This window comes from Diprion similis, chromosome 10 (genome assembly GCF_021155765.1).
Source record: "Diprion similis isolate iyDipSimi1 chromosome 10, iyDipSimi1.1, whole genome shotgun sequence".
In the NCBI taxonomy this organism is placed as follows: Eukaryota; Metazoa; Arthropoda; class Insecta; order Hymenoptera; family Diprionidae; genus Diprion; species Diprion similis.
In genome coordinates, this window is record NC_060114.1 from 16937312 (window position 1) to 17081490 (window position 144179).

The following is a 144179-nucleotide window of genomic DNA, read 5'->3' on the forward strand; positions in this document are numbered from 1 at the left end:
CCGAATAGGCTGCGAGCAACATTTAAAGAGTTACGGCTAAAAATCAAAAAAATTTCCATGTGATTCCTCTGCTGTTGATCCCACGCTCTTTTCGATTTCTTTTTCGTGTTCCTGAGGGTCCAATTAGTCGAAAAAGGGTCCTGCAAAACCATTCTGAGACGAAAAGTTTCCGAGCCCTGAAAATCGCAAAAAAGGAAGGCTAACCCCTTTGGCTTTTTTTCAGTCAAAATTGGCGGATTTTCAAGTATAGTTGGATTGATTATTTGATGCCCTATATCGACGTAATTTTTCGAGGGGAATCGATTGCGCGTAGTCCGAATACGCTGCGAGGAACATCTAAAGAGTTACGGCCGAAAATCGGAAAAATTTCCATACGATTCCTCTGCTGTTGATCCCACGCTCTTTTCGATGTCATTTTCGTGTTCCTGAGGGTCCAATTAGTCGAAAAAGGGTCCTGCAAAACCATTGTAAGACGAAAAGTTTCCGAGCCCTGAAAATCGCAAAAAAGGAAGGCTAACCCCTTTGGATTTTTTTCAGTCAAAATTGGCGGATTTTTAAGTATAGTTGGATTGATTATTTGATGCCCTATATCGACGTAATTTTTCGAGAGGAATTGATTGCGCGTAGTCCGAATACGCTGCGAGCAACATTTAAAGAGTTAGGGCTAAAAATCGAAAAAATTTCCATGCGATTCCTCTGCTGTTGATCCCACGCTCTTTTCGATTTCTTTTTCGTGTTCCTGAGGGTCCAATTAGTCGAAAAAGGGTCCTGCAAAACCATTCCGAGACGAAAAGTTTCCGAGCCCTGAAAATCGCAAAAAAGGAAGGCTAACCCCTTTGGATTTTTTTCAGTCAAAATTGGCGGATTTTTGAGTATAGTTGGATTGATTATTTGATGCCCTATATCGACGTAATTTTTCGAGGGGAATCGATTGCGCGTAGTCCGAATACGCTGCGAGGAACGTCTAAAGAGTTACGGTCGAAAATCGAAAAAATTTCCATGCGATTCCTCTGCTGTTGATCCCACGCTCTTTTCGATGTCATTTTCGTGTTCCTGAGGGTCCAATTAGTCGAAAGAGGGTCCTGCAAAACCATTCCGAGACGAAAAGTTTCCGAGCCCTGAAAATCGCAAAAAAGGAAGGCTAACCCCTTTGGATTTTTTTCAGTCAAAATTGGCGGATTTTTGAGTATAGTTGGATTGATTATTTGATGCCCTATATCGACGTAATTTTTCGAGGGGAATCGATTGCGCGTAGTCCGAATACGCTGCGAGGAACATCTAAAGAGTTACGACCGAAAATCGAAAAAATTTCCATGCAATTCCTCTGCTGTTGATCCCACGCTTTTTTCGATTTCTCTTTCGTGTTCCTGAGGGTCTCATTAGTCGAAAAAGGGTCCTGCAAAACCATTCTGAGACGAAAAGTTTCCGAGCCCTGAAAATCGCAAAAAAGGAAGGCTAACCCCTTTGGATTTTTTTCAGTCAAAATTGGCGGATTTTCAAGTATAGTTGGATTGATTATTTGATGCCCTATATCGACGTAATTTTTCGAGGGGAATCGATTGCGCGTAGTCCGAATACGCTGCGAGGAACATCTAAAGAGTTACAGCCGAAAATCGAAAAAATTTCCATGCGATTCCTCTGCTGTTGATCCCACGCTCTTTTCGATGTCATTTTCGTGTTCCTGAGGGTCCAATTAGTCGAAAAAGGGTCCTGCAAAACCATTGTAAGACGAAAAGTTTCCGAGCCCTGAAAATCGCAAAAAAGGAAGGCTAACCCCTTTGGATTTTTTTCAGTCAAAATTGGCGGATTTTCAAGTATAGTTGGATTGATTATTTGATGCCCTATATCGACGTAATTTTTCGAGGGGAATCGATTGCGCGTAGTCCGAATACGCTGCGAGGAACATCTAAAGAGTTACGGCCGAAAATCGAAAAAATTTCCATGCGATTCCTCTGCTGTTGATCCCACGCTCTTTTCGATGTCATTTTCGTGTTCCTGAGGGTCCAATTAGTCGAAAAAGGGTCCTGCAAAACCATTCCGAGACGAAAAGTTTCCGAGCCCTGAAAATCGCAAAAAAGGAAGGCTAACCCCTTTGGATTTTTTTCAGTCAAAATTGGCGGATTTTTGAGTATAGTTGGATTGATTATTTGATGCCCTATATCGACGTAATTTTTCGAGGGGAATCGATTGCGCGTAGTCCGAATACGCTGCGAGGAACATCTAAAGAGTTACGGCCGAAAATCGAAAAAATTTCCATGCAATTCCTCTGCTGTTGATCCCACGCTCTTTTCAATTTCTCTTTCGTGTTCCTGAGGGTCTCATTAGTCGAAAAAGGGTCCTGCAAAACCATTCTGAGACGAAAAATTTCCGAGCCCTGAAAATCGCAAAAAAGGAAGGCTAACCCCTTTGGATTTTTTTCAGTCAAAATTGGCGGATTTTTAAGTATAGTTGGATTGATTATTTGATGCCCTATATCGACGTAATTTTTCGAGAGGAATCGATTGCGCGTAGTCCGAATAGGCTGCGAGCAACATTTAAAGAGTTACGGCTAAAAATCGAAAAAATTTCCATGTGATTCCTCTGCTGTTGATCCCACGCTCTTTTCGATTTCTTTTTCGTGTTCCTGAGGGTCCAATTAGTCGAAAAAGGGTCCTGCAAAACCATTCTGAGACGAAAAGTTTCCGAGCCCTGAAAATCGCAAAAAAGGAAGGCTAACCCCTTTGGATTTTTTTCAGTCAAAATTGGCGGATTTTCAAGTATAGTTGGATTGATTATTTGATGCCCTATATCGACGTAATTTTTCGAGGGGAATCGATTGCGCGTAGTCCGAATACGCTGCGAGGAACATCTAAAGAGTTACGGCCGAAAATCGAAAAAATTTCCATGCGATTCCTCTGCTGTTGATCCCACGCTCTTCTCGATGTCATTTCCGTGTTCCTGAGGGTCCAATTAGTCGAAAAAGGGTCCTGCAAAACCATTGTAAGACGAAAAGTTTCCGAGCCCTGAAAATCGCAAAAAAGGAAGGCTAACCCCTTTGGATTTTTTTCAGTCAAAATTGGCGGATTTTTAAGTATAGTTGGATTGATTATTTGATGCTCTATATCGACGTAATTTTTCGAGAGGAATTGATTGCGCGTAGTCCGAATACGCTGCGAGCAACATTTAAAGAGTTAGGGCTAAAAATCGAAAAAATTTGCATGTGATTCCTCTGCTGTTGATCCCACGCTCTTTTCGATTTCTTTTTCGTGTTCCTGAGGGTCCAATTAGTCGAAAAAGGGTCCTGCAAAACCATTCCGAGACGAAAAGTTTCCGAGCCCTGAAAATCGCAAAAAAGGAAGGCTAACCCCTTAGGATTTTTTTCAGTCAAAATTGGCGGATTTTTGAGTATAGTTGGATTGATTATTTGATGCCCTATATCGACGTAATTTTTCGAGGGGAATCGATTGCGCGTAGTCCGAATACGCTGCGAGGAACATCTAAAGAGTTACGGCCGAAAATCGAAAAAATTTCCATGCAATTCCTCTGCTGTTGATCCCACGCTCTTTTCGATTTTTTTTTCGTGTTCCTGAGGGTCTCATTAGTCGAAAAAGGGTCCTGCAAAACCATTCTGAGACGAAAAGTTTCCGAGCCCTGAAAATCGCAAAAAAGGAAGGCTAACCCCTTTGGATTTTTTTCAGTCAAAATTGGCGGATTTTTAAGTATAGTCGGATTGATTATTTGATGCCCTATATCGACGTAATTTTTCGAGGGGAATCGATTGCGCGTAGTCCGAATACGCTGCGAGGAACATCTAAAGAGTTACGGCCGAAAATCGAAAAAATTTCCATGCGATTCCTCTGCTGTTGATCCCACGCTCTTATCGATGTCATTTTCGTGTTCCTGAGGGTCCAATTAGTCGAAAAAGGGTCCTGCAAAACCATTCTAAGACGAAAAGTTTCCGAGCCCTGAAAATCGCAAAAAAGGAAGGCTAACCCCTTTGGATTTTTTTCAGTCAAAATTGGCGGATTTTTAAGTATAGTTGGATTGATTATTTGATACCCTATATCGACGTAATTTTTCGAGAGGAATTGATTGCGCGTAGTCTGAATACGCTGCGAGCAACATTTAAAGAGTTAGGGCTAAAAATCGAAAAAATTTCCATGCGATTCCTCTGCTGTTGATCCCACGCTCTTTTCGATTTCTTTTTCGTGTTCCTGAGGGTCCAATTAGTCGAAAAAGGGTCCTGCAAAACCATTCCGTGACGAAAAGTTTCCGAGCCCTGAAAATCGCAAAAAAGGAAGGCTAACCCCTTTGGATTTTTTTCAGTCAAAATTGGCGGATTTTTCAGTATAGTTGGATTGATCATTTGATGCCCTATATCGACGTAATTTTTCGAGGGGAATCGATTGCGCGTAGTCCGAATACGCTGCGAGGAACATCTAAAGAGTTACGGCCGAAAATCGAAAAAATTTCCATGCGATTCCTCTGCTGTTGATCCCACGCTCTTTTCGATGTCATTTTCGTGTTCCTGAGGGTCCAATTAGTCGAAAAAGGGTCCTGCAAAACCATTCCGAGACGAAAAGTTTCCGAGCCCTGAAAATCGCAAAAAAGGAAGGCTAACCCCTTTGGATTTTTTTCAGTCAAAATTGGCGGATTTTTAAGTATAGTTGGATTGATCATTTGATGCCCTATATCGACGTAATTTTTCGAGGGGAATCGATTGCGCGTAGTCCGAATACGCTGCGAGGAACATCTAAAGAGTTACGGCCGAAAATCGAAAAAATTTCCATGCAATTCCTCTGCTGTTGATCCCACGCTCTTTTCGATTTCTCTTTCGTGTTCCTGAGGGTCTCATTAGTCGAAAAAGGGTCCTGCAAAACCATTCTGAGACGAAAAGTTTCCGAGCCCTGAAAATCGCAAAAAAGGAAGGCTAACCCCTTTGGATTTTTTTCAGTCAAAATTGGCGGATTTTTAAGTATAGTTGGATTGATTATTTGATGCCCTATATCGACGTAATTTTTCGAGAGGAATCGATTGCGCGTAGTCCGAGTAGGCTGCGAGCAACATTTAAAGAGTTACGGCTAAAAATCGAAAAAATTTCCATGTGATTCCTCTGCTGTTGATCCCACGCTCTTTTCGATTTCTTTTTCGTGTTCCTGAGGGTCCAATTAGTCGAAAAAGGGTCCTGCAAAACCATTCTGAGACGAAAAGTTTCCGAGCCCTGAAAATCGCAAAAAAGGAAGGCTAACCCCTTTGGATTTTTTTCAGTCAAAATTGGCGGATTTTCAAGTATAGTTGGATTGATTATTTGATGCCCTATATCGACGTAATTTTTCGAGGGGAATCGATTGCGCGTAGTCCGAATACGCTGCGAGGAACATCTAAAGAGTTACGGCCGAAAATCGAAAAAATTTCCATGCGATTCCTCTGCTGTTGATCCCACGCTCTTCTCGATGTCATTTTCGTGTTCCTGAGGGTCCAATTAGTCGAAAAAGGGTCCTGCAAAACCATTGTAAGACGAAAAGTTTCCGAGCCCTGAAAATCGCAAAAAAGGAAGGCTAACCCCTTTGGATTTTTTTCAGTCAAAATTGGCGGATTTTTAAGTATAGTTGGATTGATTATTTGATGCTCTATATCGACGTAATTTTTCGAGAGGAATTGATTGCGCGTAGTCCGAATACGCTGCGAGCAACATTTAAAGAGTTAGGGCTAAAAATCGAAAAAATTTGCATGTGATTCCTCTGCTGTTGATCCCACGCTCTTTTCGATTTCTTTTTCGTGTTCCTGAGGGTCCAATTAGTCGAAAAAGGGTCCTGCAAAACCATTCCGAGACGAAAAGTTTCCGAGCCCTGAAAATCGCAAAAAAGGAAGGCTAACCCCTTTGGATTTTTTTCAGTCAAAATTGTCGGATTTTTGAGTATAGTTGGATTGATTATTTGATGCCCTATATCGACGTAATTTTTCGAGGGGAATCGATAGCGCGTAGTCCGAATACGCTGCGAGGAACATCTAAAGAGTTACGGCCGAAAATCGAAAAAATTTCCATGCAATTCCTCTGCTGTTGATCCTACGCTCTTTTCGATTTTTTTTTCGTGTTCCTGAGGGTCTCATTAGTCGAAAAAGGGTCCTGCAAAACCATTCTGAGACGAAAAGTTTCCGAGCCCTGAAAATCGCAAAAAAGGAAGGCTAACCCCTTTGGATTTTTTTCAGTCAAAATTGGCGGATTTTTAAGTATAGTCGGATTGATTATTTGATGCCCTATATCGACGTAATTTTTCGAGGGGAATCGATTGCGCGTAGTCCGAATACGCTGCGAGGAACATCTAAAGAGTTACGGCCGAAAATCGAAAAAATTTCCATGCGATTCCTCTGCTGTTGATCCCACGCTCTTTTCGATGTCATTTTCGTGTTCCTGAGGGTCCAATTAGTCGAAAAAGGGTCCTGCAAAACCATTCTAAGACGAAAAGTTTCCGAGCCCTGAAAATCGCAAAAAAGGAAGGCTAACCCCTTTGGATTTTTTTCAGTCAAAATTGGCGGATTTTTAAGTATAGTTGGATTGATTATTTGATACCCTATATTGACGTAATTTTTCGAGGGGAATCGATTGCGCGTAGTCCGAATACGCTGCGAGGAACATCTAAAGAGTTACGGCCGAAAATCGAAAAAATTTCCATGCGATTCCTCTGCTGTTGATCCCACGCTCTTTTCGATGTCATTTTCGTGTTCCTGAGGGTCCAATTAGTCGAAAAAGGGTCCTGCAAAACCATTCCGAGACGAAAAGTTTCCGAGCCCTGAAAATCGCAAAAAAGGAAGGCTAACCCCTTTGGATTTTTTTCAGTCAAAATTGGCGGATTTTTAAGTATAGTTGGATTGATCATTTGATGCCCTATATCGACGTAATTTTTCGAGGGGAATCGATTGCGCGTAGTCCGAATACGCTGCGAGGAACATCTAAAGAGTTACGGCCGAAAATCGAAAAAATTTCCATGCGATTCCTCTGCTGTTGATCCCACGCTCTTTTCGATGTCATTTTCGTGTTCCTGAGGGTCCAATTAGTCGAAAAAGGGTCCTGCAAAACCATTCTAAGACGAAAAGTTTCCGAGCCCTGAAAATCGCAAAAAAGGAAGGCTAACCCCTTTGGATTTTTTTCAGTCAAAATTGGCGGATTTTTCAGTATAGTTGGATTGATCATTTGATGCCCTATATCGACGTAATTTTTCGAGGGGAATCGATTGCGCGTAGTCCGAATACGCTGCGAGGAACATCTAAAGAGTTACGGCCGAAAATCGAAAAAATTTCCATGCGATTCCTCTGCTGTTGATCCCACGCTCTTTTCGATGTCATTTTCGTGTTCCTGAGGGTCCAATTAGTCGAAAAAGGGTCCTGCAAAACCATTCCGAGACGAAAAGTTTCCGAGCCCTGAAAATCGCAAAAAAGGAAGGCTAACCCCTTTGGATTTTTTTCAGTCAAAATTGGCGGATTTTTAAGTATAGTTGGATTGATCATTTGATGCCCTATATCGACGTAATTTTTCGAGGGGAATCGATTGCGCGTAGTCCGAATACGCTGCGAGGAACATCTAAAGAGTTACGGCCGAAAATCGAAAAAATTTCCATGCAATTCCTCTGCTGTTGATCCCACGCTCTTTTCGATTTCTCTTTCGTGTTCCTGAGGGTCTCATTAGTCGAAAAAGGGTCCTGCAAAACCATTCTGAGACGAAAAGTTTCCGAGCCCTGAAAATCGCAAAAAAGGAAGGCTAACCCCTTTGGATTTTTTTCAGTCAAAATTGGCGGATTTTTAAGTATAGTTGGATTGATTATTTGATGCCCTATATCGACGTAATTTTTCGAGAGGAATCGATTGCGCGTAGTCCGAATAGGCTGCGAGCAACATTTAAAGAGTTACGGCTAAAAATCGAAAAAATTTTCATGTGATTCCTCTGCTGTTGATCCCACGCTCTTTTCGATTTCTTTTTCGTGTTCCTGAGGGTCCAATTAGTCGAAAAAGGGTCCTGCAAAACCATTCTGAGACGAAAAGTTTCCGAGCCCTGAAAATCGCAAAAAAGGAAGGCTAACCCCTTTGGATTTTTTTCAGTCAAAATTGGCGGATTTTCAAGTATAGTTGGATTGATTATTTGATGCCCTATATCGACGTAATTTTTCGAGGGGAATCGATTGCGCGTAGTCCGAATACGCTGCGAGGAACATCTAAAGAGTTACGGCCGAAAATCGAAAAAATTTCCATGCGATTCCTCTGCTGTTGATCCCACGCTCTTTTCGATGTCATTTTCGTGTTCCTGAGGGTCCAATTAGTCGAAAAAGGGTCCTGCAAAACCATTCTAAGACGAAAAGTTTCCGAGCCCTGAAAATCGCAAAAAAGGAAGGCTAACCCCTTTGGATTTTTTTCAGTCAAAATTGGCGGATTTTTAAGTATAGTTGGATTGATTATTTGATGCCCTATATCGACGTAATTTTTCGAGAGGAATCGATTGCGCGTAGTCCGAATAGGCTGCGAGCAACATTTAAAGAGTTACGGCTAAAAATCGAAAAAATTTCCATGTGATTCCTCTGGTGTTGATCCCACGCTCTTTTCGATTTCTTTTTCGTGTTCCTGAGGGTCCAATTAGTCGAAAAAGGGTCCTGCAAAACCATTCTGAGACGAAAAGTTTCCGAGCCCTGAAAATCGCAAAAAAGGAAGGCTAACCCCTTTGGATTTTTTTCAGTCAAAATTGGCGGATTTTCAAGTATAGTTGGATTGATTATTTGATGCCCTATATCGACGTAATTTTTCGAGGGGAATCGATTGCGCGTAGTCCGAATACGCTGCGAGGAACATCTAAAGAGTTACGGCCGAAAATCGAAAAAATTTCCATGCGATTCCTCTGCTGTTGATCCCACGCTCTTTTCGATGTCATTTTCGTGTTCCTGAGGGTCCAATTAGTCGAAAAAGGGTCCTGCAAAACCATTGTAAGACGAAAAGTTTCCGAGCCCTGAAAATCGCAAAAAAGGAAGGCTAACCCCTTTGGATTTTTTTCAGTCAAAATTGGCGGATTTTTAAGTATAGTTGGATTGATTATTTGATGCCCTATATCGACGTAATTTTTCGAGAGGAATTGATTGCGCGTAGTCCGAATACGCTGCGAGCAACATTTAAAGAGTTAGGGCTAAAAATCGAAAAAATTTCCATGTGATTCCTCTGCTGTTGATCCCACGCTCTTTTCGATTTCTTTTTCGTGTTCCTGAGGGTCCAATTAGTCGAAAAAGGGTCCTGCAAAACCATTCCGAGACGAAAAGTTTCCGAGCCCTGAAAATCGCAAAAAAGGAAGGCTAACCCCTTTGGATTTTTTTCAGTCAAAATTGGCGGATTTTTAAGTATAGTTGGATTGATTATTTGATGCGCTATATCGACGTAATTTTTTGAGGGGAATCGATTGCGCGTAGTCCGAATGGGCGGCGAGCAACATTTAAAGAGTTACAGCTAAAAATCGAAAAACTTTCCATGTGATTCCTCTGCTGTTGATCCCCCGCTTTTTTCGATGTCTTTCTCGTGTTCCTGAGGGTCCAATTAGTCGAAAAAGGGTCCAGCAAAATCATTCTGAGACGAAAAGTTTCCGAGCCCTGAAAATCGCAAAAAAGGAAGGCTAACCCCTTTGGATTTTTTTCAGTCAAAATTGGCGGATTTTTAAGTATAGTTGGATTGATTATTTGATGCGCTATATCGACGTAATTTTTTGAGGGGAATCAATTGCGCGTAGTCCGAATACGCTGCGAGGAACATCTAAAGAGTTACGGCCGAAAATCGAAAAAATTTCCATGCGATTCCTCTGCTGTTGATCCCACGCTCTTTTCGATGTCATTTTCGTATTCCTGAGGGTCCAATTAGTCGAAAAAGGGTTCTGCAAAACCATTCGAAGACGAAAAGTTTCCGAGCCCTGAAAATCGCAAAAAAGGAAGGCTAACCCCTTTGGATTTTTTTCAGTCAAAATTGGCGGATTTTTAAGTATAGTTGGATTGATTATTTGATGCCCTATATCGACGTAATTTTTTGAGGGGAATCAATTGCGCGTAGTCCGAATACGCTGCGAGGAACATCTAAAGAGTTACGGCCGAAAATCGAAAAAATTTTCATGCGATTCCTCTGCTGTTGATCCCACGCTCTTTTCGATGTCATTTTCGTGTTCCTGAGGGTCCAATTAGTCGAAAAAGGGTCCTGCAAAACCATTCGAAGACGAAAAGTTTCCGAGCCCTGAAAATCGCAAAAAAGGAAGGCTAACCCCTTTGGATTTTTTTCAGTCAAAATTGGCGGATTTTTAAGTATAGCTGGATTGATTATTTGATGCCCTATATCGACGTAATTTTTCGAGGGGAATCGATTGCGCGTAGTCCGAATACGCTGCGAGGAACATCTAAAGAGTTACGGCCGAAAATCGAAAAAATTTCCATGCGATTCCTCTGCTGTTGATCCCACGCTCTTTTCGATGTCATTTTCGTGTTCCTGAGGGTCCAATTAGTCGAAAAAGGGTCCTGCAAAACCATTTTGAGACGAAAAGTTTCCGAGCCCTGAAAATCGCAAAAAAGGAAGGCTAACCCCTTTGGATTTTTTTCAGTCAAAATTGGCGGATTTTAAAGTATAGTTGGATTGATTATTTGATGCCCTATATCGACGTAATTTTTCGAGAGGAATCGATTGCGCGTAGTCCGAATAGGCTGCGAGCAACATTTAAAGAGTTACGGCTAAAAATCGAAAAAATTTCCATGTGATTCCTCTGCTGTTGATCCCACGCTCTTTTCGATTTATTTTTCGTGTTCCTGAGGGTCCAATTAGTCGAAAAAGGGTCCTGCAAAACCATTCTGAGACGAAAAGTTTCCGAGCCCTGAAAATCGCAAAAAAGGAAGGCTAACCCCTTTGGATTTTTTTCAGTCAAAATTGGCGGATTTTCAAGTATAGTTGGATTGATTATTTGATGGCCTATATCGACGTAATTTTTCGAGGGGAATCGATTGCGCGTAGTCCGAATACGCTGCGAGGAACATCTAAAGAGTTACGGCCGAAAATCGAAAAAATTTCCATGCGATTCCTCTGCTGTTGATCCCACGCTCTTTTCGATGTCATTTTCGTGTTCCTGAGGGTCCAATTAGTCGAAAAAGGGTCCTGCAAAACCATTGTAAGACGAAAAGTTTCCGAGCCCTGAAAATCGCAAAAAAGGAAGGCTAACCCCTTTGGATTTTTTTCAGTCAAAATTGGCGGATTTTTAAGTATAGTTGGATTGATTATTTGATGCCCTATATCGACGTAATTTTTCGAGAGGAATTGATTGCGCGTAGTCCGAATACGCTGCGAGCAACATTTAAAGAGTTAGGGCTAAAAATCGAAAAAATTTCCATGTGATTCCTCTGCTGTTGATCCCACGCTCTTTTCGATTTCTTTTTCGTGTTCCTGAGGGTCCAATTAGTCGAAAAAGGGTCCTGCAAAACCATTCCGAGACGAAAAGTTTCCGAGCCCTGAAAATCGCAAAAAAGGAAGGCTAACCCCTTTGGATTTTTTTCAGTCAAAATTGGCGGATTTTTGAGTATAGTTGGATTGATTATTTGATGCCCTATATCGACGTAATTTTTCGAGGGGAATCGATTGCGCGTAGTCCGAATACGCTGCGAGGAACATCTAAAGAGTTACGGCCGAAAATCGAAAAAATTTCCATGCAATTCCTCTGCTGTTGATCCCACGCTCTTTTCGATTTCTTTTTCGTGTTCCTGAGGGTCTCATTAGTCGAAAAAGGGTCCTGCAAAACCATTCTGAGACGAAAAGTTTCCGAGCCCTGAAAATCGCAAAAAAGGAAGGCTAACCCCTTTGGATTTTTTTCAGTCAAAATTGGCGGATTTTTAAGTATAGTTGGATTGATCATTTGATACCCTATATCGACGTAATTTTTCGAGAGGAATTGATTGCGCGTAGTCCGAATACGCTGCGAGCAACATTTAAAGAGTTAGGGCTAAAAATCGAAAAAATTTTCATGTGATTCCTCTGCTGTTGATCCCACGCTCTTTTCGATTTCTTTTTCGTGTTCCTGAGGGTCCAATTAGTCGAAAAAGGGTCCTGCAAAACCATTCCGAGACGAAAAGTTTCCGAGCCCTGAAAATCGCAAAAAAGGAAGGCTAACCCCTTTGGATTTTTTTCAGTCAAAATTGGCGGATTTTTAAGTATAGTTGGATTGATCATTTGATGCCCTTTATCGACGTAATTTTTCGAGGGGAATCGATTGCGCGTAGTCCGAATACGCTGCGAGGAACATCTAAAGAGTTACGGCCGAAAATCGAAAAAATTTCCATGCGATTCCTCTGCTGTTGATTCCACGCTTTTTTCGATGTCATTTTCGTGTTCCTGAGGGTCCAATTAGTCGAAAAAGGGTCCTGCAAAACCATTCTAAGACGAAAAGTTTCCGAGCCCTGAAAATCGCAAAAAAGGAAGGCTAACCCCTTTGGATTTTTTTCAGTCAAAATTGGCGGATTTGTAAGTATAGTTGGATTGATTATTTGATGCCCTATATCGACGTAATTTTCTGAGGGGAATCGATTGCGCGTAGTCCGAATACGCTGCGAGGAACATCTAAAGAGTTACGGCCGAAAATCGAAAAAATTTCCATGCGATTCCTCAGCTGTTGATCCCACGCTCTTTTCGATGTCATTTTCGTGTTCCTGAGGGTCCAATTAGTCGAAAAAGGGTCCTGCAAAACCATTCGAAGACGAAAAGTTTCCGAGCCCTGAAAATCGCAAAAAAGGAAGGCTAACCCCTTTGAATTTTTTTCAGTCAAAATTGGCGGATTTTTAAGTATAGTTGGATTGATTATTTGATGCCCTATATCGACGTAATTTTTTGAGGGGAATCGATTGCGCGTAGTCCGAATACGCTGCCAGAAACATCTCAAGAGTTACGGCCAAAAATCGAAAAAATTTCCATGCGATTCCTCTGCTGTTGATCCCACGCTCTTTTCGATGTCATTTTCGTGTTCCTGAGGGTCCAATTAGTCGAAAAAGGGTCCTGCAAAACCATTCGAAGACGAAAAGTTTCCGAGCCCTGAAAATCGCAAAAAAGGAAGGCTAACCCCTTTGGATTTTTTTCAGTCAAAATTGGCGGATTTTTAAGTATAGCTGGATTGATTATTTGATGCCCTATATCGACGTAATTTTTCGAGGGGAATCGATTGCGCGTAGTCCGAATACGCTGCGAGGAACATCTAAAGAGTTACGGCCGAAAATCGAAAAAATTTCCATGCGATTCCTCTGCTGTTGATCCCACGCTCTTTTCGATGTCATTTTCGTGTTCCTGAGGGTCCAATTAGTCGAAAAAGGGTCCTGCAAAACCATTTTGAGACGAAAAGTTTCCGAGCCCTGAAAATCGCAAAAAAGGAAGGCTAACCCCTTTGGATTTTTTTCAGTCAAAATTGGCGGATTTTAAAGTATAGTTGGATTGATTATTTGATGCCCTATATCGACGTAATTTTTCGAGAGGAATCGATTGCGCGTAGTCCGAGTAGGCTGCGAGCAACATTTAAAGAGTTACGGCTAAAAATCGAAAAAATTTCCATGTGATTCCTCTGCTGTTGATCCCACGCTCTTTTCGATTTCTTTTTCGTGTTCCTGAGGGTCCAATTAGTCGAAAAAGGGTCCTGCAAAACCATTCTGAGACGAAAAGTTTCCGAGCCCTGAAAATCGCAAAAAAGGAAGGCTAACCCCTTTGGATTTTTTTCAGTCAAAATTGGCGGATTTTCAAGTATAGTTGGATTGATTATTTGATGCCCTATATCGACGTAATTTTTCGAGGGGAATCGATTGCGCGTAGTCCGAATACGCTGCGAGGAACATCTAAAGAGTTACGGCCGAAAATCGAAAAAATTTCCATGCGATTCCTCTGCTGTTGATCCCACGCTCTTCTCGATGTCATTTTCGTGTTCCTGAGGGTCCAATTAGTCGAAAAAGGGTCCTGCAAAACCATTGTAAGACGAAAAGTTTCCGAGCCCTGAAAATCGCAAAAAAGGAAGGCTAACCCCTTTGGATTTTTTTCAGTCAAAATTGGCGGATTTTTAAGTATAGTTGGATTGATTATTTGATGCTCTATATCGACGTAATTTTTCGAGAGGAATTGATTGCGCGTAGTCCGAATACGCTGCGAGCAACATTTAAAGAGTTAGGGCTAAAAATCGAAAAAATTTGCATGTGATTCCTCTGCTGTTGATCCCACGCTCTTTTCGATTTCTTTTTCGTGTTCCTGAGGGTCCAATTAGTCGAAAAAGGGTCCTGCAAAACCATTCCGAGACGAAAAGTTTCCGAGCCCTGAAAATCGCAAAAAAGGAAGGCTAACCCCTTTGGATTTTTTTCAGTCAAAATTGTCGGATTTTTGAGTATAGTTGGATTGATTATTTGATGCCCTATATCGACGTAATTTTTCGAGGGGAATCGATAGCGCGTAGTCCGAATACGCTGCGAGGAACATCTAAAGAGTTACGGCCGAAAATCGAAAAAATTTCCATGCAATTCCTCTGCTGTTGATCCTACGCTCTTTTCGATTTTTTTTTCGTGTTCCTGAGGGTCTCATTAGTCGAAAAAGGGTCCTGCAAAACCATTCTGAGACGAAAAGTTTCCGAGCCCTGAAAATCGCAAAAAAGGAAGGCTAACCCCTTTGGATTTTTTTCAGTCAAAATTGGCGGATTTTTAAGTATAGTCGGATTGATTATTTGATGCCCTATATCGACGTAATTTTTCGAGGGGAATCGATTGCGCGTAGTCCGAATACGCTGCGAGGAACATCTAAAGAGTTACGGCCGAAAATCGAAAAAATTTCCATGCGATTCCTCTGCTGTTGATCCCACGCTCTTTTCGATGTCATTTTCGTGTTCCTGAGGGTCCAATTAGTCGAAAAAGGGTCCTGCAAAACCATTCTAAGACGAAAAGTTTCCGAGCCCTGAAAATCGCAAAAAAGGAAGGCTAACCCCTTTGGATTTTTTTCAGTCAAAATTGGCGGATTTTTAAGTATAGTTGGATTGATTATTTGATACCCTATATTGACGTAATTTTTCGAGGGGAATCGATTGCGCGTAGTCCGAATACGCTGCGAGGAACATCTAAAGAGTTACGGCCGAAAATCGAAAAAATTTCCATGCGATTCCTCTGCTGTTGATCCCACGCTCTTTTCGATGTCATTTTCGTGTTCCTGAGGGTCCAATTAGTCGAAAAAGGGTCCTGCAAAACCATTCCGAGACGAAAAGTTTCCGAGCCCTGAAAATCGCAAAAAAGGAAGGCTAACCCCTTTGGATTTTTTTCAGTCAAAATTGGCGGATTTTTAAGTATAGTTGGATTGATCATTTGATGCCCTATATCGACGTAATTTTTCGAGGGGAATCGATTGCGCGTAGTCCGAATACGCTGCGAGGAACATCTAAAGAGTTACGGCCGAAAATCGAAAAAATTTCCATGCGATTCCTCTGCTGTTGATCCCACGCTCTTTTCGATGTCATTTTCGTGTTCCTGAGGGTCCAATTAGTCGAAAAAGGGTCCTGCAAAACCATTCTAAGACGAAAAGTTTCCGAGCCCTGAAAATCGCAAAAAAGGAAGGCTAACCCCTTTGGATTTTTTTCAGTCAAAATTGGCGGATTTTTCAGTATAGTTGGATTGATCATTTGATGCCCTATATCGACGTAATTTTTCGAGGGGAATCGATTGCGCGTAGTCCGAATACGCTGCGAGGAACATCTAAAGAGTTACGGCCGAAAATCGAAAAAATTTCCATGCGATTCCTCTGCTGTTGATCCCACGCTCTTTTCGATGTCATTTTCGTGTTCCTGAGGGTCCAATTAGTCGAAAAAGGGTCCTGCAAAACCATTCCGAGACGAAAAGTTTCCGAGCCCTGAAAATCGCAAAAAAGGAAGGCTAACCCCTTTGGATTTTTTTCAGTCAAAATTGGCGGATTTTTAAGTATAGTTGGATTGATCATTTGATGCCCTATATCGACGTAATTTTTCGAGGGGAATCGATTGCGCGTAGTCCGAATACGCTGCGAGGAACATCTCAAGAGTTACGGCCGAAAATCGAAAAAATTTCCATGCAATTCCTCTGCTGTTGATCCCACGCTCTTTTCGATTTCTCTTTCGTGTTCCTGAGGGTCTCATTAGTCGAAAAAGGGTCCTGCAAAACCATTCTGAGACGAAAAGTTTCCGAGCCCTGAAAATCGCAAAAAAGGAAGGCTAACCCCTTTGGATTTTTTTCAGTCAAAATTGGCGGATTTTTAAGTATAGTTGGATTGATTATTTGATGCCCTATATCGACGTAATTTTTCGAGAGGAATCGATTGCGCGTAGTCCGAATAGGCTGCGAGCAACATTTAAAGAGTTACGGCTAAAAATCGAAAAAATTTTCATGTGATTCCTCTGCTGTTGATCCCACGCTCTTTTCGATTTCTTTTTCGTGTTCCTGAGGGTCCAATTAGTCGAAAAAGGGTCCTGCAAAACCATTCTGAGACGAAAAGTTTCCGAGCCCTGAAAATCGCAAAAAAGGAAGGCTAACCCCTTTGGATTTTTTTCAGTCAAAATTGGCGGATTTTCAAGTATAGTTGGATTGATTATTTGATGCCCTATATCGACGTAATTTTTCGAGGGGAATCGATTGCGCGTAGTCCGAATACGCTGCGAGGAACATCTAAAGAGTTACGGCCGAAAATCGAAAAAATTTCCATGCGATTCCTCTGCTGTTGATCCCACGCTCTTTTCGATGTCATTTTCGTGTTCCTGAGGGTCCAATTAGTCGAAAAAGGGTCCTGCAAAACCATTCTAAGACGAAAAGTTTCCGAGCCCTGAAAATCGCAAAAAAGGAAGGCTAACCCCTTTGGATTTTTTTCAGTCAAAATTGGCGGATTTTTAAGTATAGTTGGATTGATTATTTGATGCCCTATATCGACGTAATTTTTCGAGAGGAATCGATTGCGCGTAGTCCGAATAGGCTGCGAGCAACATTTAAAGAGTTACGGCTAAAAATCGAAAAAATTTCCATGTGATTCCTCTGGTGTTGATCCCACGCTCTTTTCGATTTCTTTTTCGTGTTCCTGAGGGTCCAATTAGTCGAAAAAGGGTCCTGCAAAACCATTCTGAGACGAAAAGTTTCCGAGCCCTGAAAATCGCAAAAAAGGAAGGCTAACCCCTTTGGATTTTTTTCAGTCAAAATTGGCGGATTTTCAAGTATAGTTGGATTGATTATTTGATGCCCTATATCGACGTAATTTTTCGAGGGGAATCGATTGCGCGTAGTCCGAATACGCTGCGAGGAACATCTAAAGAGTTACGGCCGAAAATCGAAAAAATTTCCATGCGATTCCTCTGCTGTTGATCCCACGCTCTTTTCGATGTCATTTTCGTGTTCCTGAGGGTCCAATTAGTCGAAAAAGGGTCCTGCAAAACCATTGTAAGACGAAAAGTTTCCGAGCCCTGAAAATCGCAAAAAAGGAAGGCTAACCCCTTTGGATTTTTTTCAGTCAAAATTGGCGGATTTTTAAGTATAGTTGGATTGATTATTTGATGCCCTATATCGACGTAATTTTTCGAGAGGAATTGATTGCGCGTAGTCCGAATACGCTGCGAGCAACATTTAAAGAGTTAGGGCTAAAAATCGAAAAAATTTCCATGTGATTCCTCTGCTGTTGATCCCACGCTCTTTTCGATTTCTTTTTCGTGTTCCTGAGGGTCCAATTAGTCGAAAAAGGGTCCTGCAAAACCATTCCGAGACGAAAAGTTTCCGAGCCCTGAAAATCGCAAAAAAGGAAGGCTAACCCCTTTGGATTTTTTTCAGTCAAAATTGGCGGATTTTTAAGTATAGTTGGATTGATTATTTGATGCGCTATATCGACGTAATTTTTTGAGGGGAATCGATTGCGCGTAGTCCGAATGGGCGGCGAGCAACATTTAAAGAGTTACAGCTAAAAATCGAAAAACTTTCCATGTGATTCCTCTGCTGTTGATCCCCCGCTTTTTTCGATGTCTTTCTCGTGTTCCTGAGGGTCCAATTAGTCGAAAAAGGGTCCAGCAAAATCATTCTGAGACGAAAAGTTTCCGAGCCCTGAAAATCGCAAAAAAGGAAGGCTAACCCCTTTGGATTTTTTTCAGTCAAAATTGGCGGATTTTTAAGTATAGTTGGATTGATTATTTGATGCGCTATATCGACGTAATTTTTTGAGGGGAATCAATTGCGCGTAGTCCGAATACGCTGCGAGGAACATCTAAAGAGTTACGGCCGAAAATCGAAAAAATTTCCATGCGATTCCTCTGCTGTTGATCCCACGCTCTTTTCGATGTCATTTTCGTATTCCTGAGGGTCCAATTAGTCGAAAAAGGGTTCTGCAAAACCATTCGAAGACGAAAAGTTTCCGAGCCCTGAAAATCGCAAAAAAGGAAGGCTAACCCCTTTGGATTTTTTTCAGTCAAAATTGGCGGATTTTTAAGTATAGTTGGATTGATTATTTGATGCCCTATATCGACGTAATTTTTTGAGGGGAATCAATTGCGCGTAGTCCGAATACGCTGCGAGGAACATCTAAAGAGTTACGGCCGAAAATCGAAAAAATTTTCATGCGATTCCTCTGCTGTTGATCCCACGCTCTTTTCGATGTCATTTTCGTGTTCCTGAGGGTCCAATTAGTCGAAAAAGGGTCCTGCAAAACCATTCGAAGACGAAAAGTTTCCGAGCCCTGAAAATCGCAAAAAAGGAAGGCTAACCCCTTTGGATTTTTTTCAGTCAAAATTGGCGGATTTTTAAGTATAGCTGGATTGATTATTTGATGCCCTATATCGACGTAATTTTTCGAGGGGAATCGATTGCGCGTAGTCCGAATACGCTGCGAGGAACATCTAAAGAGTTACGGCCGAAAATCGAAAAAATTTCCATGCGATTCCTCTGCTGTTGATCCCACGCTCTTTTCGATGTCATTTTCGTGTTCCTGAGGGTCCAATTAGTCGAAAAAGGGTCCTGCAAAACCATTTTGAGACGAAAAGTTTCCGAGCCCTGAAAATCGCAAAAAAGGAAGGCTAACCCCTTTGGATTTTTTTCAGTCAAAATTGGCGGATTTTAAAGTATAGTTGGATTGATTATTTGATGCCCTATATCGACGTAATTTTTCGAGAGGAATCGATTGCGCGTAGTCCGAATAGGCTGCGAGCAACATTTAAAGAGTTACGGCTAAAAATCGAAAAAATTTCCATGTGATTCCTCTGCTGTTGATCCCACGCTCTTTTCGATTTATTTTTCGTGTTCCTGAGGGTCCAATTAGTCGAAAAAGGGTCCTGCAAAACCATTCTGAGACGAAAAGTTTCCGAGCCCTGAAAATCGCAAAAAAGGAAGGCTAACCCCTTTGGATTTTTTTCAGTCAAAATTGGCGGATTTTCAAGTATAGTTGGATTGATTATTTGATGGCCTATATCGACGTAATTTTTCGAGGGGAATCGATTGCGCGTAGTCCGAATACGCTGCGAGGAACATCTAAAGAGTTACGGCCGAAAATCGAAAAAATTTCCATGCGATTCCTCTGCTGTTGATCCCACGCTCTTTTCGATGTCATTTTCGTGTTCCTGAGGGTCCAATTAGTCGAAAAAGGGTCCTGCAAAACCATTGTAAGACGAAAAGTTTCCGAGCCCTGAAAATCGCAAAAAAGGAAGGCTAACCCCTTTGGATTTTTTTCAGTCAAAATTGGCGGATTTTTAAGTATAGTTGGATTGATTATTTGATGCCCTATATCGACGTAATTTTTCGAGAGGAATTGATTGCGCGTAGTCCGAATACGCTGCGAGCAACATTTAAAGAGTTAGGGCTAAAAATCGAAAAAATTTCCATGTGATTCCTCTGCTGTTGATCCCACGCTCTTTTCGATTTCTTTTTCGTGTTCCTGAGGGTCCAATTAGTCGAAAAAGGGTCCTGCAAAACCATTCCGAGACGAAAAGTTTCCGAGCCCTGAAAATCGCAAAAAAGGAAGGCTAACCCCTTTGGATTTTTTTCAGTCAAAATTGGCGGATTTTTGAGTATAGTTGGATTGATTATTTGATGCCCTATATCGACGTAATTTTTCGAGGGGAATCGATTGCGCGTAGTCCGAATACGCTGCGAGGAACATCTAAAGAGTTACGGCCGAAAATCGAAAAAATTTCCATGCAATTCCTCTGCTGTTGATCCCACGCTCTTTTCGATTTCTTTTTCGTGTTCCTGAGGGTCTCATTAGTCGAAAAAGGGTCCTGCAAAACCATTCTGAGACGAAAAGTTTCCGAGCCCTGAAAATCGCAAAAAAGGAAGGCTAACCCCTTTGGATTTTTTTCAGTCAAAATTGGCGGATTTTTAAGTATAGTTGGATTGATCATTTGATACCCTATATCGACGTAATTTTTCGAGAGGAATTGATTGCGCGTAGTCCGAATACGCTGCGAGCAACATTTAAAGAGTTAGGGCTAAAAATCGAAAAAATTTTCATGTGATTCCTCTGCTGTTGATCCCACGCTCTTTTCGATTTCTTTTTCGTGTTCCTGAGGGTCCAATTAGTCGAAAAAGGGTCCTGCAAAACCATTCCGAGACGAAAAGTTTCCGAGCCCTGAAAATCGCAAAAAAGGAAGGCTAACCCCTTTGGATTTTTTTCAGTCAAAATTGGCGGATTTTTAAGTATAGTTGGATTGATCATTTGATGCCCTTTATCGACGTAATTTTTCGAGGGGAATCGATTGCGCGTAGTCCGAATACGCTGCGAGGAACATCTAAAGAGTTACGGCCGAAAATCGAAAAAATTTCCATGCGATTCCTCTGCTGTTGATTCCACGCTTTTTTCGATGTCATTTTCGTGTTCCTGAGGGTCCAATTAGTCGAAAAAGGGTCCTGCAAAACCATTCTAAGACGAAAAGTTTCCGAGCCCTGAAAATCGCAAAAAAGGAAGGCTAACCCCTTTGGATTTTTTTCAGTCAAAATTGGCGGATTTGTAAGTATAGTTGGATTGATTATTTGATGCCCTATATCGACGTAATTTTCTGAGGGGAATCGATTGCGCGTAGTCCGAATACGCTGCGAGGAACATCTAAAGAGTTACGGCCGAAAATCGAAAAAATTTCCATGCGATTCCTCAGCTGTTGATCCCACGCTCTTTTCGATGTCATTTTCGTGTTCCTGAGGGTCCAATTAGTCGAAAAAGGGTCCTGCAAAACCATTCGAAGACGAAAAGTTTCCGAGCCCTGAAAATCGCAAAAAAGGAAGGCTAACCCCTTTGAATTTTTTTCAGTCAAAATTGGCGGATTTTTAAGTATAGTTGGATTGATTATTTGATGCCCTATATCGACGTAATTTTTTGAGGGGAATCGATTGCGCGTAGTCCGAATACGCTGCCAGAAACATCTCAAGAGTTACGGCCAAAAATCGAAAAAATTTCCATGCGATTCCTCTGCTGTTGATCCCACGCTCTTTTCGATGTCATTTTCGTGTTCCTGAGGGTCCAATTAGTCGAAAAAGGGTCCTGCAAAACCATTCGAAGACGAAAAGTTTCCGAGCCCTGAAAATCGCAAAAAAGGAAGGCTAACCCCTTTGGATTTTTTTCAGTCAAAATTGGCGGATTTTTAAGTATAGCTGGATTGATTATTTGATGCCCTATATCGACGTAATTTTTCGAGGGGAATCGATTGCGCGTAGTCCGAATACGCTGCGAGGAACATCTAAAGAGTTACGGCCGAAAATCGAAAAAATTTCCATGCGATTCCTCTGCTGTTGATCCCACGCTCTTTTCGATGTCATTTTCGTGTTCCTGAGGGTCCAATTAGTCGAAAAAGGGTCCTGCAAAACCATTTTGAGACGAAAAGTTTCCGAGCCCTGAAAATCGCAAAAAAGGAAGGCTAACCCCTTTGGATTTTTTTCAGTCAAAATTGGCGGATTTTAAAGTATAGTTGGATTGATTATTTGATGCCCTATATCGACGTAATTTTTCGAGAGGAATCGATTGCGCGTAGTCCGAATAGGCTGCGAGCAACATTTAAAGAGTTACGGCTAAAAATCGAAAAAATTTCCATGTGATTCCTCTGCTGTTGATCCCACGCTCTTTTCGATTTATTTTTCGTGTTCCTGAGGGTCCAATTAGTCGAAAAAGGGTCCTGCAAAACCATTCTGAGACGAAAAGTTTCCGAGCCCTGAAAATCGCAAAAAAGGAAGGCTAACCCCTTTGGATTTTTTTCAGTCAAAATTGGCGGATTTTCAAGTATAGTTGGATTGATTATTTGATGGCCTATATCGACGTAATTTTTCGAGGGGAATCGATTGCGCGTAGTCCGAATACGCTGCGAGGAACATCTAAAGAGTTACGGCCGAAAATCGAAAAAATTTCCATGCGATTCCTCTGCTGTTGATCCCACGCTCTTTTCGATGTCATTTTCGTGTTCCTGAGGGTCCAATTAGTCGAAAAAGGGTCCTGCAAAACCATTGTAAGACGAAAAGTTTCCGAGCCCTGAAAATCGCAAAAAAGGAAGGCTAACCCCTTTGGATTTTTTTCAGTCAAAATTGGCGGATTTTTAAGTATAGTTGGATTGATTATTTGATGCCCTATATCGACGTAATTTTTCGAGAGGAATTGATTGCGCGTAGTCCGAATACGCTGCGAGCAACATTTAAAGAGTTAGGGCTAAAAATCGAAAAAATTTCCATGTGATTCCTCTGCTGTTGATCCCACGCTCTTTTCGATTTCTTTTTCGTGTTCCTGAGGGTCCAATTAGTCGAAAAAGGGTCCTGCAAAACCATTCCGAGACGAAAAGTTTCCGAGCCCTGAAAATCGCAAAAAAGGAAGGCTAACCCCTTTGGATTTTTTTCAGTCAAAATTGGCGGATTTTTGAGTATAGTTGGATTGATTATTTGATGCCCTATATCGACGTAATTTTTCGAGGGGAATCGATTGCGCGTAGTCCGAATACGCTGCGAGGAACATCTAAAGAGTTACGGCCGAAAATCGAAAAAATTTCCATGCAATTCCTCTGCTGTTGATCCCACGCTCTTTTCGATTTCTTTTTCGTGTTCCTGAGGGTCTCATTAGTCGAAAAAGGGTCCTGCAAAACCATTCTGAGACGAAAAGTTTCCGAGCCCTGAAAATCGCAAAAAAGGAAGGCTAACCCCTTTGGATTTTTTTCAGTCAAAATTGGCGGATTTTTAAGTATAGTTGGATTGATCATTTGATACCCTATATCGACGTAATTTTTCGAGAGGAATTGATTGCGCGTAGTCCGAATACGCTGCGAGCAACATTTAAAGAGTTAGGGCTAAAAATCGAAAAAATTTTCATGTGATTCCTCTGCTGTTGATCCCACGCTCTTTTCGATTTCTTTTTCGTGTTCCTGAGGGTCCAATTAGTCGAAAAAGGGTCCTGCAAAACCATTCCGAGACGAAAAGTTTCCGAGCCCTGAAAATCGCAAAAAAGGAAGGCTAACCCCTTTGGATTTTTTTCAGTCAAAATTGGCGGATTTTTAAGTATAGTTGGATTGATCATTTGATGCCCTTTATCGACGTAATTTTTCGAGGGGAATCGATTGCGCGTAGTCCGAATACGCTGCGAGGAACATCTAAAGAGTTACGGCCGAAAATCGAAAAAATTTCCATGCGATTCCTCTGCTGTTGATTCCACGCTTTTTTCGATGTCATTTTCGTGTTCCTGAGGGTCCAATTAGTCGAAAAAGGGTCCTGCAAAACCATTCTAAGACGAAAAGTTTCCGAGCCCTGAAAATCGCAAAAAAGGAAGGCTAACCCCTTTGGATTTTTTTCAGTCAAAATTGGCGGATTTGTAAGTATAGTTGGATTGATTATTTGATGCCCTATATCGACGTAATTTTCTGAGGGGAATCGATTGCGCGTAGTCCGAATACGCTGCGAGGAACATCTAAAGAGTTACGGCCGAAAATCGAAAAAATTTCCATGCGATTCCTCAGCTGTTGATCCCACGCTCTTTTCGATGTCATTTTCGTGTTCCTGAGGGTCCAATTAGTCGAAAAAGGGTCCTGCAAAACCATTCGAAGACGAAAAGTTTCCGAGCCCTGAAAATCGCAAAAAAGGAAGGCTAACCCCTTTGAATTTTTTTCAGTCAAAATTGGCGGATTTTTAAGTATAGTTGGATTGATTATTTGATGCCCTATATCGACGTAATTTTTTGAGGGGAATCGATTGCGCGTAGTCCGAATACGCTGCCAGAAACATCTCAAGAGTTACGGCCAAAAATCGAAAAAAATTCCATGTGATTCCTCTGCTGTTGACCCCACCCTCTTCTCGTTGTCTTTTTCGTGTTCCTGAGGGTCTAATTAGTCGAAAAAGGGTCCTGCAAAACCATTCTGAGACGAAAAGTTTCCGAACCCTGAAAATCGCAAAAAAGGAAGGCTAACCCCTTTGGATTTTTTTCAGTCAAAATTGGCGGATTTTTATGTATAGTTGGAATGATTATTTGATGCCCTCTATTGACGTAATTTTTCGAGAGGAATCGATTGCGCGTAGTCCGAATACGCTGCGAGCAACATCTCAAGAGTTACGGCCGAAAATCGAAAAAAATTTCCTGTGATTTCTCTGTTGTTGATCCCACGCTCTTTTCGATTTCTTTTTCGTGTTTCTGAGAGTCCAGTTAGTCGAAAAAGGGTCCCGCAAAACCATTCTGAGACGAAAAGTTTCCGAGCCCTGAAAATCGCAAAAAGGAAGGCTAACCCCTTTGGATTTCTCTCAGTCGAAATTTGGCCGATTTTGAAGTTTAGTTCAACTCATCATGTGGTGCTTCATAGCGATGTACTTTTGCGAAAGGAATCCGTCGTGCTAAGTCTTACCACGCTGCGAACATCTAATCAAAATTCACGGCTGAAATACCTTAAATTCGCACTGGGTTTTACAAAGAAATGGAAGACAAAAATCAAAAAACACAGCTACAAAGTTTTAGTTCCAGTTTATTTCATATACCTTATTTCTAATACAAGTGTTTGAATGTCAGTGTATCAAACCTTAACAAGTAGACATATAGTATTGAATTGAAAGTCGAAAAGTAATGGAAAAAATTATCAAGCATCACATAAAAATTCAGAATATTATACAGGGAGTAACAAGTGCAACTACATTACTTTCAGCAAAATATGACAAATGTTTTATGGGATAGTTATCACTCTAGTTTGAAACTATAGTTTAATTCTCTTCGTATTCCCACATCTGTTCCTTTTACGATAATCTGGACGTCTTCTCTGGCTTAGATAGGGTCCAATTATTCTAAAAAGGGTCTCTTCAATCGATTCTACGAGGAAAAGTCGTTGGCTTCAAAAATCGCACAACACTTAGCATAACCCCTAAACCTATGAACTTGATTTCCTCGTACCCACAGAGCAGAATTGAGGATATCTCCTTGATTAATCATCAGTAAACTTCATGGGCTCACTTTGATTTGTGGGTCCCACAAGTCTTTGTTCTTAGTCCACTCCTCTTTTCCCTCTTCATGAAGGACATTTCATCTGTCCTTGGACTCTGCCGTCACCTAGTCCACGCTGACGCTATAAAATGAGGGTAAATAAGGATCTTGAAGCAGGATTTGGCTTGTCGCGACGCTCCTGGTTGCAGCTTACGTTAGTATTGGATTTAGATTTTAGTTTCACGTTAACATGTGTAAGTTTATTCGCACTACATTACAACATTACACATCCCGAAAATGATAATAAACCAACTGACTAACCAACTAACCTTTTTGAATATTTTCCTTCGAAATTTCACCGATTTTGAATAACGGTTAAATTGATACTTTGAACCTAATTTTGCAAGAGGAATCGATTACGCGTAAATGCGATTACCAAAAAACAAAAAATGTCTTCGTATCTCCTCGGTTATTGATTCTACGTTGTCCCCGATCTCTTTTGTGACTTTTTCAGGGTATAATTGGTACAGAAAAGTTCATACAAAACAAATATAAGATGAAAACCTTTTCGCTCTGAAAATCGCGCAATAGGTAAGGCTAACGCCTTTGGTTTTTCAATAAAACGCACAATTATACAATACAACATAATACAATACTTCGTACAAATACGACAATACAATAAACCATTATAAATACGTGTATAAATATACATTGCCAGCAGATGAAGCGAGACATGTAACATTATACACAGAGTATGGACCAATATGACAAATCATGAACAGTCATAGCATAGATATACGGGGATCCATATATGCACATTTATTCCGTCACGTTATCGTTATAAACGTATGGCTGTAAGGACGTCTATCTTCGCGTCGGTCGTGTAGTTACCGGCGGGGGGGGGGGGGGGGGGGGGGCAGGAAGTTTGAAGGTGTCTGGAAGAGGGAGACGGCGATAATGCAGGGTAAAAACTGTATTATGGCAGGGAAGAATTAACTGAACTTATAACAACTTAGGATAGAAATCATATAACAACAAGACAAGGACTGTTGATCTAAATCTGCAGGTCACGGTGGATTAGGAGTTAACACCGCGTGTCCAACCACATGAAGAAAAAAGGGATTAGCAGGATAATAATAATAATAAGAAGAAGACGAGGACGAAGAAGAAGAGACGACAAAGGGGCGGAGGAGGAAGAGGGATTGGAAACGCCGAAATTTGGCAATCGGCATTAGAGTCGTCGAGGTATATCTCGCTCAGTACATGTGCATTAACTGTTCGTTGTAAGGTATTCATATCCGTTACACCTAGGCCAACGACGCTGTGACGCGAGAGTTTCGAAACGTTTTAAAACAACAGAGGAAGAGAAGTAAAGAAGGATAGTAAAGAAATAAAGAGAACTAAGCGAAGTAATTGAGCAGAGATAAGAAAAAAAGGAACGCCAAGCCGCGAACGGCAAAAAGGAAAGGAACGAGGAGAATAATAAAAGCGAAACGAAACGAGTACGAGAGTAAAAAAATAATCACAACAATTCATAAACACAGTGGAAAACAAAATACGGAAAAAAGAATATCATGAGTGAAATAAAACCTGAAGATCTTCAAGAGTTGCTTAGCCATTTTGCTAAAAATACTTATCGTGCCAAGGATGCTGACAGTACGGTAATGCATACACTTAAATAATATTATATTGCCTTTAATCTTAACCCACAATTAAGGTTATGTATCACGAACGTGGCATGCTTCTCACCGTCTGCACAAGGTCGACTTGGGTGTCGATGATTTTAAGCTCGTTCAAACAAGAAGAGGAAAAATAACGCGAACAAATGACTTCTGTATTTTCAATTTCTTTTCTCGGGACTAGCTAAGTTGAACTCGACCTAACCTAATCTAACCTCGAATTCGCGTTCACGCCACCTTCGTGGTTCTAATTGTCTCTCTTCTGATTTTCTGTCGCATCGTAATCGACCTTTTTTTCCCTCCCATCAGTACTTTTCTCATCGTGCTTAAATTGTTCGCAGAGCCAGGCAATAATGCAGCGATGCCTGCTAATTTCCGACATCGATTACTCACACTCTGTGATAAGCAATAACGGTGGTGAGCTCAGCGCTCATTATCCTAGTCAACTGATCGTTTTTGATTATGAAAAAACCAGAGGACCTCATTCCGATACACCGCCGCCACCGCCGCCGCCGAGGACGACAGACACAATATATGAAAGCATGTACGATGTCAATAAACTCAGGGATCTTATGAAAAATGCAAGATTCGCAAGATGCAGGGCCAGGTTTCCCCTGCCGGTCATACTCTATAAAGGGAAACATATCTGTCGGTCCGCCACACTGTCTGGCGGACCTGAAATTTACGGCAGGTCTGGTCTCGACTATTTCTTTTCGGGTAACGACGGTGCCATCTCACTTCCTCCTGAAGATGAAGTCGACGAAGCTACTGGCGGAGAATTTGCTTCTGGAGATTGGCAGCTGTTTGATAGAGTCAGAAGCCAAGATATAAAACTGCTCAAAACCCTCAACGTTGGGACTATCGTCGACTTTATGGTAGAAAAGAAGAAGGTGAAATTTGGCATGAAGTAAGTTTCAATGTTATTAACAATAACAAGTTTCAGGTGTTAAACCTCTTCTGCCATTTATCCTTATTTATTCATAATATATAAAATTGGAGTATAGCTTTGATTCCTCAAACAAATTGATGATTTTCTCAAATGTACGCATAAACTCTTCTTCAATTAAATTTAATCAAAAATTTTTTTACAAAGTGAACAAGACATTGTAATGCTACATTTAAAGATGGCATATAAAAATCGTAACTACCCTGTAAAATATGAATAAACAGCAACATTTCATCATCTAAGTGAAAGTGGAAAATAAGATAAAAACTTTTTTTTAAATAATTGTTGAAAAAAAAACCTGCAATCGTTGACTTTTTACTCCAATAATTGTGTTCAATCACTTTGCAGCGTCTTTTCACTTTTTTTCATAATGACAATAAATGTATTTAATTAAACAGAGCTATTTTGTCCGGTACACAGTGTCACGTCTTCGGAAAAAGTCGACAAGGAGAAAAGGTACTCAGACTTTACCATTATCTCACTGCCATATCCTGGGTGCGAATTCTTCAAGGAATACAGAGACAACGACTATATTGCAAAAGGCCTTGTATTCGACTGGAGCCAAGCTCATGTTGACGCAACCATTGGCGTCCCAGAAGATCCAGTCTCCACTCAGCTCAGGGTAAATTGGGACCAGTACAAAATCTGGGACCTAGTCAAGCTAACGCAGAACTACATGAAGCTCGTTTTACGTTATTTAACCGACAGTGGAAACGGTTTATTAATCCACTGCATTTCTGGTGAGATACTACCAGGATTTTTGTGTTTCTGAGAATCAACAACAGGACTTTCAATTGCCGGTGATTTCATGAAACACTCACTTGACTAACTTCTTTTTTAGGGTGGGATCGAACTCCATTGTTCGTTTCGCTGCTGAGGCTAAGCTTATGGGCAGACGGAGTGATCCACCAATCTCTGGACGCACATCAAATACTCTATTTCACCATAGCGTACGACTGGATGTTGTTCGGCCACAACTTAGAGGACCGGCTTAGCAAAGGAGAGGAAATATTCTTCTTTTGTTTTTATTTCTTGAAACACATAGCGGACGAGGAATATAGCGTATTGAGCCCACGCTGCTCAAGGACTAAGCACCCGGTACTTAGAACCGACAGCGATTGCCAACTGGACAATGTCATGTTTGATAACGAATCCGTAGTCACGCTTAGCTCGGTTAGCTCAAATTTAAGCCTCAACAGTTGGTGCAGTTCCGTTAGTCAAAATAGCCGCGATAGTCAAGACAATAATCCACCTGCCATCTTCACAGTTTCCTCTGCCAGCGATAGCAACGAAGAATGTCAAAGCAATGGGTATGGCTACAGTTAATTTATTCTAACAGCACCATATCGAATACCAGGCTCGATTTCAAGGCCCACTATAATCCCGAAGAATAATCGCTATCATCCCTGATCCTTCGTTTCAGATCCAAACTCCTGAACGCCTTTGAATCAAAGCAGGCAGTCCAAACCCAAACGACCATTGAGTAACCCTGAACCATACTAGTGACTAAGTCACTGAATTCCCTAATCTCGTAACTAACGATTACTACCGTGAAATAAATCCGATTTTTATGTATGTACTTCAGAAACGTGGTTCCGTGGACCTTTTACACTTCCCAAAATCGGGAGAGTGGCGCATTGGGGCCGCGTTCGCCTTTGCCGCAGACTCGAACATCTCCCGTCGCCGTACCTGTTCCAGGAAGGTTTCGACAGAGAAACGAATCCTCGTCTTCGGTCAGCGGAGGCTCTTGGCAAATAATATCAGGTACCGGAAGCCTCCGAGGTTCGACAACGGCCAATTCTTCCAGCGGCGAAGTCGTCGGTGCTTCCTGTTCAACAGTCTGTAGACCAATGTGTGAGGTTTGTCCGGGACAAGTATCGCAAGATTCTAGTACCACCATTATGGAAGATGAATGCCTGTCCCAGACCACTTCTGAACACCTTAAGCAGTACGTGACCTTGATGAAAGTAGTATTTCTGTATTTTTGATCTTGAAATTGATTTCAACACCGTACGCCTTTCCTTGGAGAATTTTTTGAGTTGAACAGATGAAAGTAATGTCTGAAGTAAATTAGAGTACGCCAATTTCCGTAGCTTCAATTCTGTAAAACTTATAGAGTTTGGAGAGAAAGAAAAAATTTTTTGTTTTCTTGCAGAAGACGGAAAGAAAGACTTCAGAGCGTAAGAACGTTATTTTACAACGCCTACTGTTCGACGATCGGCTTCAAGTTCAAAGACGGTTCGGACTCTGCGCTGGGTAATCTGTTCGGTAATTTTGCCGAGAAGGTTGGAATCCTTTCAGTGCAGCGTACATCGTTGTGACCTAAGCCGTTGATCATCGTAACATCTTAGCTTCTTCCCCTCATCATCCTAATCACAAATAATTAATTTATCGTTATTGATTCTTTGATTCAACTGAGAAAATTTTATTAATATTATTATTATTCGCCTAACGAAAAAGAGAGACATACACACATATTAATAACTCACCGTTGTTGCTGACGTGTATATCATGATCATGTATCACGATTGAAACGTGTCGTGTTCGGCTCACGTATACGTCGTAATAAAACTTGTTATTTTTGTATATAATATATCGTACGTTATCCTTTTTATAATAATCGAAGTCTTTGAATCGTTCTCGCGCCTATTAATTAACACATATATTAAATAACGTTTACAATATTATACGTACGTACTTGTATTTATTATTATAGAATTTAAAAATACGATTAGTATCGTTGATCACAAAAAGAAAATTCGGGATCGAGTCATCGGCTCGCTGTATAATCAGTGAATATTACTACAATTTTTCATGTTATTTAAATCATTTTCACTTTATGAGGTATCCGAAATTCGAAGAATATTCTTCGAGTTAAGAAACCCCAGATCCACTTACTTAGCTAGCTAGCTGATAATGAGAATAAAAAAGTGAATTCTAAGCTGGAGATTGAAAACGTCATAGACCAAGTGAACCGCAGGCCTATTGATGACAAACACCTAAAAATCTATTTCTACTGCATGAGAGGACACATAATCGCAATATTACATAGGAATGAAATCGTGATTGTAAAATAAAAAGTAATGATAATTGATAATTGGCTTGTAAGATATTATACCAAATTGTACAAAATTTGTAAATGGAATCATCGTTTCTTCCGTTGTTAAAAATTGTAGGCACTAAGCCTTGTACTAAACTACGTGAGTTAGAAAAAACATTTATCTACTTAACACGAATTACCTATTCCATATTGAAAAGTTTACGATAAAAATCGAGCAACATAAACAATGGTTCAGCATGTAACTGTTGTAAAGATAAAAAAAAATTAACACAAAAAAAACTGGAAAAAAACTTTTTAACTTAAGTTCTGATTTCAAATAAGATCGAAGATTTTTAATTTATTACTTGTGTACAGTGTAATGTGAAAAAAAAAACTTTTTTTATATATTTTGATCAGATCTGACATCAGTCGTTTGTGTTTTATTTTTCCAATCTCTCCTCTTTCACAAATTATAATTACTAATTTTTCTCGTAAGCTGCTGCAATCGATCAATGATGGCACGATCTTTGAGCAGTGTAATAATTATAGCCAAACTTACAATGATACAAAACGTGTTTATTATCAACAAGCGAAAGAATTGTTATTGTTTAGCATGCGCGTACTTTTTTCACGATACTAACAATCTTCATACCTAGTACATGTATCTAACGGTTTTTCAAATTCAAATCGAAATAAGACATGTTCGAAAAGCCGTTACAAAGTGTCTTCGCGATAGTTTCGCACATTTTTTCTCTTCTTTTCTTTACCCGCATTTCTCAAATATTTAATAAATATATAATTCTAGATGGATGGGCATACTCTCTGCAGAACGGGCACTGCGGTCTGGCGGAAAGCCAGTCCGAAATACACTGCCAACAGAAAAGATGACCGCAGGGTGTTGCAGTCGTTGGTACAACTTCGAGGCATAATTGGCAGCTACGCGAAGCTGCGCCCAATCCTTTCGCGATTTCAACTGTTTTTACCTCCTCAGATGCTAACAACTGTCGGCTGTTCCAGAGCTTCAATAAACATTGAGCGATCGTTGCCACCCCCAAAAATCGCAGAGCCCAACTTATCCCTCCAGCTGGACGACGACCGTATACCTGCGAAAAAATATTTGCAATTTTTACTATCAAGTATGGTTTGAGCGGGGGTAGAGAGAATGGTTCGCGCACCTTGATATAATCAACGCCGGCGATTCTTTTACCGAGGCTGTAATACCGACCAAGAATATAGAAGAGACCTCGATGGGCTAGAATTACGATGGGAATAGCAGTTCTGAGTCTCGTCAGTGAAGAATTTAGAATAGATTTCGCCTCGGGTGTTAATTCGTTTCCCGGATAGTTGATCGAGACCAATAGCCTGTCTAATATCCTTATCAAGGCCTGTTCGCCAAAGCATTCCAATAGTATGGCTAACGTTCTTGCCTGAAAAATAATTTCAGCCTATTCACAAAAACGGGCATTTGAAATCAGCGGATGTTCCAGAACCGAATACCCACTGCGAGAGATGGAACCTTCAAGGCTTTGAGATCAGCTTGAATGATGCCGGTGTACTCCTCACCAATAGTCTGATTGTTCATTGCTGTAGTAGCAATGAAATAGGCGAATTTAGCTGGTAGCTCGGACTGAACAATGTGAAGAAGTAATTTGCTGCCACCGAGTTTGTGCATCAATTCCGATAAGTTTTCCCGCAAATTTGTAACGAACATATCATCCCTCTGACGGGCTCTTAATATTTCTGCCTGATTCGCACCCTTCGATCGGAAACCACGTCGAGTAACTCGCTCCATCGTTGACCTTTTGAATTTCATGTAATTAATTATAAGACGAAAAATCAGAATACATTCAAAATCTTGAGTTTTCATAAAAACTAACGCAAAATCGCATGCACGAAGATGCGACGTATCTCCCAAGTTTCATATTTCGCGGCATTCCAAACTGCCAACTTAAAGAAATTGAATTAATTTTCCGCACTCTCCATTGGCCAAGAGTGAGTAAAATTATTTGAGGTTTTTGGCGGTTACCTCGAGTTTGTAGCTGCAAAATAAGTAAAATCGACGCTCGTGGTGACGGATTGGAGCCAAAATTCCTGCCTAAACAAGTACGAAAAAATATCCTGGACGAATCTGGCGTTCCGGATGTCGTTCGGTGTGTGGCTGCGTATGACTAAGCGGTTGCGTTTACGTTGGTCGAATGCGTTGTGACGTCATCACATAAGAGCTGTGTGGCTATTGGGCTTGACTGAAGTAAGGAAGCCGTCCATTGGCCGGCAAAAGGTTACGAGAGAAGCTATCGGCGAACGTTCGTAGCGACGTGCCAATGGAAGACAGGGCGAGCGAGCGGCGACGAGCAGAGTAGGCATCGCCCTAGATAACGGTAGAATTGTGATTCGCCGGGCGTTACTTAAGGCCGTATTATAAATTGATACGAACCGACAGAAGGAGTAAAACGTGCGGTGATATAGAGACTCGGTGGAATCGAATGATCCGTAAGAGAAAAAAAACAACAAACTAGAGAATTTAAATTAACGAGTAAATGAACAAAGAAGTGTTGCGAGAAAAGGGAAAAAAGATACAGGATACAAAGAAGGTAAAAAAAAACATATAAAAAATATAATACGACAAGACTGTGCAGAAGGTAAAATTATTTATTCTTATATGCTCGCGAGTTCGGCAGTGCCGGTGTGCGGGGGAAGAAAATCCGTGAATGTAAAGTTGTAATAATAAAAGTTTCGTAGGAAAGCTTCAAAAAGGTAGAAAGAAAAAAATAGAGAGAAGCCTTCTTCATTCGTGACCCGACGACCAGTGTCACAACTCGACGACTCTCGGGATGCAATAGATACGTACGCCTACTCAACTGCCTACTTACCTACCTACATCGTGACTCTGGGTAGTAGTGAGTATTTTCTCTCTCTACATGAAGTCATGGCGGTGTAGCAGCAGCAGCAGCAGCAACAACAGCAGCAGCAGCAGCGGCGGCGACAGAAGAAGGCAAAAGCGAACGACAGGAAACAACCGGAGAATCTAATCACAGTCGGACTTGAGAGTCATTGGAACGGAACCGAAAACTGTTAACGTCGTAAAGAAAACCAACAACAACAAAAATATTATAATTTCTACGGGAAATCAAGGATCCCCAGAGATACCAACCGCGAGATAGGCGTCAGGTATGTAACTACGAAAATTACACACATCTACTTCGTTCCGTCTCTCTCTCTCTCTCTCTCTCCTCTTATCTCCATTTCTGCACACACAAGCGATGCATCAATTCATCCCTACACTGAAAACGCCCACGGTCCGAGCTCTCAAGTATCTTGGCGTATCTCATTTTAGCTCGACAGTCTATCCCATCCGCTCCCCTCTGGTCCTCGCGCTGTGCAACAAAAAACAAAAAGTTAATGCACCAGAGAATCAGATGAATCAGGGAGAGAAAGCGAGTTTTACTTTTTTTGTCGTTGGTTGCATGTCTATAAATTTATTATCTATGACCACAGCAGCCGGATTTATCTATGTTTATCTAACGTTTCGATCATCCATAGACTAAATACTTGATCCACACAATCTGAGAGCGTCCCCCCCCCCCCCCCCCCCCTGAAGTAACACGTTACCGATGTTCATCTTTTTTCTCCTCTTTTGCTATTGTCCTTTCATTACTCTCCATTTCTATCAATTAATCACGGTAACCAATCGCTCCTGCCGGCGAACGAGCTGCGTTTTAAAATCTACCCATCATACTGTCTACAAGAAATAATTTATTAGCATTAATTTAGTGGGCTGTTTCGCGTTACGACGCGACATCTAGACATGTGATATATGATTGTTGGTTGGCTTTACCGCAATTACGATCAGAACAACTGACGACACAATTCGACTTACTGATACATACACTCAACATAATCATAATCCTAATGTGACTCATATCGTAAAACGCCGTAAGCACGTATATACGGTGTATCTATGCACGATGTAACACGAGCGTGTATAAACGTCATCCATTCCCGATCATCGTCATCGGGGGACGAAAATCCGTCATGTGTTTAAGGGTCTTCGGCACCCCCCTCTACACATTGCGTGTCTCACGGTCGTTCCTTGAATAAAATCAATTAACGTACTGCACATTTAATAACGGTATGACGCTTATACGGCCACTGATCTCTTACTCTCGGGATTACCTTCTATACAATTTTCACAATTCACGTCGAATGATTTTTAATTTTTTAAACGCTCCTCTGTTTCTCAGCTGTTACTTACCTTCAACCGTGTAAGATGAAAATGCAACTACGAGGGCGGGAAATTTGAACTTGATAATGACTTTTCTTAAGATAAAATGCTAGTCGTTTGTACAAATAGAATTGAATAATCTGTGTAATCGCACAGGATTATATGATCGTTGATTACAGCGATAATCGAAATAAAATTCTTTCTTACATCATGCTTATTTAGACACGTATCGATTATATTTTTCTTCTTCAACCTGGCGTCATAAACGACGACTATACGGGTCTCTCCACGACGTGTCTTGTTGCCAGTGTTTATCATGCAGGTTATTATTAAACGCAACCTCATTTACTCGTCCGTCAATATTGCATGTACTAATCTTAAATGTAAGTCGAATGAATTAATAGTAAAATTTCCAAAGATTTTTACTGTACGTTATACAATGTCAAAAAAACTAGGCACGTTATGTACGATTATTATATTATCCCATAGACGATTATCGGCTTACAGCAGCGCGGAGAAAACAATTGAAAATTAATTCATACAACATCGAGGAGAAACCAAACCACCCCTCATTCTGCAAAGAGGTACAATACAATACGTATTGTGGGAATAACATCGCGAAGTATGCAAAAACAGTTGTACGTGTACGTTAGAAAATTATCAACTTGAAACCACTCGAGAGTGTATATGTACATAAATATAGGCAGAGAGTCGTTACGTAAGTGATACCAATTATCCTTGGTGTGTAGGTGTCTGGTTGAACTTAATCGACGAAACGATACACTTGATCTACTCAGTTTCACCATTCTGGCAAACAGCAGGAAAGATAGAAAAAAAACGTTCCCCTCGAAGCTCTATTTCTGTACCATCTGTCATAATTCGTACTAATCTAAAATGATTCGTCGATTTTAGAGTAAAATCGCGTACCGAAAACGGAGGTAAACTCTACACAAGAAAATTCGTTGCGCCTCTTTCAACAGCATTAAATTTCAATCAATTAACCGAAGAGCGATCCATTATAGATTGATGTTGGATTTTAAATCATCAGGCAACTTTAATCGTTTGATTTACTAGAAATAGTATTCAAATACAGAAGAAGTTATCCCATTATTTAAACCTGAATTTTTGCGAATCTAGAACAACAACGGGATACGTTAAATGTATCATAAAAATTTCTCTACACGACTCAACCGAACATCCACGAATATTGTATGTACAGATAACGATATCGTATTGCTCCATATAGCTAGTCGATGATGATATTATAAAGATAAGAGTAGTCTGTACGAGTGTGCGTGGTTTTCTTACATCCGCCTACTTATCATAGACGATGTCTAGTACGTTATAGTTGCAAACGGTTTATTGAATACTTTCATTTTCGTTGTCTTTTCTTCTTTCGTTTCATTGGCAATAAGCACACATGTGTATCGAGTTGTTTGATCGGCGTTATCGGACATTGATTTGGTCTTTTTTACCAGCCTATTATACACGTGTCCAATTTCGACTACGATACCGTGTCCCTCCTGACACTCGTGTGTGCATTTCGTTTGTGGGGACCCACGCTGGGCCCACGCCGGGTGCCCCACCCTCTGAACAACGCGTGACAGCCAATAGAAAGTGAGTTGAGAGACCGACCGAGCGAAGAAGGCTGTCGCCGCTAACTACCAAGTCCCTAACCGTAACTATATAAACATAGAGAGAGCGTCGACTCCGTGGAATCCACGGGAACTTGTTTTAGAGGCCGACAACGTTGCCAAGCACTTAGTGCTGCAGGAGAGGTAAAAGGGTTCTTTTTATGCTTTTCTTCTCTCATTTACAAACCTGAAGGCCTTTGACTTGCCTTTCGTTCGATGATGACAGTTTCGCCGTTCGAAGAAGAATCAAAGAAAGATAATGTATACACTGAGGGTATACTGAACGAGTTCCATCCGCCTTTTGATAAACTCTAAAAGAGGAATATCTTCGCCTGGGTAACACAGATGTATAAATCGATGAGTCATAGATCAACGCACCTAACGATAAGCTGTGTCATGCCTATCCAAAATCACGCCGACCAGCCAGCTGAAGGATGTACGGAAAGCATCACGATTCTTGTATTTATATATCACAAAGAATAACGCAAACTTTGTGCCTCATACAAATTTAGAATAATAACGACAACGAGAGGATCTAATAAGAACTTATAAAGATTACTGCCTTGATGTGAGTGAAACAATATTTCCTCATTGTTATTGTTATTTTTGAACCGCAGTCTTTATTTTTATATCTGTTTTCGAGATAAGATATCGACAACGTTACAGTTTATGTTCAGATTATACATATCTCTCATTGTATATCTCCTTTGTCGCTAAAACGGCTTTCCAATTTCTTTACGGACGACCGGCGACTAGGCTATAAGATTTTGTGTGAAGAGGCATCGCGATATGAGAAAGAGAATAAGCGAGGAAAGCTTCCTGTGTTGAGTGCAGCGCAGCAACGCAACGGTGCAAGCACACACGGAATGAACAACATGAACACACCGCTGTTCCTGCCACAAAGGCGCGGCTTCTTCTTCTTCTTCTTCTTCTTCTTCTTTCCCCTCGCAAAACTTGTACAAGGTATATAATACAGATGCTTTGTGCATCTAGCGGTATCTATATTTAAAATATCACGTCGCATGGGGTCCTCGGCTCACGACGCGTTTCTTCAAGATGCATTATTGTATGCACGCGTGATGCACGAATCGAATTTATATACACAACTAACAAGTCTTTGGATGGTAGCTGACTTCATTGCAATTGAAACGCAACTAAATTTATGGTGAAATAGATGCGATCGATAATCGTTCGATTCCATTCTACGTGCAGGAGAAGCGCGATCGATATACACGGCTTACCGATATACGGATTTATTGTTGAGTTGAGTTGGCGAAGAACTTTTGTTGTGATTTCCAGTCACGCGTCGTTACCCCTTATCGCCTCAACTTCCTTCTCGACGCTCTTTGGTGTTTCTCGATGTGTATACACAAGTCGCTTTTCCTTTCTTTATACTTTTCACTCACAATCAGTTAGGATTTCATTATATACGTACCGGTATAACGAGCAAAGAAACTAACTCATCAGAGGAATTGCGTGGCATTAAACGAATTGGATCGAATTTCCTGTACAATTCAACTTCGTTATTCGTTCAATACCATTGTCAGGTTTCAGAAGTTTGAGAAGTTCGAATGAAATGATAATTGTCTCCTTATAAGGATAGCTACAACGTTATGAATTTACTGAATCTCCTCTCCAAATGGCGTTCACTTCCGTTTCCATCTTTGGCACGTGACTCTGTTGGCAGTGGAAGAAAGAAAACCGTTTCAGATCTCTCTCGATTCCGCGAAAACCGCGCCGCCAGATTGCCAACGGAATTCTTCTAATGTACATTATACCTTGGATTGTCCCTTAGGTGGCGAAAAAATTTGAGTCATTCATTCGTTGACGCTGATTAGTTCTCTGACAGTGCATAAACGTGCGTATAATGAAAGGATCTAGTCGGAATACGAAACCCAGTATAATTCATACAGAGAAAAAAGAACGATAGCTGTAACAAGAATTGTAGAATATTATAGGCATTATACCTATATGAGAGTTGCCGATGACGGTGCGGTCGAGTCGAGTCAGAATCTAAGAGAAAAATAAACTTGTTAAACATTTCATGATTCAATATATTTCACACACGTCGATTCTTTGCACTTTTTTAACCCCAACATGCACATTCCATGTATCCTTAACTCTGCTTTCTACTTCCGATCATCTTTACCTGCAGCAGATAACGGGTCTTTCTTACCGATCGATACAAGTCATTTCACGGACTCTAAAACCGACGATTTTCCACTCCATCAGACAATTTCTTTTGATCGAATACTCCGATAATGACTGTCGTGGAAAGTAAAATGATGAGAGTAAATGAAAAGCTTATTTTTTGATCGAGCTTGATCAATCTTGTCCCGACCTGTGAATTATTCACCTCCGATTGAATATTGACCTCAAAACGTAAAGATAACAAGTTGATGGTAGAGAAAATCATCAGGCGCTTTGAATTAGGTTCCCTAACCTAAATGGAACACCTGTTTCGTCCCCTCGTCGGCAGCAGCAATTCGAACGCTCATCGTTCATTGTTCCGGAGGTCGCAGTGGCTCTCGATCCTCGAGTTACGTCATGCATCCGCAGCTTCCCACGAGCCAATTCCTCTCTTCGTTGCTCGTGCACTGCGCTGAATGGTTTAGCGTAAAATCCGGTCAGCTATCGGGTAAAACTACCTCCCTATGACACGTTCTGCGAGATGTTGCTTCACTTCGAAGAATTACCGACCGGAACCCAGATAAGAAAAAGACCACAGAAGAACCTCCACGAGTCTTTCTGTTGAGGAAAGTGCTTCATGCTTGGATCTTTTAAACGTCATGCCAACTGGGCTTGGCGGCATCGAAATTGAACTGCTCGCTCTGAGTCCCTTCGTCAGCAAAATACGGGCTCTACTGCTTCTATTCATCAACCTAATACATCCACAATAAAATCGATCAATTCGCGGTCTCGCTCGTGAAATCGAACTTTTCAATAGTCCTTCTCCCGTTTAGCCATGGCCAAGACTTGACTCATCGTGTCAATGATATACGCGTCGGACCCTTCGGACGATGTAGCACTGGTTGGTTAATTAACAGAATTTAGGTGCATTATACGTATGGCGTGAAAAAAGAAGCCCACCCGTGAATCATGGGTCGTGAGTCACTATACGTACTGGTCAGGTCGATTCATGCTCGTCCAGGTTCAGGTCGTGCGCCTTCCTCCTTTCCTGCTTCTTTTTTAAAAAAATTTTCTTTTTTTTTTTTATTGTACGTGTAGCTATTGATTAGCTCAATTCAGGTTATGTAAGCCTCTGTCTTATCACGTTTTTGTGTCGAGAAATTTTTTGATCCCGTCATACACGTTCCATGAATCTTAAACTCTTATTTCTACATCGATCCTCTTTACCGGCAGCAGGTAACGAGACGTTCTTACCGATCGATACAAGTCATTCCGCGGACTTTTAAGACCGTCGGTTTTCCACTCGATCAGACAATTTCTTTCCCAAATTGTTCCACACGCTTCTTAGCATTCTCAGTGAAGCAGGAAAAAAGCTGAACCATACCGTTTATTCAATTCTCCCGTTATGGTCTCGGCCTTGCAACTTCTGACGTCATCCTTTTTTCTTCCGTGACGTTGCACCTCCTGCTGTAGCGTTCTTGAGAAACTTAAAGCTTCGACTTTTAAGGAGATTTATGTCCTTTGGTTAAAACTACGCCAGAATTCTAGAGAAAAAAGATTCCGTCCATTATTAACCTTCGTGATAAATATTTATTGTCTGTTTTACAAAATTTTATATCAAGTGGAAACCGTTTACGAAATATGTTTTATTCAATCTGTTTTTTTTCCGTTCGTTCGGCATTTTAAAAATCGAACGATACCGTGAATACGAGGCGTTGATTATTTCACAGAGTATGACACTTTCCTGCGGGTATAAACTAAATTCCGTAATTTCGTTCATTCGCCGGAAAAAACAGTGCTTCTCTCTCTCGCTCTCTCGCTCTTTACAGGCATCACGGTTTAATTAAATTTCCAAACTTTCCCTTTGCACGTTACATTCAGCAACGAACTTTATACCTCTGTTATACATAAGTATGTTTGTATGTATATATATGTATAAACATATATACATATTTCTACTGTAAATTAAACATCACGTACTGAATTCGAGTATATATATATATATATATATATATTCACTATACATACACAATTATATCCAAAGAGACAAACTTTGTTCTTTAATACACAGAATTTACAAAGTAAATCTGGTTTCAAATAATAAATAATTGTATAACGTTTTTACTTGGAGATATTATTGAAATATCGAGGAGGATAAAAATCCGCATCCGACAACGAAGTAACATTCCTCAGATACAATAAATCACCGTTTCAATCTTACGTAATCTTGAATGTTTAGGGAATTTATTTACCGCGGGATGTGGCGCAGAATTTGCTTCGCTCATATTTATATACAGGAAAAATTTATTGAGTTTTATCCATGTTATCGCCTCGCTCATACGTTGCCGGCTAACGTATTTTCTTCATTTCCTCCAAACAAGTTTTAATCGATTCTCTTATTTGCTGGGGAAAAAAGAAAGAAAACAAAAACCGTATCGATATAATTTGCGAAATGAAAACTCTACGGAAAAATTCCGATGTCGAGATCATGAATATATTATATCACGCCTTTGAATTCATAATGTACGTGAAAAAATGATGACGATATAGCAAGTCAATACCACATTAAACGTTATAAAAGTAAAACTTGTGTGTAAAAAAGATTTTTTTTTTTTATGTATAAACGATGCATCACAGAGCAATTAGCAATTATTAGTAAATATTTTTCTCTATTTTTTTTTAAACATATCGTCAAATTATTTCAAAATAATTTGGGAGCAACTAAAATAGAGTTGAAAATTTGATCAAATTTTAACACCGACTGCGTCTCCTGCTACCGATGTGGGTTATATTATTCCGCTAGAATGACTATGTAAGAAGAGGCTGCTTAACCAGCTAGCTAATCATCAACCAGCTTTGCCAAAAGGAGATGGCGGTGCTGCTAACTACTAAAGGCGGGCGACTAGACGACCGACCATCAACGTCAACGAGGCAAACGAAACGGGTCATGGTATGCAGGCACATAAAGGGGGTGAAAATTTTCACCACGTGTGACACTATGTATAATACCTGCATACCTACTCGTCGTCTTTTGAACAGTTGCACAAGCCATTCACCAGCCATGTAATTCCTTCCTGATCCCGCATCAGGGAATTTATTATCAGTGTAAACAGAGGACGAGACTCGTTTCGCTAACGAACTTCACCTCTGCAATGGAAATGGAATTTACTTGAATTTTCAAATTACTTCGTTTTAACTGTAAAAAAAAAAAGTCCTTATTTATTCCGTCAATTTTTTTTCTCCCGAATTCTCGTCACTTATCTGATCCTGATTATAATTACCTCATATTATTAGTCTAGAATGAATTCTACGAGTTGGATTATGGGTTAAATTTGAAACGCAAATTTTACATCTGTAAATTCATTTGTTACCGACATTTTTTTTTTTCATTTGTAACCGACAAGCAAAAAAAAGATCCCATCTCAGTATGGATAAAATAATCTATTGTTTATTAAAATCGCACGAACTGTTTGGATTTTATCATGAAAAAATTATTAGATTAATGTGACTTCTCTGTTGCTAGTAACAGATTGTTCACGATAGAAATTTAGCGTTGGAAGAAATTTTTTATGAATCACAGGGACGTTTTAACTACATTTTTTTAAATACCTTATTAGTGGTCGATGCTTTGATCCATCGTGTAGTAAAAAATATTCTAATACCTATTGATTAGCGACAAGCTTCTCAACCTAGAAATTCACATTTCACTATATTTTTTCGCCGTGTAATATTTTTAATATAAAATTCTACAACTATAAAGGAAATTTCCATCGTTATAAGAGATGTAAAATTTCATAACAGGATAAACGTGATAAGTATGAATGATGTTGAGGTTTCTACATTTCGAAATATTATGTTCTATACTTATATTATAACACCAGTATATTCTCATGCAGAGGACGAATCGGTGAAAGATTCAAATTTCCAGCGATAGGAATTTTCTTTCAAACTTGCGTCATCGTCATAAAAAAAATTTTCCATCATTGGCCTATTCGCCAAATGGACAATTAAATCTCGATCGATTTTCAAAAAATCCTCACCGTTTTGCCATCCCGTTTTTCCAAGCGCCCCAACGAGTGTTGAAACCCCCTTAATTGCCACTCCTGCGGTTAAGTGGAGTATTTTTAGTTGGTTTTCTTCGACGCGGTGTATACAGTATAGGTTTGTATGTACGTAAGTATGTGAACCTAAAAGAGTTCACCTCTGTCGCCAAGCAGACAGGCGTTTGAAGCCTCGAAAATCGGAGCAAAACAACATCGTCAAATACGACGTTGGCTACCGTCGAACATCTTCGCCGATAATTTTTATAATGCGAAGCAACGATTCCTTGGTTATTATTAACGTGACTGTGGAACACACGTCACCTCTGCTGCATATCATCACAGATAACAAACTGAGCGAACGAACATGCTCCGATTATAATTGTAGCACCGGATGATGAAGATCAGTGCGCAACATTTGAGACAGATTTAGTCAGACTGATATTGTGAGTCATTTCTTCACAGTGATTGTCTTCTTCTTTTTATGATATGCATATAATGAACCGAAATATTTGCTGTCTCGGATAAAAATGTACTGCAAAAACACACACACACACACACATACAGGCTGAGGGACAAAGATGTTTTGCACTTGAATTAGTGCAGGGAGAAGTAAAAGAAAAGAAAAAGAACAGTAAAAAAATGTCCGCCACTTGTTGTTGTGCGGTCGTACGATATAACGAACCACTACCGCTACATATGAGGCGAAGTGTTTCTTCATCATCACAGGATCCTTCATATATTGGACATGCGCATATTGCTCTGCACGAATTGCGATGCAGTATGTATTCTTGTCTCTGCTGCAGCGTATGTTGTCATGCTCTTACCCTGAAACTAAAATTTACTCGTCAAAAATAAACTTGAACGAAGTTAAATAAAAAAAATTTTTTTATAATTTGAGTATGAATTGTTATTTATTCGACGATGTTTGTATGGAAATATTATCCTTGATTTATCGCAACAATTTATGTATGCATGTATAGCTGTCAGTTCGACTCTCGTATGTACGGAAAATACTCGGATGGTTAATTTTATTCAATGTTACGTTGTAATCACGCGTCGACACTGATATAGCCATCGTGGAATCGTTCCACCGCAGCATACAGACGGATAAAACTGAGCAATAACAACGGAGAGATAACGTGATAAAGGAAATGAAGTTGCCCACGGTAGCCGGATTTTCTGGATTATTGATCGAGGTTCTACCGTTGATACGTTATACACATCGCACAACGCGAGGCGTCTACGGGTTTTCAATTTTTCTTCATGTTATTAGCGCAAACTGATATAGTGACGTCAGTTTCATTGAGAGTCAAGCGTCTAACTAGTTTCTTTATGCCCTATGGTGTGTGTATATAATAAAATGCATAAATGACTTGACCTTACGGCTAACTTGTTTTCGGTCCGAAACAAAACGCGAGTTCAATTCTATACGAATTATTTGACAATGACCGGCGATGCAGCTGTCGTGAGAAAATGAGATGCATTTTGTTTCGGATCGAAAACAGGTTAGCCGGAAAGTTACTCGGTCGGTAAAGACTGACTACAGCATCCTCTCGAAAGAATTTTTGGTTTGGATCGAAAACAAGTTAGCCGGAAAGTTACTCGGTCGGTAAAAACAGAATACAGTATCCTCTTTGAAGGATTTGACGATTGACGAGCACAAATTACAATTTACTGAAAAATTACTGAACCCAGATAATCAGAGGCACGATTATCCCGAAAATTCATTCGATTTCTGAATCAAGAATCTGAAGTTGCGGATGAAACTTACACTGCGACGAGACAAATAGTCGGGACAAATGTTGCCTGGTTATATACTTTCGTCCAACGGCCAATAACTGTCCTTATCTCTCCCTCCTCCCTCCTCACTTCCACATCTATCTCTGATCAATTCGATCGCCGAGTTTGTGCAGCAGGGCTGAATTGCCACTTCATATATTATACGGTTATGCTAGACCGGTAACACGCTCATTCACGCTCATTGTCTGAGGCAGCAGCTGCTCATTGCGATTAGACGACGATGAGCAAAGTGGCGTGGTTGATATCTACGACAATACTGCTCATATACCCTGCGGAACGTGGGCGAGTCTCATCCTCATCGTCATCGTAACGCTTCACGTTTTTTTAATATAATTCTTCTCTACTAGGTAATGCTGGTGAGATTCTTCTTCGTCAATACTAATAACTCAATGCAATCCTCGTTTTATTATAAAAATTCTAAATCCATTCAAAACCTTCCTTTTAATTAATTTCTTCACTCTATTCCAAACTGCAAAAGCGTCGTATATATACATGTAGAATTAAACCTCATCGCCACCACCCTAATTGCGGAGTATAATAATGGGCATGAAATCACGTCGTATAATCCACCAACGTACATATGTGAAGAGTGGCGGCGGCTGCCGGGGGATCAGGCCATAGAATATCTGCTGCAGGGTATACGAGCGTGCGACCATGATGATGGCACACTTTTGCAACAATAGATCCGCAAAGTCGAACACTGATGCATGCGGCAACGGATCCACCGCTAAACGTTATTCTTCTCCGCGTATATACCTATACGTTTACAATATCTATATCCATGTCCGCCAGTTTGCCCCATTTTTTTTTTTTTTCTTTTTTCTTTTTTTTTTTATATGCGAGCAAAAACCCGATGCCGAGTATATCAACCATCATATCTATACATAACTGTTCGGTCGATGCGATCAACTCCGGATTATCTAGGTTGAAATTGCTTTTCCAAAGCCTGCAAGAACGTAACTGATTCGGAAAATGATTGTTACCGAGTGCAGGGTTGACTCGTTGGACCTTCAAGTTCAGATGAGAATTATACCAACACTGTCGTCAAGGGTTCAGGGATTATACAAAATGATGAAAGAAAGAAAGAAAAAAATAAATAAATAAGCTGACAATCTTTGCAAGGATTTTAATTAATCTTTCACCGCCATTAATAGAAAACTACTGAACGCGTGACGTTCAAATTTATGTTTAAATATGAATTTCGAAGAAAAAAATTCTGATAGCGTCGACCGGTTTATGATACGAACGGTCGTTTCGCAATTTGTTCGCTATTCTCAGAGTCGTTAATGACCTGCTTCATACACAAAAAATCCGGAAAGTATGCCTTCTTCATGGCTCTCAATTAATACTATCGTACATCAACGGTAGTTATAAGTAAGAGGAAACATCGATTACGATTCATTGTGAAGCTACGTGTTCTGTCTTTTGCACTGTATAAGATTTTACACTCTCGGGTAAAATGGATCGATAATCAGGCGAGGTTTACTGTCAGAAGTTTCGACACTTGAAGCCTCTTCTATGGTTGTTATTAAAACGTTATTTGCCGAGACTGACAACAACGGAAATTCTCGGGCTATGATGGACGTTGAGAAAAACATTAACACACACACACACACACCAATCGGTGTCTCATTAAGCCCTTTTATTCTCCTCTGTTGAATTTTTAGTTATAAACTATGTCATTTACGATCGTCTTTCTTCATCCTCTTTCTATCTTTAAGTACCATTGTCATAATTTTTTTCACACACTGTTTGACCCCTTCAAGATTATTGTTAGAAGTTTTGAACTTTATACCGTCTGCATCCTGCATGATACGTTACTCACGGTCCAATGATATAATTCAAATAAATTTAGGCGGTTTCAGAATATCAGATTGTTACGATTTCAGTGAGTGCTTGCGTCTGTTCCTCAAACTCTGGCTAACATCTTAAAATAATTGTCTCTTCTTCTAGGTTAGAAAGTTGATAGTAGCCACAAAAGTTTGAAAACACCTCCAACTGTCAGGGAATTTTAGCTGGGACTTGAATAATTGTCCAAAGAAAGTTATGAAAACTAAGTAAAGTTTAATACTTTCCTAACTTTCAACTATAACGTGAAAGATGAACCTAAGCAACCTGGTATTTAAATCCTCGGAATACGTCATCTTCTTTGACACAATTCACGATTGACAGTCGCTATTATTCACATCTACCAAAAATTAATCAGAACACCGTTTACTTTCATCCTAAAAATCGTTAGACGTTCATCTACGTTCTGCAACGAGTACGAACTTGCACCCGTGTTAGTATCGATGCATAGGAGAAATTGGCGGGCGAAAAGGGTTGCCAGAGACCCTCTGGTGCTAACCATTGGCTTGGTTCGTTCGAGCGCAGCGATGGTGCCCATCAGACCAGATAACTCATACCGATACTCTCTGCTCGACGTTGCGATGGTAGTGGAGGTGGTGGTGGTGTTATAGTAGTAGTAGTAGTGGTGGTAGTGGTAGTGATGGCGAACACGACGGGCGTTCGTTGCGTTGGCAGATATCGTCAAGGGCTGATTGTAAGCTTACACCTCCCCGTACCCTGTTAGCATCCCAGAAGAGCTTTGCTATCGTTTGACCGAGGAATCGCCGAGGCAATATCCTCAGCTCTATTTATACACTGCTGTTTTCTAGTGTCCGTACATCGAGTCTTCCGTCTTTGAAACCAGTTGCAAAGTATTTTTATAACGAATAAATTGGTTGAAAGTTGTCACCCGTATAGAGAGCGTATGAAAGTATCCGTTTTTCCTTCGTCTCCTTTTTCCAAACGATTGATCATTCGGTGCTAACAGCCGATCCGATCTGCTGTCCTTTCTGCTGACGTCGTTGTCTCCGTTTTTTTTTTTTCTTTTTTTCCACATATTTCACATATTCTAACCATACACCGAAAAATTCAAATTTCAATATTTATAAAATTTCTTTTCTGTTCCAGATCTATCTCGCTGAAAGAGACCAAAGACACGACGTGGCGGATTCGGTGACCTCTCGGCTGTGACAGCGAGCACAGATAGGTAGGCCGAGAGATGCGCGAATACAAGATAGTCGTGCTAGGTAGCGGAGGTGTCGGCAAGTCTGCCCTCACCGTCCAATTTGTCCAAGGTATATTCGTCGAGAAATACGATCCGACAATTGAGGACAGCTACCGTAAACAGGTGGAGGTTGACGGGCAGCAATGCATGCTCGAAATTTTAGACACTGCTGGCACGGTAAGAACGATTATCACTGTACATATTAATACGCTTTGTCATCGTTACCAATTTATTACACTCATTCATTACGTAAATGAAAACCTGCTGCATAGGCAAAATTAATGTTTCGAAGAAATACTCTTTCAATATTAGCACGTTAAACTGTATTTTATTAGTAGTATACGTAGTTTTTACGTATACGTTGCGACGCCATTTTGTCGTGGTATTTAAATTTTTAAGTCATTTGATATACCGCATTTTTCACTATCGTTACTCGGTGTAACAAAATAAGAGTCTGGCAGTTTGCGCAACGCAATATGCCGCGTGATATTAGTGTAATTGACCTAAAACGGTCAGCTGATAACCCTCCCGACGCCATATTGTTTCAGTCACATCCCCATTCGCCGATTCGCCTAAACTCCGAAAATAATGACAGATCTTTTTATTGATATTTTCAGGAACAATTCACAGCCATGAGGGACCTTTACATGAAGAATGGTCAGGGCTTCGTACTGGTCTACTCGATAACGGCGCAGTCGACATTCAACGACCTCCAGGATCTTAGGGAACAGATCCTCCGAGTAAAAGACACGGACGACGTGCCTATGGTGCTCGTCGGCAACAAGTGTGACTTGGAAGATGAGAGGGTAGTCGGAAAGGACCAGGGAGTCAATCTGGCCAGGCAATTCAATTGCGCGTTCATGGAAACCTCTGCCAAAGCCAAAATTAACGTTAACGACGTGAGTGTTGTGAAATATTGTCGAAAACGTCTAGAAAAAAATCTAAACTAAAATAAAATATCACATGACACGTTATTGATTATAATTTTAATCATTTTGCCGTTCCGTTTCAGATCTTCTACGATCTGGTGCGACAAATCAACAAGAAGTCACCGGAGAAAAAGATAAAGCAAAAAAAGAAAGGACTATGCCGACTTCTGTAAGGAGAGAAATGGGCCTAAACCCCCTATCGTATCCTTGTACGCGAAAATAAATACGAAAGAGATGAACAAATGAATATATACATATATATATATACATGTATATGCCTGTGTGTACATGCATCCACGCACGCACATATATATGTATATGTATTTGAATCTGAACACACATACCAGTGGGGGCGTAAAACGAGGGTTCATAGGAACGGAATAAAATACAGAATGGGGAATAGGGAAATAAACCGAACGGAAGGACAGTATAATAAACAAGTGATGCAAGGAAAACAGGTGGGCGTGGCCGGGTGGGACTCTTAAGTTTCAAAACCGATTGAAAATAGGAAGATGGGGAAGATGACGAGGAAAGAGAAGAGCAAGACATTCGAAGAAAATAGTGTTTTCTCAAGCACTGGACACAGAGAGGATTGGAGAGGAGGGAGAGACAGAGATGGTTATTGTATATACGTTGGTCCGGGGTGGCTCGTGTGAAAGGTGCGGCTGTAGGCGTACAACGGCGATGTCTTACCCTGTGACTTCGGTTATCACTGTAGGAGTTTTGCATAAAAATTATTAATTAATAATATTATATATTTAGGAGAAGAAAAAAAATAATAAACAAATAAGGAGATGATAATGGTGGTGATGACGATGATGATGATGATGATGATGATGATAATGATTATTATGATGAGGAAAGAAAAAAACATGTTTTGGGTGTACGCCGGTGTTGGCCAAGCCCTCACGCACCATCGCTCGACGTACACCTCTCTTATATAATATAATAGTAATTATACATAGACAGTACATACATTATTATTAATGATTATTATTATTATATTATTATCAAAGCATCAAAATATTCGTAAGTTATCAACCGTTTGTTTCTCGAAGACGATTTATGGTTCTTTTTTCTTTCTCTTTTTAAAAAAAATTTTTTTCTATATCTCCGTATTAAAGCCAATAATAAAAAAAATTCAATAAATGTTAAACGTTGGTTTAGTCGTTCGCAACCTCTTACAGTTGGTTGGATCCTTCCCTTACTACGATAGATATTAAATTATTGCTCAATATCGATTGTCAAGTTGAACAGATAGAAGTAGATTTAAGCCTAATTCAAACCTTCAACTAAGCGATCGTTGAGCAAAACTCTAACTACATGAATCGATCATTTTGACGATAAATTCTTCTCGGTATTTTTTATTTATTTTTTTTTTTAAACTTCTTTAATAATATTCGTACATGTAAAGATAGCTAACTTGTAAGAAAGAGTTTAGGAGTAATCAATTTCAAACGTTTTACGTTTAGTATGGAACGATGTGTGAAAAGATTTATTTTCACTTATATGAAGTTGCCAATCAACATATTGTGCAAGTGTACCGGTGACACAAACTTTTTTCAACCTTTCCTTTCGGACGTCCGAGAAGCGTCAATGGAATTTTGCAATTACATATCCATTTCTTCGATGCGAGCAGTTAACGCATTCCGACGATTTTATTCTCGTTTCGATTAATTGAATGCACATTTCCTCATTGACATGACTAGAAGAGTGTATTATTAATTAATTCTTGCAACTCTGCATTCTGGCTTATTACCAAAGTGGCAACAATACGTTGCAAAAAAAAAAGCCAACAAGCATTCCCGAAGATTCTATCGCAACTTTTCACATATTATGCAACTTCTTTGAACTTCGCAATATTGCCAATTATACACGTATGAAAAAACAGAACGACGATAGTGAAATTTGATTTGAATGATAATTTGAGTGATAAAATCGCGTCTATTAATATCATCCAACCATTGACCATTTTCAGCTTAGTAGTACAATAGCTGCTACAACAGACTTGGCAATATTGCAGAGACAATACAATATTTCTTCTCGACTATTCTACTCATCAGAACAATCCGAACCTCCTAACGAACACCGGCTCCGCAACGATACTCTGCAACACCGCGGTGAAAAAAACAAAGCGGAAATTGGACGAAACGGATGTGAGAGACTGGGCGGCTGATGTGTTGTTACAGTCACAGGACCTCGCCTCCTCGAGAACAATGGGATAATACTCGTTCCAAAATGCGAGCGCCTTGTAGTCGACGGCGTTGTGATCGCTCATATTGATGGTCCTGTCGATCAGTAAAATGCCGGGATTATCCTCGGTGTAGGGCTCCCACCTGACCCCGATGCTCGTCTGCGAGGGGTTCGCGGTCTTTACGAAATTCGAAAAGAGCATCATCATCACGTCGGACATCTTCTTGTCGGCCGGGTTCCACTGCACGGTGCTTGCTGCGTGAGGAAGGCCCCAGACGAACTGGAGTTCGAACATGTGCGGGACACCAGCCCAGTCGGGAACACCCTCCGTGGACATAGCCGTCCGCGGGCGGTAGTCGAACCGATAAACAAAGGCCGGCTTCTGCCGCGAGACTTTTCCTGCAAGAAGAGTGAGACCAGCGGCGTAGTTCTTCTCGGTCTGAAGGTCGAGGTACCGGTCCCTCAGCACCATTTCGTCCTTGGTCGGGGGGTAGGGTTTGTAGTAAAAGAGCACCGATTTCACCAGCATATCCGAGTCCACCTCGCAGGTGGTATTGTCCTCGAACTTCTTCGCCGCGGCGGTGATCTCGCTGTCTATCAGCGCCTCGAACTTCTCCGAACTCAACGCCCCGTCTGCGTTTTCGTCCTGTCCGTTACCAATAGACTCGATATAGGCCAAGGCCTGCTCGTTGTTCGAATAGCCGACCAGCAAAGGAACCGCGTTGAAGTTGCCCATTTCCAGTGTGACCAGCGGATCCTCCGGCAGGAACGGCTCTGTCTTGTTGTTCGTCTCGTAGTCGACAATTGGGCCCCACGTTTCTATGAACGAGGATTCCTGCACTAGGATGTTGGCTTCGACGCGACGGAGACACTTGATGAGATCCGTTGACGGGTGACGATTGCACGCGAACTTTTCCGCTATCTGGTCTACCACCGGAGCTTCTGTCTTCGGCGATCCAACCGACCCGATAGCGTCTCCGCTCATCGCTATTGCCTTGGAAAATTTCCCCCGACTCAATGGACTCAGCATGTGAAGACCCACGCTTATCGCTCCCGAACTATGACCGTATATTACCACGTTGTCCGCTTGGCCGGAAAAGTATTGAATGTTTTTCTGCACCCAGTCCAACGCTGCTATCTGGTCCAGCATTCCGTAGTTGCCAGGTGCCTCTGCGTCCGTCGTCGTGAAGAATCCAAGGATGTTCAGCCGGTACGCAACCGTCACGATCAGCATCTGAGCACGTCAAAGTCACGGTCAATTGGGATCGGATATTTGAAAGAAGAGTCAAACATACTCGGAAGAAATTTACTTGGAAAATATATGTATGATTTCGTATCTTATTGTGTGATCCTCGTTGATTTCTAACGATTTCCTAACTTTCCTAGCGGAAGACCTACCGGATTAGAAAGGATCACAACAATCACTGTGGATCACCTAAAACACTGAGGAATCATTTGAAATCAACGGAAATCATTCGGTTAATTGGAAATGAACGAAAGTACGCAGTAAGATGGATATCAATAGGAAAAACTCAGCATCAGTGTTGATAAATTAAAACCATTAACCACTTACAAAGATTTCTATAATTTTCAACACTTTCACGCGATTTCGAGTAATGATTTCAGTTATCTCGATTGATTCCTCATGATTTTTACGGACATTTAAGTCGTTATGAGTTCTTGTGATTAACAATACGATTTCCAATTACTGTTAGATTTGGGACTTCCCTGACTCAACAGGACGCGACATTAATATTCTGAGACGACATGAGAACTTTGGCTATTATTAGCAGATTCAGATTGCGCGGAAGCTAATAAATTTGCAACTTATTACTCTGGTTGAAAACCTGCAAAACAGAATTTTAGTTCCCCAACAATACATGAAGTAACCCCAGAACCACTTTCATTATTCAAATTCATCGCGAATTCGCATAAATTTCCGATCCTCCACGCGAATATCAAGTCAGTTGATCCGTTGCGCTTCGATTCATTGATCTAACATCATCCTAAAAATATCTTTATCGCAGCTGACATACGTACAGGTATAGAGGATAAATGAATTCGTTTCATAGCCGCACGATATATCAGAAAATTTATTGCGGTAGAGGTTACGTTCAGGAATAATTCCGCTCAACGAAAATTTGCGAATAATATCAGTGTGACTATCTCCGAATTCTAACCGATCAAGTTCGGATAAAAATTCATGGTCAAGGTCCTGATCCGCGATTCCAGGTCCTGGCATGTATATGTACTAAAAATTGAAGTAAGGGTGACCACGCAATTACGCAACTCTTATCACGTGCTGGCCCCTAACTATTCCTTATTTTCACCCTCCGATCCCTTGCGATAAGTCAAGTTCCAAGTCATATCTTGAACCCTGTGCCGTAGGCAGCACAGAAAGTCTCGTCGATTACTCGCGCTCTATCAGGCCGTAAAAAAGCGAAATCCCAGAATCGAGTTATGTATTTTCACGCGACGGGTATTATACACGCAGTAACTCCTGCAGCACTTTTGCCAGTCTAGGTTATTTGAGGTACATATCCACTTGGGAAAACAAAAGTGATAAGATCTGTAGAATAAGTTCACACTTTTCTTCGCCTTCCTTTTTCAAGCTAGACGTCCACCTCGTACGAATTCGTGCATATAAACCGTGACATACCTACGTTATCATGCACAAGACTCGGCGTCGTTATGCATGTCTCCGAAACACGCGAAACATCCGGATTTAATGACAGTAGTTTCATACACGACTATCAATAGCATGCTATGGATCGATTTCGACGAGAGTCCTGCGACCTTTTCAAGGCCGATTCGAACTTTCCAAAGCGGAGTATCACTGGGTCCAAAGCCTACCTTCTGTTTGATCGAGAAGACTGTCGCGTCCCAAATCGCTGGAGTCCCGGTGTTGAAATCTCCTCCGTGAAACCAGACCATCACCGGCCAGCCTTCGCTCGGAGGATTGCCTGAAATAAATTGAACGGATCGGTATGACAAACGAAAACACCAGACACGGGATACGTCCAAGAATACTGACGCCAAATTTCAAGTGAATCGGTCGAGCCCATAAAACGTATCGACGAGCAAATTGACCAACATTATTTTCAATGACAATGCTTTCTACTGATTGATTCTAGTAAGAAAATACTTGAGTGAATCTCGATCTATACACACATCTTTATAACATGGTTAACCCTTTCAGTCACATATTTTTTCACTCAATATTTTGGCCTCAATTTTGTTACTCAGGGGTTTTTGGGGTCGCTGATCACGAATCTAAAGTCAGAATTTGTATATCCTTCTGAAAGAGTGGCCTATAAGTGTTATTCCCGACTTGATGATTTTTGAGGTAGAACACTGAGCATCGCACTATGACTGACAGTCATAAGCCTTTACAATTGCACTATTAAAAATTGCGAGCCAAGATTTTTCGAAACAGGTTTTAGCCCGGTTCCCTGTGCCCAACAATTGCGTTACTTCAAACAGAACACTGTGAAAAGCAAGCATTCGCACACAATTGCGTTTGCTTGGCGTCAGCATATGATCTGCGGTAAGAGTTTCCCAAGTCTTTAACTCTCTGCAGTACCTGTACTATATACAATAATATTGTACGTCATGTGACTCAGCAGGGTTGTTCAGCTGGAAGGAAAGTCGAGCCTGCGGATGATTGCGGTAATTCCATGAGCCTCGCGATGGCGATCTATTGGCCCAGTCGCATTTTCCAGGGTTTAAAAGCCGCATCCAAGGTCCGCGTGATATGTACACGAAGGGAGCGAAAACCCAGCTAAGAATGGCGATGGAATGATTTTGGGGGGTGGAGGAGACGGCTTCGTGACTATTAGCATCGTATCATGGCATCTGCGGGGAAGGCGAACGGATTGCGTGTCCAAAGCACCGTAACGTTGCAACACAAGCATCCCTTCCTCTCCACCAACACTTTAAAACTCGTATACTTTATTCCCTTATCGATCCAAGACCGTTCAGCTTGTGTCCAAATGGCAATTCTTTCTTTGTCGTTGTTCCCGCCAGCCCAGTTGCGGTTTGGCTGTAAAGGTGCCCCAGTCCGGACTAACTGCACATGGCTGCATAAGTGTGCCAAACGCCGAGTACAGTGAAGCAGGTCTGGTTAGTTTGGTGTTCACAGTCGATTTGTCGTACGCTTTGAAATGGATTTTGGTAATACACAGATGAGTGGCCACCGACGATCCCGAGATTTTGATCAGTATATGATTTTTTTTTTCTACTTTCGACAGAGAAAATGTCACCGTTGCGTTCTTATAGGACGTATAATGTGAGTATCGTGGCGTTGGCTAGTTTTGTACACCTGGGGTTGTTTATCGCAACGATTACTATCGTCATCTTCAAGGAAACTGAAAGCCCATTACCCGAGGCGGTGTATTATATGCCCTTGGAAAGTTCTCTCGTTATATAGGTTCCTGCATGCAGGAGTCGTAAAGAAGTAAAGCATCGATTTGATATAAGGGTTGCATGTGCGTCAGACGTATAAAGCTGACGGGCTGACTACCCTGCCGGAAATTTCATCAAGTATAATCCAAATCATCTGGTTAAAGAAGTAAACAAATGACTTGGCTCGGTTTCACACCGATACTGAAATTCACTTCTCACGAAGGCTTCGGGGGCTTGACGATTGACCGACTGATTCTTCGCATCCGGAATCGATAATCTCAGTTATAGGCAAACTAATTCCACACTTTGGTATTCCTGTCGGTTCCAATTCGCTTCTAGTTTTCCACAGTTTTCACATTGGACTGTATGTATTTCGAAAATTTCATCCCCGTTTACTTAATATGTTTAAATCCTTCTCTAATGGTCTGCGAATATTGTAACAAAGGCCCCTGTGAATAAATTTGCAACACCGCGTCAATGGATTTTAATTTTAGTCAACTTTCGAGGCTTGTAAGCTCTTTGTCACGACGAACTTTAACTTCGTGTTGCTGCGGAAAGAACTTTCTGCAGTAAGATCGCGTGTCGTTGGGTGGTAAAAATTGTAAACGAGAAAAACCGATTTCAGTTGGCACAAGGCTCTGTCTCAATATTTCCATTTTTTTTTTTGATTTAACTTACATCAACATGTTTCATTCCTGAATTTTTCTCTACTCGGACTATTCACAATTCAGAATGAGTATGTCCACGTCAAATGATAGGAAGAGGTTAAATTCTTTATTCTATTTTGGTATTGAACTGCTCTGCATCAAAGTCTCACTTAAATTTCAGTTAATACAATTAAGCCGTGATGCTATTTGCTTTTAATTATAGACCGCCATTTGTTAATCCGCAATTCTAAATCAGGAACCAATTTGTCACCTTAGCAATTCAAATGCCAAGGCACACCTTGCCAAGTTAAACCGCTTGACGTTCATTCTTCCGCCAGGAATTTCCATCGACCCGTTATCACAGCGAATTTACCATATCATGACAGTAATTAAAAAATTGCGCAAATTTTTTCTAACTTTCATTCTTAGCACTAGAGTAAAACGATACATATCTCGATTACCGGATGACTTATATGAGGAAAAGTTTATGAGATTTGAGCTCACCATCAGGCACGAAGACATTCAGGTAAAGACAATCCTCGCTGACTCCTGGATCCTTGGCATCACTGATGGCCAAAAGACGGAGGTAAGTCCGTTCATGGAGCTTTCGTCCACCCTCTACTTGCTGACAGGATGGAGCGTAGCTGGTGGCGTCTTTGACCCCGGACCACGAGGGTAGCGGGTCTGTATTAGGCGCAACAAATCGGAGCTCGCGAATCGGAGGCTGTGCATAGGGTATTCCAAGGTAGGCGAAAACCTTCTGTGTCCGCATCCATGTCATCTAATTAAACCAATTTAATTACTAAAAGTTAGAGCAACAGAATTTGGTTAACATCGAAAGATGAAATGGTACTCCGACCTCTTCGCGAATGAACAATGATTATAATCACACAATGTACCTTCTGATTACATGCGAAATGGAAAATGACGTGTTGTGTCAAGAGTACCAAAAAGTTTCGATAAAAATGTTACAACCGCTCTTTCAGAGTCCGGTAATTACAGGGTTGTTGCCGACACGGATCACGTGACTATGAACATTTGTCCCCCCTTACACCTTGGGAAAATGCTTATTATTGACAAATAATGATACGACTTTATTTGAAAATAATTTGTGAACCGTGAAGAAATCATATTTGACTGAGAGAGATGACAGTTTATTGTAAATATTGAATTTCAGTTTTTGCATAGAAGCACCCGAGTCGAGTGAATGAATTCTTTGTAATAGATGTATCACTCAATTCGAGATCTTAAACACCTGACTGCATGTTTAGTTTATAATTTCGATTAATACTGGAAAATTTTTCATTTGGAACTTGGCGTGCGGGTATGTTATTGATTGCCATAAGTACGAATTGCTTTGTATAGGAACGTGGTTAACATGTGCCGTCGATCGAAAGATACCACTCCATCTTTTAAAATGCACGGTTAAATAGGCGTGGTAATGCGATTGGTGCTTAGTAAGAAGTCAGTGCAGTTTTGTCCGTGCATATTAAAACCTCACCTCCTTTCCAACCAGACTACCCTGAAGGGGTATCGAGATCGTTGGTGGTTCCCTGCCGACGCCTTGGCGAGCATGAGTTTTCTGGGAATCGACGACGGGAATCCCATTACAGAACAAGGCCAACAGGGACAAAGTGAAGGCGAATCTCGTGCTGTTCTTCATCGTGTTTAACCACGGACTGACGACTTGCTGCGACCGAGCAGGGCCTTCCAATGGTGCAGGGTAGCTTGCCAAGCGAGATCGCGTGACTGAATTCGTCTCGTAGTAAACTCCATTCGAAAGGACCTGCGCTCTAGACTCTCTTCGTATTCGCGTCTCGGGCTTCTATAATATATCATTTATCACAAACTGATTATTATTATCATAATTGCTGTGCTATTGGGTGCCTACCTACAGCTGCATGGTCTTCCTTTTTATCGATAACAACAGTTCAACAATCAGGCCTTGAGGTCGCGAAGAGGAAGTTGGACAAAGATTTCCGTCCAGTGTTCCTTATCAATTCCCTCCAGAACCGCAGCCCGACAATCTCACAATCCATAATCTACCTTTTCCGCTTGTGTATATAACAACGTCTTTGCTTGTCAGGACAAGCTATTAATGGAGTTGAAAAGAATTGCAGAAAATAATATCGAAACTCCGACAAACCTGTTTTCTGAAAGGTCTCTGAACGCTGTTCGCGGCTTCGGAAGATATCTCTTCTCTTTATCTCTGCGTTGGCTCATTTGTGATGACCTTGTACAGTGCCGAGAGTTAATTCTGTGCAGTTCTCGTTCTGCTAAATTATGATTACCTTGCGTCAAGCTCGTACACAATGTGCACAGTGTCCACTGACAAGATCTACGACATTACTTAATGTCTCTCTAGAGTAATTACCTCGAGTGTTATCCACTGTGCACCGTTCGCAATTCGACTCCTAAATCTAGCATGCCTTCATACCCTCAGAGATCCTAGAATGCGATACCGCCGGAACTAGACCTCGGGGTCAGACACGTTCTAGGCTCAACATCATCACCTACTTTCAGCCGGCTTGAACTATAAACGGTGCATGATAAATAATACTCGGCTAATTTTGGCTATGATCGGCACATAAAATCCAAAATTTATGCATCGATACATTAATTACAAAATTCGGTTTCTTCACACTGGGAAACTGAAAAATATGGTTCGAATTTTAGCGAAATATATTTTTCGAATAATTTCGCAAAGAGAAATTTGTTCGCACGTTTGTGTTAAAAAATGTATTTGGCAAGTATAGTTATAGATTATAGGAAATAATTCCGTTTAGTTAGAAGGTATATCGCTGTTACGGTTTATAAAACAAAAACGTACGCTAAATAAGTACGTAGGACACACGTGGTATCGTTTAATCACTTAAATTAATTAATAGTATTGAAATGGACTCGCGTTTCAAATAAATGTGGGTTCGTGAGCTTGATTAACGGAATCAATAAAAGGCGCTAGATAAAATGTTTGGAGAAAAATGCTTTTAATGGCAATTCTAGTTTAAAGTCTGAAACAGGACTGTTTTTACAATAATAGTGGTTGATACAGCAACCCTATTAATTTTATGACATAAGAACGCTTATACTTCTTGCGTCACAAGCCGACTAATAGATCATTTGAAAGGGGGGTAAAACGGGTGATTTTATCCTTTGTAACAGTATATTGTACACCAAGGGAGCGAAACGGTCGCTCCTGTGGTGCACACGATATTTTTTTCCAGTATGCACGGATGCGGATTTTGCTTCCTATAGTGAGGTTAGGACTCATACCGTCCGAGCGTTGTTTTGTAGGCGATCTCTTGCGCAGCCCGTCTCTAAAAACCAATCGTGTCGCGCGTCGAATGAAAGCCATCTTGGATTTTCAACCAATCGCATTCGAGGTCATTTAGCGATTTTCAAAATGGCTTCCATTCGGCTAGAGGTCAACCACTGAAATATGGTCTGCGCAGATTGGAACAAAAACACGTCCACCGGAGGAACACACTTTGTTTTCTTTGACATGCCATGCTCCCTCGTTACGGGGAGCAAAACCGGTGTTTTCGTGCATGTATGGTAAAAAAATATAAGTATATGGATTTCTTATTGCTTTTTTCGTAACCTGTCTTTTTTTTTTGTACAAAAATATTTTACATCATTTTCGCACGAAACATAGTCTGCTTAAAATTATTGCTAGCACGCAAGTTTGAGGAAGAAATTTAAGAATAGAAAACTCTCTTCGTTATACAGTAATATTAACTTACAGTCGGTACGAAGTAGTGAATTGTTATGGAATACAGTTTCGAATGATATAAAGGAATAATTGGAAATTGATTCAATGTCCCAATAATTGGACGAAAAAAATTACAATGAATATTATCCGTGCACAAGAACCTTTCTATTCAGACGTAAATTAAAAATATAATAAGATCTAGAAACGTTTGGAGAAATATTGCAGATCCAATGTATTGACAGCCTTAAGGATCCATCAAATATACGCCAGGTTAAGTACTCAGTCGATCCTCTATTATTTAAACTGCTTAATTGCTCCAAAAATATGAGGATCTATAAATTGGGGTTCCATGAAATTCGCGTGAAAAAATGTTCTCAAGATACGAACATTGAATTAAGACTCATAACAGTAAAAAAAAAAAAATGATAACCGAGAGAAAAAAATATTCTCAGATCAATCGACGGTCCTCAATTTTAACATTTCTCAATTACCATGGGTGCTTAATTTCAACTTCTTACATAAATGTTCACTAATAAATAATAATAAAAATCGGTTTACGATAAACTATATTTACATTTGATTTTCAGCGTGGTAGTTTCCGTGAGATTTGAGTCAACCGTTGCAATTTATTGTAAGCTGTGGGCTGAATTTTTTTCTCTTTTCTGCATCAAACTCCGTGCAACTGAATTACAAAGTAAAAATGTAATCTTTCTTTTTTGCCGTACTTGTGTCCAACCGAAAAACCAAAAAGCAAACAATTAACTCAAGGCTCGATCTACCGCCGCATCATGGTGTTCTGCCTTCTGGCAAACTGTACATTGTTCTTAACATGTATACGATAATTATAAACACTGTGAATTAAATCAGATAAAAATTACAATTATAAGTATATGAAAGTTATTTTCACTCAAGCCATTAGTCACGCATTAGTCGTACATTACTAAGGCACGTGTTTATGTGTATAATATATCCTTACAACTTTTTATAAAAAAAAAATCCATATAACTTGATATGCCACGTTCAAAGACATTTCAGTGCGACATGCGTACATGCGGACGTAAAAACATGGAGAAACGATGTTTGGAACTTAGTTGGAACTCAAATATCGCAGTCTCAGTCTAAAATTGTTTTAACAAATTATACAATCAAAAAATTATTCGAAAGAAATGCATCGAAAAAGTTAAATTAAAATCAAAATCAAAATACTTGCGAGGGATACAAAATGAAAAGCTAGTCACACTTTGTCAAATGTCCAAAGGACCAAATTCAAGTTGAAATTTGGCTGCGCGTCACTTCGTTGTTACATATATATATATTTTTTTTTTTTTCAAATGTTCACAATGCAAAATTTTCGTTGTAAATTCAGTCGCCGTTATATGTATATTGTGTATATATGTATAATATTCAAAACACTCTTTGATATATTCAAATTACGAATACGTGTATATTATAAAATAAAATATTAATAGTAGTATGCGTATACGTCTAATATGTATACCTACAATTACGTCTAAATATATTATTCTAGTATTTTTTTTTATTCTACACTTTCTACACAAATTTTTTTTACCTCGTTTTGTTTGTTGTCTTTTCTTTTTCTTTTCCTTTTTTTTATCTTAAAAAAAAAAGAGTCGATAGATCTTCTAAACATTGTCCAGTCTTAGAGTCTATTTATTGCGATTAGAATATCGCTTGTCGCGTTATATTTATATCCCCGTTCTAAAGCAATTCTTCAACGCTCCGAGTTCGAGAAATACATATTAAGGTAAATTAACCCTAAAATGCTAACTAGGAACATAGTGTGTTGGTTAATTGCGGTTTTCCTGTTAGATCCGGATCCAGCTGTGGTTGTTGAAATTTGGTTGATCGTATTATCTGTAAGGTGAAGAGAACAGAAAAAAAATGGTAAATAGACAAAATTTGAATGACATTTTTCGGTCCGTGAATAGTTACTGATAGTTTGACGTCTTACCTCCAATGTTTGGTTGAGGTGTAGAAGTAATCCGCATTACTGGATCGTGTGGAATTGGCTTAAGCGGCGTGGGTGCGGGACTCGGAGAATTGCCATAACATTGTCCTGAAATAGCAAACAAAAGTGAGGAGCTTGTATTCCTTAGTCTTGTTTAGTTTGTTTTATTCAGAACAGAGCAAACTAAGAAAGGGAAGCCCAGAAACCTTTCATTCTTTTAATTTTATTTTTTCCAAGGATATAATTTAATCATTTCTCCATAGTCTTACCTTGTTTGTAGAGACGCATTCCCTGCTTTTTGGGATCGATATTTCTTATACAATGATCCCCAGCTTCTTTGATGTAGATTTCTTCGTCGTTAACTATCAGTCCAACGAAGCACTCGTTTGTACTAGTGTCGTTTCTTTTCGTGTACGTATACATAACGCCATTTTCTTCCCACTGTCCAAGGCACAAATAACTGCGTTCTGAAAATTTATAAAGGGTTAAGATAAAAAAGAAAATTTTATCACAACGAATGATGAAATTAAATTCTGTTCTTACGCACCCTCGTATAATTCACCGGTATCACAATCACTGACTTTGTAATACATGATTTCTCGCGTGTTGCAATTACTGCTCAGCTCTGCACACATTCCAGGAAGATCGGTTATAACTCCTGTGTACTGGCCCGTAATTGGGCAAGGCGATTCGACCACTCGTTCTATTCCTTAAACGAAAATTATTCCACATCTCAGATGAATTGGGCAATAACAATTCCATAGACGATTCTAGAGTTTTTACCTCCTTTTTTATCTTTCGATTATCATTATAAAATAATTGATTCATTTCATTTGTCTACTCACTGGATTGTGTCATCCAAACAGGTTTGTCGAGATTCGGATCGTCGCAGAGATAACTTTTGTACGTAAGACTTGTAGCCGTACCTAAAGAGAATAGAAATTTCGATGAAAATAGAGTGTCATTCAATATTGTTCATATTATTTTTCATTTTTTTTACTCTCACCTGTGGTGAATTCCAAAACGTTTTCACTGCGTTGTTTCATCATTAAACACACGTAACCTTCTACCTCACTGTAAAAGAATGAGATTATAGTACCTGACTCGTAATTTCAGAAAGAATAACTTTTTTTTCAGTGACTTTTTCAAAAGAATTTCTAATTTTTATTAATTTTTTCCGTGCTCATGTATTGTGGAAAATTGTAAGAATCATTAGAATTACCATTGGTCCTTTGAATAGACGACGTAACGTCCGCTTTGATCGTTCGAATCGACAGTTACGAAAGTGTAACTTTTGTATCCATTTGTATCCGTAAACGTCATCGTGCCATTCACGATCAATGATTGTTCCCACTCCCCGTGCGACCATTTTGGAAATCTAGAAACCAAGAAGGGAAAACTTGTCTTTATACGAGTTAATTTTTTTCGAATGTAGTTAACGCATACTTACAATGCTACATGATTTCTCACATAGTCTGGGACCGTTTTTTGGTTCGTCGCTTTGCTCAGTATGAGAGTTTCGTATCCGCTAGTTGAATTTGCAAGGTTTTGGGTGCAACTCGAGTCGCTGCTGAATGCCAGATAGGTTTTACCTTTTTTATTATCGACATGATAAAGCTGAAAGGTAAATGGCTACGTTACATCATGAATCGTAAAGGTTTGCATCGAATTTCTTTGTTCTCAAAACAAAATCTATATGAATTTTGTAATGAGGTACTCGTTTGAAATTTTCTAACAAAGCAACTTACACCGCATCGATATTGGGGTCGACGTTCTTCGCCTCCTTGCGCGTCTAAAAGAGCCAAGTATTTCGATCCATTCGGCCCGTCCCAAGTACCAAGACAATTGAAAGTAATATCTGTTGGATAGGAATATGTATTGCAATGATGGGAAAAATAAGATTTTCAAATTACACTCATTTCGTGTTAATCACATTAGAAATAAGAATTTCTTATATTTTCTATCAGCGAAACAGAAAATAGAAAATGATTTGTTAAAAAATATATCGGGGAAAACGTGGTATGAGATACTGTGGCATAAGTGATCTTACAAATTAGTGCGAATTATAACATCAAGCCAATATCAACGAACAACTATCAGCGTTCATATTATATTTTTCGTGCTGATCGTTGCCGAAATTACCATTAGATACGTGTCTACATTTTCATTTCTCCGATCTTTTGCTAAGTGCATGTGTGATTCTGATCAATGTCACAAAGCAAAGCGAACGAATGTCGATGCGCAGGTGACGATGATTCAAGCCAGCATGATTTTTGCGATCACATACGATGAGTACAAAAGTATGGAAGAGATATTAAGGAAAAAAAAAAAAAAAAAATACGAAAGAAAAAAAACTCAAACAAATAAGGAGCAACGAGGATGCGACAAGACCATCACGAACACAGAACACTTATGCTCACTCATTATCTGATCGCGAGACGCCTTTCTCGACAGACTGATGAAATCATCCCTACCAAGATTCTCGAACGAGCATCGTTTGAATTTCAAATGAAACACCGATCCGTCCGGGCAATTGCCGAAGTCAGATGAGAACGTGTTACATTCAATCTTTTCTTCCGAACCGTCGTTTATATTGTACGTGAAATGGTAGCGTCCTTCGATCGGGCAATATTCATTCCTTATCGGTTGTCCAGCGAATTCCTTAGTACCTGGAATGAAAAATGAATTTTTATCACGTATCAAAATATGGTGAGATTAATATTTCCAGTTGCAAAAACTGCGCAATTTTTTGAAATTGAAAAATCGATTCAAACAGCGCCTAGGTACAAAGGACACGCGTTATTTGATGTATGTTAGGTTGCTTGCCGTCAGGCGAAACTCGAACTTATTCCTTGAACCCAACATACGCGGAGCAGATGCTGATTCTCAACCTTTCTTCTATTGTTAGTCTGAAAAATTTACAAGAACTCCGCAAAATTCTTCGTGAAAAGGATAGTATCCTCTGAATATTGAGGAAAAATAAAGAATTTTCGACAAATGAATTATATAGTAATCGGCGGTATCTCCTGACTCAGGCAATGCAGATTGCAAGTGGGTATGTTGAGTTACATATCAGCAGGCGTTTCGTGAATAATCGTGACTCGAGTTTTAAATCGACTTTAATAATGACCAATAAGTGTAAATACCGTCAGAAATGGAATTTGAATACCATTTGTTAAAAGATGATATTATTCTCTGATATATGTATAATGTATGTTATGCGAAGACATATAGCTACGGATTTTCACCAAAGAAATATAGTATATTAGAGCTCCCAACCGGCTAAAGTTCATAGAGTTTCATAAATCGTACAACCGATATCTATGGGTGCCCGTGATAGAAACTACAAAACAGCTAGAGGTAAATATACAATAGAGAGGAATCCATCCTCCCCACCGGAAGTCTGGTAATTCCATACCACTTTCCCTCAGGGGTATTTTTTCTCTCTTTTTCTGTTCGTTATTTCCTCTTTTTTTTGTTTTGTAAATCTACTCTACTACCTGTGCTCACATAGGTGTACCTATGTATATACCTATATTGGCGATGCGTAAAAATTTTTGTAGGATTCTCTGAGACTCGGATTTACCCTCGCGACACGTGGGAAATTTGAGATGGAGTCTTTTGCCCTTGATTTAATATAGACTGAAATTAATACTTAAATCTATGAACAGTGAATTAGTATGCGTTGTGCAATCCTCACATGTGTGCATGAATTAAGGATGAATCTGAGGTTAAAATATTTAAGAATGAATTAACAATTGGGAAAAAAAAAATATGAATTATGTATTGAAAATATAGTTAAGATTTATTCATGTCTAATTTATAGTCGAAAAATATTCCCGCATAAAAAGTGTATGGAAAAAAAATTTCAAGTTTAATACAGGTGAGATAATTAGTGTGATCTCAGCCGATTCTGTATCGTATTCACTGAATATTTCATGGGACACTGAGCCAGCTATGGGAGATGACTTCTTTCGGCGTAACGAATTTCGTTTAGTCACGGAAAACCCAGAAGCGACAGGTAGGTAGCTCTGTATACCGTGAATTTACGGTGAACAGGAACATCAACATATCCACTGATTTTACACGACTCAAAGTAGCCCAGCGTGTGCCAAGAACTGCTGCCAACCTAACGCTTACAACGGCAAGACGGACGTCACGCAATAGATTAGGAACCATTTCCTTAAATAGGTTGGCAGTAGTTCATAGCACCCACTGGACTGCGTTGACTCGTGTAAAATGCATGTGTCAACGCATGCGTAATCGAATTTCGCAGTTCACCATGGATTCACGGTATACGGCCCAAGAGCTATGATTATACGCATGGGGTACCGTATTATCTCCCGGTAAATATAATTGCGAAGAACGGAGAAATCGCTACAAAAATCTATCGGCGTATAACCAATATATTATACACAGCTTCAGATTCAGAGCGCTACAACATATACGTACGTGATGAATAAAAAATATATTTTTTTGAGAAATTGTGCTCGAGTTTTGAATTTCGTTATAACATGTGATACTTATTATCCACCGAATTGAAAACTAATAAAACTTGATAACACCGATTTATAAATCTACTATAATTGCACTTGCGCATGGCTATAACGTTGCAATATGGCGTCGTGCGGTGTGATCAGCTGATCGTTTTAGATATCCATATTGTACGAGTATCGATGCACAAAAATCTTCGAGCAAGTGTTCAGACAACAATTTTGATACATTAAGTAGATACAGAGTAAAATATACAATGATAAACGATCTTTGTTATTAAATATGAGAGCAAGATGGCGTCACCCAATACGATGGATCCCGATAGTTTTTGAATTGTTTTCGTTTTCACTCCTCTTTTTTCACGCACTTATCTCACCTCCCATCTCATGGTCGGATGGTTCTTCTTCGTAGACCATGATGTATAAAAAGAAGAAAGAAAGGAAAAAAACGACCGAGTATGAAGCAAAAAATGAGCTCATTGAGATCAGAAACTCGAGGCGAAGAACGCCGCGGAGTCCCACGCCCGACTGCTATAATACATATAGAAGACTACCCTCGATCGCGGATCGTGTAGATGACTTCGACTTAAATTCAATTGTTGGGTACAAGGTATGTACCTACTCCAAGTGTATATACGTATAATTCTGAGGTAAAACTATAAAAGTAAGATGGCCGGTGTTACGCTTCCATAAACACCACGAATGCTAGGTCAACTTGCGGCAATTTTTTACACGACGAGCCTTATCCTCATTATACGGTAAAAGAATAATACTTCGTTTCAAATTTCTTGTCGCCAAGAAACCCGACAGCTAGTTATAATAAGATAAGATATAAAGTAGATACCATGTCCTCGTCTATAGTAGGATGAAAAGTAAAACTAGAAATAAGAAAAAATATTTTTAAAAAAAATCATCAATTTCCTCTCATCTTCTCATCGTTCCATGAGTTGGATTTTCTCATAGAACAGTTGCCAATACATCACACAAACAATTTACAATGCTATGAATATCAATTACGTGTGCACGCAGGCGAGATCAACGGACGTGTGAAAAGAATATGCATAATATAAGTATACAAGTATAAAGTGATAGCTGCGACGCGACGCTGCAGCAATTGAAATGACGAAGACGTGTCTCGAAGGGTGTATAATAATGTATCGATGTATACGTAATATGGTAATGCGGGCATGGCTATACATATACTGTCCGAGTATATAACCCATGTACATATACATATAGATACCCGTGACGGGATCGTTTATAATAAGTTAGGTTAGGTCAGTTTCTGATTACAGCATTACGGCTCGTTCAGCGTTGCCAATAGTTGATTAATACCCTCGAAACAATTACCGAAGATTCGACATCGTCATAATAGCCTTCGTAAGATAAAAGAGAATTTTTTCAAACAGATGTTGCTCGGTATAAAAATGTGTTGCCTGCAGGCTGAAGTAGAATACAGAGGTAGGTGAAATACCTGTGAAATAGGTTCTATGTCTAACCGGTAAGATCGAAATTACCATGTAAATTGAAAAAAACGAAAAAGCAAATAATATATATATATATACGTTATGAATACCACGAGGATAAAAAAAAAATTTTCTCCAACTGTCGAGACTCGTAATATTCCGTCGTGTTTTCAGCAGGTTTTCTAATTAATTATCAAAGTCGCGCGGTGCAGAATGCGCATGTTTGAGAAGTTGAATCGACTCGGATGGCGCCAGATACACCGTGAGTTGTTAATATGATTATACATACTGGATCTAGGTATCTAGGGGCGTTGTTTTATGAGCAATGTGCCTCTATACAAAGGTGAAATAAAAGAAGATCTATACATATATGTAGGCAGGTAGGCATGTATCAAGTGTGGGGATCGCAAGCCGAGCAAAATGTATTCTGATATGCATGTAGAGATACGTACACGTATGTACGTCATGTACAGGTACGAGCATAAGACACGAGAAAAAAACGGGTAGCATCCGCTGTCTAAGACATTCTTTCGTAAGTGTTACACAATCTTCTCCGCACTTCCTTTCCTGTAGTTATTATACATTACGTGTATATTGTACATATATATAGATGTATGTATGTACATACTTACACTTGTTTCATATACCGACGATGCGATGCAATGCTGCTGCAGCAGTACAACGCACACAAGAAAACGAGGTGAATTAATTGCTATAGATTTATGCAATAGACAAATATTTACACATTGTGCTTCTGTATACGCATGATAACGAGTATTTGAGTTTTAGGTGTATAACATATGTAAATAAGGTGAAATCACGCTAATTTTACATTGTACAACGAGTAAAGAATTTAAGATAAAAAAAAAAGAAAAAAAAGAAAAAGGAAACCGAACGTCGTACATATGTATACGTATGTATGTATGTACATATTTACGCAGGTGAGAAAGCTTCGGCTTACAATTAATGTACATCATAATACCGAATTACCTAATTAATCATTAACGAGGCGGTACAACGTTATTCGTTATATGCATGAGGCAGGATATAAGTTTCAAACTAGAACATAATGCGTTCTTAATTAGGTATATAAGGATTTCGTTTTTATTTTTACCTTTTCTCTATTAATTACGACGTGAATCCTACAGCGAAGATGTGAAATCATCATTCCAACACAGGTATACATATCAGTGCTTGATGTATTAGGGAAAGAGATAGAGAGAGAGAGAGAGGGAGAGAGTGAGTGAGGCTAACGGAAAGGCAAACACCTTACACACCGGAATCCTGCGTGAGTCACATTTCGTAAAGGAAATTATCATAATGAATCAGTGATTATAAATTCCGCGGATTATTCGTTGTCGGTATGACAGCAATAATTGCCAAGTAATGGCTCCACATATTTAAGTGATCAATGAACCGCGGTACTTGTAAATGTGGAGATGCGTGATTCGCGGATTTTGTTTCCTATATAGTTAAAAAGTAGACGCCTCTGTCATTTTTTTGCTTTTTTTTTTTTTTTTTTTTTTTGCTTTTTGCATTCAATTTACAAAGTCGTTATTTATCAGAGAGCTGTTCCTTTTCGATGCATTCGATTGTAATGGTGCAGTTGTAACAGTTTATTATTGTACACAATAAAGGTTTGAGATGGAAGATAAGAGAAAAAAGTAAAAGATACACGTCTGAAGGTAAGAAATACTTACGGTACAAAATAGCGGTGGAGTACAGAGTATCGCAAGATGCTGTCGCGGCAATCTCGGAAGTGTAACACCTGTTCAAATTCTCCGAGAATACTTCGATTATGTTTCGCGATCTCCTTATCAGTCGGAAACATCGTATACACTCATCGTCGAGGTATCTGTGGAAAAAAAATAAAAAATATAAAAACTAACCAATAAAAAGTGCAATATAACAATAATCAATCATTTATTTTTTGTCTATACGTAATATAGTTTATATATAATACGAATCACGTTTTTTTCGTATCAGAAAGACATTTTTTGATTTTTGTTTTACATTTACACCGAGGTCCCAGGATGAGATATAATTATAGTCGAAAAGGAGAGTAAAAAAAAAAAAAAAAAAAATCGCATTGCTCTAGGATTTTACAGTACTGCCGAGGGAATATATTTTTCTCCATCCGGCCTCGAGGGAGATGAAGAAGAAGAATAACCGCCGCGCCTTGTAGTTATCCTCAAGGTTTAGTATATATAGTTTAACGTTTTTTTCACAGCAAGGATCCAATCGGAACTCATCACTGCTGAACCGCAACTTGTGCAGGCGAGAAGAATTCTTTCGTTCGATGATCGCGCCTCAACGACGACGACGACGACGACGACGACGACGACGAGGAGGAGGATGAAGAAGATGACGACCCAAGAAGTACGTCACGGCTGAGGAAACATCCACCGGGCAGTTTTACAACGAAGAAGAGCAACCCGATCAGGCAAGAGATCTCTGCGGTATTCGGTACCAAAAAACGGTATTGAAAATAAAAAAAAAAATAAATAAAAACGAAGAAATGTCTTCAACACTGGGCAATGGCCGGATCAGTTTTTAGACATACCTACCAAACCTACCTACTTGACGAGGAAACCTGCAAATCAGAAGAAAAAAGAAACAAGAAAAAAAAAAAAAAATGCAAAGAGAAAGGTAGTAAGAAGCACCCAATTACGGTTCGAAAAATCTAATTTTCCCGCATCCTGAACAACAATTCTCCTCGATCCAATCAGCAGGTATTACAAACACTCTCAAGACTACCTTTTTATTTCAATTTTAACATCACATCCAGAGGGGGGTCCTGCAGCTGCAGCAGACTTGAAATATCATTCACTGCAGAGCATGTGTGCAGTGTAAGAGTTGATGAGAATTCATAGGCACGAGGGTTTCAGGCATGCATTATGTTACCCACATTTACTTCTCCACGGAACATCATTCAGACGAGAGGTGCAGTTTCGCGTTGTTTTTTGGTTTTATTAATTTTTTTTTTTTTCTTTTTCAATTTTTATTCTCTTACAACTCTTACTCTTCTCTCTTCTCTCTCTCCCAAGAAAAAGAAGATCAGACTTTGCAGCAACAGGATGATGCGCGAGTCTCTGCAGCAGCATCGGCACGCAAATGAAAATGGTAAAAATTGAGGAAGGAGAATGCAGTATATCCCTGCATCCTTCCATCCTGTTGCTGGTGATGATGGTGGTGGTGGTGGTGGTGGTGGTGGTGGTGGTGGTGGTGGTGGTGGTGATGGTGGTGATGGTGGTGAACGTGTATATAAATAGCTCTTGGGAGATGGCAATTTAACTTCCATTAAGAAGTGCGCATGTATAATATGCATTTTGCTTTCGTTTACACAATCTGATTCGCTCGTGTTTTTTCCTCTCCTTTCCCCCCTCCGCATCGCGGTTTCCGCCTTTTTTTACCTCATCTCTACCCTTTTTTGCTCCACCGTCGCGTCGAGTCCGAGGATGGATCGCGGACTCGTCTCAACCCGAAATGGCGAACATGTGCATGGCAAAAGTTTCAGGTTCAGACACTGTCGAATCAACAGGATGGCCTGAGCTCTCCGTGTGTTACCGATTTTCGTTCACCGAACCAATTATAACGACTAATTTTCACAGAGTCATCGTCGATCGGGACGTTCCAACGGGAATATAAATATAATTCAGGAAACGATACTCAAAACGTGAATTATACTACCCAAGAAAGAACAGTTGGCGGTTCAACAGTTGGTCAAATCCACGGGGTGAACTCCTTCCCAAATATCGCACCGAATTAGAGGCTGAAAATCTAACGGTCTATGAAACCAACTGATACTGACCTATTGACCAAAAGCACGTTCTGGCCAACTCGTCGTCGGCAGTATCCCCACACGGGTATCGAATTGAAGGTAATGTTGACCGAGGAGTAGGGCACCGGATCCCCGATGTTCCCTGAACCTCTGGAACCAGCCCCGCCAACTTGCATGACAAACTCGCCCTGATACTCGGCAGAGAAGTAACATCCTTCCTGGACCGTGTGTTCGGGAACCTCGAAACTCTGGAGCACTTCTTTAGCGGTGGCTGCCTCTGCACCTAAAAAGCAGAAAACAGTAAAATTGTATAATAAATTGGATTGGTTGGATTCAGTGACGTGTAGGTAAGAAAATCGACAAGACGAGAGGACCCAATTAGGGGGCCCGTTTCCGCCGCGCGGACCTACAGGGATAACAACGGTTCATAGATTATACATACTCGCGGTAGAAAGAGACTCTCTGTGCATGCTGTATACGCGTATAACGCGATGCGTCTGTGGGCGTGAGACAAGCGTTTGTATGTACAGACCTACAGGCATCGCGTCTAACTATGTGAAAGGTGTGGCATGACATAGCTGGGATTCAGTAAAGCAAGATCCAGAGTTCAGTTCTCAGGAACCTGAGACCCCTAGTTGTGCATGCATACATCCGTACACACCTAAGCACGTACAAACACAGCGCACGTAGAAGTGAGCAATGAGAGTTCCGTCGACGACGAGGAGCGTTGAGAACGGTGCACCGATAGTGCAGCTGCACCGAGACAAACTCCCAGCTCGCTTGGATTCAAAGGGTAAAAGTTCATTTTAAACGATCCGATCGAGCAGTCATAATATGATCTATTATACAGTCTGCAAATGAGATCGCTAATTATCAAAGTTGAACTGGAGAGGAGTTTCGACTTGTGGTGAGTGTTCAACGATCCTCGACTGCATTCTCATTCTTCATCATAACCGAAAAATTTTCGATTATCGATTGATCGGGTTTCGAGTAATCGGTTTTTGGAATATTCGATTAATCGAAGATGTCTCATAATAATTCTGCGGGTCAATCGGTGGACGAATCGAAACTGTCGATTCATCGATTAGTCGAAAAAGCGATTAATCGAAGCTGTCGATTAATCGATTAATCGCACAGCACTAGTTCTGCGTGCTGCATTGGATCGCGGAGCCAACTTCAGTAGACTAATTAGTAAGAGATGTTAAATGATTGCACCGACGATGAAATCAATGATCAGGACGTAGCTGGTATAAAATACATCATGTTGCAATCAAGTGCAGGCGGCGGATCGAGAGACGACGGTGTTCTTTGCGAACCTGACTCCCGGCGAGACCGCACGACCACCGATAAAAAGAAGAGGCCAGGGTGCCAGGCCGCAAGAGTTATGACGATGTGGTCGCAGGAATCAATCATTAAGCAAATTGCGCCTAATCACTTCCTGTCGTTTAAATAACGCCAGCCTGATTCCATCGTCGCCTTGGGACAAAACATTGAACGAGAGATTGAGAGAGAATGAAGAACGATAATGAAGAAAAGAAAAGGGGTTAAAAGAACGGCCGTTAGCTAGTCAAATCGCAAAACAAAGAGTTCGACATCGCGTTGTTCACAGTTTGTAATCTTTTATTCATGAATCATCATGCCGAGTGTGTATGTATGTACACATCCAGCCTGGCAATGTGCGATGTTACATGTGCCTACATAGGTATACGACGAACGCGCGTCGCGCGCGTCTTTTTGTCCTTAGAGACCCATGCAGGCACAGACTCGCCAGAATTCTCTTCGATTACATCACGAATGGAATGCTTAAGAGTGATTTGCCAATTCTTTTTATTTTTTATCTAACTTTCTTTTTTTGTTCACCACTCCGTCACGCATTCTCGGAGTGTCCGAACGCTGACATTTACTCTCACGCGATTAGCGTCTGTAATTTTTCATTTTTTATTTTACGAATTCGGATCCCCGATTCAGATATTTGAGGAACCCAGACACGTATTTATACCGAGAGTAACACTCCGAATGCGCGAACTTTGTCACATTTTCATGCAGCCTGGCCACCTGAAGCTTCAGCTCTCAAACGCGACTTACAGAGAGGTTATGGTTACATAGGCGACGGAGATTTTTCTGGCTTTATCATATCTCGAATAGTTGATATAATGATTCGGGATGGCCCGGAAAACTTTTATTGTTAATTTACAAGCGTTTGACATCTCGCTCTCCATTTTGAGTTAAGTTGGCACCCCTGATTTGCAGATTGAAATGTTTTCACGGCAGGATCTCGCAGACCAATAGAGTTCGATTATTTGGCGCATGCGCAGTAAATTCCTCTCGTTGTAGGCGAAAATCAGATCGGCGCTTCACGCAATTCTCGTTGTGAATACCCACCTGTACGTTACGTTACATAAATATATGCGAGACGATTTAAGCGAGTAAAAAATGTACAGCGAAGAACGGAAATTCATGTTTTAAGTAGAGATAAGATTATCGTATCTCCACCGGCTCTGCGTGTACCTTCCGTATAACAATAACCTCAAGCAGTTCGTTCAAACACCTCGAATGGGATTATTTTTACAACGGAAGCATATAGCATGCGGCATATCATTGTATAATTACACTTGAAGAGTCGGTGTATAGAAACCGAAATACAAGAGTTAAAACAAACCTCTGTAAGCCGCGTCGACAAGGGACAAAAAAATTGCTCAAAGTTATAACCGGAAGAGACGAAGAGTAGACAAAATTTTTAGTTTACATCTTTTCTTCTCCTCTCGGTTCTACCCAACGCTTTATCGTCTTGATTCTCACGATCCCGTGGCAGCGCTCCCTGCACTCTGTGTTTCCCCTATACATACATCGGTATTAACGGATCGGCAGGGTGGTTTAAATATTTCCAGAACGTACGACTGCTTCATTACAGTTTTGGAAAAAAAAATGAATAAAATTTTAACGTCGGTGTTCTGTTAGAACGCAATATTCACGTGTGAAAAAAGAGGATTTTTGTCCACAAGGACGATCAGCGGGGACGTTTGCGGACATAACTCAAGACCGGAAATCGTCAAGAGATCAGAGACGGGATTTAGAATATCGTTAAGTAGGCATTACAGGTTTGCTCCGTGTAATTGGGAGTCATAATTAGTTTGCAATTTTTTTACATAAAAATACAAAAGTTAACTATCTCGCTGCAATGTGAAAAAAGAAGTCGCCGCAGTTCCGCCGCTAGGAGTTCGTAATAAAGTTATTGAATTCTGAGCAGCGACCAAATGAAAAGCACGTTACTTTTATCTAATTGATCTATTTTTTGTTCCTTCTAAATCTGATGAGAGTCAAAAATAAAAGAAGCCAGAGGAGAACGGTTAAGGTGTTCCATGGTGTCGGCTACAGCCGACCGACCATAAAGTCGATTATTCGTAAACTCTGATCGGTAACTGCAGAGGTTATGTTTGAAATCTCCGGAAATTATAATTGGAATTTGAGAATTCGAAAATGGCGAGTAATTAATTATCGCTTATTATTGTTCATAACCAACCACGCGTAACGTCGATAAATGAGGATAAAATTCCACGTCATTTTTTTGTTTTATTTATCCTCTTTTCGATTTATGTTTCCTCGTGGCGGTGTATAAGATGTACACATAAGTGCGGCGCCTTTTTCTAAATATAATCGCCCCATATCCGGTGCTCGTAGAAAAAGAAAAGGTTTCTTATACCAGCCTCTTCTTCCTCCTCCTCATGCAGAATGCACCCGCCATCAGCATCACCATCACCACAGAATTAGGCCCGCGATGAAAAAAAAAACAAATCGACTCAAGCCCTCTCGACTCGTACTCTCGAGCACATTATTATAGGTGTACAGATTTTTTCGAGAAGATGGAGGTCTTCGTGATACAATTCACATGCACTTATTGCCATCGACAATTTTTTTTTACCAATCCTTAAAAAAGTCATTTTTGAATTCCGACTGTCTCACCAGCCAAATCGGTTCCAAATAATTGAAAAATAATTCCCTAATTTTTTCAGATTCTTATCTCAACTCTAACCCATGCCGCCAGAAGGTTGATTTTCCCATTTAATCCTTTTCAAGGAAACAGTAAATCCTTGAAAAAATTACACGCATTGTAAATAAAACAACGAATAAATAAGCAATGATACCGTGAATTCTTCGTTTTATTACTATCATTATTATCATCATCAACATTTTAAGTAAGTAAGCCAACATGCGGAATGAGAATTTTTTTGCAATTCAAAAATCAAGAGACGAAAATTAGTATGCGGAACATCGGTTTGTTCCAAGTCATTGGTAAGACTGGCTTCGCGTGCGTTTCGACTTGAGTAGTGTTTTCGTCGTTTTTTCTCACGTTTTCGTATTTCATTTCACACTTTTATTCAATTCGATTTCGAATTTCATTCCATTGTTTATTCAAACTCTTGACGATATAATTTTTCTAAGGTGTACAACCTGTTTTAGACCTAATCAAGTTGCCAGGATAAATCGAGAGGACGCGAAGGAATTCGAATTACATTATCGGCTTGATTTTCTCATCCACGTTTCCGGCGATTCCTCCATACTCCCAAGACGCTCGAGTTACAAAATTCAAATGAAGCCGACGGTGTCGCAGCCATAAAATCTAACCTCAACACATCGATTTCCAGTATCCGATTCCGCAGCCTCGAAACCTTTAGCACTTGGAGGTTGTTCATCCCGCGCGGTAACGAGACGGGAATAGAATTTTTCTTGTAAATGATACAAGAGGGTGGAAGACAAGCCATGCAGAGGCAGTCGTAGGCTAGATCTTAAGTTCGAAAAAAATTGTCTAAATATAAATCATGGAGTTACCATCGCCGAACTTGAATGCGTATAATATATACCCATACATCTACACCGTGCATAACAACTTTAGAAAACTTTTCTCAAGATTACCGAAATCTTGGCTCGCGAAGATCTGTGAGATTTTTTTCTTTCTCATCCGTCTCTTGTTCTTTTTTTTTTCATTCTTTTTTTGCACCTCTCAGCCTTCGCATACCAATTATGAATTTAACACATGCCAAACGAAAAGGATTTTTCTTTAAATATCTATTTTCTGCAATTGTATTTGATAGATAAATAACGAAAATAGTAACGGTATATAAATTCAAATTACGCTCTTTTTTTCACACGCCGAATTTGAGGATCGTTTTATACCAACATTCGATATATGGTTGATCACATATATATAGAAGACTGTATACGGATATCAACTGTTACACTCTGACTTTAAATTTGACACCGTCAGCTCGGAAAGGTTTCGGTCCCTCGGCATGTCGTCAGTTTCCTCTTCTCACACCTGCATACGTCGATGTTTTTTATATCCGCAACATGCAGCGACTTATTAATATCAAACTGAAATACCATCTTTATACTGTATATTTTACGCATTATATGTATACTGCGTTGAACGGTAAACAAGCTGTAAAAAAAGAAAAAGAAAAAAAAAACATCACCGAACAGCTGTTGAGACGTGAAAAGAAAAGAAAGAGAAAAGCGACAAGAAAAATTTTCGGCTAAGTTCGACCTGATAAATTTTATCAAATTACTTTCATCTTCATGAATATCTGTCGTTTTGATTTTACATTTTCTTCTTCCTTTCCGTTTACTTCAAATGACGATAAAACGTCGTATAATAAAAAAAATCTAAACACTTCGATTTTTATTTTCATTCATTTATTTATTTACTTGTTGTTTTCATGCTTTCGCAGACTAGAGGCTACGACTATACGTTATCCAGAGAGTTTACTGACTCTCGGTCGGTAGGTATAACGACCGGTTGGTTCGCACTGTTGTTTCTTGTTCACAAACTTGGAACACTGAGTCGAATAAGTGAGAAGCAAGCACTGGAACTACGTACCGTAACATCACCGCTCGCATAGATACCAGGTATTATGGGTATCTTATGCTGGTATACCGGCGATTATTATACCGTTACCGTTTCGATCATTTGCCAGGTTTCAATGTTTCGCTTAACTTTTCAAAAATCCACAAGACAAAACGTGCGACGTGTTCGTCTGTTTTTTTACGTCGTTAAGACGTGCGGAAATAAGATGAAAAATAAAATCCTACGGAAAAACAATGTAAGAAAGGAGAATTGAAAACAACAAAAAAGACAAAAACAAAAGACGAAACTCTTCAAAGATCTTCCCGCCAAAATCTCGAACGAGATAAACTCGCGATCTGTATGCCAAGTCTGTCGCAATAATGGTATACATATACTGTATGTACATACATACCTGTGTATATATATTCGTACATATACATATCTAGCTTATCTCGTCGGGAAAATCAAACAACTTTGCGGAGATCGTTCCTTGGTTCACTTCCATTTTTATCTGCCAGTCTCTTTTTTTTTTTTTTTTTTTTTACTGCACTCTTCTACACATTTTCCCTAGATCAACATCTCACGATGCAATCTTGCATTGTGTTTCCGTTATACGTCACAGTAAGTAACTCGACAAGAAAAGTAGGAAAAAAAAAAAAAATCGTAGAAAAACGATGACGAATAGGAAGAAGTGGAGAGAAAAAATACGAAACAAAGGAATAAATTCACAGTATAGGTACGTACGGAACAATTATATCGTGACGAAAGTAATAGAAACTGAAAATAATGCCGTGCAAAGAATTTACGAACTATAAATAATATGCACATAAATTAATGTAATACGATTATAATTATCATACGAATGCATATATGTAACTCGAAGTGTGCAGTGTAAAGTTTGTATAAAATTATTGATATTATTTTTCATTTTCTTTTCTATTTATTCATCGAAACTAGAATCTCGCATTTATGGATATAAGTATAAATATAATATACAGAGTGAATCGGTAACGACTGAACGGTCCGACGTCTGCTATAAATTAATGCGCATGCGCTAAAATCCGAGAGCAGTTGTTTTCCAGAGCGACCAACCGTCGTGAACGTAACCTCGAAAATTTTGCCATTTTTCGCTGGCAGTTGTTTTGAACACCGACGGTTGTAAAAATTTTCGAGGTTACATACATCGCGGCGAACTGTCGTCTAAATTTATGACGGTTGGTCACCCTGGCAAACAACTGTTCTCGAGCCTTAGCGCATGCGCATTAAATTTTAGCAAACGACGGACTATTCAGTCGTTACAAATTCACCATGTAAGTATAAACTGGGTTGTCAGAATTCTCCTAGAAAAGGGTATCGCACGTTACGCATGCGGTCCCCGCAGGATGAGCGAGTATAAATTGCATAGAGAGCGTGTGCCGTATGCTGTCTTCAATTTCTTTTCATGCACCGTGTATGATATACATTCTACCTGCCTTATGCTTATAAAGAATATCTTGTTTCATGGGGTTTTAGCTTTTACAGTCAATGAGCAGCATCACGGAGTCGCAACTCAATCTACAGGGTGTTCAAATTTTTCTGCATCTGGCGCCGTGTTACCCTCCCTGTAACTTTAAAAGGATGCTACATAGTCAAATGTCACTTCTTTTTTTTTTACCATCGCTAAAGACTATGCATCATTGACGTCAAAATACCGCAATCAGTACAATTCTACGCAGCAATAATGCCACGGAATATATTGGTACAGTTGAACTATCACTTATTGCAGGAATGCGTTTCCTAGAATTATATACGCCTGAAACATGTAAAAAGTTTTTTGATAGTTTGGTGAATAATAAAAACAAGTGACATTTTACTCAGTCGGTAAAGTCTGACTGTAGCATCCTCTCAAACGACTACTGGTAACTTCATTATTATATAAGAACCCATGCGTGATTTCGAATGAATAGTATATATGTATAATGTATAATTGAAGGAAGCATGATGCAGTTATAACACGATAGACTAACGTTGCAAAAACCATAATATATATGTATATCGCTTGTAACGATGCGCAATTTCCGACCCTCTGTAATTTTTATTATTTATTTTTATTCCCTTTTCGTTTTCCTTTTGCACCACTTGCCGGTTATTTACTCCCCTTTATTTCTAAAGAAGTTAATCAAGCGAAGGCCACATAAGCCGGCGTCTGGCGGTTTAAATCGCTCAAGAATGCATCTGGTGGCCAAGATTTTCGTCTGTTCGGCCCCCCGGGCGTTTCGGGCGTTCACGCACACTTGTCTCTAAGCTCTGCAGCAGCCAAGACCAACAACCATTCAAGAGCCCTGGTTATTGGTGCAGGTTATAAGGTACCGACTATTTATGCGCGTCTTTCATTCAGGGTAACCATCGATGTTTATATTTCCCTAAAGATAGTCTTTCTCGCGGGAAATGACTATCTCCTGATTCAAGTCGATTTGACGAGGGTTGATGTTCAAGAAAACAAAATCTCGCTTCATTTTACACGTCGATAAAACTTTTTAATTCGAAACTTGTGTGTATATACAAATAAGATGGGAATTAAGAAAGATCTCGTGGATTATTATTATTATTATTATTATTATTTTTTTGCGTACAACGATATTACGATAATAACTATAAAAATAATCATAATAATAATTGAATTGTTATAAGGTCATGATTGTGACGCGGAATCTCTGTGTTCTCTTCACGTTTCAGGTGAATTTATATTACAGTCAGCGAGTATCGTCGTCATAAGGTGAATATAAATGAGAAGATTTTTCGTAGATGTGGTTACATCACCGCAAAGCAGCAGCTTATAACAATCTTTTGGTTGAACATTATATACTTATGCTTGTATGACAAACATGCATCACATGTATAATGTGTGTGGGTATATAAGAAATTTATACCTATATCTTGGTGGTATGTTTATAATTCAATAATATTGTACGTCTTTTTGTAAAATAATATTGAACATGCCTGCGAGAGCCATCTGTTTTGCTGTTGGGCTGCAGCAGAAACTACAACTTCCGATTCGAATACACATATTTCAGCTGGCAAGAATACCGCTAGTGTGTGTGTGTGTAAGAGGACCCAGAGAGAACCACGTGTGAATTTGGTAAAAGACCCACCACCTGGTCCTTCGACCCGCCGCACGCGTGTTTTTTCGACTTCTTTTCCTTTTACACGTCATGGAGTATTATAACCATATCCACCCGTCAATCCATTGTCAAATTCGAAGTAGAACAGCTGTGTGTTCGATATAGAAAACAAAGATAAACCCCTTGCCATTACTTTTTATATCGTTATTATTGTCATTATATTACCACGCCGATATTTACCATCGATGTAATATAGATATATACATTTTATACATACACCATATTGTATAACGATCGTCTATAGATATCGGCGAAAAATGAAACTTGCCAAAGTGAATAATGAGCAAATGAAAACATTCGGACATCTTGGTTATTTCATGCGAGGTGCAAGAGGTTAAGTGATATAGATAGAATTGTTGACATTTTACGATAATGATTGCGATGATTGCGAAAAGATCAAGGTCATCTGGATTCGAACTAAACGCGCGATTGTTCCGAAAGTTTTATGATGTTTGATCGGGTTTGTTTTTTAATTTTTTTTAAACCCTCGACCGACGCCATTTTGAATCTTGACTTTTCACTAATCGTTTACCGAGGTACACCATCAACGAATCGATCAATCTAATCAAGAAACAAACACGCAGAATCTACCCCTCATATATCTATTTCCTACCGAATTAATTCGCTTTCTGTTTTCTTGCATGTATAGTATCGTAACGTCAGAAAAATTCAAGACGATCCGATATACTTGAGGGGTGAATTCAAGGCGCGATTCGTTATCATAACCTGCTGCATTACATTGTACGCGCATATTATAATATCAGCTTATTGTTACAGCTCGCGTTGATAAAAAGAAATCAGATACCTACACACGTGTTAAATTGGCACACCACATGCACTGTGACAGAAAAATTCCACCACGTTTACCTCTCATGATAATAAATGACCCTGGGTTGATTACGCGACCGATAAAACATCGTGCAGATTTTCGATGATGTCAGTAACAACAAAGTTGCATCACATATGAGCATCAATTTATATGGCCAATAATTGCATCAAAACTTTAATGAATATCTGTAGAAGCCTATAAGTGCCATGATCGGTTTTGGGAATTGATTGTCGAATGCGACTTTGTGGTCGAACGATCGATGAGAATCGGCAGACTTTTCTATCAGAGTCACCTGACTTTGCCGCACAGTAGCAGACGCAGCAGGTCTGTGAAAACCCCGGGTAAAGCCGATGATGCGAACCAACTTCCTATTGATTACGCCTGCACTCAGGGGCGAATGCAGGCTCATCTCACAGAGTTTCTGGGAGGGAGGCGATTTATCGAATCCCCGGGGGTCGGCACCCGATGTGGGTTCAACGGCAGCGCATGAGCGTCAAAGTTTGATGCTGCACCGACTCATGCCTAACCTAACCTAACCTAACCTATCGCCGTAATCGGAAAGCCTGCGCATCCGCAACCATAGACTACGTAGTTAGCCCAGTCGCTGTGTACAATTTTTTGATAGCACTATTTTTTTTCAAATCGTTGGTGAGGGTGATTAGTAGTCAGAATGCAGAACTTCGACCCGATTCTGCAGTAACTTCAGTCGCCATCTTGAATTTACGGTTTAAATCAAAACATGCTGATCATAGAGAAAAGAATTTTGTGACCAAGTTTAGTCTTGACCACTCGTAGTGAAGACTTGAAAATGTTAGAGGTGTTTGACAAAAACAAATTTCCCCTTAAATTCAAGATGGCGATCGAAGCTACGGAGATCTGGTCAAAATTCTGAATTCAGACTATCGGTGACCCCCATCAACGATAAGATAAAGAAAATAGTAGTATCAAGAAATTGAATTTTCAAATCTATCTTCAACTCACGGGCATTGAATAGATCTGCCCGCAGAAATGCGGGTAGAGACTCATGCAGGCGCGACAAAACTGCAACCCGAACATAAAAGGCTCGACGATTTTCAGGGGATGTAGTCTCGTCTCGCCTCGTTCGCCACCCCAAACAACTCCTGCATTCGGGCCGCAGCAGCAACGGCAGTCTGGTTTACTCGGAAAGATGAATGGCGCTGTCATCCGCGCTCTGATCCCCGGATCGTTTCCTAGGGTCCCTCGCCCCTTATTTCTCCGCCCTCTTCGCCCCGTTAAATTATTCAATCGCATTCCAGGGAATTACTTTATGCGGCATACAGGTTAGGTTAGGTTGGGTTAGACTCGACAAGTTCGCATCATTCTAAGCGTCGTTGAAATTTTGAAAAATTATGTGGTGCTTACAATGCCGTAGGTACATTTTTCAGCAAGTGGCAGACAAAACAAAAATCGTATCAGTTACACGGGAAATATTTTTGTCAATCGATAAACTAACTGTAAAACACCAGCGTTACATATACATATTCCTAATTCATATCACTTAAAAATCCAAAACTAAAGCGACACGGCAAATGTTTAATTGTTATTTTTCCTACAATTTGTTTATTTTTTTTCCTACTTGTAAGATTTGTTTCGGTAGTTCCATGAAAATTCTTATAAAAAAAACCCGGCTAAGTGCAAAATGATGTATACTTAATATTTATCCCTTCCCAGGTGCGCAAAAAAATCTAGCATAACCTAACCTAACATATATAACGTCCATTAATAGCTACTTTTGTAACATATCTTCGCGGTAAAGTTATTCGACCGTCAATGGAACAACATCTGTGGTCCGGAATTTGAAGAAGGGACCTGCAACGATAAGTGTATATAATTTTGTGGATGACGTTGAATTCAACTGTTTCGAACACCGTGATCAACGTATTTTTTCAAATGTGATATTTTCCGCGCAGTCCCAGGTCGAATCGACTGCGTGTTCAAAAACAAACGACCACGTATTGTAGAATAGGTTATACCTATGTACTAAGGAGTTGGCAAGCTCGGGCAACCAAACTGTCTTTTATTTCACTTATGTGAGCACGTGTCTCTCATAGGTATACATACACCATGTCACACCTATAAATTACGTTATACATTATACCTCTTCGTACCCACAAAAATTCTCTACTCGTTTTAAACGAATTTATTACGTCAGCTTTAACATGGTGCCAGAAATTTTTTATAAAAAACCCTCATTTCTTACCTGATGGATAAAGATCGAGATAAAGATATTATACGAAATACGAATACATAATCAAGTGGATCATGTTTTATCGTTTTTTGGTCAATGCGACCTTTAGTTTTCATAATTCAATTCTATCGATTGTAAAATTATATCAATATTCCTGTTTTTCGTTTTATACATTTTATCGCGTTTGTTGCTATATAGTAAAAATAAATAAATAAATAAATTTTAAAAAAAATGATCAGTGTCGCTACTGCACCGGTAATACCTTATACATATACTAAATACATACGGACCGTGATACGCCGAGGACATTAGCATATCAATAACAGACGACAGCCCACACAACAATGACGTATCGTTGACTGATGATAAATTATCGCTTGTGCATGCCTCGGCTAAATAGCTGAATAACTTAATTGCTAAATTGCTTATATTATGCCGTTTCATCGGCAAGTCGGGTATAAGGTACAATTTGAGTATTACATGTCCATCTCGTAGTTGCGTCCGAAAAGAAGCACCGAAAAAACAACGATTCACGATTCTGAAACTGGTTTTAAAAAAAGGAAATCACGTGTTATCTGGTTAAATTAAATTGGCAGAGGAGGACCGAACCGTGATCCGCAAAAGACCCCCCATAAGCATGGGTCTCTTCAACCTCGAGGGTCAATTCGTAATTTATACATGATACTTGGCAAGCATCTTGATCCTAAAGCGGTATATTATAGCTGCCTTTGTTGCGTGGCCTCTGCAGAAAATATCCCCTCTTCGTTGAGGGTCGCGTCTTCGCGTCCCCACGGATGTAAAATAACCCTCCAAATATATCCCCTTAAGGATAGAATTTAACGAGGATTCACATCCTAATAGAAAATCTCTCTGCATGACGTTATTCTACGTTATTGATCAATGAATTCCTTAGCTTTATAGTAAAATTTCATCTCTGCTAGGCAAATTTTTTTTATTTACTTTTTTTTTTCTTTTTCTTTTTCTATACAAATAACAAGGAAAAGAAGAAGAGAACCGAGATAATTCAAAGATCGTAATCGCGAGTGAGAGATTACAATTTGAAAACTATATACTTGCTTCGTGGCTTCTAATTTTTTCCCAACGATCAAGATCATCCGGTGATAGTAAAGGAAGAAATATTATCGGGCTACTTTTACCGCTTATTTACACGCTTGCAGTGAAGCTAAGAACAATGCGCTAGACTTCCTTATGTATACCTAATCTTAACAGTCAGTTAACTCTCGAGTTATTACCACTCTTAAAACAGTATAATGGCGTCGATCTGAACACGCGAAAAAACTATATATATATATATATATATATATATATATATATATATATACATATCCACCTGTACATATATTTACAATATATCAATTATATATTTACTTTTATTTTTGTTGTTATTATTTTTCGTGTCAGAATCGATTCGAAGCTGGAAAAAAATGAATGATAGAAATAAAAAGTATACATCGATCCGATCCTCGATAAAAAGATTTTTTTAACGCGACTCTAGACTCGGAATATGTTTGACCATATATAGAAGAATATATTCAGACACGATGCAAAGTATAAGTATACAGGTATATATACATATATATGCAGGTATCTAAATCTAAGGTAGGTAGGTATAGAATAGAAGGAAAAGTACTTCCTGTAATCAGACACCCATCAGACCACACGCTACGATCGGGAGACCCGACGGGATTAAAGCCCCTCCTCGATCCTTCTTTTGATCGTCCGAACGAAAAATCTCTCACCCATAATCTTTCGATCACTTCACAGTATAATAGATTATTTATTCACGGTGTTTAGACGCCGTTTTTTTTTTATCGTTATTGGTAATGTTATATTAGCTATATGATGTTATTAACGAATATCAATTGAATAACAGGCAAATTGTGTGTGTATATATATATATTATATTATATTCAAATTGAAAACATCTTTTGCGCACTTGACATATAATTTCGATTTCAAGTTTTCCTAAATTTATATATATATATGTATAGTGCGTGTAATTTTGTTCAACATGTCTACCTAAAATGAGTGACAAAGAAAAGGAAAGAATTTCTTCCTTTGTCAGCCACATTCATCAATCGCCAAAAATTTTTTACAGTCTAACACGTAATACGTTTTTGTCCAATATACGTAGTATACCATAATCGAGATCTTCATCGATTAAGTGGCTCGCATTTTTACGTGCGCAGAGGCTTGAAAAAAAAGTGGAAAAAGGAGAAAAGGAGAAGCGTTTTAAACCGTGGCACATCTGTCCTTCCGGTCTGCTGTATGCCCACCTCTACCTAAACCTATACACGCTCAAGACGTGCATGGAATAGAGAGATATGAATCATCCCGATCCTCGAATTACTCCAGCATCCGTTCGCCATATTCCACGGAGCAACGAAGGACTCGTGCAGCGTTTCGGAGATTACATTGTCACGATAAGCCTTTGTACATCACATCTCTATACATATACTGAATGTAAATGAGTGAACAATTTTTTGAACACGTAAAACCTGGTTTACTGCGTTGTTTTTTCCACAGAATCATCAAATTGTTTTTTTTTTTTTTTTTCAATGTGAATCGTAATGTATATGCTGAGTAAAATTTACCGATTGTATGCTATATTTTTTCGTTACACAGCTTATGCGAAACTAATTTTCATTTACTGCAGTCAGAAGTATATAGTTTTTGGTTATGGTTACAATGAGTTGGAATACAACTTAACCCTTTAATTCATTATAAGGTTTTAGGCTCGCTGATTGCGAATCTGAAGTAATATTTTGAAAATTCAATATGGCGAATCCTGTCAGCGGCCCCGAAAACCCCTGCACAGAGTGTTTTTTTACAATATTTGATAAGATTTGACATTTTTGTTAACCATATTAGATCCGCCATCTTGAATTTCTTAAATTCGATTTCAGATTTATAATCAAGGACCCCGGAAACCTCTGCACAAAGTTTTTTGACCACATTCGATAAAACTTGAAATTTTCGTTAGCCATATTGGATCCGCCATCTTGAATGTTGAAATTCTGATTTCAGGTTCGTAACGAGCGATCTCAAAAACCACAAAATACTATCTCGTTATAAAAGTTGACTCAGCACGATAACGTGTGACTCAAAAAGTTAACAACTGTATGGTATTATATATATACATCTAGAAACAACAATCGCGCAATTATAAAAATTTCTACCGATGTACTTTCGAGGTTTGAAATTTTCTAATAACAATAACAATAATAATCATAATAATTGCGTATAAAACATTTTTACGAGAGGTGTTTTATTCGCGAGATGACTGTAATTGCGGTAATTAATTAGGTTAATTAAATCGCCTCACCTCGTCCAACGTCTCCTCCTACAATAGCCTGAATATTTATATATATATATATACCGACATACCTTACATGTATGTGTATAAATAGCGTCTCGGTGGCGACTTAGAGATTTATTTCGGTGCGGTACGGCGGACATAAGACGATATTTGAGCGACTCAAAAGCACCGCGAGACTAAAGCAGAAATCCCGAAAGTTGAAAATACATATAGATGTCCCGCCTTCATCAGGCACATGGAGACAATAGTCAAGAGCCGCGAAAATTAGGTTAAATGCAATCCGGGTGGTCGTCGGCGTAAGAAAAAACATCTCTCTGCCAAAAATTCACGCGGCAATGAGTCAGAATTACTCGGCGCGAGATCTCGTCTACTTTTTCGTTTCCGTAAAGTATCGTTTTTTTTTTTTTTCTTCTTCTGTATAGTCGAGGTGAACAGATCTTTAAAATTTTTTTTTCTTCGTTTCTTCTTCCAACTGTAACATATCATTACTCACAGGTATAACCCGATATTGTATATCAAGGAGAATCTATGATGAGTAATACACCTGTAAATGCAAACTTTTGAATTAACAGGTTCTATGACGGGGTCAAGGTCGTCATCAAACACCGCGAATTATCGTTTCTCGAATCTCCAAGTATGTTTCACAATATGTGTGTATGTCTTTATGCATGTGTAATAAACGCGGGGATTACTATACAGTGAGTCACTCACAGTAGTCGATATTATATGACTCAAAAACACGTTTACAGTCATCAAATGACACGTGTATGCTTTCCCCGTCCCAATCGCATTTCTGTGAATATTCATATTGATTGAGGAGTTCGATTTCTTACGAACTATACTTCTTATTAATTCTATTAACGGATATACATTAAAATTAGTGGAACTGTGAAGAAAAGCTTTGTACAGAGGGAATTCCTAACGACTTCATGGTCCGTCGTCTGCTAAAATTTAACGCGCACGCGCTACAATCCTGGTGCAATAGTCATAAATTTAGACCACAGTTCGCCGCGATATGTGTAACTTTTTGTTTGAAAATTTTGACAATTGTCGGTGTCAATTGTGCACAATTCAGAACAGTGACAAGTTTTGAGGTTAGGGACAGTTGGCCACCCTGGTAAACAGTTGCTCTCGGATTACAGCGCGTGCGCATTAAATTTTAGCAAAAGACGGACAATGCAATCGTGACGATATTCACTCTGCATATCGATGCTTTCATTTCAAATCGTTCGAAAATTGTTAAAAATCTACTAACTACGATGCGGTTTATTTTGTTCAAAAGATTATTTTCTACAAAGTCACCGAAACAGATTTTACTTTATTTTTTTTTTTCATTCAGTGAATAATAAATATCGGTACATTGTTGTAAAATGAAATATTAAACGATGCCAATTTGATAAAACAAAAGAAAGGAAAGTATATTCGTCGTCAAAATTAACCGTCGTAGAGTGAATTCGAACAAATCTATCATAGATTTTCACCAAATTTTGAAGCGATTTGAAACGAATCGTCGATATCCGAGACTTTCTGTACAATTCCATTATTTTTCACGAGATCTCCGTACACAGTATCTGGAAATAAAAGATTTTCTGAACAACGACGCGTCGTTCTCACATCCTGCAAAAAAACCTTCCGTATATATATATATATATACCTGCAAAGGCAGAATTTCAGGTACCGGAATTTCATTCCATTCATCAGTCAAGTACAAAGTGGGTACGATAAAGTACGATATTATACACCAGAGCGGTAAATTCCCGAAGGTCAGGTGCAGCAGGGAGCGCAGTGTAAAAAGGATATATATACATATTCCTAACAAGTGCGTGATAGATATAATAGAGTAGGTAAACCGGACTAATGCAGGTTAATGGTCGGTGGACGGCATGCAGCTTCGCGTGTGTAGAACGATGGAAAGAGTGATTTTTCGAAAAGCGAAACGACGCTGCCTTTCACGCGGACATTGATTTGTGTGGGTCAGGTAGAAAATACACCTGAGATATCCTGGCTAGAAGAAGGACGAATTCGCCTCCTCCCTTGCCTCCCCCCTCCTCCCGGGCTTCTTCGCCGTTCGCCGCAGGAGTGAAGAAAGAAACCGAAATCTCGAACACGACCCTCACGAAGTTTTTCCTCTCCTCTCCTCTCCTCTCCTCTCCTTATAATTCCCTTTTCTACGAGCGTCTAATTTTAGTTATCCAAAGAGAGAGGCACAGAGAGAGACCTGTCCTGCAGTCCTTTCGTCCTTTCGTCCGGTCCCGAGCCCTCGAGGGACAAACTTCCTGTGTCCCTTCGACCAACACAAACGACAGGGGCGTACACACAGACGTACCGTTGAAGCGGTTTAGAGAGATCAAGTAGTATTTTCCCTTGCCTTTGCTTTTATCTCTATGTATGTATAAGTATTCGTATGTCCAAACTTGTATATTATATACCTAGGCATGTGCCTTACTGCACCTCTGCTTATATACCCATAGTATATAGGTATGTACGCTGTGTTATACATATACTTGTTATACTCTGAAGTGAACGCTTCAACCGCCCGCCTCTGTAAACGTTTTTACGAATGGGTATAATAAGGGGACAAAGATTTTCGGAATTCCATTCAGATTTTCAAATCTTTCTTGCCCCACTTCCGTTCACTTTTCTGTCCTTCCCTTTCCCTTCCACGTATACGCATCCAATGTATACCTATATATATATACATATACTGGTTCGTCAGCTCATTCAATTCTCTTCTTCTCTTTATACACAATTCCTATCTGTGCACGGTTGAAATTTGTAACGTTAAAAGTCGTTATTCCGCAGTTTTCGGATGATATGAAATCCAGTGAGCCGTATAAATAATGCAAACCGTATCTTAGATTAAAAAAAAAAACCCTTAACCTTCACCTTCGAAGTTGTTGTCAAGTCACATTATTAGTGAATTTTTCGGAAAAATTGAACTCGAATTTACCGCTGAATCAATTATTATTCCTCGGACAAACGCGGCATAATAACAAGGTTGAGGTTAGGTTAAGGAACTAATTGTAAGAATTGGAAATGTGAGTGTGTTTTGTCATCCTACGGTTCACTGAATTGATTCAGACAATTCCAAAATGGCGAAATAACGGTTTTTCCTCAGAATGAATCTTTAGGATAACGATTCAAACTCCAATATGATGTATAACATCCAAGTGCAGTTTGGAAAAATATGAGAAGCGAGAAAAGCGAGAGGAATGGAATTATTTCACGGATTGACGATTTTATCTACCTTGTGCTATATTACACTTATGTAAAAATATGTTTGATCAATGCTGCGGGAACACAACGAGACGGGAAACAGAGAGAGGGATGTTTCTTAATCGACGAGCCCCCAAATGCGCCGCTCTGGGTTCCCCACGTTTCCGAAAATACTTCAGAATTTAACGACTTTCGGAAATGGAAGTTCAGTCGCGGTAGTTTATACGTATAGTGAGAGACGGACTCCGAATAGACGTTTACAGGTGACTCGAATTTTGAACGTGAATAATAATAGAGTCTGGATATCGGACTTCTACAAACGACATTATATAGGCATATATATATAATATTAAAAGTCAGTATTTTTCTAAGAATAGTTTTTCGTTGCCATACTATGGAAAAAATAAATGACATTTTCTTGGTTCCGAGGGAAAAATGAAAATGAACTTTGTAGCCGTATACATAACCAGAAAATACGATCTAGTGTTACTATTATTTTTAATTATGGTCACTCGTTCTGTATTTTCTTGTAACTGTTTCGATAATGTAATATTGATGCTGCGATAAATTGTCGTTAAGGCGTTATTTAATTAAAAAAAAAACAAAAAAACAATAAAATGTAGTCAATATCAAAACCGAATAGATTCAATGTTGCAGTAACCAGAAATAAATATGGTATCGACAACTACAATAATCGTAGTAAATAGTTACTTTGAAAACATTTTCCTGTAATTCGAAAAATATTTAAACCGTTATTGTAGCAACATTCATTTCGATAGAATTTTTCTACTAACAATAGTAATGAAATTTTTCTCAACAATCTGTACAATCTTACGTGTTCAGTATTCGTCACACAAAAATCGTGCGTATGCAATCGCATATCCGTATGGCTTACGGTGTATTGTTGCAAATTTGTTAAAATATGAGTGAAACAAATGAAGCGAGGTGACGTCATCGGTGTCAAAAATGACGTTTCCCTTTCACAATCAACGACATGAATGTACAAAAAGCAGAATTTCGAATTAATTCTTCTTACATCGCTAAATACTGTACAGAAATTTTTTTTCCCTAGTCAAGTTCAACGTGAAGAAAAATGCGTGTCTGGCGGTTCTTGCTCGCTGTTTTTGTTTTTTTTTTCTCGAGTTTCTTGATTTCATATGGAATGAATTTCTGCGCATGTTCCATTCGATCATCTAGCATTGTATTATCGCGCGATATCTATCGTCTCGAAAGCGAACAATTTGTCATGCACAAAAATCCTGAGTAATGGTTTTACGCTAGGGGCTTATAGGGTGAGAACTAGACATTGATAGATGGAATATATTATTATACCTAGGCATATCAGAGGTAAGATGTGTGTAACGTCTTCATACTCACATTGACCGCACGCTGCGACGGCGTGGAGAAAATACACAATGAGCAAAGTTCTGGTCCCCATGATGATGAGAGAAATTTTTCTTCTCTCTTCTCCGAAGCACGAAATATTCACTCAATTGTCTCTTGCGGTCAGACGAACACGGTGCGTTGACACTTTTCTTCCAGAGAAGAATTAAAGTAAGAGAAATAAAAGATAAGAACGAAACGACAAGCGCACTCGCCGCTAATTGGTTGTTATTTATTTATTTATTTATTTATTTGTTTGTTTATTTATCGTTATTTGTATGGTGTTATTTTTATTCTTTTGTTGTCCTTTGTTTTCAATTCTCTGCACCGCAGTTGTCTCGTTTATATGGTTGTTATCATCGGTGGATCGTTACTGCAATCACGAATAACGAATCGATCTGTAATTATGAAGTGAATCAGACGTGTTAGCTGAGCGAAGAGGAGAGAAGAAACGACAATGTATTTGATTACAATCAGGATTTGAAAATGCGACAGAACAAGAAGTGTTCTTTTCATTCTCGTCCCATTTTCGAGCATTGGCAAAACTGCTGTTTAGAGAGTTTTTTGCATACAGCGGAAAAACTGCAACAAAAACGCGAATCGGCGAGTCTATAAATTCCAAATCGTCTCGAGGTTGGGGAAAAAGGATTTCAAAAAAGAAAGAAAACGAAAAGAAAGTTGAATGGAGAATAATCCGTACGCACTGTGAACCAGAAAAGAAGGGGGCAAAAAAAAACGAGTAACAGGAAGTATTAAAAGATCAGTCCGAATGGTAGAAGAGCGTAAACAAACGACGGTCACGAGGCTCAAACATCTTAGTTTTGTTTCTTCTCGAAATCGCGTGTATATAAAAGGTACATAGCAAAAGTCAAGACGAATTCGGGTAGCTGCGGATATTTGCAATAGACAACACGACAGATATTTTCAAAAGAACGTAGCCTCCCTTAGACGAGTAACAATCGTATCGTCAATTTGAGTTAACAAAATATAACAACCATCGTATAAAAAAGAATAGAAGAATAAAAATACGTTTGACGTTAATAATAATATTTACCACGTGCGTATATGGGTATTATAATGTGCTTCTCAATTTGTTGCAGATTCATGAATTACGTACACAGACGTTGAACGAATATATTATTATTAAGTATATAACAATAATTCATCGATATTCACACAATGTGCGAAGAACAGATTAATCACAAAAATTATTCAACGTAAATTTCATGAATATATGTCAGACGCAAAAAAGGCAAAAAAAGGATCGAATTTGGAATAGCGTTTAAGATAATCCAAGAGTGAAATTTAAAAAAAAGAAAAAAAAAAAAAAAAAGGACGAGTCAAAAACCGCGAGTTAAAAAATGATCCTTGTCAAAAACACACAGCACACACGTGTGACTGTCGACAATAATTACGATAAGAACGAACCGTCGACAGCGATGAGATACAGGGGCTGTTGAAAATTTGTGCAGGTAGGTATTTAGGATAGGGTAGAGAAAAAAAATTATCGAACGCCGTGAAACCCGTCGCGCGACCAACACACGTCCGTCCGCTGCAACAGCCGGAGACCGAATACGAAATACCTATCGCTTGATGCCTCCTCTGCCGCTTCGCTCGGCTCCTCGTCACGCTCTCCCCGGCGCGAAGCGACGCAGGACGCTGCTGCTGCCTGTTGCCGGCATGCCATGCTGCTCACGGCTCAAGCACCGATGCGTCTGGTGGACCCGTGCCTCCCCCCCCCCCCCCTCCCACGCCGCCAGCCTCACCATCTTGCGCACCTTCCGCGATACTTCGCAAAACGATATTTCCCTTGACTAATTGCTGGATCATTCGTTGCGTCGTCCCTCCTCGCTCTCTGGTCGATAATGATGCACGCGAAAGTAATTATCATTGTTTTTCTATCATCATTTTTCTTGTTATCAGCTTTCATCTGAACGTGCCTCCGCCCCCTCACCAGGTTGAGCGAATCTCCGAAAGTCTGATTCACCGTACACACGCAACGAAGTTTGCGGAACCTCTGATTTTCAAAGGAAAGGATTTAGTATATTATGCACCTAGGGAGGGAAAGTAGGCTATTTCAAACTGCGTGCAAGATTGACACCACAGCCGAAGGTGAGGGTAGCAAGAACGCAGTTTGGGATAGTCTCATTTACTCCTGTGTGATGTATACTATTTTTCACCACTCCCTGCATCGGAAGGTACTATTTCCCGTTTATGCGAGGGACTGAAAGTTTTACTTTACGGCAGGTGTGGTGAAACGGTATATTGTGTAACAAGGGGGCAAAATCGGTCTTTTCGGACCGAACGTAAGTTTGCGTTAAAAAAATTTGCGTTATTTAAAATCTTTTTTTAGCACTCGAGCCTTAAAATCTTTCATGAGTGTTTTCTGTACGCAAAGCACCCGTTTCTGTGACGGTCGAGTGAGTCTGCGAATGCGCATGCACGGAGTACAGAAAATACTACTTTTAAGTCCTAGGGGTTAGACATGGTCTTTTCTATACCGCGCGCATGCGCTGACGCGGAGAAATCTGACGTTACGCGATCCTAACCTTAATTTCGTGCTTCATGAAAGAACGCGTAACATACTCTTGTTAAATAAAGAATCGTGACAACGGTATTTTCGACTCGCGTATTTGCAATATTTGTCTTCGGCTCACCTACGATTCATATTGCAAACTTACGCTCGGCTCGAAAAGACCGAGTTTGCCTCCTTGTTACACTATATAGTATTTTACGATTACGGAAGATTGAAATTTAAGTACGAATGTTATGTTCTTCGATCTTGCTTCTTATCAAAGATAAGTTTGTATAGTTATATTTCGATACTTATTTTCGTATAGTTTTTTTTTATTTTATTTTGATTGTTGCTTAAGAAAAATTCCAAATACAGGTAAAACGATAGTTTGAACAGAAAATTGTGGCTAATTAAATATATATATATATAAGCTGTGTAACGTGGGCGGTTAAAATACGTGTGCGTGTACGCACAGGTTCCGTTATAAATCAATCGCAACGAAAGCGAACACTTCCGACTGACCGAATAGGGTTCTATATACCTTGGATACATGCGGTAAGTACCGTAGCCAAGCCCCGTCGCGGGGGGTCAGCGATCGGGTCATGGGGCGCCAGGTCAACTTCTCTTCGTCTGGCGGCGGCGGCAGCGGCGGCTCGTAAGCTTGACGATGAATGAATCCCTGCACATCAATGGAGCGAGGCGGCGCCTGCGCAGAAGCCGGAAATGCCGGCTTCGGATTCGCTCGCTTTCCGGTATCTCCGCTTGCAGCATAGCAGGCGTTTTACTTTGACCCGGCGGCATAAATGTGCCTTATCAAATCAATATACCGATGACTGCAGTCAAGCTTATAATGTATAATCGAGATCATTTCGGGATTCATTTAAAGTGACTGCAAGAATTTTTTCAATCATAAAATCATAAGCAAAATAAATTTTTAACAAAGTATGCGCCTGAAGATCGGCAACCAAGAAATAAATTACGGTTAGACCGGTTTGGTTGCCTATCTACTGGTGTACGGTGTCATTTGATTAAGCGTCAAAAACAACATACAAGTTTTTAGTTATAATATTACAGTCTTAGGTCATGGAAAATCTACACAAAAGGAACAAAAACTAAATAACACATAATAAATGGATTTTTATTGTTCTTGTTTCAAGTATAAGTATAATATTGTGATTTGAATAAGTAATAATCCAAGAGCCCAGCTATGACGACGAATAAGCTGTTACTATAGACGTAAGATTGTGTACCTTTTTAGTTGTCAACATTTTGGCGCAATTAATAATGCAATAAAAAAATTCTGTGTTATAACCAGGAATCAATCGCATGTAAATTAATTGTTTGCAATGAAATTAATTACATCGTCTGTTGTGATATTTTTTCCATTCTACATAATAATATGTAATGATTAATATATATTTCTATAGTATTAGACAAGTGATGATCACAACGATTAATACATTATTATAGTAATCGATAACAAATAAGTTTACATCAGACTATTATTCATATCAATTTTTTTCTAATCGTATTATTATGTGTACCTCGAAGTTGTCTTAAAATATTTACAGATATATATATATTTATTACAAATTCGAGGTATGGCTTTTTTTGATAATCTATCTCAGGTCTTCATCCCCAAAAACTAATACGAATCCTGTAAGTACATACGAGTCTTATTTTGAGGGGTAGAACCGTTGGTGTAGAATATTCCCTCAAGTAGTACTCAAAACTTCTGCCATGCAGCAGGTTATTCAAAGTTCGGATTGCTAAAAATAATATCGAACGAGGTCAAGCAGAAAAAGAAAATGAAGCAAAGAAGAAGTGAGGGCTACGAGAATGAAAATAATATCATTCAAAAGGATGATGTTAGATTTTACTAGTAAGTGTTTATTTATATTCTTAACAACTTAAAATATAATAATGTAGTCACCTAAGTTATTAAATTAAGTATTTTGGCCAAAGTTGAAATAGAGATGGAAAGCCATGTATTTGGCTATGAGTTTCTAGATTTTTTCTTCGTTCTCCCAAATGCAACAAGCGGAATGCCGTGTAGGAACGCGAGGCCGTAAAAAATGGCAAACTACCACGAAAAAATAAAGAATCTTCAATTTGTGACCCGTTATTTCCAGTTCATCAAAAGTGCACGTATTTCATGGACGTAAGTCTGAAAATATTATTCAGACGTGAATTGGATTATCGATAACGCATCTTCAGCAAAATATTAATCATTGTGTACTATTGTTATTAATAATTTCTTTATCACCTATCCTATTTCCTTATTTAGATTTTACTACTATTCTATTTTCAACCACGCAACCAGTAACAGGATATAACATTATGTATGAACGATCGTATTTTACGACAAATAGAGATATATGCCTATATTTTCAACAAACAATTTATAATCATTATCATTACGATTATTACCTAAATTGACGTGTGAGCATATCCGACTATAATAATGTATGTATATGTAATGTATACGTACTTATTTATGTATATAATTAAATGCGCTAGATAGCTTAGTCGTAGTTAGCCTCAGTCATAAGAATGATTAAAAAATATACATATAATATACCTAGATAGTATATTTTAAGCACTGCCTTCATGCGACTCGATTCATCGGTAGCTCTTCAACTTCTAAACGGATTCACTCAGCAGAGTGTAGGCTTTTTATACCTATAGATATACAGGTTGAGGTACCCTACGGAATCGTCTTTCGGATTTTTTCCGAAAGGTTTTTATTTATTTTTTTTATTAATGAACACGATTTAACTTTATGAAATTGAAATGAAACAGTCACTGTTATTTATAAAGATTAAAAAGCAGTTTCAGTTTTTTCGTTTTTTCCTTTGTACCTTGCACTCTCAGGCTGAAAAAATTCAGTTTAGGCACTTCTATAACTCGCATTCGTAACGATTTCACAATGTATCTTCAATTATAATTTATTTTTCTAATATCAGCACCGTTTTTCTTTGCTTCATTTAGTTTGCTCTTTGCTTATCCTTGTCTCTACTTCCGTCCTTAGCAAAGGTTTGTAATGAATGATATATCCTTCCCTTTACAATACTTTTCAATTAAAAATATTACTTATTAGGCTCTCATTATTTCTTATTGCAGAAAAACTATCTCTCAGTATATATGTGTATGTTTATATTTGTCTGATTCCCTATTCTGTGGAATAAGAATCTTAACTGTATAGATGAATACGTAAAATATAATATTAAAGTATAAGGCGGTTTTTTATTGCAAATGGTTGTTCTCATTGACGTTCTAAATGAATGCTCAAGTAGTATATTATGCTAATTGTTATACGTTCGGCTCGTCGTTTCGTAATTAAAGAGAATATTAATCAAGTCTTAAAAATTTCCTTGAGAAATCTCGGTACCTTAAAGATATTTCCCTTTTTTAAGAAGAGTCTCAAATTCATTGTTAATGTAAAAACAGAGTAGCGCTTAAAATCGTTTATCACTTTATTTTAAACGTCGAATAAAATTGAAATGTATGTAATTGAAGTAAAACCCCCGAAGTTGTACACTTCTCAAAAAAGAAAGTTTAAATTCGTGAAAACAATGCAATCATTCGCACAAAATCGATGATTAGTTTCGTTTGTAATTAGCCTGATGCGTCAAAACTCTGAACACTGCTCGCTCTGTCAAAGACAGAGAAATATCGGGAACGCCTTAAACTTCGATTTGACTAATATATTTTCATTCATCTATTACTGTAACAATTACTCACACCTAAAAAATAATTCCTACGATCAAGACTTCAAAACGGAACTTCTCTTTTGGTCGCACGTATATCAAAGTTCCAAATTCTCATGACAATACCTCTTTTGCTAGCTTATCAAAACTTACAAATCAAAAAAATAAAAAGAAACTCTGAATTTACGGGACGGTATTTCGATTCTTCTCGATAGTAATGATAAATGATATCAGAGATTTTTCTCTAGTTTAGTAAGAATTGTTTTACACCAGATTCCACGTCATGTGAATTCTAGTTTTCCGTTCCATTTACCCGCTAATCTTCTCTCGACGATTAGACAGCGGATCAAAGTAGATTTCGAGGTCTGGACTAGTCATAGAATGTTAGAAATTTCGCTTACAATTAAATTCCTGAAAGATTTCTCTCGCGACAAGTCAAACCGCAGAAATCGGTCCGTCTCTTCCATGATCCATTCGCGATCAAAGAGAGTGGAAGAAAATATTTAGCATTCGCCGATAGTCTGCCCGTATCTCGTTATCGTCTCAATAGACATAAACACGCAGTTAAATATTTAAAAATATGTATATGCATGTACAAAAATTTCATTTTCAAATTCCATTGTGTATTAACCCTCTCTTAGTCTCCTTGATCCACGGTGTGCACAACAAATTGAAGAGCACACCGTATAGGTTTTAAAAAATAATTTGTTCGTCGGCTCTTGTTGTAATTTACCTTCGTATTACAATAATATAATAATTATTATTTTCCTTTCCTTAGTTGTCTTGTTTCCTTTTCTATACTATAGTAAGAAATTGTTAGAACATAATCCTAACCGTTAAAAGACTGTAACCAACGAACCTACGAAGAAACGTAATAATCCGTTTACGATTACTGTCCTCTCTTATCCCGACGCGAATTAAGGCGTTGTTCTAGGAGGCGGGCGTTGGGTTCGACGGTGGCGTTACGGTGTTAGCCTGCCGGGCACGTCTGCGTTTGTCCAGCAAAGCATTATTCGTGTTGTCCAACTGCTTCAACCCCGCCGTGTCGTAGTCGACTCGCATCGTAGCAAGGGATCTGGTCATCTCCTCTTGCACCTCAGGCCAGAGTTCTTCTCCTTCGCGAAGCACTCGTCCAGTGTGAAGCGGAGTGGCTGGCACTTCCGTGTGCTTCTGTTGTACATCGTCAGGAAGAATAAGAAAATAAACAAAAATTAATGAGACGTGAAAATCAGGATCACTGTATCTTTTAAAGTTTGTCTTTCAAATTCTTTCGTCACTATTACCGAGATCCACTTGTTCCGCATAACTTGATCAATGTGTAGCCTCTGAGCGGGATCTGTGCACAGCATTTCCTTGATCAGATCACGCGCATCCTGACTAACGTTCGACCACTCTGGGGCCGGGAAGTCGTACTGACCGAGCCTGATCCTTCTCTTCATTCCCGGGGAGATAGCTAAGCCGTGGTTACTGTAGAACGGCGGAAAACCGCAGAGCCTGAAAAGAGAAAACAACGCGGTCAGACTTCATCTAGACTTTAAGTAACACTAAAGGTTGTTTTAAATGCCGATGTGATAGAATATTTCACCCGAAAATGTCATGCATTAAAGAGAAAAATATATGTACACATGCGTATATCAAGATCAATACAGACATCTGTGTTACCACTTTGAAATCATAAGCATTCTGATTAGATAATACAGCGATAGGAAGGTTGATTGCCCGCCTTGCACAGAGTAATAGCATAACGTTATAGTTATACCGTGTTAATTAATAACGATTCAGAGATAGGAGTAATATGATAAATCGAGTTACTGTAATTCTTACTTACAGTATGTACATGATCACACCGAGTGACCAAATGTCGCAGCTCTTGTCGTACTTGTCAGGTCCCAAAACTTCTGGAGCTGCGGAAACAACAAATTTGACAATTTTCTATCTATAAGCAGTTTGATTTTTTAATATTTCATGTATCGAAGATATGTGCTTTGAGACTTACCGACATAGTAAGGAGTGTAACACGGAGTTTGCAGAGTGTCTTTCAAATGTGTCTCCTTTGCAAAACCAAAGTCTGTGAGTTTCAGAATTCCTGTGATGTCTGAAAATATTATCAAAAGGTAAATGGAAAAGAAATGATGTATTGGGTAGCTTGTGATTATATTACAAACGACATGCATGTGTCGCAGGAAAAAGAGTGGTTCATATAGTATTTTTATGAGGAATCATAAAGATGCAAATTTCTACTGTATATCTATAACATATACGTATGAATACTATTATAATATTACCAGGCTTTGAGTACAGTAAATTTTCCGGCTTTAGATCTCTATGAGCAATGTTCATGTCGTGTAGATGTTTCACAGCTATGCATATCTCGTACATTATTTGTGCCGCCTCTGAAACATATGATAATTAATCGATCACACTAATACGGTTTGCAACTCGACATTCAGACGTATTCATTTCTGAGCGTGACAAGCTTAGTGTTAAAAACGTGCACATTATAAAAACACATAAATTCTCTCACTGTTACACGACGCTTTCAAGTGTTTAAATCGTGCTTTAAACCCGCACAAGAGAGGGGCAACCATTTTTTTCCCTTGTCAATATTACGAGAGAGCAAAAAACATCAAGAATCATCAAAACTTCGACAATTACCTCTTTCCGTAAAAGCACCGTCCTGTCGGTCCTGTATCCTCTGAAACAATTCGCCTCCTTCCATGCTGAAAAAAAAAACGTCGTTAAATAAAGTATGAACAATTTTCAACGGCAAGAAGAATATCTTAAATTATGAGAAAAGCAAGAAGCGGACAAAATGGCGACCCAATCGCGTCCACCTCGCAACTTCAGGTTCGGCGTTTTGTTAGCGAGCTCAGAAATAATGAAAAAAAATTATTTTATAGATTTTTCCAAGGTCCGCACGACCGAAAAACGTCGGTATTATGGACGTCGAAACGTTAAGGGGAGCGGAAATTGCGTAACAAATTCTGTCCTCGGTCTTGGCGAGACATCGGCCATGTTTGTTTATCGTATAACGCCGGCAGAACGCTAACAAGATCTGTAATATTTTTCTCACCATTCCATAACGACGAGTAAACACTTGTTGCCGCTGTACGTATTCTCGTACACATCCTTCACCTGTACTATATGACGACAGTGGGAGGCCCTCCAGTGCAATTCGACTTCTCTCCTAGCTTTCGTGCAGTCGTGCAATACCTGCAATTTTACAACGCAATACAAACGTTTAAATGACGACATTGTTTTCCTTACTTTACGACCAGAGTATAATTATAAGTTATACATTTATCAAACCGGCAATAGAGCGCAAGAGAAACAATTTTTATGGGATGCATTAAAGTTCGTAAGTACGTTATTTTAATAAACATTTTCATCAAAATTCATATTATTTATCGATTTTGACATTGTTTCAAATCCAGTTAACCGTAATATAGCGTAAAAAAAATTCATTATACTTTGCAATTTAAACTCTTTCAGTTATTCTGAAGCTGCACAATAGTTTTTTTAAGGTTAGGTCAACGTTACTCCAACCACATGATCTTTCCAGAAAACGGTACAGAGATGTCCGGTTCTCGAGATCTGGGTACCTACAAAATCTGGGCGTTGAATGAACTCTGACGAAACCAACGACCGCAGACTTGGCCGATATGCATCGGTCTTGAGCTTGGTTTAAAAAAAGTTGGACCACGTTCCGAGCATTCCTCAGCCCATGCGGTTTATACCTAACTCATCACGTTGCAAGCAAGTTTAATTTTCAATTAAAATTCACAGCCGGTTTATGTGACAGAGTGAATTTCTTTTTCGCAGATTATACCTATATACTCATGTATCTCTTACACATTATAGATCGTCGATCTTTATCTGTTCATACTGATGAATCAATCGAGCGTAAAAAAGAAACTATATTGGGAATCACATGATGATATCACACTCGCTCGTGTCAAATTGCTGTGGTTTCCCCTTATTTCACATTTTTTTACGTTCGTTCTTCTGTCGTCACGATAACACTATATCTCCGGGAAGTTCAATTTTGCGAATATATATACAAAAGAAATGACATAATCGATAATAGGGACGTTTCTAGAAAGCTTTTGTTTAGCCAAAAATCAATCTCTTTTTATTAATATCATTCGTACATTGAGTATTTGTCAAACTATTGTATTCGGAAGCTGCGCAAATCTATTTGAAATACAAAAATACAAAATTCCGTTACCGTAAACAAAAACTGATATATCGAGGCTTCATTTTCATTCAGGTCCTTTTAAAATTGTTCAAAGTCTATAGTAATTCCGGTCAATTCCACTCTACGATAGTTCATTTTATGCATGCGACTGTTTTGTACAGATTCACTCAATTTTTATCGATAAAACACGTCATGGCCTGCATTCCGGTAATATCTCGGAACGCGTATTTTCTTTCTTGAAATTTCAAGGCGACTGCGAAAGCGTCATTCTCCAATATCGTATTTTCGCGAAATGATTGTACACCTTTCATGAGTATACTGTATACTTCATACAGACCTATACATGCGTGACTCAAGTGACGATAAATCAAAAGACTGTGTTTCATTTATACATATCTAGATGGATTGAACGTATTTGAAAAGTTCTAAACGTTTTGCAGCTTGGACGGTTTTTTTTTCAACGTGAACGCAAATCTCGCTAACCAGATACTATTTACAATTTTACGGTTTCACGTCTAGAGGATACAGCGATAATGTTCTCAAACTCTTCGCCGTACATAATCGTATGTACATATAATACGTACGTATATATGGGACATTCCACGCCAAATCGACCCCTTCGAACCCAACCCCCTTCGATTTGACTGAAACTTTTTTATCCCTTTCTACCTGATGGAAAAACGTTTGTCAGAATTTTTTCAAATTTTTTTACCCAACCAAAAAAATGTCATGTTTTTTTTTTATGCAATAGCTATAACTTTTTCAAAATTTAACTTGTCGGGACGTATTTTTTTATAAATTTTCGTTTACAAATATACTTTTCGAAAAAGAAAATACAAAAAATTTATTCAAACCTATCCTCATCGTTTTTTTTTCGATTTTCGGGAAAAATCGAAAATTTCTCGACGATTACCATTTTTGATTTTCTTTTTTATTTTTACTGAATCAAACTTTGACATTTTCTGTAAATCCAGAAATTTTTTCAGAGCTGTGTTTTTTTTTATTTCTAATTTTATTTCCTTTCAGTCAAATCGAAAGGGGTCTGGTTCAAAAGTGGTCGATTTGGCGTAGAATGCCCCATATGCATGTGTACAAATGTACATTTGTATACATACCATGATATATTACGTAACAAGGAGAGTTGACAAAAAATTTTCCATAATAGTCAAATTATACGGAATGAATTTCAAAAAGATTGCGTCTTGCCTTATTTTCAGTTGAATTTTCAGCATACTTCTTTCTCTTTGTCTTTGCTTTATTCGCGTTGTAATGGAAAAAAAAAAAAATTTGCAACGATGGTTACATCCGATCGAATGTTTTCTTTTCCTGTTTCTTCACCAGCTCATTCTCGTAATCTATATTCAACTCGACGATTCTTATAATAATACTCTTCAATAGGCTTGTACAAGTTAACAAAATTTGCATAATGAATTCTCACACGGTTATTTCCGCGGAGGAATAAAGATAGAATGATTACGTATGGCAGCAAGAGTTGAGTGGGACAGAAGAGAACAGAGAAATTTGATTTTTGTCGTTCGTGTTTTTGTACAAATTCGACTCAACGATTTCGCAATCATTATACCTGTAACACGTGGAGCTTCGGGCATTCGCATTACTTTTTGCTAATAACGCATATACATATATTGCGAAATCGCATTAACAGACTGTTACCGCAAGACATCGTATTTATGTAGTGTCATAAACGATCGTGTCACATGTAGCGAATCATATATAATTAATTCCTTCCCCAATTAAAATCTTTTCAATCTATGACTCATTTTTTTTCCATTATCCTTATGGTACGTTGATTTTTCACGTACCTACTTAACATAATATATTTACTGGAGTGTGAGTCAAATATGCGGCCAGTATAAACATTGCGATAAATTTTACAGGAAATCAAACGGGGAAAATCTCTTCAAGTGTGTAACAAGATGTGGACATTTTTTTCTTCTTCGTTATTGACCTTGAGTTTAATTTTAAATGTAGAAATTAAGCGGTAAACGAAGCACTAGAAAGTCGCTACTTCCGGACGTTATTACGTCTCCTCAAAATAGACGAGTGATAAAACGAAAGAGAAAAATATTGTACGTATGTACCGTATAGATAAAGAAGAAAAAAAATCGAATAATACAATGAGAATCTGTATATACAGGCGGAACGAAGAACTAAAAAAACAACAACGTAAAAGAATAGAAAGAGAGATCGTTCTTACAATTCTTTCCTTTGCAGTGAAAGGTCAAGTCAGTTTCACGAATCTACAATACTTATTATACACGCACACACAAATATATCTTCTGTCCAAACACCAATCATTCAATTAATATTTACGCTGCGCGATAAAAAGTTGTGTAGCATCCCTCCAACTATTCTGATGACGTCAACCGTTTTCACGTGACCTGCACATAAGCAAGTAACTGGTGCAGAAACAATAAAATGGCGGTCGATACATTCGGGATACCCTTTGTTTATCCGTCCGTAGCAGCATATAAACGATTCATGACGATTACTAGTGGGCATTACGAGTTGTCTGTAACAACTCATATATGCGGAGTTATAATACATGCATATACGTATAAGTATAACGTATGTAATACGAAGGTTGCATTCCTATATGCAACTGTTTGCTTAATACATACATATAAACGTTTTAAACCGTCCTAATCTGTAATCCAAGCACATTCTCAACGAGACCACGACAAAATATAATTATTGCTGACAGTGGATCAGATTCGCTTTGGTTCGGTCCTGTTCAACTTTATATTTATTGCTTCACCGCCAACAGCTTTTCCTTAATCGTTTGAATCGTACTGTTTCTTTTTTTCATCACCATTAATTTTCAGAACCAAATACCGTCACTACAATGAGATATTTCTTACTCTCTCTCTCTCTAAGAAAGTGGAGAGTACTTATGCTATCAATTAAATTTTACCCTTGCGGCGGAAAAAGGAGATCATCAATTTTAAGACCGCCATGTTTGTTGAAAATCGAAGAATCCGCGTCTTGAGTTCAAAATATTGCATCTTCGCAACAACCGGAGACTGTAAGTCTCTCTATCAGTTAGTGGGCTAAATCTCCGATCACAAAATCTTGGATATGTGTCGAAAAAGGACCGTAACAGCCCTTAAAAAACGTGAAGTGAGAGACGGGCGAGGATTTTCTTGACTATCATACTCGGCATCGTATTTCGCGCTACTTTAGCAACGTGTCCACAGTTCTTTCGATCAGCCCAGCGACCAGAGCTCCCAAATTAATGCTACTTCAAGGTTGCCTAAGAGTCTAGACCGCAAAATAACTATTTAACATGCAGGAATAAGAGAATACTCGGAAAATGATATAGCTTGCAATACCGCCATGCTGCTTTCAGCAAGTATGGAATTGGCGCCGTGCGGTGCCTTTCTCGGATAAGGTAATTCAACCGTGAGTGATCCAACTTTAACATCATCAAATGCGATTGACAGTGAAACAGAGATATCTAGATCGTGATTCCGAGATACTGTCGTCTGTCGTTTGATGAGATATTCAACGTTCGCACAAAATGGGTTTCAGACATATTGTGTAATAACACTTCGCCTCAAATCTCTGGAAGCATTGCAGGAATGTTTTTCTTTCTCTCAATTTTGTATTAATTGCAATCGGGAAGAGACCGACCCCGGTTTGAATGAGTCATTCGCATATGACGTAGGCGCATACCTACGTATGTATGTACATACATGCATGCACATCCATAAACTTGAGACGTGGTGTTACACACGGATTGTTTGTTTCTCCACGTCTATTTTTCACCCGATTATTCGAAAAGGGTCACTCACCTTGAGCGCGTATTTAGCTCGAGTCTTTTTATCGTAACATTGAACGACTTTTCCGTTTATCCCAAGACCCAGGACATGATTGCTTATCTCGTAGTCGTCGGTAATGGGTGTCAATTTTGGAAGACGGGTTTCCCCTCTGGTAATAGGACACTCCATGACGGTCTTTCTCTTCGATGCTTTGCTGCAGGGGCTTTCCTTGCCGACTTTTTCCTTTTCCTTTATCTTTTTATCAGACCGAACTTCGAGCTCAGTTTCACTCAGACTCGACTTGACGATTTTCTTTTGCTTCTTGGCGGTTCCTCGAGCTCCTTCCGCTTTTCTACGAAACAATCATTGCCGACCAACTTATTATTAGCCGTGAGGTCATTCTCGTGACTTTCACACCAAATCCGTTTTAAAGGCTGTGTCATATATTTGTGGGGGACTCTGAGTTTATTGAATTGTACATAGAAGTGAGAAATGTGATGTGTACGTTTTTTTAGATCATTCAATCAGTTTCTTATGATCCCCATGATATACGCATACATCGAACTTACAATTTACATCTACACATAGTTTTTATAAGCATCGATCACGCAAGCCTTTTCCCAAACAGAGATCTCGATCGATCATTCATTACGTTGTTTCCGGGTAATATTTATATCAAAAGATTTTCCACCTACAGCTGGGTGAATAATTTGAAAACTTTAATCAAAAAATCAAATCGAAAAAGAATAATTTGAAAAACCGTTGCAACGTATACTCTTCGAATTAGAAAAATATGAGCAGAATTGAAAAATGTAAAAATAACAGGTCCGTAGAAATATTTGCCACTTCGTCGTAGCCTCGGCGAAAAGTCGGTTGAAAAAATTTGAAACAAAAACAAACAGTTAAACCGTACGTGATAAATTTGTAGAATAATTTGATGGGAAGTGGTCAAACTGTATATGCATAGCTAATAATAATATTTTTATAAAACTTTGTTAGAATTACCTGAAAGCATATAATTACAATTATGTGTTAAAAGCGTCATAAAAAGAAGAGGAAAGATCGACAACGTAATGAATGCTCAAATATTGTAAATGAAAAAATCAAAAAAAAAAAAATCAACAAAGCAAAAGTTATAAGGATGGATTAATTGTTTATTACCATGTATACTTATGCGTTCTGTAAAACAATTTACAAGCATGATAGTCGTAGATCAGAATTAAATATAGTTACAAATGAGACAGTTAAAATTTCATTATAATATACAAAAAAGAGTGCCGCAGAAATAAAATCATTCTGAATAAAGTAGTGTATTACATGCGGTAAAAAGCTTTTCCTGGTAAAAGTTCCTTATGTATGTATGATAAGAATAGCATGCATAAAGGAGAGCAGAAAGATATTAAAAATAACACAGCTCTTGACTATCGCGGCGGACGCCATCGCCACATGTTGATTTAATTTAATTATAATAATTTATGTAATACGAATATTCGTTCAAATTGAAATGTGTACAAATATAGCCGTTGATAACTTTTGATTATGATACTAGAGGCCGATAGTGGTAACGATCATTATCACTTTAATTATTACGTCGACGTGATAAAGCAGTATAATATAAGAAGTTACAATAAATCGGTTGCGGTATAGGAATGCCGTGTCTCATGAGAAATTTCGAACGTTAGTCAGACGTTTCGGTAAGATGCGAATTCTCTCTTGGGTGGAAAAAGGGGAAGGAGAAAAGAGTAGAGAAGAAGGGGGATATTCCGTAATATCGCAACTGACATATTTGAATTTGAATTTGAATTGCGTGATTTATTAGACGGGCGTCGTTAAACCGTTTTTTACACCACGCATGCATGTATTATGTATAAAGACGATACGTAATAATTCGAGGGAATAAACATCAGTGTACGAAGAAGCACTAGGATCGATAGACACGAGATTGAAGTTAGTAACGTTATCGTAACGAAACATTAGGGATAAAATGACTATTTTCTTAATTTTGAATACAAGTGTGTTTTGTTTTATCACGGTCTACTGAATTTCGGACAATTCTAAAATGGCGAAATAACGGTTTTTTGCTCAAAATTAATCGTTACTAACTTCAGTATGTTCGATAGACAGCATAAACAAGAAGAAGCTTGCCCAACTACAGTCATAGATCTACGAGTACGTGATTGAAAAGTGACAATAATCGAATGACCCAAAACTAAAGAGGTACATATATGGGATGGGATGCGTGAGTGTGTGTGTGTGAGTGGGTGAACCATAATTGTAGTATTGTTTTCAAGAACAAAAGGGAAGCGGGGTATTATTAATGTGGTGAGTGAAACGGAGATGGGGGGAAAAAAATTTAAAATTTCACGAGACCTCCAAAACTTCCATTTATTAGACGACGATTTTGGCATTGCTGACCCAGCTCAATTCTCGATAAGTTTCTCCCCAAATAACTGCGGAACACGACGTATGTTATAATATTATACAGTATGGTTTTTCTAAACGGGCGTAATTTTGATGCAAAATATAAGTACGGATGAGGGAGAAAGAAAATCGGAACAGTCATAGAAATAGAAAAACAGCAAACGTATACAGATATATTACTGTCTGAGGTTGTTAAATAGAATTAATGATAAATGTAGAAAAACGAAACGAAACGACGAAGCCAATCGCATTCTGTCGAAAATCGGTTAGAACCAGAACAGCACACGATAAAAGAGTAAGTATTGACAGCGGTGGTTGAGAAAATGTTTTCAGGAAAACCAATTGCACAGGAAGAAACTTTTAAGCTGCAGGTATTTCAAATTTACGGCCTCGCATATACATGATTCCGGTATCACAAGTTATACAGCTACGAACGTATGCGTATATAATATGATGTATGATGTATGATCTATAATGTATGCGTATGCATTTAGCGCTACGTAAAATTATTCTGCAAATACACCGCATCGAGTATTAACCAATCGTATGTATATATATATTCCTCTTCCGTCAACACTTAACAGTTATTATGTCCGACAATCTACGGTTTACCGAATCCAAAGACAAAAAAAAAAAAAAAAAAAAAGAACACGACAAATACAAAGAAATGGCACTAGAAACGGCTTTTTTTTATAACCAGTCGATTGACCGACGGGTATGAAACACGTTTACTTCTACTTCCGCATCTAAGTGAAGCGTAATAAACGTTACAGCGACAGATGAATACAGCGTCTATAAAGCTCCGACTGGCTAAGCTGATCTCATTTTTGACTTGACGAAATGTTTTTTGTTTCATAAAACTGGTCTCGATTGTTTTCTAAAACGATTGAAGACGTCAAGACTGTCATTCAGGCGGCATGCAGCCGTGTATGTGCTTTCTTTCCGTTCACAAGCAATGATTGCACACGTTCACGTAAGTATAACTCGTGCTGTACCGTATATCACAGAAATCAAAAGGAACCACGAGTTGCGGTTGACGTAGAGGGGCACCATATCTACCTATGCGAACACACATACATACTACGTATTGCGGAAGGTGTGTCACACCACGGTTCGTTAACATGGAGGTTTGAGTCGACGGTCGGTAAGCGTAAGTAAATAGTAGATGCGTTTTATTTTCCAATTTTCGGAAAAGAATAGTTTCAACGAAGCTGCCGATTGGCTAATTTGTTAGTACCAACCAATCAGACGAGTCCTTGAGTTCTTTCGTTTTCAAAATTTGCCAAATAAAACACATCAAGTCTCGCGGTCGGGGCGAATGTGAAAAGCAACGGGTCGTCATTCGTCACTCGTGCCGACTTTTTTTTTAATTCCTTTTCATTTAGCCCCCCCCCTCCCGACGAGCTAGAGAATCTACTGCCATCACAGAAACGTACAGCTTTTGTTATAACCACGACAATGTCCACCTCGGACGTACTAAGTGATGTTGGTATGGTAGGTAGGTATGTACCTACGTGTGTAGCGTGCACGTATGTACCAACACGTATCGCGCTGTTCACAATTGGATTTTTACATGCACGCGCACTCCGTGTGGCAAATTTACAACCTGCAAATCACTCACTCTACAGTGTCTATCACTCTCCCTCACCGCGCGCAGATTATGATCGATCCTTAATCCTTACTCCTTTCAAAAAATTTCAATTTCCCAACAGACTTGCTTTAGACGATGATGCACTACGGATGAATATACTATATCGTTTATTGTATTCCCGTGGCCATCTCTCTTTCTCTCTTAACCTACGAACAAAGATAGCGAGCGTCTGCTGGATAAGAGACCTCGACGAATTCCCGACTCTGACTGTGAGGCTACAGTCAAGTACAGTCTGGCTGGGAAATTTTTCCTTCCCCTCTCCTCCCCGACTCGCCGTCCTCCCCACCTAACTGGCCCTACCAAATTCCAAAGTCCTAACCGACCAATAGACGAATAGACAGAACTACATGGCGATATCAAACAAGGACGAATAACGATGGAGGGCTTCTAGTGACATACACCTGATTAGAGACTTTTGTCTCTCACTACCTTTACTATGGATGTCTATAATTTTTTCCGCTAAATCCTTTAGGTCCGTCGATCCCTGCGGCGCCGAATTCCGCCATCCCCCCTCCTAGCATAATTATCTGTTTCGGCCGCAAAATGAAGATCTTTCCACACAGAGGGCAGCACCATACGGTCAATATGTTTTTCACCGCAACTTGTGAAATTAAAGGAAAACTGCCGTTGCTCGGTAGAATGGGATTATTTTTGCCTGACGTTTTAGCACGTAATTCGTGATTTATAATCAATTATTGCGGTCTCAGTTTCGCTACGTATGTTATTCGACAATTATTATTTCCGTATGCCCACTAATTGAATTCACAATTTAAAATTATACCGTCACTGTATTCTAAGGATAAGTTATTCGGTAAAACTAACTAACATTAGTGAACAATTTTCCGTTGCTAATGGTAACGGGAAATTTAATGTAATTACCTTTTAATTACCGTTGCAGATGTTGCAAAATCGTGCCACGTATAACAGAGTAAATATTACGAAAACCTTAAATTGAGGGTTTTCAACCGTTCTATGACTCAATTGGAGTCCCTTTAGTAACAGAAACTTTTGCAGGTATAGGATTCGTATACAAATGTGACTCATTTGTCTTTTGTCTGTTCTCCGTAGCTCACACGTTCATTGTAACCTTTTTTTTCATCTTCCTTCCGCTGCAAGCCACTTTTTGTTCCGTTGCTTTGTTGTAATCTTTTGCCACGTGATCGATAAGTAATACAATTGAGTAGAAACCTTGATTAGGAAGTTGTACGTTTGTTGGATATTCTTTTATTTCAGCTTTATTCATCAAGCCGAAAAATTTTCGAAGGAAAAACGAGAATTATAAATTATTATGTTTCATACACATACTCAGACTTCATTTATTTATTTCTCTTTTTAGTGTGTGTATATGTATATAGATTTCATACATGTATATATATATATACATATATGTATATGCATGTACATACATGCATATATACTATATATATACATATCTATATATATATATATATATACACCCTAATTATAAAATTATTAATATAAATATTTGTTTCATATAGGCACATTTTTTGTTATATACATTGCAGTTTTCCCTTTAATATTTTATCTAATTCTAAATATTTATACGTATGTTTACTTTTTGTTTAGCCATTTTTATCCGCCCAACGGTATCAACATGACCAAAATACATTCAAGTACTCAACCTGGTCTTACAAGTACAGTAAAGTAAACCACCGCAATACTCCTTCCGCATTGTATATTGTACTCTATAGAGTGGTAAATTTTATAAAAAATCTTGAGCCATGGCTCGTTTCTTTCTCCTTTTTTTCTTTTCGCTGATTGTTTCCTATTTTCTCTTTAATACTTAACAACGCAAATATTTTTTGTTAAATAGAAAGCCCGCACACCAATTAATAACCAATACACGCAACGCTTTAGCGTCACAGTCTAAATGATACGCAACGTAATTAATCATCGAATTTAAAAATGAATACGTGTATACGAGAATATCCAATAGAGTACAGTCAAAATTCACAAAATACTGCAGTTGATTATGATTTACATCATACTAATACAGGTTACAGTGAAATAATTTTTCAACGAAATAAACGCGCGCTTTTTATATATTTATAGAATTTTTCAATTCTGAACAGTATCTTCTTTTTATGAACAACATGTCGTTCCTATATCACTCGACAAAGCTGATGTAACATTTATGATTTACATTGTACATGTATTTCATATATATATATATGTATATATATGTATGTATGTATAAGTTTTTTTTGTACAACGAATTTTTCTCCGAACGAGGAACAATAATTGCGTGAATTGTGTTCGACGATTTACTGCAGTTTAAAAAAAATTGTAAATTTATCCAATTGTAATTTTTATGAAAATACTCTCATTCTACGAGTTCATTTATATAAGTGATATTATATAATATTATTAATTGATTATTATTTATTAACAAGTAACAATTAACCTAAATATAATGTACATTTAGTTGAGTCAACAACGTTTGTGTCTCAACCCTTTGAAGACTCTTACTATAGTATTTAAGTATATTGACGTTTTTCGCAAGAGAGCGAAACAGAGAAAAAAATACAAATTTCTCATTCGTTAGAAATATGCTTGGTCTCAAATACTTATATTTTTCTAATACCTTTTTCACACATCAAGGATGTGTAATACATATGAAATCGCAAAAAAGAATACCTATTATTACGACATAATATTTTGAATTTCATCATTGGCTGATTTCACATACTGTACGGGAAACGCAAGAAACCATTGCAAAACGTTTGTAAACTATTTTTATACTATTTAAAATTTGTATCTGTATTGATTCCAAATGGGTTTGTTCCCGTATACATATATATTTTTCTCCAATATCTGATTAGAGCTTACTTATTTTATTTCAAACCCTGATGACGGATTACAGTTATTATGTTTATTTTTTTTTATCCTAATTCAACATATGGATCATAAACAACGAAACTTTACTCCAACTGTTAGAAAAATAAATACTGTATTTTTTAATAGGAAACTCTGTTCCACGAAATCATTTCCATGTCCTTGTTTAGAATATGCCTACTATATGCTGGTTGAAATTACAGGCCAATAAACTTTTATTTCTCGCCATATCCTTTCTTATTTATAGCTGACCATAATTTTATAGCAAAACCCGCATGACTACAATCTTAACAACATAGCGAAACATTTTCTTCAAAGTTCTCGTGATTTTATAAGAACATAATACGTTAGATTTTCCAAAATTTACGAACCACTTTCACCTGATCTTGGCCAAAGTTTATGTAACACATGGTCTTGTAGTATCGCAAATACTTGAAACAACTACACAGAAGCAAATTGAACTTGGTCATCCCATGTGGTTCTCGGGCTCAGTTTTACAGTCTGGCATCGTAAGAATGTAAGGCACTACGCTGGCCACGCTTACCCTGCCAATAAGACCAGCAAAAAAAAGATCCTCGAGTACTCGTGGGTCGATGGATCGCAACGGTGGAAGCCTCATTAGGAGACGGGGTAATCTTTCGGCTCCGACACACCGCTGCAGCTCATTCCAGGCAGCCTCTTGCAGGACCTCGACTTTCTTACGCCAAACTCCAGACATCACGTTATCTGATAAGGGCAGAAAAATTGCTCTTGATAAAAAAAAATAAAATCTCTTCACTTAGTTCTAATATCGATTAGACAATTTGCTCATTACTAAGTTCTCCACTTGCGTTATTCTCAATGTTATCATCATTATTATTTACCGGCGCTGAAAAGAGTGAGGGCTTTCAAGTAGGCGAATTCCGTCGCGTCAACTTGGAGCTTGTGAAGAGAATTGACGCAGTCTTGTAGGCGGCATATGTGTTCGGTAACGAGTTTAACTTTGCTAGCTGTTATTTTTTCCTGAGCTATGCTGGCTTGAAGATGATTAACAATTGACGTTAAAATACTAGGAAGAGACAACGTGTGAGCACACTGCGCTAAACCTAGGGTGAAAAGTTGACCCCAAGAACTGCGCACCAGTGTCGTCTGCACTTCGGAGCTGTGGAAAAAAGAATACATTTTTTTTTATCTTACTGGACTGAGCAGCGAAAATGAGGTATATAAGTCAAAAAATCATAATAATGGGGTTGGTAGCAGCGAGCTTGTCTCTGACCGTGAAAAAAAATTCAATAAATAACAATATCAAAAATGAGAGAAGCGACTTGCTGCCAGCCCTGCGAATAATTTGTGTGAAAGAAAAGCTTACGGTAATGCTTGAAATGCTGGTATACCTCTGGCCCAGTGTACAGATAAAAATAGCAATCTAGCAGCGCTTTCACATATGTAATGTACCGAAAGATAAGCAGGTGCCGGACTAGGAGCTTTGAGTTCAAACTGCGTGTGTTTTTCGTACAATAATTGGCCAGTCCATTCCTCCTCGGATTCATTAGTGCCGTTGACGGTCTAGAATCATCAACAGAATTAATGTCAAGAAGTAACTTGTTTCCGGGTCGCCAAATTATTAAGCAGACAAAGCCAATAAGAGGCCACTTCTTTCTTAAGAAGTGTCGCTTACCTCCCCAATAAGTCTGGCCATACTGTCCAAGGCGTGAGATATTAAAGAACGCTCTCTGGCAAGGGTCAAAACGTCGCTGAGATCGCTGTCGTTGCTCTGTTCTTCCATACTTGGACTTTCTGGCTGTTCCCAAGTCAGCGGTGTCTCAGGGACCGATTGTTGTGGTTCTGGCTTCACCCTGGGACTACGATTCCCGACTTTTCCACTCCCCGAGTCCCCGAGAACAGGTTTCCTCTCGTGCTGTACCGCTGCAACACCCCAAGCTTGCTTATGTTTATTACATCCATCAAGTTTTTCACTGACAGACCAGATAAAAATTGAAATTGCGTTCGAGCGCCTGAAGCGATTTCTATTTCAAAAGGATTGACTTTGAATTTAACAGTCGTTATTTACTCCTATCCAGTGAAATGGGACTTACAGTCACTGCGCATTCCCATTGCCAAGCATTTCTGAAGTCTACAATATTGGCAACGATTTCTGTGATGCTTCGTTACTTCGCACGTTTTACTACCCCTGCACTGATAACCGAGCTGCTTTCTAATGCTCCGTTTGAAGAAGCCTTTACATCCCTCGCAACTTATCGCACCGTAGTGCCGGCCGCTTGCACGATCTCCGCATACGACGCACAGCTCTAACGATAAACCCAAACCAAGCGGGCCTCGAGCGTCTCTGTTAAATGGGAGCTGGAACAGTACAAAATATAATAAGTCACTGTTTAATATAATAAGTAACTGTGTAATATTATAATTAACAAGAATTTTTTATCTATTTTGACTTACATATATAAGTCAATTGCATAATTCTTACCACTACTTCGATGTCTCCGATATGATCCATGCCTGGCTGCTGTACCAGACTGCAAAAATCTCTTTCCAGTTTAACATCTGCTTCACTATTGTTTAAATTGTTTGCATGATCAGTCTGCTCAACGTGATTTCTGTCCATATCTTTCTGAAATGATTAATAAAAATTGTATCATTTAAAAAACTACCTATTTATAACAACAAATATCATCAGTATTGTAGTTTATACTAATATATCATAAATCGCGTCTTATTTCTACACTGAAACCAAATTACTCAAATAATCGAGAATGATGATAATATAGCCACAAGAATAAGATCGAATCAATTTACCATGGGTAAACAGTAACTACAAATTCTAGTAAATAAAAATTGCTTGTGATGTGAGCAAGAATTATTCAAATATCAGGAATGAATGATTGAAGTACACATGCGTATAACGTCTTAATTCTACGAGAAATTTACAAAGATTGTGAATGTTATAATATTTACTAATAATCATAACAATAATATTTTTTTTAAATAGGGGAATATTCTATTGTCTTTTATTTATTAATTGTATGTATCATTCGTTTGAAAATACACTTGAGATAAATACTGATTTTCGACATGAGATAAAACGAGAATAAAAGAGTCGTGTAAATAAATTTAAAAAAATACATATATATATATATATATATATATATATGTCATGTAAAAAGCCTGTTGTGTATAGAACAGCCAGGAATTACGGTTTGTTTTGAAAACCGTGTGTAATAATAAAGGGCTCGCTGCAGCGTACGAATTTTCGACATTATTTTTAATACATTCCAGGTCCTGTTCGGCACGGTCAAAGCACAGGAATGTAAACTAGATCGTTCGGTTCGAACGTCTGCCTCCTTCCCTCCACTACCCCTTCCGCTTCTTGCCCCCCTCCCCCTGCCCTTCCCCTTTAACCTCATCCTCTTCGGGCGCCATTTTAAGAAGTGAAAGATGGTCCTCATCTCCGCAACAGAGTCTACAATTCTACACCAACGTACCCTCCTCACCTTCCGTTGTGCATGACCTAAGCTATCTGCTTGTCATAAAATGCTTTATTTTATTATACAATGTATGTATGTACTATATGTATACATAAAATTCGTATTTGACATCTCCGACTTCGTCGGGGATGGCGCAACGGAATTCACGTTCGAAACCGTTTCGTTTGAATTGTGGCAACGAGAAAAAGACGCGAATACCGTTTGGCAAAAATTTCACGCATTATACTTATAATGCGTTGACGATGGGGCTGATTACGTGTCTATTACATCGAGTCTCCAAAATACATTAAGCAATTAACATATTTTGATTGGAATTTTATTTGAATTTTTTCTTTGGTATTTGTCTCTTTATGGAATGATGGAAAAATTCGAAACGTTTAACGGACTAAGAAATCTTTCTCCCAGTTTTGCGGAGGCGTCATTTTACATCCCACGCTGATTTTCGAGTCAATTAGAATTAGATTTAGAAGTTTTGAAGATCGCGAAATCTGCACGTGCCACTTTAGATGAGCAAATCCGAATTTCACACGGCGAAATACGAAATTGGATAAAAGAGAACGGCACCAATTGACTAATCGAACAGCATCAAGACTTTATCAGATATCTTGATTTCATCGAAATTAATTTTTTCGTAGATTAAATGTATGCACGATCTACATATAATACGTGAGATTCGTCCGTGTTACATAATTAATTTTACACTATTTTTTACACCCCTAACTTACAATAATCCCTGAAAACTGCGAAAAATTGAAATTGTAAAATTTGAACAGAGAAGAAAGAACGATTCATTCGTATTAATAAAACGACGCGAAAATGCGCAACTACGATTATTTCCCTATTCCCAGAAACATTGAGGGTGGAATAAACCTACATTATATCTATATCCGTGTATATATTTATCCTTATATATGCTTTATTCCTTCTTCTATAGAATTATGGCGCACGCTATATACGATAAATATTATAGCTTTCGCGATACGCTGATGACGTGAAACCTTCGATGTGTAACGTCTTCGAAGCTGACATGCTGACATGTGAACATTTCGAATGAATTGCAGCATGACTGCAGTGAACGACCTAAAATTTACCTCGGAAACATAATATAAGATGCCTTGTAATTTACCCGTCGCGGATGCAATTATTTTTCAAACCCCGAGGTAATTGCCGAAGACATTGCTTATATAAACACTTGTGGGTTCAAGTAATGAATCGCTAAAAAAAGCTTAACCCTCAAAAATAAAACGATTTAAAGAAAAAAAGAATGATAATCTCATACGTCTTTCCCGCCAAAAACAAATCGAAGAAGGTCTCCAGACGGTATTACTGTACCTCAACTAAATACAACTGCGAAGATTTTTGACAACGACTATACAACATGGCCACCAAAGGTCAAAGCGAGTTGAAAGTGTATTGGAGTCAACGAGGCACGTTTATACTCGTACACATCGAATTTCCAGTGGAAACAACTGGCTACCGATTGTGTACACAGTTACGAACGTTAAAAAGAATTCCTTCGACCGTTCGACGACTTTGAATAATTCTAGTAATGACAAACGGACACCACCTATTACAGAAGTCTTATGCGTTGCACAATACATCTACACGCTCTATTGTGCGGTATATTACTGTACCTTGTATTCGAATCATGAGGTCAAACATACATATATAGGTATACGAATAGGCATCTATGCAGAAACGGTGAGCAATCGCAGAATTGAATGTCGACGAAGGTTTGGAAGTACCATTCGAATGGGATTAGAAATCATTCCAGGTCTCCGATGTCGTAACAGGGTTATTATTACTTATCCATTTATCGGCAAATGATTTGAAAGCCGACCCGAAACCCGGCAGCGACAAACGCGAACGGAAAAGAACACGATTATAAAGCAAGAATTCACCAAGTTCACGAATCCAGTACTCAATAAGAACGAAACGTACCACGTGAAATGTACCACTGACTGCCCAAACTCAACCTTGTACAGGTACACAACCATTCACGAGCCGCTCTCTGCTCTGGCAGGTTGGCAGGTTGCGGGTCACTTCGACACTCCGATTTTCGAACGACAGCAGCAGCCAGGTGCATTCTAAACTCACCTGTGATGCCACAAGTATGTATCTACCGAGCCTGTGCCATAGATAATAGGCTCGCGTAATCGGACATCGGAACACCACCGATGGAGACAAAATTGGTCCGAACGATTTACTCTTGGAAACAATATATCTATAAGTTTATAATTAAAGCGAGAGGTCCGTTATAGTTCTCGTCTTTTGCGGCTGCAGAGATATTGCTCGCACTCTTATGCATATGTAACCGTAAAAAGCTTTTTGCTTTTTTTGATCATATTGAAGTTAGCAACGTTATCGTAACGATTCATGCTGAGGGAAAACGAGACAAACCGTTATTTCGCCATTTTGGAATTGATTGAAATTCAATAAACCGTAATAAAACAAAACACACTCATATTTCGAAATCTTAGTTCCTTTAAAATCATTGTAAGATTAAGAAAAATGTAATTTTTTCGATAACGTTACTAACTTCAACCTCATTTTTTTGTACAGGCTTATTCGATTCAACGGTCCACAACGTAACATGGGCGACAATTAGGTGTTCTTTTATAGTTTTAATTTTTTTATAACGATGCTCGTATGTGTGTATAACAAGGCGACGAAGTTTCAAAACAGAATCGAAAAGAACATACGAGGCGAGTCATTTAAAGGCGATTTTACATTTGCGTAGCCGCCAGCGATGTCAGGTGTACAGGTATACAGGTATTCCTATTATACCTATTCGTAGGCATATACGTGCAAAGGCATAGAATACACTCAACCGACGGTCGCACGCAGCAGCAGGTAAAGGTCGCCACAGGTCCGAAGGTTACCTGACCGACATGGCGTATATCTTTAGTGTTAACGGCAGCGCAGGTGCAATTGACACGTACATACGACAAAGAAATGATAATATTATCTCTGCCGCGTGCCTTCTGGAGCTATATGCAAACGCGTTAAAAACGAGTGACGCTTCAAGCGAACTTCCTTTTTTTCTGTTAATGCGTTCGAAAAATTTGAATTAAAAACATTGGAAAAGTACAAGAAATCTTTTCCAATTATGATCACTATGCAATAGTAATACTGCGCACGCTATTGCATATTCGTGTTATATCTTTGCGATTACTCATGGCTAGAGTTGATATTTCGGATGAAAAGTGAGTCATAAAATATAATGAGTCGCTGACTAAGAAGTAAAAAAATCACAAAATATTTTAAGCGACAAAATAGAAAAATAGACGATCGCAATAAATTTATACACATGATATTCATTTATCATGATCGCAAGCCAATTAGTGAGTCGTCTTTACTGTTTACCAATCGACAAATCATTGCGGTCGGAAAATAATCTGACCACAATTTCTGAACTTTTCCAAAGTCGTAACGAATTCGTTGGAAAATGAAAATCAAGGATAGAGGTGTACGCTTGAGAATTATTTCTAACTTTCAAGAACTTATGTGATTTTATCACGTGACCGATTGTTTCGGATAAATCCGTGGATTGTTATGCTCATGTCGACAGGTGAGTATTCTTTTTTCACGGAATAAAAGCGAAAGGGTCACGGAGTGATAGTTTTCAAATGTGTGATCAATTGGTCTCCAAGTATGCGGAGAAATGTATTTTGAGTGTGCATGACGCATCTCTTCGGTTATTACATTGGTTTAATGCGTGCAAAACGGTACAATGTGGGCGAACTTTGGCCCTAAGCTCGCGTAACACGACGAACTCGCGGCAAAAGATCGTAACTCTCGTCGAGTGGGGAGATTAAATGGACGCAATCCGATGTGAAATATTTTATAGATAAATTATTAAGACTTCGGTGGTAAAACTTACCCTTTGTTAGCCGACAGAGGGGAATGATTTAACTACGCGACATTTGAATATTTGACAGCTGCTACCAGACTTCACCACCCATCCATGGGTTAGAGTTCATAACCTCTTCTAACCTTTACTTTACCTTTCCATTCCCCTCCCTCGCGCCCGCCCCGCTTCCCCTGTCACCGCTCTGCCCCCTTTACCTCTAACCTATCCCCACCTTTCACCCTTCTTCTCTTAACTTATGTCTCCTTTTAAACAGCCAATCACAATACAAAGTTGAGAATAACTTACCCGATGTTCGGGCCTTGGGGTCAGGCGCCATGTTTTGCCCATGTCAATTCAAGATGGCGTCGAACGATCGGGATTTTCTTATCCACCTAGTTTTCTTGATTGTTATATTTTTCATGGATTTTGTAATAGCCTATCGCCACGATGATAAACTCGAATTATTCTTCATTGCCATGCGATTAATGGGTAAAATTTTCCTGCTGTTTTTTCTACTTTACACACTTGAACAGTTACATACAAAGATGGACGTCGAACTGTTTTTATCTGCTCCCTTATTCATTCTAAAATCGTTGACCAATCATGGCACTCCGTACATACCGTTTACAGTTCCGCGCTAATTTTAAAATTACAGTTGATGCAGAATTTTTTTTACTACTGACAATAAAGATTGATATGTGAGATTGAAACAGATGAGGGGAAAAAATTATGAGAAGAGAATACGAATCGAATTTTATGAATATAGATATATTTATAAAGAAAAAATACTGGCTATCTGAAATGTTGATAATAAAATAATTGACGCAAATAAGTAAAAATTAGTTAATTTACCATCCAAATTCTTAACCCTAACTTCGCAGTTACCAATGAACACTTTCACACTTTTGATAAATATCATCCTTCAAACACAGCTAGTATAGCTACGTCAAAGTGTTCTCTGTAAAGGTAAATATCAGATGCACTGATAGTAAACAAAGATCACGTCCCTATACCCAACAATACGAATCTCATTGATAGATCCACTCAACTAAAGGAATTGAGTTGTGTCTGTTTGAATTTGTACCTGCGTTACAACCTTCATAAGTTACAGTTCATTGTAGCGATGGTGAAAATGAATGTTGTTCGATATCTCATCATAGAGTAATACATATACCAATAGTTTCAGCAGGAAGTCTTTGGTGACAAGGACAAATTATTGTAAACAGCGATGTAATTAAAATGGGTCTATCAGTAACAAAATCATTAGTAAGACTTTAAAACGAATCTGAGGCAAAAAGGATAAAAAGAAAACTGAAAATTTAACGGAATAGAGATATGGAAGTGATCAGGGTATCGATATTCTAAAATGTGTTTTTATTATTTCAAATTATATGTTTACCTTTATACTGTGTGTGAAACTGCAGAGGCTACTTTTCTAAATACATAAATAAAACCACAAGTGGATATCGGAAAGAAAAAATATAAAAAAGCTTACTGTGAACATATATTCTTAATGTAACGACATTGGACAGAAGTCAAGATAACATAAAAAAACATTAAGTAATTAAAACAAAAGAAAATAATTCACAAGTTTCATAAAGTAATAATTTATTCGAACAAACGAAATATTACATGATAATTATATTAATCAATAATTCACAGCTGATTCTACCTGATAAGTAGTTTCAAAAATACACGTAATTACCTGACAGAGGAATTAAATGAGTATTTTTTCCTCAGAATTGTAATCTATTATCTTTTTGCATAGAATAAGTATATTATATGCATGTTATTAATGACAATTTATTGAATCTTGTGTGAAACAAAGAGAAAGCAAAATATATATTATCTTCAAGAAGGCTATTTGATATGGTAAATAACTAACAGTTTTGTTTAAACCCATCCTTTGAACTACCGAAAAGATAGAATTATCATCAAAGAAAATTCGTTTAATATAAAAAAAAAAAAAAAATAGTGACATAAGAAACACTTCGATGCGATTTGTTTATTAAGATCATTTATGAATAGGTGAATTTTATTATCATTAAGAAAAAATATCAGACTCAATAAAAATTATTTGTAATGTGATACGAACTTATAATTTTTTAATTAGCAAAAAATACATGTATGAACGTATTGCAAAATCGTTAGTTTTACAATGTTTCATTATCATTTTCCTCAACTAACTACTAACATACAAAACTATTATTAATGCTACTTAATACATTTCATCTGTAAATATAATCCAATATTATCGTAAAGGAGATTATTTTTTTAGATTCTAGTGTAACTTTACTTGAATAAGGATAAAATTGTTACGAAACAATTATTTTTATGCCTGAGTTACATGGAGGCAATTTAAGGAACTATCACGATATAATTAAACATGTGCGAGTATAGTTAATACAAAATAATAAGTAACAATAGGATATGAAGATGCTTAAACAAAAGAGGTGACAAAAGAAATCTCAATGTCAACATTCACGCTCAAATAAAAATATACTACTTCATAGAGTTTTTTTCACCAATTATTTAAGCTGTTTTACACTCGTAGTTCCACTTGTTGTAATATTACACTAATTGAAGTAATAAGTAAATTATCATCAACGTTCAGTATAATTAACGGGTACAATAAAACAATAATTAAGTCGAGAATAATCAACTACTGCGATTATTAGCTCTCTTTTTATTAGAGGTTTGTAATTCATTTACTTTTCTGTTTTCTCGTTAATTCAGTTTTCATTCAACATGTCCCTCATGTATTCTCAAACTTTTTTTATATAACGAGCAATTGTCTAGTCACAGTTGCAACAAGTCCAACAGTATTTATCACCCGTCGATCGATATTTTTGTGTAAAACAATTAAATCTGAAATAACAACAAGTTGATTTTCAGTATTAGTTACTTATGACGCATGTATGCATAGAAAAAAACACAGACATCCTCTGATCATTTATCCTAATGTAAATGAAATGAAAAAAAGAATGACGGTAAATATTACAGGTAAAGAGTCCTTGAAATTCACTCAACAACAACGATGCAGTGAATTAGTTTTATTCATTTTTTCATCACTTTGATAACAGATGTAGGATAATCTTGCAAGAAAATATTATTTCAAATAAAAACCCAGCTTTTAATACACTGTATTATAATTTGCTAAAATGACTAATATTTGTTTGACTATAATTTCCATCGCTGTTTGCATGTATTCGATATTATAAGAAGTTTGTAAGATATGTGTAACAGTTCATCTGCCTTCTGGGTATTAATTATCTTTAATGTTCACGCAGCAGTTTTTGGCACTAGGTAAGAATTCTTTGCGACACACAGTGCACAAGTACTCGAAGTTCTTTAATTTCGCATTATTTAGATAATTCTTACAATTTTTGTATAATCTCAGAAGACTCACCTAGGTTTGCACCAGGCGCAATTTAGCAACCAAATACTTCTTGGCTAGCAAAAACAATATACAGAAAACCGTCGGCATCTTTTTCGTGCTGATAGAGCTGCGCCATTGTCAGACTTCCACTGGCCATGCTTCTTTGATTAACTAGCAGAAAAAATGCCTGTGTCGGATGAAGATGTAGCCTGCGCCTATTTCCAAGCATGATGAAACACAGTTTTTAAGCCATTTGATTTAATAAACTATATATACAATATATTCAGAATATTGTTTCGCACAAAATAAAAATAAAATAAAATTTCTGGCTTAATTTCAAATAATTACATGAGGTACAATTTAGTAAGAACACTAACAAAAAAAGATAAAAATAAAACATGATCGCATCGTCAAATTGAGACTCACCTAATGATTTTTATAAGCTCGGCTACAGTCAAGTGATCAGGTACAAGAAATTTGAATTTATCCATAAGTGGCAATTGTTTCTCTCCACAGAACCTTTCGACAATTATCGGAATCTTGTTTGGATGTTGTTCCCGGATTAATTCAACATCTGCGACACGCTGCGCTGTGAAAAGTTGAAGTAAAATTGAAAATAATGAACAAAGAATTTTTTGGTTGGTTTTCGATTTGTTTATTTATAATTGTGAGCTTTGTAAACTTTTGTTTGGTAAAAATGGTTAACGCTCTCTCAAGAATTTACAAGCGAAATCTTATCGCGTGTTATTTTCATTGTTATGATGACGGTTATTATTACTATTTCTGTTTGTTTCCATAATTATACGTTCAGAATAGAGTAAATAATTGGCTAACACGCATTAAGCAGTAGATTGAATAACCTAAACTTAGTTGACGTTATCATTGATTTATTTAGTTATTCATTTACTTACCAAACGGACGTGTCTCTTTAAACGATTTTCGTACGGAATTCATTTTCGCACGGTTATTGAGCTGTGCTCTGTGATATTTGGTACTGAAACTGCGACTCAATTCGTAATATTTCTCTTGCATAGGCGTAAATTTCAGTACATACGACTAATAATGTGCGTCTCCAAGTTTCACGCGTTAACTGGCGCGTATTAGTAATAAGTAAGTAATTATATTCTTCTTTGTCAGTGCGACGTTACCGATTCTCGTGGGAAAAATAAAATGCGAATGATTGGTAGGATGATCGAATGTCAACACGATCGATTTTGACCAATGCACTCTCAGTTATGATACATACGTATGTAAATACATTTATTTTGCGAATATTGCAACGATTCCAGCTCCTCTCGCTGTAATAGCGTTGATATATCAAACTAAAGATTATCTGCACTATGGTCTGCGATCATCACGCGATTATCAACTATTCTTTTGTTTTGATTCTCTGCTCTGGCCCCTTTTGCTGTGCTTCTTCTTCAATCCCCGCTTCCTATGCTTTCTTCTTCTCTACCACATCTGACGCTAGGCAGCAAACAACACGCCGTGAAATAAATAAACTGCTAAGATCGAAGACCGTGCTTAGTCCACGACAGACGTTCCAAAAAAAAAGAGACAGAATACGCTTGCTTTTTTTGTCGCACTCACGCTTGAGCCAATTCGGAATAACTAACGTGACTGATGGAAAATGTCCTCTTGACGTCAGAGCCTGGTTTTCGGCGCCATTTTATCTCCACATAACCTAAGTTCTTAAATTAAATCGAGGCAAATCGTAATTATTGGGGTCTCAAATTACTCGTGTGACACAAATTAATTAAATACAATCAATCATATACCTGTTTTACCATCCACACGCCGACAAAACACGGTCAACGGTCGGATGTCAGCCTGGTTGCATTAGTTACGTTTTGTTCCACCAGATGACGCAACAGATGACAATCCCAAAAGTGACTCCTAACGTAAGATTTACGCTGCTAGTACGAAAATTGTAGTACATACATACACACACGAATTTCAATCCCGGATAAACATTTTCACTTTTTCATTGCTAATTTACAAGAACTTCTGAAGATTTGCGGAAACTTTTCTCTTCGCTGATTGTAATTAAATATTCTGGCAACAATGAAAACGTGACTTTCCATCCGTTATTTTCTGACAAGAGGGTTTCTGCAAAAAAAAACTCGTTTCAAAAAATAGTGAGACAGTGAGAACCTGTTAATGAACATTACTGTGCACAATCCTTGTTGCTATACACTAAATGTGTAAATGCCTTAACTTTCCGACTAACTTATTTTCGGTGCGAAGCAAAATATGACTCCGATTCTGAACGAAGTAACAATGCACCCTATTTTCTCACATCATCTCCATCGCCAGTCATTGTCACATGCATTAAACTCGGATTTTGTTCCAGACCAAAAACAAGCTATCCGGATGGATAAGTCATTTATGCATTTTACTGTACCTACATTACGAGAAAGTGCATAATATGCACCTTAAATGCCAGCAAAGTATACAGCTAGACTATATAGGTAGACGTTAATCTGAGCGTGTGATTCATAACATTTGCGCAAGATGGCGCTTCGAGCGTAGAAAAGGCTGAATGGCAGGTCCGTGCGTCGTTCTATAATCGGATTAGTAGGTTTGTGGCCTTCCTCGGGGTTCGGTGATCGCGTGCGTGTGTGCGTGGGTGTATTAAGCTGGCGTTTTCTTACGGTCCGACGGAGCACGCCTCGAGTGTTTCTAACAAATTTCCGCCTGTTTATATATGAAAAACTGTGTAACCTGTTAATATCCAGTATAAAAATTGACGCACGTAAAGGTACCCGACAAAGTACGGGTACACCTCTGAAATATCCGACTCGAAACAGGAATTCTAGAACGCGAAAACCCCTGATTTGCACCCCCACAATAAACTAGTGAAAGAACGACCAAAAGATAGTGCACCTGTGCCGGATGTACAGTTACACGCAAGTCGTATACAAAACAAAATAAAAATAATGACCAATTAGGGTTATACGTATACGTATATGCATGCATATCGTACCTGCACACATCTACCTGACGTTTCGAATAGAGAAAAAAGATACTCCGCTACACTCGTGTTCGGTCTGTTTTCCACTCTTTTGTCATCTACGACGACGTCGACGTGTTCGAATAGATCGAATAAAAATTAAAGAAAAAGAAAAATCAAATAAATAGTTAATTAATTAATTACCCTTTCACGCAGTAACACACCGAACCACAGAATAAATATAGAAATTCGATCAAGAGAGGTATATAGAAAGAGAGAGAGCTGGAGTGGAGCGCGGAAAACAACAGAGAGGTGACATATTGTCTCGCGTTTGAAATAAAAGAGCAAAAGAAAACACGGGAAATTTTCAAATAAATGTTCTCGTGCAATGTGGAAGGCTCTCGCAACGGGCTAAAATACACCCTGTTCGTGCGCCCGTCTCTCTGTCTACCCAACACCTAACGGGGGCTACAAAAAGTATAAATATGGTGGATGGTGTGCGTGATGGTTAGCGAACTGGTGCGGGTTCGACGAGGGGCCAAGAAATCATACGGCAGACAGTGACTGTGTGTGGCGTTGGTCGGAAGCTAGAAACGACCCCAACCATCTGAATAATACTAGAGGTGCGTTGTATGACGAGGACGACGACGACGACGAGGAAGAAAAAGAAAAGGAAAAGGAAGAAGCCGCCTCCTTCTCATTCTGCTGCTGCTTTCTGCTCGTTCTACTGACGTTGCCTTTGTCTCATCCGTATTAATCGAGACAAATGAAAAGCCTATCCGCTACCTACACAGATGCCGATCTCGAACATTGTTTAACACTGGATGAAGGCGGTGAATGAAATTCGACGTCTGGGATGAATAATAAATAAACAAAAGAATCTGCCTCAGTCGTCCACCTATCACAAATCTTACGAATCAATTGTTCAAATGTTTTTATCCACTTTTCGAATACGCGCATGGATACGCGATTTTGTGTGGGTGATACGATTAATTAATACACCCAATTTGTAACGTGAATATATGTATGTACAATATATTTGTACATATAAACGAAAAGAAAATCGCGCAAAGCGAAATACCGCGTCGTAACGAAACAGAGAGACAAAGACAATTGACGATAAGTGATAGGTGTTTTTGAACCTCGAGTCGTGATAAAACTGCCCAAAGGAATTTTATTGTAAAGAATATATAATATAAACAAAATCATAGTCGACGTACGAATTTTTTGGGAAGAATAACGACGATCTCAGATAATTCTAAAGGATAACAGATTTGACGCACGTAACTTGAATCGTCAGTGATACATAAATATACATATGTTGTTTGATATATTGCGTGCGTGCGTGTGCGTGTGCGTGAGTGAGTGAGTGAGCGAGTGTGCGTGCGTGAGTATAATTTCGGATATACGAAGTCGGAGAAATCAATCTGCAGTATTTAACCAATGAAAACTGAAGGATACCTAGTTCGTGACTGAAAAACATACTACACTGCCAGGGTTAAGGTGAAAACATATGATCAAATTGACACTTGAAGTTGTACGCACGACTAACACGTAACTGCGTTTTGTCAAGAAGAGAAATGATCGATATTGATACAGGTTCTCAACGGTGTGAGTGATTGAAAAGTAAAGTGGAAGTGACCACCCTTGCTGCTGTTTACCTGTAGACCGAAACAAGTGAGCGCCGGATTTGTTTCGATTATATCGCGAATAATTATTTTCCTTATTCGACGGCGATAAAAGTAATAAATAATAATAGTAATCAGAATTGTAGGCGAATAAAGAAAGCGCGAAGCGAGAGAGACTGAGAAAAACAATGAAAAACAATTGAATGGAGCGAAGTCATCAAACTTGGTCGGCCGGCCTCGTGCCAACAACCTCTCGGCTAAACGCGTGCATCTCATGATGCGTTTGTCCTCCTCGTTTACCATAGAGTATAAAATTAGACGTTCGAATCAACGTTTGAAATTTTTTCTCAAAAATATACGACGGACAAAACAAAAGAGATAGATAACACAATCGGTTTATTAATTGTTTATCGGAAATAAAGGGGAAAATTAATTGAAATAAATGAACAAATAAATAAGTATATCGTAAGTGACATTTTAATAACAATTGACGATCCTATTTCAAAGTGTTGTTTCAAACGAGTCTAGAAACTCGTTTTTCATAGTTCCTTACTGCATTTAAGCGGGCAATTTGAAATCGATATTTTATATTTCAAATTGAGACTAACACTAACCGATTTCCGTGATCTTTTTATACGTAATTTGCTTATTTTCTCGTCATTTTCATGATAAAAACGCGCAAGTATCTCTGTTTGAAGAAGATACGTTCAAACTCTGTCTAGTCTACCACATTTTTCGCGTCGTTTTATTTTTCGTTTGATACTTCATCACTCGTTTTTATTTTATTTTGTTTCTTTCTAAATTATCTCGTTGAAAGTACTTCTCTAATCGTTTCATCTTCATTTTTCTTTTTCCGTGTTAAAAAAAAAAAAAAAAAAAAAGAAAAAGAGGAAAAGAAACACTTTTGAAATCGTGATATAAACCAACGCTACTGCCTCTGCAATCGACGATCTCAATAAACCACAGTCACACAACTTAAATATCGCATGACAACAGGTGAAGAAACAAGAGAAAAAAGAAAAACACAAGAGCTGTATTCTCAGTTTTTCTTCTTTTTTTTTTTCCTCTCTTAAAGCGAACATCCGCATCTCGCCTATCAGTATAATAATCGAACAAATATATTACCGTAAAATTGAGACTGAAAACTTAACAACAAATCTCTCTATCAAGTTTTAAATAAGCTGAAGTAAAAAGTTTTTCCCTTCGACGATATATAATTAAATAAAATAAATACATAGTAATTTTTGTAAACAAAAAATAACAACAACAATAATAATAATAATAATTATCATCGTAATTAATGTGAGAAGAATAGAATAAATACTAACCGAAGGGAAGAACGCGATAAAAGATTAAATATTACAAAACAAAAAAATTACAATTCTAAATGGGCACAAATGACTAGTTTAGCACTAGCTAGTAGTTTTATCGAGATGCCGCTATCAAGACCGAACGCGTTTGTACCATCGAACGCGATATCGACGCAGACCTACATCTCGACAAACGAAAGTAACCACTTGCCCCCGTTAAAAGGGGGCAGCCTAGTCTTGAAACAGGGTGAATCGCCCCAGAGTCACTCGGCGCACGGAAGTACGCATTTGCCAAGTTTGGGTTCCAGCGCTAACAACAGCCTGCAAAATCTTCCCAGCAATTCGGACAGCTTGAACATCAGCCTGAGTTCTCACGCGAGCCATACGAGCCACAATTCTAGCTGCCACAATTCCCACTCGCAACCGAACAGCCAGTCGAGCAGTCCGATGGTGAAAAATGGCAGAACGGAAGGAAACTCGACCGTTAGCGGAAAGCCTGCGACGACCATCGCGACCCCCGACACAGTTATGAAGCTCTACATGAAGTACCTTACGCCGCACGAACATCACGAGATATTCAACTATCCGCAGATATACTACATCGGAGCTAACGCCAAAAAGCGGCCCGGGATCATCGGGGTCGCTGCTAACAACAACGGGTACGACAACGACCAGGGATCGTACATTCACATCACTCACGATCACGTAGCCTATAGATACGAGGTCCTCAAGGTCATCGGCAAGGGCTCGTTTGGCCAGGTCGTCAAGGCCTACGATCACAAGACCCAGGAACACGTCGCGCTTAAAATGGTCAGGAACGAGAAGAGATTTTATCGTCAGGCTCAGGAGGAGATTAGAATATTGAGGAATTTGAGGGAACAGGATAAGGAGAATACAATGAACATTATACACATGTACGATTCATTTTCGTTCAGAAATCACATGTGCATTACCTTCGAACTGCTTAGTATTAACCTTTACGAACTCATTAAGAAAAACAAGTTCCAAGGCTTTAGTCTTGCTCTTGTTAGAAAGTTTTCACACTCTTTGCTACAGTGCCTCGACGCTCTCTATAAAAACAAAATCATTCACTGCGACATGAAGCCTGAAAATGTCCTCCTCAAACAACAGGGACGCAGCGGTATCAAGGTCAGTTTATATTCATATTATACAATAATCTCTGTTTTATCGATTGACTCAATTGCATATAAGTATAAATTTGTTAGATGTATCTCATCGTACAGCCTAAATGCCAATTTTTGTCGTAGTTTCACTATCGATCCATCGCTCTTTCGTTATTTTATTATATAATATTATTCGTATTAAATTGTATTAAATTTCGCACGAAAGTGGAAAGATGTACTTGATATTGAAGACTCTGCAAAATCATAAATAAATCATTCAATCGAATCGATAAAATGGTGGCTTTATTGCGAAACAATGATTGTAAAATTAAGGGTTGAGGATGGAAATTGACTTGATTCCTTGTTTGACTACTCATTAAAAGCGCACTTACCTACCTACCGTGCGTGTGACAAGAATAGCGACGCTGATTTTATTTTTGTACTCGAAGCAAGAGTTTATTTTGAAAAATCCCAATGAGTACAGAAATGAAAATTCTGCCTGATATTACATTCTTTGTTCTGCTGAAGAAATAAAATCCTGGATGTCAGTCGTGCGACCGTGACTTTAATTAATGAACGGTTGCTGTCTGCGAGTGGGTGCATATACAGAAACATGCACACCTTAAAGCGGGAATCTTTAAAGAGCAGAACTCAACACAAGCAGATTTTCCAATAAAACGCTTTCATTGAGACAGCAACTTATTTCAAGAAATCAGATCACCGTTGCCCAGATTTTATATTATTCTGATTCAATAATTTCTGAACACAATAATTATAAAATTTCTTCTCATGTCAAGTTTGAGTATAACAAAAAAGAAAACAAAAAACAAGTCACCTCCAGTAAGAAGTTCTCTGCGTCACATCGATTTGTCACACGACGCTGATCTATGAAAAGTACGCTGACAGTACAATTTCAATTATTCTTTCATACCGTGTTAATTTTGTGTATATGAAATCATGTTAGGCAAAAGAGTCTTTTTAATCGTGTGTATTGAGCACACAGTACAAGATACAAAAAAAAAAAAAAAAAAAACTGGTAAAACAAATATCTACTTTATCGACACTTGAGACTCTATTGTCTCTTTATTTTCCTGATTCTTTCGACTTCTTGCTAAGGTTTAAGTTAATCCATTTTAGGAACGTACTGCGAGTGCCTTTGGTTGAGAAATGAACCCTCCTGAGTTCCTCTCTCCGAGTAGAAGTATTATTTTCTCCTTTGAAAATATAGATAGAGTTTTCTCTGCATGAATCTTTGGTCTAGGCTAGGGGAAAACCTATGGCACCCTCTCTTCTCTTTCCTTTCCTTTCCTTTCTTCCTCGGGTTCCCGTCTAAATGTGTACTATTTCTATAAATATACCGTACTTAAAGCTTCCCGAGTAATATATAGATATATAGGTATATATATATATATATATATACTACATGTACTTAAAAAAGTTACCTATACCTCATTTTTCGAGACAGCACTTTAACCCTTAGAGTCATAGTGGTTAGTATTCTTATCACCAATTTTATATCCACTTTTTGTATATTTAGAGAACTTTTCAACATACTTCTTTGCAATTTTTTGATATTTCTGATAGTATACTATTAGGTTTTCAATACTCGGGAGTAATCATTGGAATATAATGTAAATTATTATTGTTTGAAACAAATTGATTGAAAAAAATCGTGAAGATCGAAGGAATAATTCATTTGGTATATGGTTTATATATATATACATCGTAAGTTTTTGGACTAGCTGATTACGAATCTCGAATCGGATTTAAAAAATTCTAGATGGCGGATCCAATATGGCGGATGAAAAGTTCAAATTCGATCGAATCCGGAGAAAAAACTCTGTCCAGGGGTTTTTGGAGTTGCTGATTACGAATCTGAAATCAGATTTTGAAAATTCAGTATGGCAAATCTAATCAGCGACCCCTTCTCCTTTCGAAACTCCATGCGTAGAGTTTTTTCACCGCATTCGATGAAATTTGAAATTTCCGTACGCCATATTGTCTCCGCCATCTTGAATTTTTCAATACCTGATTTCAGATTTTTTATCAGCGACCCTGAAAACCATGGAACACTATCTTGTTATCAAAGTTGACTCAGAACAACAATGTGTGACTCAAGGGGTTAAATGAAGCATTTTTTTCACCTCTATCCGTTAGATTTTCTTCTTCTTCGTCTTTCTCGCTGGTATCCGAATTTAAAAGTACGATTATCATTTCGAACATAAGATTTCTCACACACATAATATCTGTACGTATAAAGACAACGAGTCACAAAGTAAAACCTGCGTGCAAAGAAGCGAGCGAAGAACAAAGAAATAATTTTCCGGTAACTGAAGAAAAACTACAGAATTCTCACTGTCATCTATTTATATTCCTTTCTCCTTTATGCTTATCTATATATGTATATACGTGCATACATAGATACTTACTCACGGTCGAGTTGTTTGACTGCTGTATGTAGAATATACGTCTATGTATGTGTGAATGTATGCATGTTATATTTTTAGGCAGCTTCGGACGAAAGACTTCCTAGAGATAAATTGTTCTATCGTAATTTTGTTTCCTCTCATCGTTTGATTTTTTGTTATTATTATTATTATTATTGTTACGGATATTATCGTCGATATTTTAAATTTACTACATTATCGAAGTTAATTCTTTTCTATACAGTAAATTCTGTTAAGTTTTGCATCAATTTATCAGTATTAAAATCCCAAAAAAAAATTTCTTGGCAACGGAAACCGGCTTAATAAAATATATTACAGTTCTATTTATTGCACTCGGTATTACTTCTCTTCTTCTGCATGTTCCCTGACTTTCGATTCATATAGCGCGGAAAACTTTTTTGAAAAAAAAAAAAAAAAAAAAAATCCAATATGCTGTTTGTTGACGCTGTTGCCCAAACCTAATAAAATTTAATAAACGACTGACTTGTTTTTGATGTGTCAAATACAAATTTATCGAATCCATTCGACGACCCTAGAATGACGAGGTTAATGTTTGTGACGTTAGAGTGTGACGATGCAGTGTTGAGATATATCTCCCAAATTTATAAAGATTCAGTAAACCATAAAACAACAGAATATTATGACACGCGTATATTTTGTTTAACCTATAAGACGTTATATTATTTGGTTCTCCAGTTTTTATTTTCTATGATTTGGGGGTGCAGTAAATATTTGCAGTTAATGTATGTATGTACATATAAGTTCTCCTTTTTCTTCCTCCTTTGTCATTTATCATCGCGTATTTAAGCTAATATTCACCGTCATATTTACACAATTTATTTATAGACACATACACCTCCCGTTGTGTTATGTTTGAAATGATGATTTTTTCCTGTCATGTTTATTCATTACTGGGTTGGTAGTCGTCAATCTTCGACGCCGATGTTTCGTGGTAAGAAGTCTGTGCTGCTGTCGCTGATGCTGCTGATGCTGATGCTGCCGCTTCTTGCTTCTTGCTGCACACGTCTTTTGCCTTGCCTGCTATAAAGCTGCCCTTATGACTCTTTGCTAAATTCAATTCCAGATTACTGTAGCAAACTGGTTTTGCCAGTCCTCTTGGTAACCGACAACTTTGTTGTGACCTCACAACACTGCTGGGGATATAGTAGTGGCGAGGCAAAGAAATTATATCGTATACATATACATATAATACAGCCTTATATATATTTGTACAGGGTGTTTCAGTGTCGCGTTCACGTGTTCCGTTAAGAGGATGCCATAGTCAGTCCTTACCGACCGAGTAAAATGTCCTTCGTTTTGGTTATATTGAGTCTTTACCGACCGAGTGAAATGTCCCTTATTTTGGCTATATTCAGTCCTTGAAGTGTCCGTTATTTCGACAATAGTTAGTTACTAGTTATTTACCGAGCTAGTAGGATTTCCCTTATTTTTACTATCATGATAGCCTAAAGAACACTGACATGAAAATACCGCAGATGGCGAAATTCTACATAAAATCACGAGTGAGAATAAAGTTGATTTTTTTTTCACGAGAATAACGGCAGGACAGTATTTACTTATCATTCGTGGTTATTCGCTTACAGGATTACATTTTTTTTGGCTTCATTTTCGTATGAAACAAACTATGCTTGTTTTTTTTAAGTATTTCTGTCCGGCATTACTTGATGTAGATACATGTTCCGATAATAGCCAAAATAAGTGATGTTCTACTCGGTCGGTAAACACTGATTGTAGCATCCTCTTAATACCACAGCCACAGAATTAAAAGCAGGTTGCAATCTCACGTTTTTTTCATTTTTGATGATTTTTTTTTTGATGCCATTCCTCTTCGCACAAATCAATTATTCGACGTGTTTTCTTTCCTTCTTCTTTTGTATATATAAAAAAAAAAAAATTCAAGTGTATACGAATAAAAATACGTGAGCCTAATGCCGCGGTTATCGTAAAATTTGTTTCAACTCTCTGCGACGGATTTAGACTTTCTTCTTTCAGTTTTAAGTTAGGCTTATTTTATGCTGTTTATTACGGTCAAGTCGTGCCTTTATTGGCTTGGCAACGTTGTCTATTACAGTCGCTTCTTCCGTTCAGTTTTTCAGGTAGTTTAAATTGTCGATCGTAAAGATATTTTCATTCGTTTTTCCACCCTTTTTTACCGTCTCAATTCTCTCCTTCGATTACTGCGCATCATTGAAAGCTAAGACAGCTGTGTATACAAACAAACGGAGTTACATTAATGCAGTTATGATTTCTAGCATTAGTTGACGACGTTGTTTTATTACAGCACGTTGGTAACAAATATTTTACATTTCGTTGTACTACATTGTATTAGCCGTTTTTCTTCTAATTGACAATATTAACCCTTTTAGTCACACATTTTTCAACTCAATATTTTCATCTGAATAATAATAATCGAGGGTTTTTGGGCTCCCTGATCGCAAATCTGAAGTCAGAATTTGATCAGTTCTAAATCCAAGATGGAGGATCCAATATGGGAGATTCAATATGGTGGATGTAAAATCGAAAAAACTATCAAAACTCGATGATTCTGGCAGAAACTTGTTACTCGGGGGTTTTTGAGGTTATACGAAGTAAAATAGATCATTTGAAGTTCTAAATAAACTGTGATAAGGACATGAGCATCCCTCTGTGACTGAAAGGGTTAAGAATTGAATTGAATTGTAGAATTTATTTTCGTTTCGCCTTGTGCAAATGTTTACGTATACTTATAACACGTAAGAAAAAAAAAAAAAAATTGCCTCAATTGTTTTGTTTTAATTATCACGAGAAAGAATTAATTGAAGAAAAAAAATTGGAATAATTTCTAGCTTTAGACAGTATAACAAAGAACCATTACAGTACCTCTTCATTTCCTTATTCCCCTTCTTCCGGTTTCTTAACCTTGACGATTGGATCACGATACCCGACATAATAATAATTATGAACATGAGGATTTGATTACTTCTTAAATCCCCCCGCATTGTCTTTGGCCTAGTTAAATTAATAACATAATCCATCGGTCGTCAATGAGCGAAGCGAAATAAGAGACACGTTCAACTCGATGATGTGCGTATGAGGCCATATTCAAAGAGTTCATATACTCAACGATATAAGCGTGCCTACGATACTTGTGTGATTTTTTTTCTTTCTTTTTTCTTCTTCTTCTTCTATCCTGCAACTCTTCCAAGTAGTACGTGACTAGTGACCTTGATACTACATCGCTTTACACTATACACTCATTGCTTTATAAATCTGTACAGTGTAGTGTAATAATACTCAAGGTTCGATTAACACTTCGCAGTATATATAACGCGCACGTCGTATTATTGTAAAACATTTTTTTTCTTATTTTTTTTTTTTATTCATCCTTATCATCGTCATTGGAATTGAGACAGCTTTGCTTCTTCCGTGTTTATAGTAGATATAATACTTTATTCGCGATCTTTCTTCTTCTTCTCGATTTTCAATCGTCGTATATACGATTTATCGAACAATTAGACGAAATGAATCGCAAAGATTTGAGGTTGGAACGCGTTTAACGGAACTCTGCAATTCGCGCATCTATACACGGTTTTCAAATCGTTATAACCAATCCAGTCGACCTTTCTCTCGGCGCTATTTTCACTCTGCATCATTACAGTGATGCCATACGCAGTACGGAGTTGAAAAAGATTTTCCTCAGATTTACACTGAGATACGTCGTTCACACATTTTTTTATGTTTATATTATAATATAGAGCCTAATTTCAAATTATTTTGTGGCGAAACTTGAAGTGAAGGAATAATCAAACTTTTTTAGCGAATGGGTGTAAAAAATTAGAAAAATATAAACGAAATTACCAGGATTCCGAACGTTAAAATATCGAACATCAAAAACAAAGTCAGATCGAAATGGTGAAATTTCACCAAGCCGTAAACTCACTGAACTGAAAATCTTCCATCATTCAGAATTTCGATGTTTCAGATTTTTAAATCCTCTCATTTTCCCACTTTTGGAACTTTGACTTTTGATGTTTCATCAAAGTTTTCATTTTTTTATTCTCTTTTTGACTATCTTTCGTTGCACGGTTTCTTCGAAGGAAATAAAAAACGATAATCGGACGTCGATGTTACGTTGCTTTGCTTGCTGTGTGATACAGACGCTGATCATTCTCGTTCGTTCGTTGATTAGGTACAATAAATTTTATTACACGATGTCTGTGTGCACAGTGGTCCGGTATAGGACCAACGGCAATTTTTCTGTATGGGGCATTCCACGTCAAATTAGCAGCACATGTAATTTAGATCTTGAAAGTGCAAAAAAAATTAAAAATAAATAAAGAGAGAGAGAGAGAGAGAGATAAAAATATTACCCTAATCGGAAAGAATCTAATAACACAATGTGATAGGCCATCACAAGTTTGTGATATACTTGAACTGACGATAAGAAGGGACATATTTACGATACGTATTTTATTCGAATCGATAAAATCAATGTTACAGGACAACGAAAATAACTGTGCTTGAAATTCACAAGGTATAAGGTAACGGGGCTGTCTATATATATATGTACGAAAGTAAATTATTTTCAGTAATACGCTCTGTGAGGTGAATGTGTATATATAGTAGTATACGAGGGTGGGGCAAGAAAAAAAAAGAGTCATTTACGTGAAAAATAATTGATAAAAAGAAAGAGTAACCAGAATATGGTAAATTTATACGTAATTACGGAGCACCCAAGTTCTTTCAAGTCATTTTTCATGTAAAAAAAATTTGAATTAAAAAAAAATATATATATATATATTTTCAACAGTCTAAAATTAGGGAGGAAAGTTTGAAAATTCAATTTTTGGATTTCAAATTTCATTTTCGAGATGATGAACATGATATTAGGTATTGGCATATTTTTTTTCTCAAAACTTCAGAGTTTTACGAAACAAAAACGTCTCAAGAGTTTGTTTTTTCTCTCTATCTATTGAGGAGAAAAAGATATATACATATTGAGTTGAAAATTCCGTGATTTTGAAAATTTGATAATTTGCCGCCGCTATTGCTCAAAAACTGCTTGCCGAATTTTTTTTTTTTTTAAATCATTGATATCTTTCTTACTACTGTCTTTCGAAAGACAAAATCAATTTTTCAAAATTTTGCCCACCCGGTACAATTTGTACCCATAATTGACGAAATGACTCATATATATTAATAGCGTGCAGCGTAATACGTACATGAATAGTGAATGGTAAAAATGGAAATTTTTTTTTTTACTGTTGTTGTTGTTCTTGCCGTCGTCGTCGTTATTGTTGTTGTTGTTATTGTTGAAACATGTATGTAAACTTGTACAAGAGCCAAAGAGTTTAATATAAATGGCAATTGATCGAATTTAATGACCAAAACTTTTGTGCAGTATGGTTTAATTATGTGTGTAACGTGACTCGGTGAGTTTGAATTATCAATTATTTCACGATCAGTCTGGGCTTGGAAGAGAGAAAAATAAAAAAATGAAATAAAATAAACAAACAAATAATCACTTAACGTCCTTGATGTAATACTCAGGTTTATTTATTCCGTTTGACATAATTGGTTCTTTGTACACAACGATAAACCACCACGTGAATTTGAACTTCCGTAGTTGATTGTGTGTTAGACGTCCGACCTATTTCAGTCGTTTATTATTTCTATTCTCCTCTCTATCTGAACCGAAAATCTCTTGTGGTTATTAATAGACGTAAAGTATAATATACAAATATGATAGTGTTGATGTTATATTAGACTCTTGTTTTAGATAAGGAGGATTTTTTTTTTTCTTCTTGGACGGCAAGGACTAATGTTTAGACCTCGTTCCAGAAAATAATAATAATAATAATAATAATAATAATAATAATAATAATAATAATAATAATAATAATAATAATAATAATAATAATAATAATAAATAATCATCAGAGGTGATCGAAAACTGAGGGTTCGCAAAATCTGAAGAAAATGAAACAGCTGTTTCCAAGTGCAATAAAAATTGCATATAAATTTTCGCGCGCGTATAAACGTGCGTGTCGTTGCGGTAAAAATAATAAAAAAAAAATATATATATATATATTAATAATAACAATAAAAAAACAAGGAAAATATACGGGATTGTTTTGACTTGAAGTAGTTACGTTATCCTACCGTGCCAATATCCTGAAGCAGAAAATGTGTAAGACTGTACCTACACCTAATAATAAAACACGAGAACGACGACCACCACCGACATCATCTAAGAATCCTAATAACTAGCAAAAATATACATAAGTATAACTATTGAGTCTGGACTAGTTTTCGCACGTGGTGTACTCTCCACCTCGACGAACGACGGGATCATAGACCCGTAGCATATCTGCACGGTTTGTGTGTTTTTTTTTTTTTTCTTCTTTCTTCTTTTTTTCCCTCGCTCACATCCAGTGAGTGATAACTTGGCAGACGTGCAACGACGCTCGGTGAAAACTTTTTTTTTTTTTTTTTTTTATTCATTTAAACAGAACCAATTTGTAGACCCCCTTTAATGGAGGAAAGTTTTGTATTCGTGGAGGGCACTATGATTTTTTGCAAATATATGTATAATAACGAAAGATGCTTATGTACGTACGATCGAGATATCGATGTTGGTTTCTTAAACTTGTTGAGAAGTAATAGATACATTTTAGTTTCATTGTATACTTTGAAAATAATTGAGCGGTGGCTGATAGATTCAAATATATTGATTCCATACAGTTTACTAAATCTATTTTGTGTGGATGAAGTCAAAGCCAAATTTTACGAGATCATTAAAAGTGTTATTTGATGAGAGCCAAATGGGATGTTGATCTGCTCTTTAGCCGATGAACTCTTCTTTATCTACCAATCGATTTGTGGTAGTACTGTTCGATTAATCGATTAATCGGTAGTTTCGAAACATCGTTTTTTCGAAAGATTGATTAATCAAGTTTTTCGATTAATCGATTTTCGTTCATCGTTTCTTCGATTAATCGATTCATATACCGATTGACCTGCAGAATTATCATGAAGCAACTCCGATGGATCGATTAATCAAAAAAACGATAAATCGAAGCTATCGATTAATCGCACAACACTAATTTGTAGGCGGTTTTTTCTTATAAAAACAGACGTCTAGAAAGTTGATGGATGGATAACCAGCTGAGGAAATATGAAAAGATTTACGTGTTTTTTAGCTGTGATCTTTTTTCAAATCATTGATCGCAGCCATTCGAGACTATAGTTCACGATCGTTTTTCATTCGAAAATTAAATGCTAATACGATAGGTATAATAGTAGGATATTGCAAAAGCTAATTCTATCGTTGTTTAAAATCAGCCACTTTGGCTGTTGAGTAAAAATAATCGAACTTGTCATGAGAAATTAACGACCTATTAATCTGTTGAAGTTCCGTTAGATTTCTTCAAACACGTTATAACACAGTCGTGACATAACTCCGTGGTGGAAAACGTGTAACCTCATGTGCACCCACGCGCAAACCATCAGCAATGATTTGTTGCTTTCAATGCTATAATTGGTACAGATTTTCCACCCTCCGAATAGCGCCCGCAGACTAGGCGAGTGGAATATTTGTTTCACGACATACGCAAAGTGTCGTCTTTTTCTTCTCGCCTATAGATAGACATGCTTTAATAATGGAACCAGCGTCAGAGTAGTTATAATAATCTCGTTAAACGGGAAATCGCGGCCCAGTATACGAATTTACCGTTTGTAGGTCCGTCGAGAAGAAACTGTGAAACTTGGCTCAATGAGCGTTTCATTGCGCATGCGCGAGATTATCGTCTTTTCACGCAGGCTTGCCACTCCAATATAATTCAGCTGTCAAACGCGGCTTTTTGAGGTTACGCCGATGTCGCGTTTGGTTTTAGGTTAACCGAATCTTGAATCCTAGTTGATGCAGTGATTTAAGAAGGCTAGCAAAACTTTCATTGTCATTTGACTGACGTAACGACATAACCTCAATTCGCCCGTTTCGATCTAAGTTGGCACCCCTGCGACGTTCCAATCTCGCTCACCAATAGAATTGGATTATTTTTCGTACGGGCGTCGGTCACTCATCGTTCTAAGTTTCACTCTTTCAGCTCGATCTCGATGTAAAAACAAACCAAATCGTTCGTTTATTCGGCCAAGTTGCCGATGAAATATACCGAATGTATCTAACCGTTCCCCGTTTAATCTGTTCCCAGGTGATTGATTTCGGCTCAAGCTGTTACGAACACCAACGAGTGTACACGTATATACAGAGCAGATTTTACCGAGCGCCCGAAGTGATATTGGGAGCGAGATACGGTATGCCGATAGACATGTGGAGTCTGGGTTGTATCCTGGCGGAGATGTTCACCGGTTTTCCCCTCCTTCCGGGCGAGGACGAGGCCGATCAGCTGGCCTGCATAATAGAGCTGCTGGGCATGCCGCCTCAGAGGTTGCTCGACAGCGCTAAGAGGTCGCGGAACTTTATAAGCTCGAAGGGTTACCCGAGGTACTGCACGGCGACGACGATGGCCGATGGGACGACGATGCTTAGTGGCGGCCTCTCGCGTCGAGGGAAACGAAGGGGACCTCCAGGCTCGAAGGAGCTGAAGAGGGCGCTGAAGGGATGCGACGACGCCTACTTTCTCGACTTCATACGAAAGTGCCTAGAGTGGGATCCCGAGCTTCGGTTGACGCCGAATAAGGCGTTGAAGCACAACTGGCTGAGAAGGAGACTGCCCAAACCGCCTGGCGAAAAAAATGACTCGCAGCAACAACAGCAGCAGCAGCAGCAGCAACAGCAACAGCAACAGCAACAGCAGCAAAATGTCGCTCCGGTAACAGCGCCAACTTCCGGACTCAGGACGCCCGCTTCCGGAAGCAGAAACTCTAGCAAAACTACGTCGATTCCCCCCCTAAGTTGGCGGACGGACGGGGATATACGATCTATGCTTAAGAATTACAAATAGTACGAGATTTACCACTCGAGTTATGGATAGTGTAGTTGTTACTATTGTCATTATTATGTCATCGATGTGGTTGATCATCGTAGATGTATAACTGTATATGACTGCGGTTCATCATTATCGGGTCATTACTTATACAATGTCACACTCTGATGACCAAAAGAAGAAAAATGTACCGCGGATTTAGTTCTTCTTTCTTTCTTCATTTGTTTTGTAGCGATATTCACGTGTGTGTCTGCACGGCGTAGGCGTGGACTCTTTATACTCTTATTAACATGTGACAATTGTTTGGACGACGTCCGTTAGACGAGTATAGGTTAAGTGATGAACGGTTACGTGTGAATGACAAATTCGAGTTTTAACTGTCTATGAGTGTTTCACAAATAACGCAAGACTACTATTTTAGGCTTGACCCAAATCAAGGGTTTTCATGTTTTGACTAAATCCAGTGCACTGGCTGTAATACAAACTCAATTGTCGAGTGGCTGTATAACATTTTCATTTTCTACCCTGTTTCGATCTCTCTTTCTCTCTCTCTTTTGCTATCTTGGGACATCTCGTGTGAGGTGAATTGAATATTGGACTAGATAAGATCGCTTCGTCGTCACAGTAAATCAAAATCTGAGATCTTACCGTATTGTAAATTACCAAGAGAGGTACAAAAAGCTTCGTGACGTATGCAGCAGTCTTATCTTAGGTCAGTTTTCTTTTTCGAACACAAGACTAGTGTCGTTAATATCGAGAGAGAGTTTTCTTAAAACCCTACCATTCTAATCGAGCCACTCAAAATCTCACTGTTCTAACCTGCTGAAGTTTTTGGGTTGACTTGAATCATATCCAGAGTTTTATAATGCATGTTTCTCATCACGTAACATGCGCAGTAAACACCTAAGTTATGTCGTAAATAATATGAGACCGTTATATTTCTATTCCTTTTCTTTATCCCGGGGTAAAGTATTTTTTTTTTTTTTTTTTTTTTTTTTAGAAGTAAAATACTCGTTAGTCGGAAATCTGCTTGAACGGTATACGGAGAAATTAACTGTTTAATGTCATTTTAATTGTCAATAGATGCGTGAGATAGACGATTAGTCGTCGTTATGAAATAAAACTTGGGAAAAAGTTAGAAAGATATTTCTTTTCCTGATAGTTGATATTTTTTAACTGTTGTGATGACGACGCTACAAATTCAGGTGTCTTAACTCAATTGTATCGTTAAATTCAGTGCAGTAAACTTTGTCGCTGGTTGACAGTGCGGATATAAAGTGGCGTAATAAAATAGACCGTCAATGCTCGTGACGCTCGTTAAGTTTCATTATAAGCAATGAAAGAAGAAGAGACAAAGAAAGAGACTAAGAGACTAAGAAACTAAGAGAGAGAGAAAGAGAAAGAAAGATGGGAGTAATTATTGGAATATGAAATAAGGATGAACTGCTGCAGGCAGTGAGTTTAAGAGTTCAAGGAACGATAATAATTGGCGATTTTTAAATACAACTTACTTACAGGATTCTGTAAGCAAATTGTATTCCGATTCCACTGTTCCCGATTCTTATTTCTTATAAATTTTATGTGCCGCATACTTTTCTTTCTTTTCTTTCGTTTACTAATCGGCATAATTGAATGGTCTGGACACAGGTGGAGGAGCTAGTTCCGACTGATAGCTTCTGACCTACATAACTATTCGTGTGTATATATATATATATATATATATATATATATATATATACAAATACAATACATACATCTCTAGGAAGACGTCCGCGGAACAAATAGATAAACTGTTACATGTGGGGCGGCTCGTTAGTCCGCCATGACAGTTCGAATTTAGAAATCGGAAGGAGAGAGAAAGAGAGAAAGGGGGCGAGAAAGAGTGAGAGAGAGAGATAGATAGATAGATAGATTACGAGAAAAGCTTTTACCCACTTTTTATTATTTTTTTCTAATTGTTTCATTTCTAAATGTGTTAAACATTGAGGGGAAAATTTTTCCATCTTTTTACAATCGCTTTGACGATGTATTGAAACTTGACCTAACCTAAACTGATCTAATTTTTAGTAAAATTTTTATTTTCCTATAGTTGAAAATCTTTCGACTTAGGTATCCAGATCTACCGTTATATTCTTGATCAGATATCACAACGGTGGTTACATACGTATAGGTATATACATAATTTTTAACGTGCGTACAATCTCCAAAATTTCCAATTACGTGATCGACTTGCTTTTATTACGTTTTGCAATCGAAATCGTTGTTAAAAAATTTCGAAAAAACAACCACAAAAAAAAAAAAAAACCAATAAAAAAACACGGCAAAAAAAAAAAACTGCAATCTCTCGGATTGATTTGCAGTGTGAAAAAAAGATGCGGGGAAAAAAACCATGTACATAACCATTGAAAACAGGTTGCCGAATTACTTG

General features: G+C 38.5%; 9 protein-coding genes across 33 annotated transcripts; 3 read left to right on the top strand and 6 right to left on the bottom strand.

Moving 5' to 3' along the window:
• The first annotated feature begins 26555 nt into the window (after positions 1-26555).
• LOC124411835 (myotubularin-related protein 14) lies at positions 26556-31465 on the top strand. The gene is made up of 6 exons (XM_046891301.1): positions 26556-27038; positions 27398-27963; positions 28423-28742; positions 28844-29312; positions 29588-29950; positions 30158-31465. The coding sequence occupies exons 1-6, from the start codon at positions 26952-26954 to the stop codon at positions 30321-30323; spliced, it is 1971 nt and encodes a 656-aa protein (XP_046747257.1). The 5' UTR covers positions 26556-26951; the 3' UTR covers positions 30324-31465.
• Positions 31466-31796: 331 nt separating this feature from the next.
• Positions 31797-33251, bottom strand: LOC124411836 (peroxisome biogenesis factor 10). Of its 3 annotated transcripts, none has more exons than XM_046891305.1 (4): positions 33069-33251; positions 32544-32841; positions 32218-32469; positions 31797-32145 (listed from the first exon to the last, which is right to left on the bottom strand). In XM_046891305.1, exons 2-4 carry the CDS (start codon positions 32832-32834, stop codon positions 31819-31821), a joined length of 870 nt encoding a protein of 289 aa, XP_046747261.1. In that variant the 5' UTR covers positions 32835-32841; positions 33069-33251; the 3' UTR covers positions 31797-31818. The 3 variants fall into 3 exon arrangements, with proteins under 3 accessions (XP_046747261.1, XP_046747260.1, XP_046747258.1); XM_046891304.1 differs by having other exon boundaries at positions 32544-32844; XM_046891302.1 differs by having other exon boundaries at positions 32544-32855; positions 33069-33250.
• A 374-nt stretch (positions 33252-33625) lies between these two features.
• LOC124411837 (ras-related protein Rap1) lies at positions 33626-50008 on the top strand. Its single transcript, XM_046891306.1, has 4 exons — positions 33626-34210; positions 47827-48100; positions 48541-48822; positions 48936-50008. Exons 2-4 carry the CDS (start codon positions 47918-47920, stop codon positions 49023-49025), a joined length of 555 nt encoding a protein of 184 aa, XP_046747262.1. The 5' UTR covers positions 33626-34210; positions 47827-47917; the 3' UTR covers positions 49026-50008.
• Positions 50009-50545: 537 nt separating this feature from the next.
• On the bottom strand, positions 50546-58173 carry LOC124411838 (carboxylesterase 5A-like). Its single transcript, XM_046891307.1, has 4 exons — positions 57598-58173; positions 56601-56877; positions 53899-54008; positions 50546-52279 (listed from the first exon to the last, which is right to left on the bottom strand). Exons 1-4 carry the CDS (start codon positions 57757-57759, stop codon positions 50912-50914), a joined length of 1917 nt encoding a protein of 638 aa, XP_046747263.1. The 5' UTR covers positions 57760-58173; the 3' UTR covers positions 50546-50911.
• A 3229-nt stretch (positions 58174-61402) lies between these two features.
• LOC124411728 lies at positions 61403-91729 on the bottom strand. 2 transcript variants are annotated; one of them, XM_046891048.1, is made up of 13 exons: positions 91492-91729; positions 71548-71800; positions 69437-69591; positions 64252-64446; positions 63526-63635; positions 63228-63394; positions 63000-63155; positions 62784-62851; positions 62623-62703; positions 62325-62486; positions 62047-62244; positions 61781-61885; positions 61403-61683 (listed from the first exon to the last, which is right to left on the bottom strand). In XM_046891048.1, the coding sequence occupies exons 1-13, from the start codon at positions 91550-91552 to the stop codon at positions 61541-61543; spliced, it is 1854 nt and encodes a 617-aa protein (XP_046747004.1). In that variant the 5' UTR covers positions 91553-91729; the 3' UTR covers positions 61403-61540. The 2 variants fall into 2 exon arrangements, with proteins under 2 accessions (XP_046747004.1, XP_046747002.1); XM_046891046.1 differs by having other exon boundaries at positions 64198-64446.
• Positions 91730-97487: 5758 nt separating this feature from the next.
• Positions 97488-109972, bottom strand: LOC124411731 (MAP kinase-activated protein kinase 2). Of its 9 annotated transcripts, none has more exons than XM_046891063.1 (10): positions 109742-109972; positions 108070-108149; positions 105733-106051; positions 100796-100935; positions 100378-100442; positions 100008-100115; positions 99719-99817; positions 99551-99626; positions 99006-99216; positions 97488-98892 (listed from the first exon to the last, which is right to left on the bottom strand). In XM_046891063.1, exons 2-10 carry the CDS (start codon positions 108105-108107, stop codon positions 98653-98655), a joined length of 1296 nt encoding a protein of 431 aa, XP_046747019.1. In that variant the 5' UTR covers positions 108108-108149; positions 109742-109972; the 3' UTR covers positions 97488-98652. The 9 variants fall into 9 exon arrangements, with proteins under 9 accessions (XP_046747019.1, XP_046747017.1, XP_046747026.1 ...); XM_046891061.1 differs by having other exon boundaries at positions 109538-109972; XM_046891070.1 differs by lacking the exon at positions 108070-108149 and having other exon boundaries at positions 109803-109972.
• Positions 109973-112569: 2597 nt separating this feature from the next.
• Positions 112570-120405, bottom strand: LOC124411729 (orphan steroid hormone receptor 2-like). 12 transcript variants are annotated; one of them, XM_046891051.1, is made up of 7 exons: positions 120269-120405; positions 115092-115235; positions 114703-114967; positions 114285-114547; positions 113976-114172; positions 113491-113768; positions 112570-113353 (listed from the first exon to the last, which is right to left on the bottom strand). In XM_046891051.1, the coding sequence occupies exons 1-7, from the start codon at positions 120308-120310 to the stop codon at positions 113094-113096; spliced, it is 1449 nt and encodes a 482-aa protein (XP_046747007.1). In that variant the 5' UTR covers positions 120311-120405; the 3' UTR covers positions 112570-113093. The 12 variants fall into 12 exon arrangements, with proteins under 12 accessions (XP_046747007.1, XP_046747008.1, XP_046747013.1 ...); XM_046891052.1 differs by having other exon boundaries at positions 115092-115231; positions 120269-120376; XM_046891057.1 differs by lacking the exon at positions 120269-120405 and adding an exon at positions 120117-120180.
• A 1150-nt stretch (positions 120406-121555) lies between these two features.
• On the bottom strand, positions 121556-124773 carry LOC124411732 (microtubule-associated proteins 1A/1B light chain 3A-like). Of its 3 annotated transcripts, none has more exons than XM_046891072.1 (4): positions 124253-124773; positions 123768-123930; positions 123372-123556; positions 121556-122830 (listed from the first exon to the last, which is right to left on the bottom strand). In XM_046891072.1, the coding sequence occupies exons 1-3, from the start codon at positions 124371-124373 to the stop codon at positions 123394-123396; spliced, it is 447 nt and encodes a 148-aa protein (XP_046747028.1). In that variant the 5' UTR covers positions 124374-124773; the 3' UTR covers positions 121556-122830; positions 123372-123393. The 3 variants fall into 3 exon arrangements, with proteins under 3 accessions (XP_046747028.1, XP_046747029.1, XP_046747027.1); XM_046891073.1 differs by lacking the exon at positions 121556-122830 and adding an exon at positions 123191-123277; XM_046891071.1 differs by lacking the exon at positions 121556-122830 and having other exon boundaries at positions 123298-123556.
• Positions 124774-129221: 4448 nt separating this feature from the next.
• LOC124411340 (dual specificity tyrosine-phosphorylation-regulated kinase 2-like) lies at positions 129222-142145 on the top strand. Its single transcript, XM_046890433.1, has 2 exons — positions 129222-130381; positions 141017-142145. Exons 1-2 carry the CDS (start codon positions 129320-129322, stop codon positions 141767-141769), a joined length of 1815 nt encoding a protein of 604 aa, XP_046746389.1. The 5' UTR covers positions 129222-129319; the 3' UTR covers positions 141770-142145.
• Positions 142146-144179: the final 2034 nt, after the last annotated feature.

Coding starts and splice junctions, on each gene's coding strand:
- LOC124411731 (XM_046891063.1), bottom strand. CDS start 108,107: ATGCCAAAATCGTCGTCTAATAAATGGAAGTTTTGGAG. Junction 99,627..99,718: donor TTACACTCCTTACTATGTCG/GTAAGTCTCAAA, acceptor TTGTTTCCGCAG/CTCCAGAAGTTTTGGGACCT. Junction 99,217..99,550: donor GGTGTGATCATGTACATACT/GTAAGTAAGAAT, acceptor TTCTCTTTTCAG/GCTCTGCGGTTTTCCGCCGT.
- LOC124411835 (XM_046891301.1), top strand. CDS start 26,952: ATGAGTGAAATAAAACCTGAAGATCTTCAAGAGTTGCTTAGCCATTTT. Junction 27,039..27,397: donor CCAAGGATGCTGACAGTACG/GTAATGCATACA, acceptor AATTGTTCGCAG/AGCCAGGCAATAATGCAGCG. Junction 28,743..28,843: donor ATTAATCCACTGCATTTCTG/GTGAGATACTAC, acceptor CTTCTTTTTTAG/GGTGGGATCGAACTCCATTG.
- LOC124411729 (XM_046891049.1), bottom strand. CDS start 118,195: ATGCACCTGGCTGCTGCTGTCGTTCGAAAATCGGAGTGTCGAAGTGAC. Junction 115,232..118,050: donor TCAGTGGTACATTTCACGTG/GTACGTTTCGTT, acceptor CATTTCAGAAAG/ATATGGACAGAAATCACGTT. Junction 114,548..114,702: donor AATGGGAATGCGCAGTGACT/GTAAGTCCCATT, acceptor AACATAAGCAAG/CTTGGGGTGTTGCAGCGGTA.
- LOC124411838 (XM_046891307.1), bottom strand. CDS start 57,759: ATGAAGAACAGCACGAGATTCGCCTTCACTTTGTCCCTGTTGGCCTTG. Junction 54,009..56,600: donor GAATGTCTTCGTGCCTGATG/GTGAGCTCAAAT, acceptor AATTTATTTCAG/GCAATCCTCCGAGCGAAGGC. Junction 52,280..53,898: donor TCTTCTCGATCAAACAGAAG/GTAGGCTTTGGA, acceptor TGACGTGCTCAG/ATGCTGATCGTGACGGTTGC.
- LOC124411836 (XM_046891302.1), bottom strand. CDS start 32,855: ATGAAATTCAAAAGGTCAACGATGGAGCGAGTTACTCGACGTGGTTTC. Junction 32,470..32,543: donor TGAAGGTTCCATCTCTCGCA/GTGGGTATTCGG, acceptor ATTATTTTTCAG/GCAAGAACGTTAGCCATACT. Junction 32,146..32,217: donor CCGGCGTTGATTATATCAAG/GTGCGCGAACCA, acceptor ATTTTTTCGCAG/GTATACGGTCGTCGTCCAGC.
- LOC124411837 (XM_046891306.1), top strand. CDS start 47,918: ATGCGCGAATACAAGATAGTCGTGCTAGGTAGCGGAGGTGTCGGCAAG. Junction 48,101..48,540: donor TTTTAGACACTGCTGGCACG/GTAAGAACGATT, acceptor TGATATTTTCAG/GAACAATTCACAGCCATGAG. Junction 48,823..48,935: donor CCAAAATTAACGTTAACGAC/GTGAGTGTTGTG, acceptor GTTCCGTTTCAG/ATCTTCTACGATCTGGTGCG.
- LOC124411340 (XM_046890433.1), top strand. CDS start 129,320: ATGACTAGTTTAGCACTAGCTAGTAGTTTTATCGAGATGCCGCTATCA. Junction 130,382..141,016: donor AGGGACGCAGCGGTATCAAG/GTCAGTTTATAT, acceptor ATCTGTTCCCAG/GTGATTGATTTCGGCTCAAG.
- LOC124411728 (XM_046891046.1), bottom strand. CDS start 91,552: ATGGGGACCAGAACTTTGCTCATTGTGTATTTTCTCCACGCCGTCGCA. Junction 71,801..91,491: donor CGTCGCAGCGTGCGGTCAAT/GTGAGTATGAAG, acceptor TCTGCTTTTTAG/GTGCAGAGGCAGCCACCGCT. Junction 69,592..71,547: donor AACGTGCTTTTGGTCAATAG/GTCAGTATCAGT, acceptor TTTTTTCCACAG/ATACCTCGACGATGAGTGTA.
- LOC124411732 (XM_046891072.1), bottom strand. CDS start 124,373: ATGCAAGAGAAATATTACGAATTGAGTCGCAGTTTCAGTACCAAATAT. Junction 123,931..124,252: donor TAAAGAGACACGTCCGTTTG/GTAAGTAAATGA, acceptor AACTTTTCACAG/CGCAGCGTGTCGCAGATGTT. Junction 123,557..123,767: donor GAGCTTATAAAAATCATTAG/GTGAGTCTCAAT, acceptor GCTTGGAAATAG/GCGCAGGCTACATCTTCATC.